Source organism: Ambystoma mexicanum, chromosome 7q (assembly GCF_040938575.1).
Source record: "Ambystoma mexicanum isolate Mex_15411 chromosome 7q, UKY_AmexF1_1, whole genome shotgun sequence".
Lineage (NCBI taxonomy): Eukaryota > Metazoa > Chordata > Amphibia > Caudata > Ambystomatidae > Ambystoma > Ambystoma mexicanum.
In genome coordinates, this window is record NC_090941.1 from 539,977,897 (window position 1) to 540,122,075 (window position 144,179).

Sequence of the window (144,179 nt, forward strand, 5' to 3'; positions counted from 1 at the left end):
AGCACAGTAGAACATCTCATGGACCAAACCACCTACACACCAGAGAGGAAATGCATGCTAATTAAGGAGGCCAGGTTAATAGGACAAGAAGAATTTGTGAAGTCGGATTGCAATTGCACTTCATAAGGGCTTAAACATAAGCCATTGTCACAGTTTATTGGACGGTAACTCTCAACTCAGGGAGTTCCTTCCACCCCCACCCCCAATCAAGGTGTCGCACAACAAAGCGTTTAGCAGATTAAATTGTTCTTAGGCCTCTACCCTATATAACACCATCCAACAAATACCTTCTGGATCACCAATAAGCTAGGAGCCAGGCTGGTGTACAGAAATAAAACTGTGCATTTATTTACATTTCTACAATAAATAATTAACAAATCACAATAACGTCACCCACCAACTCTGTGGAAAAACACAATAATCACAAATGCAAATTACTTGCACCAATTGACTGACATGCATTTCTTAACAGACTTTGAGTTACCACAACAAACACAGGTTGAATTTTAAATCAAAACACACGTAGGATTTCTTTGCACATAAACAGATACGCAACTTTATAAACACACAGTGATTGCTTGGTTTATCACAATGCTCTTTTCTCCCAGCAGCCCCGCCACCCCCAGGCATCAGTTATATATGACCCATAGTTTGAAGGCAAGGTTCAGGGAGTGGGAATATAATGGAAATTTCGTTTGGGCTTTTTATTTAAAAGGCAAGGTTTGGGAAATTAACTCAATGGGAAAATCGTTTGGGGAACACACATTCAAATGAAATGCAGGGCTTTGGAAGTCTGATTTGGGAATCAATCTGAATAAATGGGAAAATTTGTTTTGCAAGAGACAATGGGCCTCATTACGACCCTGCCGGTCCGGAAACAACGGTGGCGGTAAATCCGCCGCCACTGTTGTTTCCGGACCGGCTGATTCCAAGTTCTGCAGGCGGGAGGTGTCACTCCCGCCAGGTCTGACCTGGCGGGAGTAACGCCCACCGCCTGCAGGCGGAAATGGAAACACTGGCTCCGTCATACACAGAACCAGTGTTTCCATTGTCCCCATCCCCATGGAGTCCAATGGGACTCCATGGGAATGGGTATTTATGGAATTCCGCCTCCAGAATTACCGGGTCACCAGGGTTCTACTGCCCTGGTGATTCCGGCAATCACGGAGGTGCAATGGAGTTACCAGTCCGGCGGCAGCCTGCTGGTTTTTCCGGCACGGCTACCGCTGGACTCGTGATGAGGCCCATTGACATGAAATGCATGGCTTGGGGGTTCTTGTTTGGAATGAAAGGGAACATTTGTTTTGCACACACTACATTCACTTGAAAAGCAAAGTTTTAGGGATTCTTATTTTGGGATTAAGGACACAGCCTTCTGTAAGGAAGTCAGGGTTACAGGAAAATATGGTCACCCAATTACTTTATTGACTATAATGGCTGTAACACACTGGGCATGAAATGTATTAGTTTCGAATTGTAACAAAAATCATCCTGTGATCTTTGCTATTATGGTAATTAATTGAATTAACTTTAAAAACACTTTCTGTTGGCTGGCTTATCTGACCCTTCCACTATTTTGATCTAACTCTCTGCATTTTAACCTGAAAACCAGAGCTGTTTTCTTGGTGGGCCCAGCCCAAACATCTTGAGGTCAAAGTTTCAGAGGGACAGACCTTTCAGTTCAGTGGAGAAAACAAGCTGCATCCATAATTCTGAAAGTATAGCATTTTAAATCGACATATGTAACATTTTGTATCACACCTGGGGCTGCTGTCCATGAGTTAAGTCTTTCTTTAATATACTAGTTGAAAAGGCATGAGTGTCCCTTTCTGCATTGTTCACACACAAGCCAACATTTACCATGGGAAACCAGTGATCAATTCTAAACAAGTAGGCCTCTCCTTTTAAATTATGTCATTTTGAATGTTGAAAAGTACCTTTTTTTATTCATGGCAAATGCAAAGTTCTTGGCTTCACTTTAGATTTCTGGATCACAGTCTTGTGCTGCATTGAAGTCAATGTAGCATGCTGCTATCTGTCCCTTTAAGTGAAATTGTAGCTTTTCATATTTTATGAGAACAGCATTTTCAGACACACATGTCTTTTGCCATGCATTGGGCACATCAGTATTTTAAGTTCTCAGGCACATTTTCCTTCACTTCAGTGCCTGTCCATTTTGGTAACGTTGAAAGCGGCCCATTTTTGTTCATTCACTAGACTTATGTTGAAAACACCATGGGCCTCATTACGATTTGGGCGGTAGCCATGCCGCTATTGGGTCCGGGTTCCCAGAATGAGGAATTACCGGGCTATTCTGAGTTCAGAGAGCCCAGCAATTCCTCCCTCCAGGAACCCGGGCCCGGACCTTCCCCATTCCCATTTCAGCCCCCATAGGGCTGAAATGGGAATGGGGGAGGGAGCAAACAACGGGCCGATTACGAGCGGCCCGTTGTTTGCTCCCTCTTCCCCTTGCGGGACCAAGTAAGCACGCCTGGTTTGACCAGGCGTTACTTACAGGGTACCGCTAGGTTTTGGTGCTCTCTAACTGCTGTACCCTGGAACTGTGTTGAACTTGGGGAAGGGCACCCTAACATTTATATAACTGTATTTCATCTAATGCTAAAAGGTAGCGAGATTGAACTTTGTGGTGAATTCATTGACACTTGGGAGCGATGGCTACTACATAGCCAGAGCTGGAAGTAGCTCAGAACTTTATGTTTGAAACACTATTTGAGTTATGTTTGATGTCCCTACACATTATTTGGTGTTAGTTGTGAGGGCAAGTACAGAATTTAGACACAGGCAGATTGTTATGTTGAAGTTACTGACATTCCTTAATTTCTTTGGGTAAGGAAATCCTACCTTAGTATAGGGCAAGTTTGGCCGTACTCCATCCTGACATTTTCTTTAATAAAAAAGTGTTAAACTTTTAATCTGTTGTCTGTGTCTCCTTCCATGATGCCAACCTCACAATGTATGCTCCTTTTTTGGATTGGATTTTTGTACCAGAGGTCCCCTGGTATGAGTTATGGTTCATGTCCTTACACATTATTTGGTGTTAGTTGTGAGGGCAAGTATAGGATTTGGACACAGACACATTTTTATGTTGAACTTACTGACATTGACGTTCCTTAATTTCTTTAGGTAGGGAAATCCCACCTTAGTATAGGGCAAGTTAGGCCTTACTCCATACTGTCATTTTATTTAATAAAAAAGTGTTAAACTTTGAATCTGTTGTCTGTGTCTCCTTCCATGATGCCAACCTCACAGTGTACGCTCATTTTTTGGATTGTTTTTTTGCACCTATGATTACTTTTACCAGAGGTCCCTTGCTACAGTCTTCATAAATACAATGATGTCACTAGTACCTCCAGGAGGTTCATATCTCTGGCGGTCTTTTCCATGAGGTGCTGGAAAATTGCTGATGTAACAGAGGTCCTCAGTGGTATCCCGACAAACATGTAGAATCAGAATGGACAGATGAAAGCCCTCAAGATCCACTGGATGCATCAGGATTTTGTAGCACCCACTCCTCAAGTCCGGGACCGAAAACCACTTACTTCCAGACAGGAAGTCCAGTGCCCTGTCCATCTGTGGTCTGGTGTATTCATCTGGAATAATGCGGCTGTTAAGTAGATGATAATCAATGCACATCCAGATATCCCCATTCTTCTCCCAGGCAATGATGATGGATGAAGCATAGGTGCTCCTTGACTCCTGGATATTCTCTGCCTCTCGAAGATCATCCAGATGGTGGGGTACATCCTCCATGTATCTTGGGGTAGGGCTTTGCAATCTCTTTCTGAAGGGGCATTTCATCATTCACATGGATCCGGTTCTCCATTCAGTGGACCTTGCTGATGTCCCAGGGGCAGGTAGAGAAAGCCTCTGGGTGCAGGGCGAGCTGCTCCATCAGGTGGTCCTTATCTCTTCTCCGAGATCAAGGAGTTTCCAAAATCCAGGGTGTTTTGATCCAGTATCATCTCGGATGGGCTGGTGACAGCATTCACCTGGGCTACATAAGCGGTCAGGTAGAAATGTGCGATGAGGGTGCATCCTCGTAAGCAGATAGTCCTACTGGTCATATTTATGACCAGTACCTTGATGGTCTTCAGGTCCATGCCATCTGTGGTCACCAGGGTCGGCTGTGCCAGTAAATCCCCTGGGAGCCCTTCACGTTCTGATGCCTTCATCAACAGACATCTTTGGCGTTGCTCCCCAGTGAGTCACACTATGTCAGGAACCATCACTGTGGCCAGTGCCGGGAATGTGATCTGCCCGAACCGGGTGGTGCAAACAGGTTCATCAGTTGGAGCTATGGACTGGATCTCTTTCTGCAAGTGCACCTGCTGGCAATTAGGGTGCATGGAAAACATGCTAGCATAGCGTGGTCCAGCCATCTCCCAAAATAGTGCATCCAGTGTGTCGAACATCGAGGAATTGATGCCAATCACCACACTATTGCACATACTTCGCTCCAACTGCTGCAGGCCAGAGCCAAGGTGTAGATGGGGGTGCTGACTCTGCCTACATCACGTGGAAACTGTATTCTGTCCTGGATGTATCTCGGGTATTTGCATGGGTTGTCTCCCATGCAGAGAAGGTACTGTCCAGCCGAAGGTTCTAACAAAAGATGCGCTATGTGTTTTCTGTAGCATGTTGGTCACCTTTGAGCCACTCTCCAGTATCGCTTTTGCTTGCGGTCCAGCCATAGTAACTGTCAGGATGGTCCTACATGCCTGTCACATATGCCCCAAGGTGTTTGGGTGCTGTGCTTGCTGGTAGTAAGACTACACATTGTAGGGATATTTGTATTTTGATGAATTTAAAGTGCAACACAACGATATAACATACCCAGTTTATACAATCCCGCCCCCCAATTTTCTGGCAATAGTATAGATAGTTTTTTTCTCTAAACTCAAAGAAAATAAATTACTCCAATTGATTCTACCTTCCTGCATAAATATTGCTATTGGTCCACACACAAGCATTCACTTCCAAATATATAAATATAATACTCTGAAAGACACTAGGCATTCTAAATATTCCTTCAGTAATTGCTTCTATATCAATAACACCATTTACTTCAATGTTAACCTTTTCACTTCTTGACCAGTGTATGCATTTGCTGATTATAGCAATTTCCAGACACTTGCTTTTCTCCAGTATCAAGACAGGTATGGTACAGAGAAAGATTACTTAAATCAGTGTTATTTATAAAAATGTATGTATTCTTCCTTGCTTCCACTGTATGAGAGTGAGGTAGTAAATATATTGGCTGTGCGTAAGTCGTTTCATTGTAGACAATGGACAGCTTGCATTTGACTTCTGCAGATTTGAATTCAGAGAATAATGCTTTTAATGACTTTTGGATTCTGCTCTGAACACGTGTGCAGTTTTCACAGGATATGGATATACATAGTCTCATAGTTTATTAGGTATACATATAACAAAGCAAATGTTTTATATACCGTCATTGCACATTATTACAATATTAAAATACAATATTAAGGTCAGTTTACTAATTAATTATATTAAAAACACAATAGATTTCATACAATAATCTTAGGATGCCCTACATAATTATTCAATACAATATAAAATCAGTACAATTTTCTTATAAAATGTCACCATAAAATATATTAGATTTATGTCATTACCACTCATAAATAATGACCACAATGTCTCAATTTCATCGAGATTAGTGATGTTGTTATATGATTTCATATGTCTGTATCGCAATGCTTGCAGGCTATCACATATAATTAACAAATGGTGCAATGTCTCTATAACATTATGGCCACACAGTCGACAGAAACACCTGTCACGAGTAATACCCATTTGTGATCCATGTGTTTCCAAGGCCTCAGATACATTAAATTTCAGTAACAAATATTGCCGCACAGTTTGTGGGCTAGGGTATGCATAGATATAGCCTGGAAGTTTGCAACGTGAATAGCGCTCATTGTAATAGGTTCCACTGTATGTTTTTGTAGATAGATGTACCATCTGCTGTTCATAGCTGGCTTTCTTCAGTATATTTTTTAGCTTAAACTTCATGAGGGGCATACTCATCAGACCATATGGGGAATTTGAACAATCCCATTTGCTATGATGTTTTTGCAGTTTTCCCATTATGCCAAACATATAGCTACTCACAAGGCGCAGATAAGCAAGCATATATGCACCAGTAATTGTGTCTATTTTAAGTCGTTTCAGCTTCTCGGAATTAATAACACAGTGGTTAACAAATACCTGAGAGATCCCCACCAGATCAAATTCAAGGTATATGTGTTCCGCGCTTACACATTGGGGTAGACAAAGCAACTTCCTAAGCAAACGTACTTCAAAATTTTCAACAAGATTGATTAAATTATGCCCCCATATAACAATGGTATACAATAGTACAGCTCTTATCTTTGCGATATAGATTGTCAATTCCGCAGATACCGAATAGCCACTGTTTCTTCCAATAAAGATGCTGAGCGCATTGGTAGATACCATGCACTGAGCCTGAAGGATAGACCAGGTTAAACGGTCATCTACAGTGATGCCAAGATATTTATAGGTATTTACTTGTTTTAAAGTTTCACCATTTTAGTGACCACACATATTTTTTTGGACACCGTTTTTTTGTAAAGACCATCACTTTGCTCTTATCTAAATTGATCTGTAGTCCATTATCGATGGATATACAGCTTTCTCTGAACATGAGTGGGCATTTTCAATTAAATATGTGGGTGCTGCTTGTGTGTGACCTTCACTAAATATGAGCGTGCAACGAGAATTCTACTTTAAATCTATATGTATGTGTGACTTTGAATACAGCTGTGTGTGCAGCTTTACATAGGCACGTGTGTGCAGTATTTTCAATCTATTCCTATTGAGGTTTCCTTCAGCACAAGTTTGGGATTGAGAAGTTATCTTCCCATTCAAATATAACATATTAAACCATTACTTCCTTGTCACGTTACGCACGGGGCTGTTTATGCATTCAAAGATAATGGACTGCAATGGTTTAACACTTTTCACTATTGTTAGTGAAAGTAACAAATTCCCTATACTGATTTCTGTTGCACAAAAATCTAGTTTACGGATAGGCCTCTCGTGACAGCAATTAAGAGCGCTTGCACCGCAGACAATAGTTTGTCATGACTACACTGTGGTTCAATTGATACTAAACCGGCTGAAGAAAGAAAAATAGATTGCGCACTGCCAAAAAGAAAAAGTTCCACGGAAAATCCAATTTACAAATCATGTATTAATCACAAATGCATTCATGTTGTGTGCATAGGAAGATTTAATCAGGTAGTGAACAGCTGACAAGTGTTTCTACCCGACATGTTGTTCTCAAGGCCTGATGTCAGGAATGGAGAGTAAATACCATGTAATGGCGTTGTTAGGAATAACAAAGAGCGTCTATTGAGTAGCACAGTGCAGATGTATTGGTCACAATGGACCAGAAATCACCAGTTGACATTTTGGAGATAGATCACCTTTGGTGTGGTGACAGAAGAAAAACTTGTCTGGTAGATGCAGAATTGCGAATATTATTTGATACCAAATTTTCGCACTTCAAAACTCAGGCGTCCAGCACGACCTTTGTAGGGATCTAACCCTTTCACTTTGCTCTCAGCATCTCGAAGACGCCATTTGAGGCACGGAATATGTTTCTCTGTGCATTTTGAAATGTAAAAATTAGGTATCAAAGAATATTCGCAATTCTGCATCTACCAGATGAGTTTCTTCTCAGTCACCAGTTTCCTGTGGAGAATAGCTGAAATAGAACTCTTGCAAGAAAATCGATACAGGTGGGACGGGTCCCTCTTTGATGAAATCCCTCCTGGTTTCCACAGGCACTGAGCAGACTGAAGGCGACGGTGGCCGGTTGGAGGAGGGGGACGATCCCGAAGGTCTTGAGCTGACAAACGAATTGTGAGTAGATTTAGGGGACTGGCAAAATAAGGGAATGGGGATTTTGGTAATGAAGAAAAGTAACAGGGTTTGTTTAGTATATGAGAAGTGTTTGAATGAGGAAGCGTTTTGTAGAGTCTTGTTTTCCTACCTCAAGACAGGTCTAGGAGGAGTCATTTTGAAATCCCACTGCGATAATTAGGCAGCACATAAAGAGGTTTATGATGTGGAATTACTCAAATTCCAATCAGGGGCTTTTAAGGGCTAGGTGAAAAGGAGTACCATGGTATTTTTGTGAAGATTTGACTAGTTTGTCTGTTTGTGTATTTTGTAATTGAGAAGAGGTGTCGAAAAGCGATTAGAGTAAAGTTGTTATCGATCTTTTAGAGATCATTGAGAAGTAGAGGCTTTGAGCGGCGAGGATGGAGCATGCTCATATTTGTTATTTTTCTGAAAACATGTTTGTGTAACTAACGGTAAGTATTGACAGTCAAATGAGACTTGTCACAATGGGGGATGTTACTCCACTGATGCATCTATGCAAGACACTGCCAAAGCATGCGCCTAAACTTAAACAGTATAGGACGGAGTGGGTAAAGGGCACTGCCGAAAAGATGTTCATGCCATGTCCACAAGGGGGATTGCTGTCAAAAGCGGTTTATGCAACACATGACCACATACTTGCACACTGTGAAACAGGAAAGAAATTGGAAAAAAGGCTAGCTAGTTTAGAGCTTTGCAAAATGTACCAGGAGAAGCGGGAGTATCCGCCTCCTGAAGATTTGATGCTTAATCAGTGTAGGGAGGAAGGTGCCAAGCCTTCTGCTCCCCTTCCTTCACCCCAAAGTAAATGGCGATAGTACAAAAGATGAAGCAGTGTATCGGTTGAGGGAATTAAAAGCAGTGACAGGATATAGGGCCTCATTACGACCCCGGCGCTAAACCATGGTGCTATTAGCACCATGGTCCATGCCGGGGTCCGCCATGGTGAATGGCGGAATTACCTCCCCATTCCAAGGTTGGCGGGGCGGTAATTCCCCATTCACCATGGGCCCTTCCCCATTCCCATTTTTGCCCCATAGGGCTCAATGGGAATGGGGAAGGCGGTAAGTACGGTGCCGCAAATTGCAGCACCGCACTTAGCACCAAGTTCCTTTTGCGGCACCCTACTTTAACGCCTGCTAAAAGCAGGCGTTAAGGTCGGGTCCCGCAAAGGGAACTCGTAATGAGGCGTTAAGGGTTTAACGGCACCGACACCTTTTACGGCGCCGTTAAACCCTTAACGCCAGGGTCGTAATGAGGCCCATAGTATGCCGATGTATGAACCGCCTGTTTACAGCAGTGATGATAGTCCCGAAAAAAACTAAAGGGAAGGAGGAGATCTTTAAGGTCTCGCATGACAAGGAGGAGAAAAGTGAACGACCAAATATATCAGCAGATATAGAACGAGAGATTAAGAGATGGGAAGGAGAAAAGGATAAAGCTTACGAGGTAACACTCATACAGAACGAATGGATGGGGGAACAGATATTGCTCAAGCTTGATGGGAGAAGTATTGAGGAAATTAGGCAAAAGGAATATCAAGATGAAAAGGATAGAAAAGACAGGCAACGAGAGAAAAGATTGAACGAAGATGAGTACAAGAGAAAGAATAGTCAGAGACGAGAACCGATGTATCAGGTGGAGAAGCAAAGAAAGGAAGAAAGGGCAGAGGAACAAAGAAAGTATGACAATAGGCAGAGAGCAATCGAAGAACGAGAAGGCTAGACAAGAAGAGAGAAGAGGAAGAAGCTCAGAAATGAAGGGATAGTAGAATGCAAAGACGAAGAGAAGAAGAAGAGCATATAGTTAATGAAAGAAAAGGAAGACGAGCGTAGAGAGAACAAAAGAAGGGAAGAAAAAAGGCAAGAAGAGGAAAGGGTTAGATAGGAAGCGAGAAAGCGAAAGGAATTAGACAAAGAAACGGAGCAAAAAAGAAGACAAAGGGAACGCGACATTGATCCCATTCAGAAAGAACTAATGGGATTGAGTCTGGTAATATCATGGAGCCTTATAGAGAAGTTCCTCCCGTCGCAGAAAGCAATGTCAGGACCATGTAGGATATCCCTAGAGGAGAATTGTGATATAGGGAGTATTGGAGATAGGATCGATGAATCCTATCAAGACATAAGAGAAACCAGCAGATTGGGAAGCCGAGGGAAGGGAGAGCAATCCCTGGCTCTTCAACCACGAAGTTAGGAAAGAGACCCGTTCAGTCTCGAGCATAGAGCCTTGTCCTTAGACAGGCTGACTTTAAATAAGGGTGATGGGGGTGAAAGCCATACTAGTTGGGGACTAGATATGTCAGACGATGAGAGAAAAACCTTCCGTGGGGAGGAGGGAGAAAGTGCATGTGCTCCTGAAGGATGTCTGCAGACAGACAAGGAATTAAGATGGGTTGATTTAGAACAGCCTAAGGATAGGACGTCAGATCCCATGGCGTGTCCAGAGCGACCTAAAAGGCGATTGCATAGTGAGAAGGAAGAGACATCACCATATGTGAACAGACTGAGGTCATTGCCAGGTAAAAGGCAATCAGGAACCATTGTTCCCACTATGGATAGGCAGACAATGGGAGCCAAATGCAGATTTCGGTTCACGCAGTTCCCTTTACTGGAGAAAGAAGGGGCCAGACTGCAGTATATCCCCTGGCCCCAAATGGATAAGTATAATTTAAAATGCGAACTTCCCAGCTCAATGGATTTATGAGCTAGAGCAGATGGCAGTAGGGAATACTCTAGCCATAGAGGACATTAAGGGTCTCCAGCAGCCATTCTTGGTGAAAGGGCTGATAACATTTAGACGAGAGCAGGCTACTCAAGTGTCATAGCACAGAACACAGCTCACGATGGAGCACCATTTAATAATGGCAGAGCAGACGTCTGGAGAGCACTTAGGGTACAGTAGCCTGATACGTCAGATATGGGAGCAATTATGGCACAATGCAGGATGACGAAGATCCGCTTGCTTACATTCAAAGTATTCAGGGACGCTGGACTTTGGAAACAAGGGAGCTATCGGGGAAATCTGTGCCAGTTTGTTACCACATTTTGTGTCAGGGATTACCAGAGCAAGTACAGAGACAGCTCAAGAAATCAGTGCAAATGGAAGCAAAGCCATGGCCAGAAATACAGTTGACTATGGCACCTCACTGCCGGCTGTTACAAGAGAAAAATAATAAAGAAAGATGGTACAAAACTTGAGGAAGCTAAATTAGTTCAGAAGAAATTGTTGAAGTACGCCATAGAAGGGGCAATACTGACAAGTGGAGAAGGATTGGGAATGCAGCAAGCAGTGGGTGCATCACAGGTGAATAATCAACGCCTGCTGGACCAAGGAGGGAATGGGTTTATGCTGTGAGACAGAGGAATGGGTGGTTTTCAAAATAACCAAGACGGGTTTCAAAATATGCAGAATGATAATCAGAATATGCAAGGGGGACAAATCTTTTTCTTTTTTTAGTAGACACAGGGGCTACTCGTTCATGTATACGAGAGGGCAAATATCCAATGTCGGGAAATGCCATGAATGCACAAGTTTTCTCTGGAGCTATAAACAGAGTTCCTTTTACTGATGAATTACCAGTCTCTGTAGGAGAGTGTGATATGTCTGCTCTATTATTGTATTCACGGCAGACACCAGTTAATATTTTAGGCCGAGATTTAATGAAAAAGCTAAATATGACAATTTCTTCCACTGATGAAGGCATAGTGTGTTCTACTCCAGGGATACATTATATGAATGTGGCTGAATTTATATTAGCGTTTACAGGACAAATGGCTCTGCGAGGAATGCCATTAGAGCCAGAAGTCTTTCTTTATGGGGTACGCATTTTGTTGACATGGCTACCCGGCTTAGTGGGAAAGATTGTGAGAATACCTGATGAGTTTCTGTTCAGGCCATAGATACTTATGGACGAAGAGGGTGGACAGAATATTCCCCTACAGTTAATTGCAGACATAGTGCGAGGGGAATTGGCCGTTGTAACACTTACCTACAGATGTCCTTGCAGGGACGCCCATCGTTGGTGGTTGGCTCTGTGTGTGCAACTCCCCTCTCGTGAGCAGGTGGGATGAAAGACCCAAAACACTTCGTCCCCACTGAGTTCACCGACTGTCACCTTGGCGCGGCACACAGTGTAGGAAGGAGTGTTTTGGGATTGGTGTTCACCCTGGCTGTAGTAGTGAGGATGATCGCTGACTGGACTGGTAACTGGGTTGCTGTGTGACCTAAGGGCAATAAGTGAACACACATTAGTATAAACTTGATGCTTGTCCCCTCTCCCAACCTTCCTAACCTTTCCCCCTAAGGTTGCTGGCTGGCAAGGGCACAGGCTCACCTTCATGTATGGTATAAATCCCTGCTGGCAAGGTCAACAGCGGGTCTAGTTGCTTCACTGGGTTGCTGTGGTTCAGGCCGGCTGTGACACATAATTGACAAGTGAGTAGCGATGCTCCAGGCAGTAAAGTCTCAGGGTGACTGGATGGGGTTCGCGCCGCAAGGTGCAAGTCTTCTAGCGAAGATAGCGTTGTTAAATGTCTTAGCGCGAAGTGCTAGCTGCTTTTCAATGTTGGTAATAGCTATAAATGTCTTAGCACAAAGCAGTAGCTGCTTTTCAATGTTGGCAATAGATGTGCAGCGTTACAAAATGTACGTGCTGTGTGATGTTTGTATTAATGGCTTGCCTCCCTTTACCTCTTATGCAGGCTGGAATACATCTGAAATACTGCCGATGGATTCGCCTAGTCGGGAACTGCGCTCAAAGGGTGGCAAGGGTAAGCGGTCTTTGAAGCGGGGGCAGGCCACGATGCAGACCAAGTTCTAACCTGGGTTATATCCTGGGTTATGCAGGTTTCCACAGTGGCAGTGAGCAGATCGGGTCAAATCAGGTACGTATTGCAGAGCGGAGCTGCAGCAGTAATGGAGTTCCTTCTATGAAGGCAACGCCGGACAGCATACAGATGATAAGCGTTGCACTGCTTGCGCTGAAGCAGGAAAAATGCTAAGCACGCGGTGCAGCCCAGCGTGTGGTTATATAGCCCTGGACTGCATCCTTGAACACTAGACCAACAGGGATGGTTTCAGTACTGGCTATTTGGGGGCCATCTTGAGTGCCATTGACTGCCCTGATTTGGCAGCGGACATCTTGGAATGATTCTTCATGTTATGTTATGTTACTTTGCATTTATATAGTGCCTTATGTACCATTGGTATGATCTCAAGGCGCTGGTAGGTTGAACGCCCTCGGGAACCGTAGTTCAGCTCAGTAGAGAGAGAGAGAGAGAGTCATAAGATGCGTGTGTGCACCGGATATGTGTGCAGCAGGTGTGGTACTCGTATGATAGCTGCTTCTTAGTGGTAGGTGTGATGGTTGGGAGATCAGGAGTATGTGTTCGTTCTGGCAGGGTGACACCAGACTGATTCTGGCTGCGTTAGGCCTGATGAGAACACCTTGGCTGGCGGGTATGCTGCCAGCTGTGTTTAGTTAGGATGAGGGGGAGTATGTGGCAGGTGTTGGTATTAGAACAGCTATACCAAATGTGCCGTAGTATCGCTGTGTTCTAGTTGAGTGGTGGTGTATAGAAGAGAGTAGGCGTGGTGATGTGGTAAGGTGGTTTTCAGTAGGTGCTTGAGATCGAGCACCTTCATGCTCCATGCATTCCATGCACTCCAACCGTTCCATGCACTCCAGCCATTCCATGCACCCAGCCATTCTATGCACTCGAGGTGTTCCATGCACTCGAGGTGGTCCATGCACTCCAGGTGTTCCATGCACTCCAGGCGTTTCATGCACTCCAACCGTTCCAGGCACTCTAACCATTCTTGTACAATGTCCATTCCATGCCCTCTATCTGTTCCATGCATTCTATCTGTCGCATGTAATGTACTCCCTCAGTTCTATGCACTCCATCTATTCAATCAGTTCCATGCACTTCGTCCGATCCATTCATTCCATCTGTTACACCATCTTCATCCTTTCCACACACTTCATCCTTTCCACACACTTCATCCTTTCCACACACTTCATCCTTTCCACACACTTCATCCGTTCCACACACACGTCATCCGCTCCACACACACATCATCCGTTTACTGCACTGTTGCCTATGCCAGCCAGCCACTCTACGCTCCCTGACCCTGCCAATGCTATGGATGTGGGAAAGCTGACCCAATACCCTGGTTGAGTTGGCAGGATGGCCATAATGAGGGGACTTGCCTGGCCCTCCGCTGGGAATCATGACAGCCATGCTCAAAGGAACCGATGATGAGGGCAGGCCATGGAGAACAGTAATTGCCATTGGGGAAGGGTATAGATTGAATGACGTCACAGACAAAGACATGTTTAGAGAAGATCCATCAGAGGATGAAGTAGTATTCGAGATGAGTATTACATATTGAATTAGAATAGAGAAGAGAGAAATCCCACAGCGAATGGTATAGCGCGGCACCGCCTAGCATTTTTTGATGAAGATTTGGGGAAACTGGCATACTCTTTATGGAATACAGGCCCCTATGACATGGGCCTAGTACCCAAACCTAATTCAGGACATGAGGCCAATTAACCAGATTGTGGCAGCAGAGTTTCCTTTAGTACCGAATCCGGCAACGATTTTATGTAGCATACCAGCAGAGGCACGATATTTCACGGTGATTGCTTTGAAAAATGCGTTTTTCTCAAACCCGTTGCATAAAGACTCTCAAGACCTTACGTCATTTACATTTCACCAGACTAATATGAAGAGCACTTGTTTGCCCCAAAGGTACTGCGAGTCTCCATCAATCTTTAATAAAGTCCTGCAGATGGACCTAATGAAGAATAAAATAAAATAGACAGGTGTAAAATAGTGAACCCTGCCACGTTTGTACCGAGCCTGTGGCAGAAGGTGAGCAGGTGCATGATTGCTCTAATTAAGAGTTATATCATGATATCCCAAGAGTAAAGGAAAATGTGTTAGGGGAGGTTCTCTTCATTGACAGGTCTGCAAAAATGTATCAAACTGATGGGGAAAGGCATTCAGGTTCAGCTGTGGTAAGGCACAGAGCTAATGGAGAATTTGAGGTGGTAGCAAGTGCAAGACTACTGTCTCGTGTGCCGGCACAAGCAGCAGAATTGGTGGCGCTTATTGTTGCACTTGAGAAACATGCAGGGCAGGAAGTAACGGTGTACATTGACTCCACCTATGTGACGTGAACCCTGCATGCAGGGCTAGTACATTGGAAAAGGAGGGGCTACCTCTGAGCAGACGGCACTCGAGTGCAACACGCAGAATTATTGGACAGGTTTATTAAGGCACTACAACTCCCAGTAGCCAACGCAATAGTTAAATGCACAGCACATACTAAGCAAACTGACTTTATCTCTCGCAGGAACAAAGCCGCAGACAAAGATGCCAAAAGGGTTGCGTATTCACCAGATATTTCAAGTTTTGATACTCAAGATGTGAAGGAAAAATTTGTCACGATTATGATTGTAAATGAAGGGTTTAATCATTTGTTGATAACACAGTTGATAGAAGTTCAAGGCAATGCACCGCAGGAAGAGCAAGAATTGTGGAAACAGAGGGGGTGTTCTTTATCCCCCTCTGAAGCATTGTGGCAACAGGACAGCAATGAAAATCTGGTGATGCTGGTAGCTTTATTAAGGGTAGCACTTGAACAGCTGAAGTACCCTGTACATGTAATTAGGGAAATCCTTACAGCAGCTATTGCGAAGGACTGGTTCATACCGAACCTTTTAGAACTCGTTTCATTTTATGTAGTAAATTGCATCGTATGTCAAAAGTTTACCACTGGGCACACACTGCAAACAATCGGAGAAGTGATTCCTTGACCCAACTGTCCTTTTCAGCATTTACATATTGACTATGTTGATATGCTGCAAGTGTGTAGTGTATATAGGTATATGATAGGTGTGTCCCTTTTCGAGATGGATTGAAGCAGGTCCATGTACACACCCTGATGCCACTTGCGCAGTGAGGTTTTTAGTCCGGGAAAGTATTTTCCAGATGGGGAGTATGTGAGTTGCTGAGATCCGACAATGGGCCCCATTTTGTTAATGAAGTATTTGAACAGATTAGCCTATTGCTTAGTGTAAAACACAAGTTTTCTTCTGCTTATCACCGGCAAGTGAACGGGATATGTGAGAGACCCAATGGTCTTCTCAAAGAGCGGATAGCGAAACTCAAATTGACACTGAAGAAGGGATGGCTGTATTACCTGTCCATTGCATTATATGCATTAGGAAATCAGCCTGGGTCAGACCACCACCTCACACCCCACGAGCTAGTGACAGGGAGGCGAATGAGAATGCCTTGTCACCTCCATCGGCGCAGAAGTGATGCCCAGACGACTGCACAAATGTTAGGAAATGAGCTACGTGCATATTTGACATGTATGACTGTTAGTATCTCTGTTATCTCAGATCAACTCAAGCGCAAGGGGTGTCAGCCTCAGGACACAGATGAAGACCATTCAGCAACCAGAGTTTGCCAGGAACTATTACCAGTGCCTAAAATATTTATTGAAGATTCAATCCTAACGCGCAACTTCACAAGGAAGTGGCACAAGCCCTGTTTTAATGGACCATTTGTTGTGGAAAAAATGTCACCCCTCAACAGTAAAGGCCCAGGAAAGGCGTGCCTCAATACACCTGGGCAACGTAAAGCTGTATGCTGGTGAGACCGATGCACCCCCAACCGAAGCAAGACAAGAAGTTCAGCACAGGCAGTCTTGATCAGTGAACAAAGGATGCTAAGATTGCTGATTAAATAAGTGCAAGTGTGCATTTGGACAGTGGCTCGCCTCAGGCACTCTTTATAGATATTTTAGCAGGAGTGCAAAATCAGCGTTCTTGATCCACAGGAATCTTTTACTTGGACTTTTGGAAAGTGCTGGTGTGCAAAAAATGCCAGATCTTGATTTCATATTTGACAACTGGAAAGGGAGCATTTCCCTCATTAGTTCCTCACTGAGTTTCTCTTTGGTTAGATTCATGGTCCTATCAGATGTCGATGCCGATAGACTACTGCTCGCTGTCTTTATATACATACTCCAAGCGTATCCTGCTCTTGTCTGGCATAGTACAAAAATACGTGTGTTTCTACAAGATCCTAAAAATGCCCCTGCAATTAGGAGGTTACTTGCAGCGATATTTGAACAGATCAAGCTTCCTGAGCATCTAACGAGGTCGCCTGATTAAAATGGTGTTTTCCTTCCTTAAAGTAGTACGCATGCACAATGTGGACTGTTGAGAATGATGCAGTTCTGTAAAATGAGCAAACTCAAAGACATGTGGAGAATCGAAAGTGTTGGGGTCTCATGTATTGGTGCATAATATATTCCGTGCTCATCATTTATTATTGTTTTTCTGATTTTACTAATCCATACTGTCTACTTCATTGGTCCAAGTAAGGTAGAAGTCCCTTTGATTCTTCCCACTCCAGCGACTTCTGCAGAATTGTCTGTTGCAGAAAGACTAACGCCATATGTGATTATCCCTGCACCAGTGACGCATGTAAGTTCACCCATTTCTCTGACAAGTGTTCATATGATTCCCCTATAGAAAGAACTGTTTTTGATATACTTCATGATCATTAAGCACAAGCCCACCTTGCAAGAAGGAGACCTAAGAGAAGCACAAGGAAAGATGATCATGAATTAAATAATTATCTAGAAAGCACAGCAGTGGTATCAGCACATGATAGAGGTGGGAAAAAGAAACTCTAAGGAGAGTTGCTATGTTTGTGCTCTACTACCTTATGCTATGGCAAATTCTAAGATATTCATAGCTATAGAAATAGCAGTCCAGACAGCTAAGTGCCTGACACACCTTGCACCCTGCCATACAAGAGGTCAGTTCCAGGGTCGAACAGCATCCTTGGTATGGGTGACTGAGTGGATAGCTCCAGAATAAGATGATAATGTGCAGGATTTGAAGACAAGAGTGAGACCATAAACCAGAGATCAATGGATAAGATACGAACAGCCTGGAATGAAGGGAGCAGGAATCAGATGGGAAATAAATACAAATCTCAATTGGCAAGGAAAGAATGATGAAGAAATATGAAGATGCAAGGAGAGAGACCAGATGCAAATCTGTGGAACAGTACTTTCTCCAGATGGTTGGGAGGAAGGCATATTTGTATGCAGAGCAGTAGCAGTAACAGGACATTGCCAGCCAGTTATAGATCGTGTGGAAAACAGATACAAACCCCTCTGGCCGAAGCTTGCAAAGTTGCTGACATGGGTCGATGACAAAGGAGGCACATTGCAGATAGTGCCTCTGGCCAGTACAGAGCAATGCTTCATAAACAATGGCACAAGAAAAGTTGGAGAGTCAGCAGTGTGGCCGAATCTTCGACGTACCAGGAATGAAGGATGGAACAGTAGTGAAAATGGACCACTACTGGGCTTGTGGATCCTGAGCTTACATGAAGCTGCCCAAGGACTGGAGAGGGCTCTGTTCCATAGTGATTGTTCATGTTCCAGCGTTGGTGATTCCGAAGAATGACTTGAACATTTGAGAGTTTCCAAAGCAGATACTCACCTGAGAAAGAGGAGATCAGTTGAATTTCTCAGTCAAACCAAGAGACAGAACTACTTCTCAGCTAAATCGATAGAAGCTTTCGATGCTATTCCATGTGAACACAGGTTGTTCAGCCAGATTTCAGTAGTATTTGCGCCAATCTTCATGCCAGGGATCCAGATGATGGCAAATGCCAAATGGTTACAGATTACCAGATGGGAGCTACTGCAGAAAATCAACACTACCATAAAGAGATTCAGTGCTATTAAAGAAGAAGTGAGAGCCATAAGACTGATGACTCTTCAGAACAGATATGTCTTGGAGATGATTACAGCCATGGATGGAGGTATTTGTGCCAAAATAAGAGAATCATGTTGTACATGTCATGAATCGCAGGGTGCGCCCCTTTTGGGGCTCATGGTCCCTGTCACAACGGACTTTAATACCTCCAATATGGCCGTCCAACGCATTCCCTTCTCGCTCCATGCGTTGGACGTAACCTTCTCTATTTCTAGACCACGCCTTCCGCGGCTCTGCGCGTCTCAATGCTATAGTGAAGTAGCGACCAGATGTGTGCTCCTTAGCTCGCGGTTCTTCTCCTTTCCACTCCGCTTTCCCTTCCTCGAACCCCCCCCCCCCTTCTTCCTCCTCCTGGATTCTAGTTCTAGCAAACTTACCTTGTCCCCTGGATTCCTGGATTCGGCCTCCTGGAAAACTGAACGCATTCTGGATTCGGCAGAGAAACAGGCCGCCTTCTTCAAAACCTGATCCATCCGAAAGAAGGCAGCATCCAAGGACACTGGTAAAGAACGGATTCAGGTGAGAAGGGGGGAACTCCTTGACAGTACATTCATACCTTCTAATGATGAAGCGTATGGGACCTTGACAGAGGCCATAACAATGCTGACGGACTCGCACATAAAGATGGAAGATGAAGTAGAAGATATTGTAGATGACAGCTGGTTTGCATTGATATTCTCATGGGTTCCACAGTGGATGGCGAATATCTTCAAGTTCCTCAGAGCATTGTTGGTGATGATCATGTTTGGATTCTGTGTGATCAGAACAATAATCACACAGTGCAAGAAGACAGCAAAGAAAGCAGTAAGAATGAAGATCATGATCGATGTTGAGTCAGGGTTTGGACCCAAAGTGCTGACAAATGAATACATCAAAAGGTACATAGAAGCAAGTGTTCTAGCACCTGAGGGAACAAAGTTCCTGGATCCGAGAAACCACAAGAAGTATGTGGGAAGATAGATCTATTGCAGCCCAAATGAACAATGTAGTCTCATGACTTGGAGTGTTGATGAGCATGTGAAATCAGCAGGATCGCTGAAAGGAGTAATGAAGATATGGACTCCAAAGAAGCACTTTTTCAGACAAGGATGTCTAGATGTGAAGACTGATTGGAGAGTGGTTGATGAATCAACCAGAGGAGGGGGGTGTAGAGGAGGAGTCAAGTACCTCTACCAAAGGTCCTGCCCCCATTTTGCCTATATGTTGGAAACCGGAAATTGCAACATGCACAATGCCAGTAATGGTACCTATACTGCAAAGAGTCCTTGAAACAAGGTATCCATTGAGAAAACCCTATATGATGTACCCGCAGCGAAATGGCAGTCTTCTGAAGGATGTTATGGAAGAAGTATGAAGATGAATGAATGAGAAGATTGGTGACGTCACATAAAGCAGAAATGATGCACCCAGAACAGATGCCAATAAACAGATGCCAGGAGTATATAATCCCTATAGATCCTGATGACGAAGTAAAGAATCAAGTAACATTTCGTGAGCAAAATGAAGATTGCACGTGCCGAGAGCATTGAAGAAAATGCAAGCCGTTTTATAACTGTACAGATGGTGAAAACACAAGTAGACTAAGTAATCATAAGACTGGCTATACGTAGTGAATAGACTGCAGGCATTGACGCCAATGTATAAAGTGTGTATAGAATCTGGATGTTCCACAACGCATTTTAGCAAACTAGGACCCCATGAATAGAAGGGCTGAAAGTGTGGCGAAATTGCAGAAAACAGCTGACGGTGAAGGAAGATTCAAGAAGGCTTGTCTGGGTCAGTGTCAAGAGTTGGGGCCACCAAGAACCTGGTTATCTATTCGAGGAGATACAATGAAGGTGAGAAGCAAGATCAGCTCCTGTTGAGGTGTAATGGAAAAATGCTAGAAGTGCTAGGTTTTAATCATTTAATAGTGTTAAATTCAAAGAAGGAGCTCAAAACACAGAGTCCTGTCACATGGTCAAGTTGAAAATAGACTTAGGGGCAATGTCAGGATTGGCCCTAGAAACCACAGCTTAAAATGTCCAAAAAGGTATTCTTTCGCATCACACAAACCTGAAGCTTCTATTCACAAGAAAATATTTTATTCTTGTCATGATGCTATCCACGCGAACATTCTGCGTCATGTTTTTCCTTGGACTCACTTTTGCTTTTTGAACACTCACGTGGAGAGGTTGCCGTGGCGACTATGGCGTCCTCTCCATGCTCGTCACGTGACTCGCTCTCGGAGAGGCAGAGTTCGTCAAGTTCACGGTCACCCAATATAACGCTTCCTGGTTACCGCACTCGCCGCTTCTGATTTTTGGGAATCTTGGCTAACTCTTGTGTACTACCTTGGTACTTCTTGTTCTGATCCTTCCTGTCATTGACCCTCCCTGAATTCCTTTCTGAAGACCTCCACGTTATCGATTATGGCCCATGTACTCTTTGACTTCTACATATAATACTACGCTGCCCGATGGTTATCGAATCCGGAACGTCTGTGACCACGCTTTGTCTCCTGGATACAACTTTATGCTGCCCAAACGTTATCAAACTCGGAACGTCTGTCACCAAGCTTCTGCCTTCTGAATTTAATACAACGCTGCCAGCAACTTACCGACATGGAACGTTTTGACCATCCTCTGTTTACTTCCTTCAACATCATCACCGGTATTAAATCACCATCACCTCACACTTCGACTCCAGCATTTGCACACTGAATTTTCCTCACATTGCCATCATCGCAGTTGTGGATTAACTCGTTGGAGCAAATTAACCCTAGAGAGAACCTGCTCGACCCAAGAAACACAGCGCATGAACTAGAGACTTGCTACTGGCACTGAGCCGACATCTGTCCTCGTTCTGTCGGGACAGGCACTGGACTAGAGACTACTGCACTCGCCTAGGCGTCCTCGTGCTGTTGTGTTGTCAGGGTAAGGTTGGGTTGTGCAGAGTTTCCCTTTGGCTCTCTATCTCCATTCCTCACAACTTGGTATGTCAATTCTTGATTCTTGTACTGATATACGTTATTACTATAGGCTACTGTTCCTCTCCAAGCTGCTACTCTGTAGACTTTCTATAGTATTACAGATGGTGCCCAGTGGTGATATTATCTTTCTTTCATTCTTCCCATTCTGCAGTCAACTGTGGTCGCATCCTCCGAAGTCTGATGTGGTGTTTTCCATAAAGAGCGTTCCCCGAAGTCTGTTGTGGTGTTTTCCATCTTTCGGCTAATTGATTCCTTTTTATTTAATTTTGAAGTTCAAAGGGATACATTGGTAGGAAGAACTCTTTGGCTACTCTTCGAGTTCAACTACCATGTTCTGGATCAAGTTCTGGTTATTGTGACAGGCAAGCTACATCGAGACCAGAAGATAAGGCCATGCTCACACTCCCTTTTATTTTCAGGCACAGTGATCCATTGGAAGGCCAAGTTCAAAGGACTAATTGAATGGCAGACAGCAGGAGTGATGATGGATGCTGGGCTAATTGGGTGGGGAGGCATGTTCAAGTCCAACTCTCGAGCACCTTGGGTACCAGCTTGTGTTTTGCTAGCAAGTGGAATATTCCAGAAGGGTGAAAGCATGGCAACCAATTATAGAAGGCCATGTAGTGAAGGTGCCATATAGTTTGAAAGCCAATGAAATGTGTATTTTTATGACACAGAAGATGACTTGCACTAGGTGAGGGCATAGCTGTCCACCTGACCTTAGATAGCCAATCACTGTTCAGTCCCCCATAGAAAGTATCCTTAGATGTTCTTCCTTTTAAGCCTATCTTAAACCCTGCAGGGTTACACTTATTTTGCTACGTAGTATGACATCAGTAATGACGAGTTTTTGCTATAAGTATGTGTTTTTTCATATGAAACATTGAGAAATGCTTGTGTGGCGTCCGTTGATGCCCATTGTACTCCCTGTTTTAGATAATTGTTAATAAAACAGCTACAGTTTTGCCAACTTCTTGAGTCGTTCTTATTATTGGTGCGAGAGTAAGATCTGAATCTCCATCCATCCCAGATACTGCTACCCCGTTTAAAAGGGCCTATGGGTTCAGGTCGATCCTACCTGTCCACCAAACTATTACCTGATCTCTATCACTCCTTTCCTGGGCAAACTCCTGGAAAAGCTGGCCATCTCCCAGCTTACTTTCCACGCTGAATCCGTTGGTTGTCTCCATGACCATCAGTCTGTCCTCAAAGCAGCCATAGGCATGGAATCTGCTCTCCTGAACACCCATGAAGATCTGCTCTATAATCTTGACTCTGGCCTTCCTTCTGTCGTCATCCTCCTTGACCTTTCCTCTGCTTTCGGCACAGTCAATCATGCCATCCTGATCAACAGACTCAGTGAGAAACTGGGCATCACGGATCAGACTCTGGAGAGGTTGAATTCCTTCCTCCTGGACGATGCTCCCAAGGCCAACTTGGGTCCTTTCTCTCAACCATCCCTCGCTCCACATAACATACTTGTTATACATTTAACATAGAACACACAGAACCCCCTCCTTATTGATATTAGAAAGGGACGGACTGAGCGCCTGTTTGCGAACAGGGGCGGACGGGATGAACATTACCCAAAGATGCAGAGGGTGTCTGAAAATGTACTATTGTCTTACATCAAAAATCTGCAACGTACAAGAAGGACATAAAGACATTATAAGTAGTAATAAGTAAATATGGAGACTTAAAGGTGTGAAATGAAAACGACACATTTAATAACCATGTAGAATGAAATGGATGGTACCATAAAAAAAAAGGGTGCCTCCATCATAATCACTTCACAGAAACTCTGCAGCCTGGACCGACAGTGGACGGACGCAGTAGGACGAAGGGAAATTACATCAAAAAAGAGAGTGAAGGTCATTTATTTGTTAGTGTGTGTAATTTATTTAGTATGTGGTGCAGAAATAATAATTTCTTTCTGTTGTTTTGACACAGAAATGGCTAGTACTTTGGAGTGGCTGGAGGAGATTTTTCCGCATGGGGAAATGTCGGAAGACAGTGACACTAATGGTACACACTGCTCTGCGTAGGCAAAATACTGATCAGTTTTTTATAGGCATTTAATATATGTAAGATTTTTTGGTACAGACCAGGAAAGAAAAGAAGAAAGGCCAACAAACGAGACAGAAGAAGACAGGATGAAAAGGATTGAGCAGAAAATGGATGTACTGAATGACAATTTTAAAAGTTTAAGGGAGTTTGTGGAGGACTGTGTGAGAGGAAAAGTTTGTTACCATTGTCCCACCTGTACCTGCCCCGCTTCTGCATTCCCTAGTGAACCATCCCCAAACCTTCAAGAAGAAAATAGACGTTTTGACGAAATATCCATCCCTTCTTCCCCTCAGAAAGCCCATGTTGAATCCTAATTTCCAGATATTTGTGTCAGTATCTGCTTCCCCCGGATTGAAGTGTGTGTGTGTGTGTGTTTGGAATGTTTTTGTATAGCAGTTGTAGTTATAGAGTTTTGTGGGGATTTAAAAAAAAAAAAAAAGACTAAAAATGTTTGCGAACAGTGCGCCTGTTCGACCTATCCGCAAGGAATGGAATGTGGGTGTTGTAAAAGCAGTACACCTACCCTTACTAATGTCAAGTAAGATGGAGTTGATGTTTGACTGCAACATCTGTTCAAGTTGTGCACACATAAACAGAAAGGGGCATTCTAAGGACATTATACCTGGCCGTGCCGCTTAAAAAGGAGATGAAACGTGTTCGTAGAACACACCAGGTTTCTGGGATGGTTGTCAATGAGCAAAATGGCAGTGTGTTAAGGACAGTATACCTGTCCGTATTGTCCGCAGCCAAAATGGTGGCATCCATAGAACAGGCGCGGTGGCCGGCAAGTTCGTAGTCAAACAAAATTGAGTTGCCCTAAGGACACTGGACCTGCCTGTACAGTGAGCATATCATGTATGCACATGCGCAGTACAACCATAAGTATAGCAAACAGCGCGCCTGTCCCTAACTGTCCGTCTCACTTGTGTCGCACTTAGAATTACTTTGAGAACCCGAACACTGTCTGTAGGACACTTGCGTGCATGTGCACGTTTGTTACTCTGCATTTGCTGTCCAGCGTACTCCCATTTCTGTCGCGGATGTTTTCAGGACGTCAACATGTGACCGCACCCACGCTGAGCATGTGGACTCATTTGCGCAGTTTGTTTGCTTCCGCAGCAGTACAAAAGAACGTTTAGACACCAGGCAAAATGTTGTAGAGTGTAAAAATATAATTTCACATATCCCAGACAATAGCTTACCTGGGGACTTGTATAAAATTTCGTACCACTTTGGAGGGATGAAGACGGTCACGAGGCACAACCCTACACCTCTATAAATGGCCACACCCCCGAGCACATCTTCATTGTCCTTCTCGCTATAGCAGATTGAGGTGCATTTCCTTTACTGCTGTAGTGACCAAAAGGAAAGTAATAGGTATGGCTTCCATGGCTGCTGTTGCTTCATTAGCCTCTGTACCACCCCCAAACCCGCCACCACCACCACCTCCCCAAGGGCCTGCAGAGAGATATATGGGTGAGGATGTAGAGAGCGAGGAAGAAGAGGAGGAAGAGAATTAAGTGGAGGAACTCCGCACTAGGAGCACTCGCCGGGAGTCGTGGGTGTGGCGGTTGTTTTCCGTTTATGGGAATGTACCAAAAGCACGTGCGAACCTTCGTTCCACACTGCGGACACTCGCAAGGTGGTGCCATGTGAAGAGCATAGTCCATTGAGTTCCTCCACAGCATCCTCCGAGTCTGATCCTCCCACCACAAGAGACACTCCGTGGGGGAGCGCCTCCCTCCAGCTGCCTCACAAGCCATTCGCAATACTGTTGACCCTTACCTTTCAAAGGTGACAATAGTGTGTATGTATTGTGACGTAGTACTCTGCAGGGGGGAGAGTTTTCAAAGTGCTTTTGAGGCTACGAGCACGGAGCACCAGAAGATCTGCTCCTTACCTAAGTGAAGCTCACCCTATATCTTTCTCTGTCCACTTGCCCTTTCTTATCCCCATGGCTGGTGTCCCTTCCTTACCCTCCTTTGGCCTCCTCTCCTAGTGTGTCGTGTGCTGAGAACCAATAAACGTGAAAACAACAAAAATTACAGAAAAGGCTCTGTTCAGAGCCGCCTTTCTCAGTTTAACAATAGAACTATGAGGTGACCGTTGTAGAAGTTGCGGACAGTCGTAGTCGAAGTTTTCCACAACTTCCCCAGCGAAGTTGTGGAAAAGTTTGCGGACAGTCGTAGGGAATAAAAAAGGATGGTGCAAGGGGAGCAAACACAATGAAGTGTTCGCTGGGAGTGAGTGGTGGCTCTGAAAAGAGCCTTTCGGTGGTGTGTTGTGTGGGTCAAAAACTGTGGATTGGAGAAAACGGATTGTCACAAAGGTTATTGTGAATCCAAAAGAGGTTGCAATGCATTTTGTACACTGCAAAGAAAAATCTGATTGCCAGCATATGTGAGATGGACTCCATCTCTGCGGAAAATGAAAGAGCTGCAAAACGGAATGTTTTCATTGTGGAATGAGGACATGCCAACATCTCTTAAAAAGGCACAAACAGCCTTATTCACATTGCGTCTCGCTTTCTCCATTTGCGGACCAAAAGCCAAAGAACGCAGCCATATTTGTCTTTGTGCAATACGGGAAAAAAGTATTTGACAATGTGGAAACATGTCCATGAGCTTTGCCAGTCCTTCCTTCATGGCAAATTGCAAAGAAATTCCAGAGACATGGCCTAAACTGTTTCCTCCGCAATGAGTGATAAGTGTATCTGGAGGATGCTCTGTCAGTAAAGTAACACAGAGAGGTACCAAGTCCAGCCACCTCCTACCACGCACCCCATGCCAGTGCAATTCCACATGAGGAAATCCGAGATCTGCAGATAAACTGCAGCTTTCTGCATGCACCTTCAACCAATGTATCCATGAGTCTGCCATAATCCAGATAATCTTTTTGCGAGCACGCAAAGCCATGGCGGTGTGGTCTCCTGTAAGGGAGAAGACGGTTTTACTAAATCTCACCGTTCAGAACACACCTGCTGAACTTTATTGACCAATCCCTAGGTCCGCTCATTTTCATTTGCATGCGTCTCCATCCCAGAATTCCCGTTGGTGATATGCGCTGGCTGCAAACTACTGCCATGTCCGCGGACATGATAGGATCAGAGCGTGACGACGGTACATTAAAGTATTATTCCACTTTTTCTCCTTTAAAATGGGCTCTGAAAAGAGCCGTTTTTAAAAAAAATGTTGGCAGATACCTTACAGACATCTGTTATTTTGTTTATTTTTTTGTATTATTTGTCCTAACTTTACTCCTACAACCATTACACAACATTCTCTAAAGCAAGCCTTACGTTCCAAAAGAACATAGTGCAACACCATCTGCTTGAAAATAATCTGTATTACTTGGAACAATGTTTTGTGGCTGCAGAAAAACATACCAGCACGTAACATAAACACACGCACGCCGCGATTAATGATACCCCTCCCAATACTTTGATCTGGACAGAAAAAAGAATTGTTGTTCCATTGTACTCTAGGGTGTAGACCAGAAAAAAATACTTTCGCAGTTGAAAAGATGTTCATGAGTGCTTCAACCAAATGTTCCAAATCTGCCAACAAAGTACGTGCAGTCACGTAGCCCAAATGGCAAGCACCGTAATGCAAAATTACCACATGAGGAGAGGTCATCGTACGTATGTATCTGCAAACTTGCAGAATTCCCGTAACATTGGCATCAGTCTCAGCGTTCCACACCACCTCCACGCCTCTCACATCGAAATGGTGTGCCACATGCCTACTCTCTGCATAATGTTGTAAGCCATGTAGAAAAATGTCTCCAAGCACCAAAACCCTGACTCTCTCCACCTCTGCCATCTTCAGTGTGCACACCGTCTTTTGACACAAAAGAGTAATGTGAACATCTGATTGGCTGATGCCTACAGTTCGCTTTCCATGCATGATTTGCTGTAGAAACCCGTATGTGACACGCCCTACCCGCAGACAAGCGTTGCCTACGTGCGGCACGCAACTCTTACGCAGTCCTTTCACCCTTTCCACAGCAGTAGCAAATCCAGTGCCTCATTCGACACAACTAAGCAGTCACACAACCATCCACCAATCACATTGGAAATCGCTAAATGTAACTCCGTCATCAACATTGCGCACTTCAAAATTACTGTCAATAATTCTGAATGGAAGTCGTATATCATTGCAAAGCACCGACTTCAGAAGCTACTGTGCAAGTGTTGCGAATTTCTACGCACAGCTCCATGCATGCACACATGCATGAATATAGAGTACAGGTATGTATATTTCAATCTGAGAACATGTGCAACCTTTATGATTTAATTTAAAACAAATTAATGCTGCTAAATGTGCATAGGCAATACATACCAACGCTCCCCATTTTAAGTGCAAGATGTCCGATTTATCATTGACAAACCGCACAACTTCTTACTTTCTTCCGCATAACCTATACAAAAGTTGCAAGGATGCCTATTTGCAAAACTCGATTTTGTATTAGAAAATGTCGGAGTTGTATACTGTGTATGGCCTATAGTAATGCTACTTGCAATGTAATCGTATGACAAAAGTAAGCGCTCCTGATTGCTGTGGTGACATCTCCCTCTGAGGGTCCCCCGATTTTTCAGCATCATGCTTTTAAATTGCATGGAGACATTTTCTTCCCACTACTACTATGCCCTATCACTTACAAACCTCTCTCCTATTGATAGTACCCCTTATAAAAAACAAGGCATTTTCATAACCTTAAAAATGTTAGCAATTTTGAAGGACTTGCAAGTAACATATTCCAAATACCATGCAAAGCCTGCACAGAGTGAAGTGAAATGCGCACATGCACTGGGTTCAAATATGAAAGAAGAATGCTCTGACGAACGATGCACAATGAATGTGTGCAGTATCAGCACTGCTATCAACACACAAAGTAATCCATTTTGTTTTTTTGAATCGCAGTGAAGACTACTCTCCTAAGAATAAACAGCATCTATACTGCAGACGACATATCCGAAGAAACCTGGTCATTTTGCAAAAAAAAAGTAAGTACAGTACTACCTTTATATTGTAACTACTCCTCAAAGAGGCTGCATGGGTTACTTGTTTAATTTGGGCACAAAAGCAAACATTGATTTCTGAACCATTCTACCTACAAATATCCATTTATTGAACAAAGGATAACAGGCAGAATGGCTCACAAATCCCTGTATGTTTGGAACTCAAATAACGTACGTAATCCTTAGAAGGTTAGATTTAGAAATGTAGATGCTGTTGCAAGTTTATGGCATTTCGTTTATTAATAATGCTTCTTGTCACCACTAGCCCACTTGGTACTCTCATCTGAAGCACATTGTACTAGTATACAAACAGTAAAATAGCCTTCCCAAATCATTGCAAGAGTCCAATGCACATTCAAACACCATAACAAAGAGCTTCCCCATCAGACTCATGCACGCATGCACACTGCACACATACATTATACAACAGACCAAAGTATGCCTTCTTTTTTTCAACAGACACCAAAGAATGCCTACCAAAAAGCAACTCCATAGAAAGGAACGCAGAAGTAGAGCAAATAAAAATAAAAGTGCCCAACCTAAGGATCCATCTGTTGTAGAGTTTGTAGAGAATTTTGGCAGAAACCAGCTAATGCAGTCGGTTAGCAAAACAAAAGAAGCTTCCACTACCAAAACTTTACGTCCTCCATCAAAATGTGTCACAAAACACCGAAATTTTGGCAAAAATTTGGCTACCAATACAGTTAACAATGTTCCTACTAATCCCGATAGTGTAACAAGAACCCATAGTTAAAAAAGTATTTTATCAAAAATGTTTTGTCACAGAGTCCTTCAGAATCTACTAAGAAGAGGCCTGAAATCATCCTCACCCCTTAAAACCTACCGTAGAAAGTTAATCCTACAAGCTCTCGTGGACAGTGTAATCCTTCTGAAAAGGAAGTTGTTTATATTAGTGTTAAATAGGAGGAAAGCACTAACAAAACTAAGTACCAAACTACAAAAGAAAATCAGCAATAAACGGAATGTGAACAAAAATAATTTTTTAAATGTTTGTGGTGGTGAATGGAGTCACACAACAACCACAGAACCATATTTTAATGAAGAGGCATACAAACAAAATCAAACAAACACAATTGCCATCCATAGCATTGGACGAGGGTATGAGAAAATCAATACTACCATTATGGAACAAGAAACACTGCTTACAAAAGTATCCTCTGTAAACTCAGAATTATCTCTCGATTCAGCAGAACTACACCGTCCAGTATACAAATGGCCATGCACATCAATGTGTGCCATTCCAAACAAAGCTTTCAAATCTTTACGTCAGTTCCTCAATCAGTATGTAAAATGTAAAGACAAAAGTAAAATGAAAGTGCTGCAAAATATGGATATTTGTCCAGTGCGCAAATACACAGGACTGCAAGGACATTCATTAGCCTGCATTTCTGGGCCTATTTGCAAAAGCACCTTCCATGATATCAAAAGGATATCAATATATCATTCAAGTGTAAGAAATCTAGTGTATAAAATATACCATGCAAAAACTCCAGCTTCAGAATTAGGCAATTTAAATAACACTCTTCAGCATGGTACACCCAAACACTTGCAAGAAGAAATTGACCGTATTCAGAGAAAGTATTTTGGAAGTGAAAGCCACTTACAAAATGCAATAGTTTTAGAACATAGCAGCAACAATTCTGCACATAGCAACCTTCTATTACACACATACAGAAAAGAAATAGTAACATTTAAAAGGTCATCGGCTGAAGTACCAAACCATGTATGTGTGTGTTGCCGCAGAATGTTTTACAAAAGGAACACAAGAAATGTACACATAGCATACAAAATAGAAGACAATGAAGGCTCTAAATGGTTTGAATTAGCTCTCCACCTTTTAGCAGAAAACAAATATGAACTAACTGAACGCCTAATATGTTGCAGTTACTGCACTACAGAATTAGACAACAACCACACTCCTTCACGTGCTATTACAAATAATTTGAAATTGTTCCCACTACCAAAAGTCCTGCAACAACTCAATTTGTATGAGAGCATAATAATTCAAACAGCTCACCCATTTTAAGCAATTACACGCCTTCATCCAAAAACAGCAAAATTACCTTCCTCTGAATTGGTGAAAGGCATTTGTGGCAAAGTAGTTTATTTGCCATTAGATCTAACGGAAAATGTACACACTCTAAGAGGGCAACGTTCAGTAGAGCATTCTTTAATAGTCTTGGTAAATGGTGTACCAACAAAGGACAACAAAATTTGGCAACAACTGGTGGATTTATACAAAGTTAGACAAGCATTGCAATATCTAAAAGACAATAACGAGTACTACAAGGAAATAAATATTGATGAAAGCTTAAGGGAAACAACTGAAATAATTCAAGAGCCATCAGAAACTGGACAATTCAAACTTCTGGATCCGGCTACAGTATCCACTCTTTTGGACCATTACACAATTCATCCATTGCATTCCAATGAAAGCATAGATGATGCACTAGAAACTTACCAAATGCGACAAACCAAAGGGTCACCAATGAGTATATGGGAAAAAAGTATAGAAGCACATGCTTTTCCACTGCTATTTCCTACTGGCAAAGGTGGAAGATACGATGATAGACCCACTCAGATTGGGGCATCACAATACCACTCTTTACGAATGTATTCGCAAGATCCCAGATTTAGACAAAATGTGTAATACATATTCCACCTACTCTATGAAAGTGAATTAGCAACCCTATGTTACGGAGTTGCACACATTTTGAAATCTGGAACCCACTTTCAAAATATGTCAGCTACGCAGTTAAATTAACAAGGGGGGTACTCTTGTTCAGAGGAGAATTGCCTAGCATTTCGGTGCTGGACTGCCCCAGGGAAGGACAAAGACTGATATGTTTGGGATATTTCTTCTCTGTGAAAGATAGTGAGCTAAAGACTCTGGGTAAGTCTCTCGTAACCAGGACTAATGTCTGGGAGAGAGACTCCCAGGACCCCCCTTGTCAATTTGCATATTCAAGTAACTTTGGGTCTCACCCTAAGTTACTAGGGGAATCCAGACGTGGACCCCTTGCTCACTATTCTTAGAGAGGCACAGCTCCTCCCTACTGATGAGGTCCAACCAGACCGAAACACGTGTCTGGGGATGCTGTTGGTACTCTTGTTCAGAGGAGAATTGCCTAGCATTTCGGTGCTGGACTGCCCCAGGGCAGGACAAAGACTGATATGTTTGGGATATTTCTTCTCTGTGAAAGATAGTGAGCTAAAGACTCTAGGTAAGTCTCTCGTAACCAGGACTAATGTCTGGCAGAGAGACTCCCAGGATCCCCCTTGTCAATTTGCATATTCAAGTAACTTTGGGTCTTACCCTAAGTTACTAGGGGAATCCAGACGTGAACCCCTTGCTCACTATTCTTAGAGAGGCACAGCTCCTCCCTACTGATGAGGTCCAACCAGACCGAAACACGTGTCTGGGGATGCTGTTGGTACTCTTGTTCAGAGGAGAATTGCCTAGCATTTCGGTGCTGGACTGCCCCAGGGCAGGACAAAGACTGATATGTTTGGGATATTTCTTCTCTGTGAAAGATAGTGAGCTAAAGACTCTGGGTAAGTCTCTTGTAACCAGGACTAATGTCTGGCAGAGAGACTCCCAGGACCCCCCTTGTCAATTTGCATATTCAAGTAACTTTGGGTCTCACCCTAAGTTACTAGGGGAATCCAGACGTGGACCCCTTGCTCACTATTCTTAGAGAGGCACAGCTCCTCCCTACTGATGAGGTCCAACCAGACCGAAACACGTGTCTGGGGATGCTGTTGGTACTCTTGTTCAGAGGAGAATTGCCTAGCATTTCGGTGCTGGACTGCCCCAGGGCAGGACAAAGACTGATATGTTTGGGATATTTCTTCTCTGTGAAGGATAGTGAGCTAAAGACTCTGGGTAAGTCTCTCATAACCAGGACTAATGTCTGGCAGAGAGACTCCCAGGACCCCCCCTTGTCAATTTGCATATTCAAGTAACTTTGGGTCTCACCCTAAGTTACTAGGGGAATCCAGACGTGGACCCCTTGCTCACTATTCTTAGAGAGGCACAGCTCCTCCCTACTGATGAGGTCCAACCAGACCGAAACACGTGTCTGGGGATGCTGTTGGTACTCTTGTTCAGAGGAGAATTGCCTAGCATTTCGGTGCTGGACTGCCCCAGGGCAGGACAAAGACTGATATGTTTGGGATATTTCTTCTCTGTGAAAGATAGTGAGCTAAAGACTCTGGGTAAGTCTCTCGTAACCAGGACTAATGTCTGGCAGAGAGACTCCCAGGACCCCCCCTTGTCAATTTGCATATTCAAGTAACTTTGGGTCTTACCCTAAGTTACTAGGGGAATCCAGACGTGAACCCCTTGCTCGCTATTCTTAGAGAGGCACAGCTCCTCCCTACTGATGAGGTCCAACCAGACCGAAACACGTGTCTGGGGATGCTGTTGGTACTCTTGTTCAGAGGAGAATTGCCTAGCATTGTGGTGCTGGACTGCCCCAGGGCAGGACAAAGACTAATATGTTTGGGATATTTCTTCACTGTGAAAGATAGTGAACTAAAGACTCTGGGTAAGTCTCTCGTAACCAGGACTAATGTCTGGCAGAGAGACTCCCAGGACCCCCCTTGTCAATTTGCATATTCAAGTAACTTTGGGTCTCACCCTAACTTACTAGGGGAATCCAGACGTGGACCCCTTGCTCACTATTCTTAGAGAGGCACAGCTCCTCCCTACTGATGAGGTCCAACCAGACCGAAACACGTGTCTGGGGATGCTGTTGGTACTCTTGTTCAGAGGAGAATTGCCTAGCATTTCGGTGCTGGACTGCCCCAGGGCAGGACAAAGACTGATATGTTTGGGATATTTCTTCTCTGTGAAGGATAGTGAGCTAAAGACTCTGGGTAAGTCTCTCATAACCAGGACTAATGTCTGGCAGAGAGACTCCCAGGACCCCCCCTTGTCAATTTGCATATTCAAGTAACTTTGGGTCTCACCCTAAGTTACTAGGAGAATCCAGACGGGGACCCCTTGCACACTATTCTTAGAGAGGCACAGCTCCTCCCTACTGATGAGGTCCATCCAGACCAAAACACGTGTCTGGGGATGCTGTTGGTACTCTTGTTCAGAGGAGAATTGCCTAGCATTTCGGTGCTGGACTGCCCCAGGGCAGGACAAAGACTGATATGTTTGGGATATTTCTTCTCTGTGAAAGATAGTGAGCTAAAGACTCTGGGTAAGTCTCTCGAAACCAGGACTAATGTCTGGCAGAGAGACTCCCAGGACCCCCCTTGTCAATTAGCTACGCAGTTAATACAAAAAGTACAGGAAAAAGATGAGGTTTTACAATCAAGTATAACAAATTTGTTTACAAACATACATGGTGCAAAGGAATGCTGGTTCCGACGCCACGGAGACGTGCATTGTATGATCAGAAACCTTGGACCACCGACTTGGTTTGTTACGCTAAGTTGTGCAGAATATGCATGGGAGGATTTACATGAGTTCCTACGCATAGCAAACAGCAACAAAAACAACATAGATATATTAACACCTGGGGAACTTTTCTCTCTAGATCCAATGTGTCAAGATATTTCCATCATCGTTTCATTGCCATGCTACACTTTATTTGCAATAAAATTGTTCCTCCCCTTGGAGAAGCACAACACTTCTTTTGGAGAAAAGAATATCAAGCGGGAGGAGCACCACATATTCACATGCTGTTATGGATCAAAGGTGCACCGAAATTTGGTCACGACAGTGATAGCACCGTTTTGCAGTTTATCCAAAAATATGTCACTTGTGAAATCCCTTCACAACAGACACATAGTGATCTTTACAATTTCAAAGACACAAATGTGGCAAATATTGTCGCCGCAAATACAAAAACAAAGGTAAATACGACACCAAATGCCGCTTTGGTTTCCCTAGACCAGTTACAGAAAAGGTGAAGTAAACAACTTCATGTCTTCAGTTCGACAGAGTGTTAAAGGTAAATCACCTAAGAACACGTATTACATAAAAAGAAGGGAAGAATCAAAATATATCAATGATTACAATGCAATCATTGCCCTCTTATGGAATGCAAACATAGATGTGCAGTACATTGCAAACAATTCAACTGTTGTTGCACGATATGTTACAGCCTAGCTAACAAAAGCAGAAAAAACAGAGCTTCAAGACCTCTGGGATGACCTAACATCAGACAAAACATTATCACAGAAATTTTACAGCCAAGGCATAAAAATGCTCTCTCATAGAGAATGTGGCGCCTATGAAGCAGCAGATCGTTTAACCGGTACTGCTTTGTATGGTAAATCAGACAACATAGTATGGCTAAGTCTTGGTCCTGCAAAATCTAGAAAAAGAGTGCTGAAATCATATGAGGACATAGAAACAATTGCCAGAAATGATCCCAAAAGCCAAGACATTCTAAAAAAACAATTTACTGGACACATACTATCCGAATAGGAGTAGCACTTTGGAAAGCATGTGTCTATACCACATAGCTCAAAACTTTGCATACAAAAATAATGTAAAACCCGATGAAAGCAAACTTAGATATAGAGTGACCGAATGTGAAGGGAGCTTAGTAAACTTACCAAACAAAGCTTAATTAATCATGTAAAATTATCATTAAAAACTCCTCAACAGAAATAACTATATTACATGTCTCTGTTACAACTTTTCAAACCATGGAGAAAAGAGGAAGACATACTAGAAAACTATGACTGCTATGAAGATGCTTTCAAAGCAAAAGCAAGTGCTATCACAGATGTGAATTTTACGCAGTACAAAACAATGTTACACAATGAGCAGCAACAGGAAGAAGAACTTCAGGCCCAACTAGATAAGGACTCTTCCGACAGTAGTCAGCCTTCTGTAACAGGAAGTCAAGAACCACTAGGACAACCACTAATAGCAAATGAGGCTGAAGTGGCTATGGCAGAAGTAGAAAACACCATGTATCAGTATCAAGAAGATACAGAAGACTTAAATGTACAACAAGCAAAACTTAACAAAGATCAGCGCACCATTTTTGAAGACGTAACATAACAAATTGTACATGGTGTACAACACAAAAATAAAGAATGTCCCTGACAAAATTACAAACCTATACTGCTGTATGTGAATGGTGAAGCTGGATCAGGGAAAACATTCTTAATCAAAATCATCAGCAAGTTCCTTCAACAATTGACAAACAACAAACTGTCAGCTGTTGTAACGGCTTCCACAGGTTTAGCTGCCTACAACGTGTCACTATACACCGATTACTACTGCTTCCAGTAGAGTATCAAAATAAATTAGACTATTACAAACTTTCTGCAGAAGCTGCAATGGAATTACGCACAGTATTAAAACAAATGGAAATGCTACTAATAGATGAAGTGAGCATGGTCTCCAACCTAATGTTGGCTTTGATTCACCTCAGATTGCAAGAAGTACTTAAAAGTAACAACGAAGAACTCTTTGCTGGGAAACACATTATCATTTTCGGAGATCTTCTACAATTAACACCAGTGAAAGGTGAACCTATTTTTAAAACCTTAGGCCACAAACTCTGCCGGGGAACTGTTGGTTGCGTAGGTAATGTCAACCTTTGGCAACATTTCCAATACAGAGAATTAACCGAGAACATGCGGCAATCTGCAGATCTCACTTATGCCAACATCTTAAAAAGTATTAGAGTTTGTGTACTATCGCAAGAAGCACAAGTTTTATTGAAAAACTGGCACATTCATGCACTTTATGGCGATAATGCATGTGCAACTGATGTTATGGAACAAATAGGGCACAAAACTGTCAATGTTACGGCCTTAATGTCAACTCTTTCAAGCTGTTTCAAATTCAATGAAACAATGTTAAATAAAGAAATGCAGCCAATAATGGAAATTAGGCCACAGACAAACTAGACTTACATGGTATGACAGTACTGATGTGTGAACAAGCCACAACAAGACTAAATAGTTTAAAAAAATTCAATCTCCAACACAGCTGGGTTGGAAAACATATTAAAATTATCCTAAAATTGTAGAGTAATGCTTAAACGTAACCTTGATGGCGAGCAAGGGCTAGTTAATGGAGCACTAGGTACAGGTGTTGGCTTTCAATCATACCCATGTGACAGCAACATTCAGTTTGTCAATATTCGCTTTGATAAAGTTCCAGAAGTGAAAAGGATAGGGCGCTCAATTGCTCGATTCCTTCTCTTCAAAGACATGTATGTACGTAGAGAGCAATTTTCTCTATCTCTTGCATATGCAGTTCCCATTCATAAATCCCAAGGTCTTACCCTAGACAAAGCATTGATAGTTATATGAAACACAGTCTTTAAGGAAGGCATGAGCTACATAGCATTATCACGCTTACGTACACTTGACGGTCTATTGCTAATGAACTTTGATGCAAGTAAAGTGAAAGCTGATATTCCTTGCATTATAGAATAAAATAGACTGCGTTCACTGTACACCCCTCATCTGAAACAATATCCTGTTCCAGATAAAGTAAAACTTGGTAAAAGAAAACTAAATGAAACAGAAATGCAACAGAATCCAAGAGCAAATTCCTCAAAGAAAAGAAAAGAAGCTAAATTTTCAGCAATTACCACAAACAAAGAAGAATCTATTAGGGAGTGTAAACCAGGGCCGTCGGCAAAGAACGAACAGAAATTCTGAAAAATGCACTCAGATACAGAACTAGCTGGTCCATTCAAATTTGCAAATGAAAGTGGGGTAAGTTGCTATGCAAATGTAGCAATGAATAGTCTATTTCAATTGCCACCAATTGTTAACAATATTTACTTGCACAGTACAGACCAATTGTGTTTGCAAATGTTAGTGCTTCATAGAAATGCAACAAGCAATCCTGACAACACACACAGTGTTCATGGAATACGGCAAGAATTGGACGACTCTGCTGGAATGGTGAGATTCACTCTGAACTCACAAGAAGATCCACAAGAATTTCTAATGTACTTACTATTAGTATTGGAAAACAAAAGCATACCTGTAAATGAAATCATCCGGATTTCGTACATGTGGAAACATACATGCACTCTCTGTAGCAATGTGAGACAAGAAGAAATCCCAAATGAGCGATTTGTGTATGTTTCCATACCAAATTGTGAAAGCATTCCATTTCAGCAACTTGTACAGAATGCAAACCATGGCAGATTATGTACTATTTGCAATTCAGATAATCGCTCCACCTTACTGATACAATCACATAGTGCCTACATAATACTTATGCTTCTACGTTATAATGCAGATGGTACCAAAAACAACTGCAAACTGACTGGATTCACACACGGTCAATTGTCACTTGGAAAGAAAACATTTACAACAATAGGTATTATCTACCATGCAGGTACTACAACCAATGCAGGTCACTACACTGCATACATTAAAAAGAAATGTGGATGGTTCGAATGTAATGATAGCACCATTACTCTAAAGCAAAGTTTGCCAGCTAATCTTACAAATCCGCATTTAATCCTCTTAAAGCCAAAATTTAACTAATAATCTGTACTTCAAGATTGCCAAAAAATTATGCGAAAGACGACAAACAGTTAGAATACGCCAATAAGTATCTAACTGCCCAAGAGGATATAACAATGACACAAATAAATGGATATCACAGATTTGTAGGAACAAATGCACAGTTAGAATACGCTTACAGGTATCTAACTGTTGTTAAAAATCGGAAGGAAGGCATCAAACATAACATTAATCAGAAAGATGAAGGAAACAGTATATAACAACGACACAAATAAATGAATATCACAGATCTGTAGGAACAAATGCACAGTTACAATACGCCTACAGGTATGTAACTGTTGTTAAAAATCGGCAGGAAGGCAACAAACATAACATTAATCAGAAAGATGAAGGAAACACTCAAAGGAAACAAGGAAGTAGTTAGTACCATAGGAAAAGAAGGGTTTTTTTTAATACAACAATGATTTGTTTTCCCCAGACCCAAGGATTAGAAAAGCAAACACAGAAACTGAGCACAATGCACAGTACACTGGTTTGTAAACTAAATATGAGCGTAAAAAAAGGTAAACTGTCTATTATCCAATGTAGTAAGTTTTCATAAAATGCAAAGACTAACATACCTTTTTTATCACAGAAATGAAAAAAGGAATACTTCCGCCAAGTAAGAAAAGCATTTAAAAAATATAAATGGATTCTGAACAAAGTAAGGAGTAAGTATATTGGCAGTCATTATCTACACATGCCAATGTACACATCTAATCTATGGCAGTAGTATGCTGCAGTGGCTGGAGACTGGCCCTTGCATCTTCAGTGTCTAACCTACGACCTATGCCTTACGACCAAAGTACAAAGAGTATACTTCCTAGCCACAACCATTGCTGCATATCCAAACCAGGTTCCTTGTAAATTAGCTACTTATAAATTTACTGTTGGGACCATCGTCTGCAGCCATGCAACCAAGACATTAGGGCATGCACACAACTAACGCATTACACCATTCCCATATCCACTTATAACTCCACTGCTTATGACTTCAGTCTTGGGTGCATGGCCTTTGGGCATGCAGTCAAGATGCTGGGTCCTGGCCAGAAACACCACAGCATATCGGAACCATTGTGCCTTCTCATTTCACTATATACAAAGTTGGTTTTGGGAGCATGGCATTTGCTACGCCCTCCCCACAACCATCTTAATGATATTGCATAGTTCAAGTGCATCAATAGCTGTGATATGTTCTGGCCAGAGGCTTCACTCCTAGCTGTATGTCCATAGATATTACATGGGATGGGTGTGCAGTGCCTTGTACGTCCAGTACAACTTTGTTGTTGGGTGCACCCAAGACTGCACACACTCCCCACAATTTAGCAATCGATACACAATACTATGGGTGTATCCATGGGTGTGACATGCTGCGGTGGTTGTGGCCAGGGCCTACAGTCTTGGAAGTAAGGCCTTCGGTTTACCTACCACTGTAGCATGTCAAACCCATGGCGGCATACTAATGAAAAACCCATAGGAAAAAATATTGCAATTATGGCATGTTGTCAATTTCAATGTTCGCTACCACTACGCGTCTCCTTACAACAGTAAAAAGTTTCCTGTGCACTGCATGGACTGAAATGCTACCGTTATTACACCCCTCATTTTCTGTGCATACAAGGTGGCCATAGAAAAAACATCGTGAAGACCGACCCCCAGAACAAATGCATTGATCACCCATGTCTTACTGTCTGAACCTGTCCTAACGCTCTGTGACACTGCAAAAGAGTTTTATAAATATAGCATGTGTACGCTGGTTGTTGCTCCGCTATCAGCGGATCCAAGATGTCGGGCCCAGCCAAACAATATGACGCAGAACACGTCTCGCAGCAGCCAATCGGCAGAGACGTTGCGTGTCCGCGGTCATGACGCGAGCCCATCAGCCAATCGTTATCTTGTCCACGGAGCGAACAGGGAAGTGTAACCGCGGAGCGGACATAGATATCACTAATTTTTTTAGACATACTTTTTGGTCGTTTTTAAAAAGAAATACTGCACGGATTGTCATCAGATTTACAAAAGCATGCTTTCTGGACCAAGCCCCTATACCTGCTGCAAATGTCATGAAAATCCGTCCAGCAGTTTGACCTGTAGCCGTGCGCAAAGTTTTTCCCCCATTCAGTCTATGGGAAGAAAAGACGTTTTTGAACCCCCCCTCTAACTTTTCCCCCCCTGGACCAAACATCACCGAACTTTGGGAAGGAATTCAGAATGGCCAATATACTTGTTTTGCAAAGTTTGGTGAGGATTCGTCCAGGGGGAGCTGAGTTATAAGCCGCCCAAAAAGTGCTCTTCCTATGGAAACAGCAACGTAACCATAACTACATGGTCACTACCGTGGTTGTGTAATATATATATATATATATATATATATATATATATATATATATATATATATATATATATATATATTAGATAGTGTGTTGGTTGTTGGGTGTTTTACCAGCGCATTTCATTATTAATTGTGCTATTATTGGGCCTTAAATAAATTATGTATTTTTGTATTCTATTGTCTAATTGTAATTCTTGGTGTTTCACTGCGTGTGCTCATTGGAGACCCCTGATCACACTCACTCAGCCTGAGATTTAGCCTTGACTGCTCACCAAGCTACCGTGAATTGGTCTGGCTATCTTCCCAGAAGTGTCCCCTGTTCATCTAACAAGGGTGGCCTCCTAAACATCTGTCCACCAGGCCACAGTTTAGAAATCCATTCTAACAATGAGTAATTACTAAAACTATACCTCTAAGTATAGAATTACGAAATAATTATTGGATGGATAAATGAGGGCTGTAATTACCCTTAAATGAAGTAAATCAGTGCAAGATAATAAGCATGTGTATGACAAATGGCGCATAAGACTAATAAATGTTATATAACGGAGTACTAAATGACAATTTACATTTTGAAAAGGACCTTATTAGGTCGAAACACGTGTTGGCTAGGGCAAGGATCTGTTATAACTTTTTCAAGCAGATATAATTATTATTTGGCTAGCGTAAGGATCTGGTACACTTTTTCGAGTAGAATAAATCATTAATATGGCAGACATTTTAGGGAGACTAATTTTTCAGTCAACCAGTCCACTACTAGGAATGTAATTGAGTTGTTTAAGTAATTAAAAATTACATTTTATTTGTATGTATACACTATAGAGCACTATTTTATGACATGCTCATGGGGGAAGGGTGCTAAATGTTTTAACTTATGTTAATGTTTGGGTTTTGGGCTTAACCTAATACACTTATGTAAATGCAGCAAGTCGTAAGAAGAAGGACCATACTTTACCCAGGCGCGGCACAACCTGTCTGATGTTGCCCACCTGATCCAGTTTACTGGGTTTTTGATATATGGGTAATATTGTAGCCTGAATGCATTCAGGTTCTGGAAAGAGAAGGTATCCATAGGAAGCCTCTCTACATCATATGCATTTATGTCACTGGTTTAGAATAGGGAGCAATAAAAAGGGGATACAGGGAATTTGAAATACTGAAGCCCAATTAAATCGGGACAGATGAATGTCTGCAGGTTGAGTGCCCCATACCCCTGTCAGGACCACTGTTCTCTATCTCTGATTATCAGTTCCCTCCTTTCTCAGGACTGCAAATGGGTGGAGTCAAAGAGTGAATGGTACAGGGTGTACCCAGAAGGGTGTGCACTTGTTCCTAGTACCATCTCAAACACAAATAACACCCCTCTCCCCAGCAATTTCAAATTGTATGTGACACACAATGAACTCACAAAGAAAAATCAAACAATGAAAATGTAATATACTTGCATTTACTTAACAATAAGTAGATAACATAAATGAGCATTAATTTAGCAAGAATGGGAAGAATGCAAGTTATAAATCGCAAAACACATAAAGCACAAATCTTACGTTCCTAGACAATCGACTGTCTGCCACATCTAGGACCCATTCAGCCTAGCGACTGGCCTTCTTCTCTCTCTGGGCAGCACTGGACTGGCCTTTATCCCTCTGTCTGGTCAGTGCTTAGGTGAGATATGGCAAGTTAGGAACCTCTGCACAGGCTTATGCTGTTAACTCTGGGCATCCATGCATGCATGGTGTAAGATCCGCAGAAGAGTTCCCAATGCCCCCCCATGGGTGCAACAATGGGCCTGTCACTCAAGGTGATGTAACCTTTTCTCGAAACTTCAGTGCAAAATATGCTTTCTGTTGGAAAAATATATCTTTGCAATGATCCAAACTGCTCTACCTCCCTCCCATCTCTGTGGCTGGGAAAGCACCTCTCTGGAATGCATGTTATCAGCACCTGGGTCAACTCTGAGTTTCCCGTGCTACTACGTGTCTCTTTACAATGAACGGTGGAGCCGCTTTTGAAAGCAGCGTCCCTCAGTAAAAGCTAACCAAGCATTTCAATGAACCCCAAGTGAACAAGCTCTGCAGGCCCTGTATTCTGCCATTTAGTGTCATATTACTGCAAGACTGGCCATGTAGGTGCTATAATGCTATTATACTGCAGGTTTGCAAGCACTCAATACATGCCTCTGTTAGCTATTACCCCCATCTGCCTTGGCAAGTTGCACATTTATGCACAGTGTACTTAGCTCAGCAGGTTATGCACCTTCGCACAGCTTAATCATTACAATACACAGCAGTGGCTGGGTAATGGGATAATTGGAAACTAGGAGAGCGATAAAAAGCAGGGACAGAAATGGGCAAAGAACAATTGAAACAGGCGGAGGAAGCCCCACTGGGGTTTCCCGCCCACTACATGTTTACCTATGTTAATAGTGCTGTGTTATTTGTCAACACTTGGCATTATCTGACACAGTAGAATAAACATACTGTTTCCAATTGAAGGTACCTTTAAATTTAGACAAAATGGGAGCACTTGGATGGGCGTTACTGGAACAAAAAGGGGAGATAGCTCCAAAGCAGTTGGGAGCCTCAGCAACATGGCTAAAGGAGGTAACAGCACGACACAATGACTGTACATTCAGAATATTATGGGAAGCTAATGAAAGGTTGGGAGGGCAGATAAAGTACTTAAGATCAAGGGAGCAGTGGACAAAAGCACGCGCCAGTGCCCCCATATAGTGGAAGAGAAGGAGAAGGTTGAGGATGAGCAAGAAGAGCGGTGCAGTGAATTGGCTGAGGATATTTGTGAGTTATTTACTAGTATGTGAGTGGCAGTAAGAGCAGGACATAGACAGCCCCAGAAGGGACTGGTTGCTCAAAGTGAAAAACCTAAGGCGTTTTCCCTTCCCACTCCCAGGGAATCTTCCGAACAGGTGTACAGGGGAGGGCCATTGCTTTTGGATCCCAACCCTGGGGGCAGACTAGCGAGGGAGGATCACCTGGTTGGAGGGTCCTTTGGGATTGGGGAGGGATTACCTGAGGGTGAGACATGATATCCCCCCTTTGAAATAACCCCCTACCCGACATCCTCCCAGCCTACTGTTAGCCAGATCCCTGGTTTTCTCCAATCCCTCAATGCTTCTTTCGTCTTAATAACATTACAACGGAACACCTACACTTCAAAACACTTTTCTCTTTCTATGAATGTACCTCTAATGAGGACAGGCAAAGTCAGGTACTTAGCTATGATCACAAACAACTGAATCCAATTGAGAACCAAACTAAGTATAAAATTTGGAACCCAGATTCATGGAGGGAGAACGGAAATCCAGGAAGGCAAAGGTGGGTTTGAGAAAGAGAGCAGGCGAGATGGCGAGCAGCTGAGCAGAGGCTATTGAGAACCAGCCTTGAGAGAACAGGATGCAGAGAAGCTAACAGGCTGCAGGTTTAAGCAGGAGAAAGCATGATGAGGGAGCCGTGTCCCCAAGAAGCTGAAAAGTTGCGGCAAAGGAAGCCAAGAGGCTGGTTAATCTCTCAGAACATTGTGACAAGAGATTGCTTGTTTCCCTGGGACAGCAAAGCCGCCCAGGAAGATCTGAGGGGCAGGAGGGAGATACCCTGGCCTTGGATAAAAGAACTATGAACGACACATTGTAAAAGTACAGCCGTTGAGTTCAAAGTGATGAGAGAGTCTGGTTTGTAATGAAGCAAATGACTACGAAGTTGCAAGCAAGGTTACGCGTAAGAAGCGAGACGCGCTGAAAGGAAAGCTTTGATTGTTTTGAACTGTGATGAAACAAAGCAACAGAGTGGTCCTGTGGAATACTGCATTGTCAAAAGTCTCTGTGAAATGTGTTAAGCAAAGTTTTGCTGAGGTGAAAAGCGAGTTGAATAAAGTTAATGAAAGTGAAAGGCGACAGGAAAGGCTACAGAAGAGAATATTGCGAGAAGCAAGATCCCTATAGGGATCGGATGAAACAGAACTGAGTGATTAAATGAATTAACAAGAAAGTGGAACTTGGGGTGCTAAGGAGCATGGGTGAGACAGAGACAACGAAGTAGAACTTGTTGTGGTGCTAGAAGGCAAGATTGAGGAAAGACTAACAGAGTATAACAAGTATGATAACCAGAATGCAACAGTATCGGATTGATCAGGCATGGGAATAAGTAAACATGTGCCATTTTTAAAGTCTTCGAAATAAACCGCATGAGGATAGCAGGAAGATTGGGGAAGGGAACCCTTTGTATAAAGATGATGAAATCTTGTAATGTAAAATACTAAAGAGATGAAAGTAAGGCGTAAAGTGGGTCTAAGCTCCAGTGAGAAAGCTGGAAAGATCCACCTTGTTAAAGTAGAACTGTGTTATGCTAGAGAGCATTGAATCAGGGAAGGGAAGACTGAAAAAGAGAACATTGTTAAAACATAACAGTGTTATACTAGAGAGCATTGAATCAGGCGAGAGATGCCTGAGAGAAGTACATGTACTGTGCCAAATAAGAAAACTATTGGACTGCCTTTTTGCAAACTGTTTGAAATGAACTGAACTTTTGGAGATCCCGGGTGACTTAAGCTTGGGGAAGGGAGTTGAGAATAAACTCCATGACCATCCTGATATTATTTTGAGACACTTATATATTTTATCCAGTACCCTACACATTGTTAAGTTAGAAAGTGAGGGCAAGCATAGGTTTGCCACAGACAAATTCTATACTATTGACCAACATACTTTTGGACTATTCTTTCTTCTTTATTTTAATGGTCGAGGCTACTCCCATTTAGAAATAGGGCAAGTAAGGCATTCTTCAAACCTCGTTTTTTTTAAATAAATAGAGGTTTTCAAAACTTGGATCCCTATGTTTGTGCCTACCTATGAGCACCATACCTTTCTCACATCAACCACAGGCACCTTTGCCAGCACAACCGTCTGAGTTGGAGTTATCTGGTCTTAGTTATCAGTAAGCCACAGGGGGACATCTGCTAATTGTTGCACATCCCTACTGTAATCTGTTTGTGATGAGGGAAGACACACTATGGAAGAGACCCTCAGGTTCTTCACGCACCTGTTAGGCAAATGCCGGTAGGTAACGAAGAAGAAAGCAACAACAGTGGAGCGTCCTTATGTAATTGTTCCATGGATACCAGGTGATTTGAAAACTTGGCGAATGAATTCCCAGATATTAGAGAGGGGCCACAACATTTTGTTGAAGAACTGCTCCAATGTTACAACCCCTCTTGGGCAGACATGTACCAGCTCATGAGGATAATCATGTCATTTGATGTTAGACAGAGGGTTTTAGAAAGTGCCATATGTCTTACTTTAGGCCAGGGGACCCGTTGGTTCAGGCTAGGGCAAAAATAATTGCTGCGATCCCCGACTTGTCGGAAGACTGACTGGGCTAAGTCAAACCAGGCGAGACAGCACAGGAAGCTATAGCCGTTACCTAAAGTCTAGGTGCAACTTAACATGTGCATCGGGTGTTGGCAGAACTAGTGGTAGTTGTAAATCACTGCATCACATGACAGGAATAGAAGAAATAAACTATTGAGATTAAATTGATGACTTTACAGATGCATAGCTTACTGGGCCATGTGCAGGGACAGATGCAGAATGTTCAGGCACTTGTACAGAGGTGTGGGAGGTGACAGAACAGGGGCCGAAGAGAACCTTCAATTGGGCAGACTAGACAACCGGGTGAAAATGGGTGGTTACCACAGACAACCAACCCAGCGGCAACAGTCAGGTCCCCCAGAGCAGCCGAGGCAGTGTATTCTGGTAGATCAGCAGAGAACAGGAGTCTAGCAAATACACACGGATCGCGGGGATCCCCACCCTGCCCCTTAGTTTGTAATTAAGGCTCTTGGTTGTATGGATTTTTCAATATGTCCATCTGTATTTACCCACAATAGTTTTTGTCATTTGTTTGCATTTGTGCACATTTACTTTGTAAAAAAGTAAGCTGCTACTAGTATTTTTCCACATTTATTACATTGAAAAATGTACTGCTTCAATGCCTTTAACTTGCTACCCACACAGGTGAGTCCTGCACATCTAGACATGATATTATTCTGGAGACTGGCAATATGATGTTGACCTATTGTTAGGGTTCTTCCCAAAACCAGCTATGTGTCCTCCTAGAATTGTTCCTTATCTGTGTGAAGCTCTCCCAAATTGGATAAGTGATGAGGATTACCTCTAGGCTCTAAATACAGTGTTTCAGACCTCAGCAGTAACATCTTCCCTTCACATTTTTACTAAAACTGAACCTGTAATTGCTAGATCTTCCCACATTTCTTAAGTGTCTGAATTGTATCAGGATTGATACATGTCTCTGATCTCATCCATTATTGTTATTCATTAGTATATAATAGGAGAAGAAACAAAGCAATCTCCCAAGTACCAGGTACCTTGGTGGTGACAGTACTTAGTGTCATCAGTCGATATGACTGTGGAGTTTATGACGAATACTCAAGTTTGAAGTAAGTCTTTCTGGTATGATACTGTTAGCGCTATAGATCGAGCGGGATAACGATACCTAATTCTGAATGCCACTTTAATGACTAAGGGCCTCATTACACGGTTGGCGGTGGACCAAGGTGCTATTAGCACCTTGGTCCATGCCGGTAAAATACTGGCACCGCATTGGAGGAAAGGGGAATTACCGCCCTATTCCAAGGTTGGTGGGGCGGTAATTCCCCCTTCCCCCATTGCCCTTCCCCATTCCCATTTTTGCCCCATAGGGCTCTATGGGAATGGGGAAGGCGCTAATTACGGTGCCGCAAATTGCAGTACCGTAATTAGCACCCTGTTCCCTTTGCGGGTTGGTTTTTAACGCCTGCTAAAAAGCAGGCATTAAGGTACCAACCCGCAAAGGGACCTCGTAGTAAGGCGGTAAGGGTTTACCGGTACCGGTACCCTTACCGGTACCGGTAAACCCTTACCGCACTACGTGTAATGAGGCCCTATGTTATTTACTGTGCCTCTATCTGCCTTTCATGTTACCACACCGTTTAAAAATTGTTCTGACGGGGGTGGTATCCAAATTCAGCAGCAGAGTGAGGAGTTACACTAAGGAAGACAGAAAATGGAAGTGGCAGATTGGTTATGGAATGGGGCGAACAGTACACTTGAAGCCTGGGGTATTTAAAAGAAGCAGACCTTAGAGGGCCAACTTGGTCATTTCGAAGAAGCCACTGGGCTTATTTATGGGGCAGAGCTCTCCAATACCAATGCACACTGCATCTCACTGGGACGCTCAGCAGATTAACCAGGGAAGCCCTGCAGCAACTGATGAAGAACATGATTATGGCAGGATTTGAGCGGCAGCGGAGCATGCCATGTGAAGAAGTGCAAGATTACCTAAACACAGAACTGTTCAGTATTCGAGGAAGATATATTCAACATAATAGCTGGACAAGATATGTGGGAGAAGTCTCAGGAGTGCCAGAGTAGCCATGGCCCTGGAGATACTTCTGGCAGTAGAGGGGATGGTTCGGTGAATTAAAAGACTGCTCATTCACAGCACAGGGGCCAATCTGGGCCCAATGGGCAAGATAATGCATGGTCCATGATCAGGCTACAATTGGGACTGGATACCTCCCTGATTAGTGTGGAAAGTATGACAACCTAGCAGTCCAGCCTGTTATCTTATGTGATGAATCCAATGGAGTTATCACTCCATTCCTGGCAGTAACCTCTCCCCATGTGGCCAGGGGATTGCAGCTGCTACCTGCTCCCTCCGGGTGGCTGTATGAGGAAGGATCACATGGGGGAGACAGCCTCTGTGAGAGTATCAGGGCACCATCGGACTAGACATGGAATCTCCCTTCTTCTTTTGAGGATACCCCATCCATGCCCAATGCCTTAATGGCATACTGGTTTACCTCCCCTCATTCATCTAGTAAGGGTACGGTAGACCTTTACACAAGATCTGTATGTAAGCCGTCAAAATGTGACTTACCTTTTAAGACTCATGAAAACACCTTGTCTCTACCTACAAGTCATCCAGAGCTGTCTTGCCCTTAAAGATCACTGAGAATACTTACCCAGACTTTACATGCAAATCATCAAGAATGGACTTCAATTTCCATAACTACAAGAATACTGTGACAAGGAAGATGAGCCAAGTAACGCAGATCCAAGAAGGCCAAGAGCACAAACTGCACTCTAGTTTTTGTGAGCGAATACCTGCAGCGCTGAAATTTAAACAAGCAGAGGAGCTGACTGAGCATGCTGCTTGCAGGAGAAAGCTGCTTCTCTCAGAACAGACTGGGAGATCGTGGGGCTGCAGAGAGTTCTGTGGAGCCAATCGGCTCTCGAGGAAAGGGAAAAGAGAAACTGACCGCAAGTGCGGGAACACCAGAAGCCAACAGAGGGCTTCTGGGCATTTGCAGCTGTGGGGAGGCAACCTCCACCTTACCGAAGCCAGAAACAAAGCATAGGAGCCCATCAGGCACCGCAAGACGCAGAGAAGCTGAGAAACAGAGGAAGCAAGAAGAAAGGAAATGCCGAATGACCGCAACCGGCTTGCAACAGGAGAAACAGAATAGACCAGCAAGAGCCGGTGAGTCCACCCAAGGGAAGCGGGGACACCGGGGTGTATTGCCAGTCATGCCAAACCCGAATAATTGTTAATGAAGCACGTGAAAGAGAAATAGCAAATGAGCATTTCTTTAAAATGGAGAATGGAACAAAAGCACAAGACTTTCAAGTTTGTGAGTGTATGCAATACACATATAAGAAAGGCCCTGGCAGGATAGTATACCAGGCAGATACAATATCAGAAAAAGCAAACATAAGAGAATATCAAGTTTGGAAGGGTGTGCAGGGCCCACATGTAAAATGCCCTGGCAGGAGAGTACACCAGGTAAATTAATGTTGCAAGAAAAATACATATATAAGAAATCCCTGACAGGAGAGTTTACCAGGTAGTTGCAAGTCTGTGCATATAAAAAAGTCCTGGCAGGAGAGTATATCAGGCAATTGCAAGTGTGTGAATATAAGAAAGTCCTGGCAGGAGAAGAAACCAGGCAAGGACAAGCTGAACAGTATATAGGTAATACATCACCTAGTGAGGTCCTGCGAAATATATATCAGGGCTAGCAAAAGGCTGTGCTGATCAAGAGAAGAAGAGTGAAAATCTGGCAGGAGAATACACTAGTTATCATAACCAGATAAAGACAAAGAGCCACATTGTTTTGTGTACCACTTGTGTTGTTTATCAAGAGAAACTCAAGGAACTGATATGTTTTTATATACAACATAGTGAAGAGAAATCCAGGGGAAGGGAACCACCCTCTGGAACAAGGAACTCTCTCCTTCTGGAACTTGTGTGTTGGAGGTACACATTGTCCTTTTTGAACATTTATAAACCACTCCAGGCCAAATACATTACTTTTTTCACCTCAGAGTTAATCTTTTTAGAATCTGAGGGCCAGAATAGTACTATGGACACAGGACAGTTTTGCTTTGGACATTCTGACATTGACAGACCCTTAGTTTTGGTTTTAGGTTGAGTAACACCCCTTAGAGCAGGGACAGAAAGGCATTTCCCCATCCCTTTTAGTTTTAATAAAAATCTTTGACCATAACCTGACTCCCTTGTGTCCGAGTCTCATTCCTGGCTCATCACAATTACGTCTGCTCTAGGAATAACCCCTGATTCATTGTATGGAATTGGGCCTACCTGGCAATTATGGCCCCTGCAAGTTGCAGTGTCTCAATAAGTTAGATTTAGCTCGGGTGGTGTTAGTGAGAGATCAAATCTTCTGGGAAGGGGAAGCTTTTTGGTTAACCTTAACTATTAAAGGGGCATTGTAACGACAAATGCATAGAGCTGGTTGCAGTATTTGAGGCAGGCGTGCACTTCTCAGTCCACACTGAAACTAGACTTTTTAATGTTTTTGGCCAGCACTGGAAAGGAAGTCAGTGAAAATGCATGTGGAATTTTTTAATGAAAGGCCTAAATTAGTACCCAGATGTTTTGAGAATTTAAAAGGCTTAGCTTAAGAGATTAAGAAAATTACAAATATTCAAAGACTTTGCAACTGTTAGAGGTAGAGTTTAATGGACAGAAAAAGTTATTTGAGATGGTGCATCATACTGCCACTCTGTGTACTCCAGGAGATATTGTATGTGCAGTTAGTAAAGAAGTGTCTGATCAACCTTACATTACCATCACCGTGTGCATAACTGTCTTCTTTTTATTCTTGTTAGGTATTGTTTCCTGTTGCGGCAGATGCTGTAATTGAAAAAGATGTAATTATCAACACAGCACCCCCCAGGACTGCTCCACTGCACTCAATACCAGAAATGTTTGCTTCCTTTTCACTATTCGAGGTGCATAGGGAAGCACATGCTTTGCAGCATGAATTGAAATCATTAATGACCATACCTTATTGAAACACATAGGTAGAAAAAAAGGCTCAAAGTTGATGGTCCTTTGAGAGAAAAACCTGACAAAATGGCGTGTAAGAAAATAAAAAATGGTGACAATCTTGATTTTTAATTTAGTATTGTGTTAGTTATGCAAGAACTGGAAAAGGGGGCGGGGAATTTGTGAACGTACAGTCTCCCACCTTGGAAACTATAATGAAGCAGAATTATGTAATTGAGGTGAGATTACTGTGTACGACGAGGTGAAGATGATGGTGAATATTCATTTGTTTTTCATTTATTGAGGTCTGTTCCAATGTCCTGATGCCCTTGCCATGCCCATATATATCCTGCCCTAGTGTTTATTATTTTTCTTTAAATCACAGGTGACTTTTTTTAGGGTTTTGCCTTCTATTGGCAGGAGACAATGCTTGTGAATGACTTTAAGAACTGAGAATGCCCCCCCTCGCTGGGAAAGTGCTGAGTGTGGATTTTCAAGAGCTCATTAGGTAACTGGGTAAAGGACACCTGCCTGCCATTTAGTGGATTAAACCGGTTCCAATTAGGGGTGTACCAAAATTCGGCTTTCAGTAATTATTCGGCCGAATTCCGGCTGAAATTAGCTATTCAGCATCCGGCCGAATAATTAATTAATTATTACTCGAAGCCGAATAGGTTCCCCTTTGCGTTTTGTCAACTCTCCTCTGTCCCGATTTCCTCAGCCTTTGCTTTTTGTACATTGGCGGAAGAAGAACCCACTGCCAATGATGTTCTGAAAGGCAATTTACTTTCATTTAGCAGCAAGCACTCTGTCGCTGTCGCATATTGCGGGCGGGAAACCCAGGAGGTCCCAGCCCATCCAATTATAGCACAGGGAGTGAGCAAGCGTTCCGTCTGTGGCACTTTGGATCTCGAGATTCAGCCGTTTCTGGGGTTAATGGCCACTTAAATAATGGTGTGTGCACCAGAGGCCCCCCTTTAAATTCCGTACACCAACACAACTCTTGGTACATCGAGGTAAGCGCCAAACAATCATGTGCATCAGAAAAACAAAGAAAAACAGCTGATAGAAATCGCTGTACAGTACAGAGCGTGAGGAGTTCTGTGGATGTTATTTCAACAATGGAATGCGTTGCTGGCTGCTCCCCTGTTTGGAAGCACTGCTTTGCGAGGAAAAGGCTTTCTGTGGCACAAATGAGGACTGTGGGCAGGGGAGGTGTACCAGCGAGGAGGTGAGAAAGTTAAAGGGGGGCTGCCTGTCACATATTCAAATCATTTCCCAAACTGAATGACAATGTGTGCATGCTGGGGGCTCATGGGGTTGGGGAGGGAGTAGCCTCTTAATTCTTGTCCAGACATATCGGGGGCGGGGCCTGCAGCTGTCTCCCAGGCTCTCTGTTTTCACTGCCATTAACACTTCCATCGCAGCCGAGAGCAGCTGTTATATTCCACAGAGGCACCCTCTGGAGCAGGGAGGGCCTCACGCTGTACCCAGGCCTCGGGCACTTTGTTGAGGAGCCATCGAATGCCCCAAAGCAAAGACTGCTAGAGAGGAGCTCTAATGGCTTAAGAAAGCACGGCAGTAATGTGCTCTCTAATCCTATCCCTGGAGGATGGCACACTGCAATTCTTTCTCTTTCCTCTCTCTTTTTTCTTTCTTACTTTCTCTGTTTCTTTCTCTTTTTTCTTTTTCTTTCTCTTTTTTCTTTCTTTCTTTCCCTGTGTCTTTCTTACCTTCTGTTTCTTTCTCTCTTTCTTTCATTCTTTCTTTCTTTCTCTTACTCCTTTCTTTCCTTCTGTGTCTTTTTCCATCTTTCTTTCTTTCTTTCTTTCTTTCTTTCTTTCTTTCTTTCTTTCTTTCTTTCTTTCTTTCTTTCTTTCTTTCTTTCTTTCTTTCTTTCTTTCTTTCCTTCTTTCTTTCTTTCTTTCTTTCTTTCTTTCTCTTTCTTTCTCTTTCTGTTTCTTTCTTTGTTTCTTTCTTTCTTTCTTCAGGGTCCTCCCCTTCTAAAGCTTAGTTACAAGCTTAGCTAGAGCTATGATCCATTTACAAGCATGTCTTGCACTGAAGCCCTGTAAAACAAGCATTGGCAAAGCCAACAGTTTTGGAGTGTTAGGCATACCTTGACACAGTAGTAATCTACTTTTCGGTAACTATTCGGCCCGGCAGAATACTTTGGTCAATTATTCGGCATTCGGCCGAATAGTAAATTTACTATTCGGCACACCCCTTGTTCCGATTGGTAAAGATAATGAGCCCCACATAGGGGACATGAAAGGCATCGGGACACCTGCTCACTATTTAGTGGATGAAACCGGTTCCAATTGGTAAAGACAATGAGTCCCACATAGGGGACATGAACTGCATCAGGAGTTGGAGGACCAACGCCCCTCGCCTGAGAAGGACTAAACCAGGCAATTTAAAACCAGTCACTGTGCCTCAGTAATTGATTTCACAACAGCAGTGACTTGATACTTTAGCGTTCATTAGGTCTAATCAAAGCTCAAGATAATTGGTTGAATTCAGAGGGATTCCAATCTTTAATTTCATGGAATTATGGAGAGAGTACTCCAGGAGATAGCTTCCACTTACTGGCTGTCCAGAACATTTGGCATCATCGATCTTGTTATGCCAGTTTAATCATCACAAGAGCGTTACACAAGCTGCACCTGTCTGATGGTGTGTTGTAAATTCTCAAAGTGTGGCACTGTTCATTCTGGGGCCGCACTGCATATAGTCATCTTGCATCTGTCAAGCGTAAGGCATATGTCACACCTCAAATCCAGACGTACTGATTAATTTTAGCTTTTCAATTGTCCGGTCTCCTGACCCAAATGGCAAAATACCAAGTGCAGCATCTCAGCAGAGTGTGTGGCTCACGTATTACTTAAGAGACGCCGATTGGCTCTCACCCAATAGGGCAAATAGCTAAGCAGAGTCCATTCCGTCAATGTGTAGCCGAGTGTCAACACAAACGTTCCAAAAGTGAAGCGCCGTCTAATTCGGGGTCTGCCTTCCAGGTCCATGAGACGCAAAGAAAGGCAGACCCGTGAATGAACTTTTAAGTAAAATGCAGTTGCAAGATCAGCGATACTAAGTATCGGAGTAGTCCGGTGAAAGGAAGTAGCCGATTCGAAAGTCTCTGTGAAAGGTACATTGTTTGAAGCTAAAAGGCGATCAAATGGCAAGAGTGAAAGTAAAATAGTGAATGTTGAGTATAAGTGGTCCTGCGGTGGTCTGTAAGAAAACCATGCACAATCGAAAGATTATGGCATCCGAAAAGGGGTCAGAGCCTGATTGAGGTAGACCCGAAGTTTGCTAAGCTTGGGGAAAGAAGCCCTCCTTGCAACTTTGTGTGAAATTTTATCGTGAGAGGTCTGGACCCGGCAGAGGGGGACCTATGAGAACTGTGTAGTGAAAGGTCTGAGCCCGGCAGAGGGGGACCTATGAAAATTGTGTCGTGAAAGGTCTGTGCCTGGCAGAGGGGGACCTATGAGAACTGTGTAGTGAAAGGTCTGAGACCGGCAGAGGGGAACCTTTGTAAACGTTTTGGTTGAAACATCCTTTTTGGAAATCAGAGAAAGAGACTTCAAAGTGGAAGGCCAGGCGAGCCTCAATCCATGGTTTTGGAGCTGTGTACTGTGTTGAAAACCTAGCGAGAGTGTGTCATCCTGCCTACAAGATTGCCTAACATGGGGAGGAGAGCTGGTTCAGCCACATTATCATTTGAACACTGATTCTTCCTTTTGCAAAAAATGTTCCTTTTTACATTTTTGTACAAAAGATAGGGCAGGCATTATGTTTGTTAGCTTAGGCTATTGGGCCTCATTACAAGTCCGGCGGTAACCCTGCCGGTGCTACCAGCGGGTTGCTGCCAGACTTGCAACACACACACCAATGTACCTGCAGTCCCGGCTCTGGTTGCTCCGTTCCTTCTCATCAGCACTGGGACGCCGTAATAGAAATAGAACATTGACTTAATCCCTCTTCTATCACCAAGAGCCAATCTGGCTTTCCTTTTTTTACTGGGAGATTGGGCATGAGCAAAAATCATGCAGCCTGAGCCCTTGAATACAGTTTTCACCTCAGAGTGAGCCTTGCATTGCGATCAGCTATCAGACACTTGTTGGGGGCGTCAGGGCTTGTAAATGCCCTGAGCCTTTGTTGAGGCCCTTGCTTGCCTCTGGCCCACTTAGGCTTGGCGTGGCGGGGGCCTGTTACCAGCTTTGTATGCCCCCAAAGGGGTGTGATTGATATAATCATGTATTAGGGCAATTTTGTTATCAGTTCTGTTTACTGGTGGTGATGAAGAAGGGCACACTAGGCATCCAAAGAGAATCTCATGGGGTTTAAGCCATGTTTCCTGAATGGTGATACTGTGTATGCTGAACAATATCAACAGCAGGGCCTCTGGCCATCTCAGACCAGTCCCTGACAGAGCTTAGCAAGGTGGTTCTTTAATAACCCATTCCGCCAAGTCTTAGCAACAGTTATTGTGTCTGCTCCTCTGCAGAGGAAGGCTTCTACCCAGCCTGAAAAGGTGTTGTACTTTGAAAGCTGTACAAAATTAACTCACAGATTTACGAATGGCCCTTTGGGCCGTAGGTGTGCTCCTTGCGTTGTATGAACTGTATTTCCATCATTGTTTTGCTAGAAGATGGTGCACGATCTGCAATATATTTGTGCCATATCAGAAACATCTGGGGCCTCATTACACGGAAGGCGGTGATCTAGGGTGCTATTAGCACCCTGGACCATGCCGGTAAATTACCGGCACCGCCTTGGCGGAAAGGGGATTTACCGCCCCATTCCAAGGTTGATGGGGCGGTAAATCCCCCTTTCGCCATTGCCCTTCCCCATTCCCATTTCTGCCCCATAGGGCTCTATGGGAATGGGGAAGGCGCTAATTACGGCACCGCAATTTTGCGGTGCCGTAATTAGCTCCGAGGTCCCTTAGCGGGTTGGTTTTTAACGCCTGCAAAAAGCAGGCGTTAAAGCACCAACCCGCTAAGGGACCTCGTAGTAAGGCGGTAATGGTTAATGGTCACCGTTACCATTAACGGTGGCCGTTAACCATTACCGCCTTCCATGTAATGAGGCCCCTGGAGTGCACCAGTCCTGGCTGAGGTTTGCAATCATAATCTCATTTCTTACGTCAGGGTGCCCATGATGAATACGGGCTAAGGAAGACACAATTGTGTTCAATGCGATTTTCAACAAAGAGTTTTTGTGCAAGCAGCTGCCTCTTCTTGATCATGAGTCTTTTTCTATTTCCAGCGTTCTGTCTTGAATGCATGCCAAATCCTCTAACGTATTGCAAGGAAGTGCTTGGACTGCACTTCTTATTAATGTGTACTCACACTACACTAAGAGTTGGAGATGTTCATCTGTTTAGCAGCTGTAGCTGCATCTACATCTTCTGAAGCATTTCCACGAGAGATCTCATCATTCAGATGTTGATGCACTACACACTTCATTATGGCTTTCTGTTTTGTCAAGATGAATGCTTCTATGAAGTTTGCTACAAATACGTGGTTTTTAATTGGTGATCCAGATAACATCAGGAAGCCTCTTTGCTTCCACAGCTGCTCAAAATCATGTGCCACACCAAAGGCATATCATGAATCTGTAAATATGTTGGCTTTCTGTTGTTCAGCTAATCTACATGCATGGGTCATTGCTATTAACTCTGCTACCTGAGCTGAGATGACATTGGGGAATGTTTTGCTTTCTATAATGCTTACCGTACTCTACTGAGGAATTCCCTACTTATTCTAAAGGCTAAGGGCCAATCTCTAGCATGGGTGAACTGGCCCTTACTCTAAACAACAAACAATAAACAATAATTAAACAATATTTGAATGACCTTCACCTGTCCTGGGTAAAATCCTTTCACCAGGTTTTAAAGTCAGCTTAAAAATGTTCAAAGGAAAAGAAAAGTTTTGAACCAGTTCTTATCAGTTCCAAGTGTGAGGAAGGCATGGTATTAATAGTAGACACAGACACAATGGATACAAGATACGAAAACCTTTTGTTTGGGATGATAGTATTTCTAACTGGCCCTAACTCTACAATGGGAGTAAAAAAAAAAAAAACCTAACCTTGCCCTCCTTCCCAGAATAACAAATGTGTGACGGGAATACAAAATGAAAACAGTGTCTCAAAAGGAAGTGTCAGAATGGCAAAAGGAAATGTCATAATGGCTTCAGCACAACTTCCCTTCCCAAGGTTTAACCCTATGGGGTCTAGAGAGTCTCTCAAAAACAAAGAATGGGTGGATGGCACAATTATGTCAGTCTTGCGCACTTTGGCTTACTGGTACAATTTGAATAGTTGACTCTTAGGCTTTAAACTTCTGGTAACTTAATCACTTCTTTAGGCTTCGCCCACCTTGCCATCAATACTCAGTTCATATATTTTCAATTTCTCACAGTTCTGCACAGGCTTCCCTCTGCCATGCTCGAGCCTGTTTGCTCCACTTTGTTACACAATTTCTCACAATTCTGCACATGCTGCACTCTGCCGGGCTTGAGCCTGTCTCCCCTTTGTGAGGTATCTCCTATATATTTTCTCTGTCAAAGACTTTTGAGACTGCAAGGAAAATTAACTTGACCTCGGCATGACCACTTCGACCTCTCTCTCAATAATCCTTTGGTTCACAACTTTCTCTTGTAGCACCAATGCCTCTTGGTACCTGTAGTTGTTATTTTTTCTCATTCGCCATCTTGGCTTTTATCACAATGCTTATACTTGACTTTTGCCCTGTTGGCTTACTTTTGCCCTCTTGGGGTGTTTCACAGTTCACAAATATCCCTTCCTTCTTATTCAACCTTCTTTCTTTATCGCGGTTTTCCTTGACCTGCGTTTGAAAAATCTTTCATATTCATGAACATTTCAGAGAGACTTTTGAATGTGCAACTGTATCTCGCAGGACCACTCTGCTAGTCTGTATCCTTGTCTTTTACTAATTGTTCTCTTCATCCGCGTTTTATCCGCACACGCATAACCTTCAACTTTCAAATGATAGTCACTTTCCCTTTTAACATCAACCAGACTTTTGTTTTCCTCTATAACTCACCGGCTACGTTAATTGGATTTGTTTCATCTCTTTTCTGCATCTCAATGCTGTTACCAATGCCTCTTCTGCTCCGCCCCAACTCCACCGTTCACCCGCGGGGGTCGTGGGCCGCCTTCTGGTAACTTCAAGGTTTCTTCCCTTTGCTCGCTCGGATTTGCTTTTCGAACGCTCACGGCCTCCTGAAAGCATGGAAATCTTGTCCGGCCTTCTCTTGATCCTTTCACTGTCGATCAGCCAGTTGGGCTTCCACCTTCCACAGACCCATTCGCAACAGCCCTGGAAGAGCTGTTCCTTCTCGTACCCATCCTCCTGTACCACCTTCTATTTTCACAGGGAGTGCTAATAAGTGGCAGGTGTACGATGTTAGAGTTTATTTATTTATTGATTTCTTTATTGTGAAATTGCTGGTTATTTAGAAACCCCTAAGCACATACCTAGATTAAAATGTATCACAATACAATGTTAATCACAGTACAATATATATATACAATACATATACAATGCTCTGTCATAGTCATTTAATTCTTTCCATATAAAATATGCTGTGGCTGACATTATCATCGGGTCAGAAGTAAAGAGAGAAGACCAAAATTGATAAAGTTCAATGTTGGATATTTCTGCAACAAATTTGCTACATCCTTTAACATAGTTCTTTTTCAACACTAGGCAAGTAGTAAGGATATGCCATACAGTCTCTATTTTTCCGTGACACAGGCGACATAGTAGGTCTTCCAGTAGAATTTTTTTCCATGCCACCAAAAGTCCCTCATTTTGAAGCAGATCCACACGCATTAGTAATATGAAGAGTTTCAGTTCATGTGAACTGTACTTGACCAAATAGGATAGTGGGGAGGCAAATTGGGAAACTGTGGGTCCAAATTCACTATGTCTTCTGATATTTGCAATGTTATCAACATTGCACACTTTATCCCAAACACCCGCCTTTGCCTTCACTATTGTTTCTATGTTAGGAGCCGTCAGAGCTGCTTCTAGCGAAATATCCAACATAGCCAAACGAGTTAGAGCACATTGTTTTAGTTCATTTTGAACCTGTTCTTGCACTCCTTTTCATTTTGAACCTTTCCAATTAATGTCTATAGTGGATTCCTATTTATAGCACTAGTGGTGGTCTTTAAATATAACAAGGTGCATTGTGTTAGCCACACTGACTGGAGTGAAGTTAGACCATACTCCAGTCTCAAATCCTCCACCGGTGGGTAGGCAGGCAAATAAAAAAAGGACCTTAAGATTTTCCCCTCGATCTTATCCAGCCAAGTGGCAAAACTACAAGAGAGCACAGAGAGAGCGTACAAAATGCTTGGTATGTTGCTGACTCGATATAGCTCCAACATTGCCATCACATTTTGCCCACTCTGCTTCACTATGTACTGCTTTACAACACACCATTTTCTCCATATTCTGGGGAACATCAAATGCTCATAAAAATATACGGTGGGTTTTAGTTTGATGACAAAACCCAGGTACAAATAGTCCTCCACTATGGACACGATGATATCCTTGATTTTCCTATTAAAGGACATTTCTTTTGGTATAGCTCCACCAAGACACATAATTTTGGATTTTGAAATGTTAATGACCATTGAGGTTTTTTCAGCATATTCCTGTAAAGTCACAATTGAGCTTGGAAGTCTGATTGGGGTCCGGTCAAATAGGATGGTATTGTCTGCGTAAGTAAGACAAGCAATAGGAGCACCATTCATTTTAGGTGGAAAATGATTGGCTGAATTGATGGGCTTTAGACATATCGGCCGCATATAGGCTGTGTAAAATGGGCGCCAATGAGCAGTCTTGCTTTATGTCATGGTTACAATAGTTAAAGCCTGTCAAATCACAATCCTGGTTTAATCGGACCGCAATCAAAGTATTCATATACAGTAGCTTGATAAACTATAACAATTGCAGTTCTATTCCCCAAGACACCAATTTCTTTCACAGTAGTGAGCATGAGACTAAATTGAATGCTTTATTGAAGTCGATATAGCAACAGAATAAGTTCTTCGAGGTGGCTGTCGCTTCTGCCGTTAAATATTGCAAGGTGGCAATGTTGTTGATCGTACTATAGGATTTCCTAAATCCTGTTTGAAAGGGTGCTAATAGGTCCTTTTCCATTGCCCACCATGTCAACTTTCTTAAAAGAATAGTGGCAAATATTTTCTGACTGCATTCCATCATAGCCAGTAACCGATAATTCAATGGGTCAAGTTGATCCCCTTTTTTGAATACCGGTATAAGAATGGACTTTGTCCAGCTATTAGGTAAGCACCCTGTAGTCTCAATTTCTTTAAATATATTAAATAACGTATTCGACCAAAACTGTCGATTGGCTTTATAAAATATACTAGGCATGCCATCAGGCCCTGGGGCTCTCGAAGACTTTAAATTAGTTATGTTGTCTGGGTCGTAATCCTCAAGTATGGTGTAATCTATTTTAGCCTGGGTCTGTCCAACCTGCTTATCCTCTGTCTGGTCATAATATATTTCTGTGACGTAGGTGCTCCAGGTAATATCAGCAATAGGATTTAATTCCACCGTACGAAGATCTGCTTTGGCATTATTAAAACGGGCCCAAAATGTGTCTAATCATTGCTTTTAAGCAAACCATAAAGTAATAGCCACTTAGTATTAAACAAAGAGTGTTTATGCATCCACAGCCAATTCTTGTATTGTGTCTTAAGGACAGTTAGCTGCACAGTTTTTTCAATTTTTGAGTAGCAGCGGGTGCCCCTAACTTCAGGTCTTGCTTTACGATAGAGGGATTTCCTCTGCTGTATCAATGTATCAAGCAGTGATCGATACTGATTTCAATGGTTTGCCATTGATTTATTTCTATCCATCTGGGTGGAATGAGAAATGTTTCTATCATTGTTTCCATTCTCCAGTAGCTATGGGTCATCGTTTTAATGAACTCATTTTGATTAGAGTGAATGTGCTCGTTGACCTCTTTTATTTTTGACCCTGTCCAGATTATTCGGTCACCCTGGTTATTGATCTTTATACTGCTGCTATAATACATAGTAGGTTGATAGTCCCCCATACTAACTGTCCATGAGAGCAGGCAGTAATCACTTGCCACATTAGAATGTATTTGAATATTACTACAGCTTATAGTTGTATTAGCATCTGTAAACACATGATCTATATGTGAACGTGCATGGCCATTTGTCCAGGTATAAGTATCCTCTTGATTGTTGTCCTGTTTAAAAAGTAAGGATTGCAGCATATGTGATTTACAAAACAGGAGGCAGTTGCGATCAAGCCCGCTATGCACGTACTGATTCAAGTGTATATTTTTTACATTTAAATCCCCGGCAATCAATACTCCGCACTTTGGATGTTTTTGATACCAGCCAAGAAGAACCTCGTTCATGGGCCTCTGCGTGGTTTTAGTATACACACCCATCGTGGGGTCATAGATGTTCAAAATTATGATCTTCCACGCTGTGTTATTTTTCATACTAAACATAGTACTAAGAAACTGCAGGGTATTGGTATGTTCGGCGAATGGTTCAATTTGGAATCTAGTTTGGCATCCAATTGCCAGGCCACCCCTGGCTCTCCCTCTACCAGATGGTATAGCTAAATTGTGCAAGATTGTGTATCCGTCAGTCTTAAAGGGGTGCGTGGACCATGTCTCCTGCAAGAGAAACAGGTCCATAAAGATGTACTCGAAAAGATATATGGCCCACCGTATTCCAAGATACCCAAGTCACATGTGATTTTTTCCCAAGTTGTCACTTCTCAATATAAACGATCTTCTCAGGAATCCAGTGAGTGGTCATCTTAGAGCTTCCATCCAGTGAGCAAGAAGCCTGTACAATGGAGCGTTCAGAATATTCAAGTTCCTGCTCTTTTTTTCTTTGCAGCTATTATTTTGTGTTGAAATTAACAATTGTCTTTGCTTTTCCGGCAAATAGACAATGTTCGCCTTTAGGAGGGCTACCGTTACGGGAAAGCTGAACTCAATGAGTGCCCAGTTGGCATCACTGCCGATCTTAGGGAACTTAATTTTCAGGATGTCTGATGATGTAATGACACTTAATTGTTTGGAAAAACTGAGCAAATATAAAAGACAAGTGCGATTTAGGAAAGGTCTATATAGGTAGGGATCTAACTCCTCCAAAATTACCCACTTTCCCAGAACTCCAAGGTATTCCTCCATCAGACAATGATTTACTGCAGTTTTAGGTGTAACATTGTTGAGCACAGGACTTTCAGTTGTGGCCTGTGGTTTAGAACTTGCTTTATTAGTCAATGTTAATTTGGCCACTTTTTCCACCAGTACTTCTTGTAACTTTATTGTTTGCGCAGCAGTGCTATATGTCTTGGCCAACGACCTTGTTGGTTCAGTGTTCAGAGTGTCTTCTGCGTCCAGCACGGCAGGACGAGGGTGTAACCATTGATCCATAGGTCCTCGTAGGGCGGCCTCACTAATAGTGCCATCTTGTAGTCAATTAGAAATTAGCGTGCCTGACATTTTGTTGGTTTAAGAGCGTTTGCTCAAGGAACATTTATCACTCTCTTTTTTGTGTGTTTTTAACAGCTTTGCATTTTTTTTTACATGTTTTCACCTTGACTGAGAGCTGAACAGGATATGTTTCAAAGTTTGCAGTATTTAGGCATCTCCTATTTGGCCCATATTCTGTGGGCGAGATAAAAATCGCCTCGTTGTCCCATTCCAGTTGACTGATATTACTACAGACTACTATATCCAGGCCACTTGTAGATGGTCTTTGTGAGTTAACCCTTAGACTCAGTATAGCAGGTTCAAATTCTTTACTTAGGTCTTGCAAATTATATGTATTTCCCGAAAGCGTCTCATTATTCACTTTCATATTTACTTATGCTGTCGGGTGTGTAGGTAGAGTTGCTGAATATCACATCCACTATTTTTGCCAGTAGTATTTTCATATCCACTTGTTCCGCAGCAACTCTTGTCATCAAATTCGTCAAGGCGTCTATTTTTGAGGTGATACATTTTGCCGTGAGACATGGCACGCTAGCTGACGAAGATGTTTCAAAGCAGTCTGTAGAGGAAAGGAGGGCCTCCAAGTCTCGGTTGGTAGATCGCTTTGTGCTTATAATGTTCTGTTATTATTCTGTTTTGGCGTTATAATCCCGCCAAGGGAGGCATGCTGTAAACCCATGCACATATTGAGTAGTGAATGGTTATTGTCAATAGTCTGGGAAATCCCTGCATTTGTGATTTCTGTGTTAGTTTTGGAATGGTTCATTTCCAACTGGGGAGGAATTTTCGATGTAGTTGATGTGACTCCAAAAAAGACATTATTGGGGGCTCCATCTCTACCATACTTTTGAATCGTGCCTTTTTTGTGCATGCATCAAAGTGTCATTATTAGAATTTGTCGGTGAGCTCTTTTGTCTTTTTCCCCCTCGTACTGCAGCACTACGCAGACCGCTTCTCCAGGCCTGTGCCACTTCATGTTCAAGGGGTTAAATACGACAGAGCTTTACTATCAAATTCGTAGTCCTTCTATTGATCGAGTCTCAGCCTGTACGCGGCCACTCTAAATGGTCTTTTTAAGTAATGGAGTAGAAAGAAAAAAAGTGATTGAGCGGTAGTTGTTATGTCAATTGCCGCTCCCCACGCTAGTGATCAAGCTCAAACAGGGCTAGGATGGATAAACTCTGCTTCAGCATTGTCTGCGCTTTTCACTCTTTTGCACCTCTTGTTCTCCATATGATGCAGATCAACACTTACTGTTTTCTTTGAGCTAGCAGGAGTACATTCGATAGCCGTCATCTCTTCCTCATTGTTCTTACATCAAGGTCTAAAGTCCTCTGCTCTCATGGCTCCACGGAAACACAGCAACACACTCTGCGAAGCACTTTGCCATGCTCCGCTCGCTGGCAGGGTCTTTACTGCTTTGCTCCTCCTCCTGACTGCCACAGACAGTGTAGACAGACTCTTGCAGAGTCTTGCAGCAATGGGGACTGCAAGTGCTCACCACAACCCACTCTGCCAAGCACTCCACCACGCTCCACTTGCTGGCAGGGTCTTTACTGCTTTGCTCCTCCTCCCAGCAATGTTAGAGTTAAATGCCTGACTCTGCCTGGCCTCATTCAGGAACAGGGCCAATGCACGTCAGGTGAGGTAGTCCTTCTAACCTCATTCCTCATCTTCTTTGGTGCAGCACTTTTGTCAGGGAACTGTAGCGAGGAATTATGGGAGTTGTAGTTTCCCATAAAAATAGTGGGAATAGGGGTTAGATGGGTTGTGGAAAAAGGGGGATACCATGGCTCATCATTGGTGCTTCTCCCCCACTCTCTGAGTACCCACTACCCAGTGGATCCTCCCTTGCTTGTCCACCCCCAGGGACAGGATCCAAAAACGATGGCCTTCCCCTGGCCATCTGAGTATGGGATCCCCAGGCACTAGGCTGTGAAACAACCTCTGATTTTTCACACAAGTCAAAACAAAAGTTAATAACACATAATTCCACTGATAAGATTTGCCTGGGTTGGTTGAAAAGATCCCTGTCCAATCCCCATCAAAGGAAATAGCATCAATAGTAATCCTGCTTATCTTCTCTTCAAGATTATTTGTCACAGTTCAAAATAATATGTATATGACTTCTCGCGCTACAACTTTATAATGGATTAAGACTTCTGCAATACATTTGGTAAATTTTTCAGGATGATTTTTCTTTGGGTTGCTACTTCCTTTTAACAGCCACTCATCTACTGCTTTAACTATGAACACAGTTACTTTTGTTTCACAGAATGCCACTACTTCAAAATTACTCCAATGTGACATCCACTGACAACTTTGTATACCACCACAGTCCAAGTATTTCTACCACTGTTTTGTACTTCCTAATTATCAGGAGAGTTTGTCAAGACACTTCAACCTCTTCAGGTAGGCAAGGCACTCTTCCCTTTAATGACTTTCTAAAAGGTAGTAGCCTCTTTGCCTCTTCCGTCTATCTAACTGCTGCAAGGATAATCTGCCTCTTCCCACAAGACGTACTTCCTTTAAACTTCAGCAGTCTTTTAACATTGCAGGTTAACTTCTGGTAATTCTTTAAAAACATCCAGCTTCCCTTCTCCAGCTTTCTCACACCTGCTTTGTCAAAGTAATTACCCAGAAGCTGTAGGGCCACTCGTTCAGCTTCAGCTAACAATGCCGCACTTATATCTGAGGTCTCTGGGCTAATGACAACTTCACAGATTAGGTGGACGGTTTTAACAGGTCTTGTTTCACAATTAAAAGGTATCGCCCCTTGGCCTACGTATTGCTTGTTCTCCTCTTCAGCATAGTATTTTCTTGAAATAAAGAATGTCAATTATGTATAATATCATCAAAAATAGTCCATAGGCGCCCCTCTGCGAGAACGAACATGGCTAAATGACCTGCTCTTTGGGAAGATAATCACTCGAAGTGCGCAGCCACACTTAAGCTCACTGCACTTTTCACAGATGGGAAAAATCCATTTACATATCAGTCTTTGTCCCGCCCACATAGGCGATCCAGCACCGAAATGCTATGGCAATTCCCCTCTGAACAAGAGTACCAACAGCAACCCCAGACACTTGTTTCAGCCTTGTTGGGCCTCATCATAGAGGTAGAGCTGTGCCTCTCTGAGCACAGTGAGAAAGGGGGCCATGTCTGGATGACCCTAGGATACTTAGGGTGACTATACCTATAATATAAGGTTCAGTCTTCAAAGAGAAAACAGAATTAGGCACACATGACCACTCTTTAAGGTCGATTTTTACTCTTTAAGTATTGGCTGGAATTGTATTGCCATATAATATGAAGGAGGCAACTTCTCACGGCCCTTGGGAACCACAATTGGTCACAGGCAACCTTCCTTCAATGCTGTTTCACTTTTAACTCTTGAAGAAAATGATCAGGTTTTCGGAATAGAGTTGGTAAGTGTTTCTTCTCTACAATGACGGTCATGCGGCCACTCCTTTAATGTGAAAAAGTTCAACAATGGATGCAATGGATTTTGCTTTCACACGAACACTGCAGCCTTCAGAATAACTGTTTGTTACATTTCCATTGTTAATAGTCAATGTAGAATTGACAAACAACTTCTACTCTCTTTCAACACCATGCAAACCACTTTGGAGCTGGTTCCAGTTACCAGCAAGGCTTGTTGAGTGAATGTGAATGCAGGTTCCTTCGTTCTCCCTACTCCCTCGAAATCTGCTAGTACTTCAGGCTTACTTGGGACGCACACCCTTTTCCAGCATGGGTGTCGCCAGTCTGGCAAATTTAGTTGGGAATCTCTTCCACTCCCTAAACCCTCAGCTTGCCTTCAGCCTCTGGCCTTGTGTTGCTGCACGGTAACAACTCTGCAATTACAGTGTCTCTGCACATTTGGGGAAAACTTTACTTCCAACACGTATCTTTCTGCGCACCCTCTGAAATACAGGTTTCAGAACACAGGACTCTCTCAGAACTGGCAGGTGAAATTTACTGTCTCCATCTTCTGGGGTCCCTTCTGTGTTCCACTTCTAGTGAATTGCCAGCCTTGACCTTCTCCTCTTCTACTGCTACTGCCAGCCTTCCATCTCCTGTTCCAGCTCCCTTTTCTTCTACTTTCCTGCTGGGGCATTTTATGCCCCATAGGTTGCACAATTTGTTTCAGGTATGAGCCATCAGCCTCAATTGCCTGACTCCTGCAATGGCTATTAGGCTTAATTGCCTGACTAGTACATCTCCACTGCCCTCTTCCTCGTCTCAGTCCCTCTAGGATTCTCGGACATAAAAGTCTCATAAAAGGTAGTTGTTCCTGCTTTTTGAATACTTATAAAGGTAGATTTAATTTCCTTCATATTTGTAACAGAGGAGCTGTGGGTTTTAGCTTTTATAGAGGAAAAGGGTTTAGGGAAGACAACATTTCAACAATCCTTTGTAGTGCACCTTTGGGATGGAGGAGGACATTTAGTTTTAACTACCAAAAAGTGTCTTTCTTTTGGTATAGTGTGCTTTGATGTTACAACCTTAGGGTTCACCACCTCAGATTTAATATAAGGTTGGGAGACATTAAAATGACAATAAGCCATAACCTCTTTTGGCACAGTGGTAAGAATTTCCCTGCCAGAGGAAACATACTGTGTCTCATCTGTGAGAAACCTGAAGGTGTCTCACCCGCTAGTCCCCAGGGATCGGTCATCAAGGTGGCCAGGACATGCCCATCATTTTTTGATGCAGTTCCTGGGGGTGGACCAGTGCAGGAGGATGACCTGGATGGGGGGCCTTCGGGGAGTGGAAGTGCAACACTGAATGGCGAGACGTGTTATCCCCTTCACTATAACACCTTTACCTCAGCCTACCAGGTAGGATACTTAGGGATTCAACCCCTCACCCCCTTTCCGAAACAAACACGTTCTCATGGACAACTCACTGTGAGGGAAAATGGACTAACACCCGAGATGTATATCTGACATGTCCCAACACAATGGTCAGGCAGGGTCAGGCAATTACTGATCATTACACACACTGGACTACTGTCACACTTCCCCACATGGAAAAATGGTGGAGCACGAGAGCACACTCTGAACGAGGCAAAGCACACAAGGAAGCATCAGTTCCAAGATGGCAGTTTAATACAAGGCAAAAGATGGCGAGACTGAAAATGAATATAAAGGAAGGGGGCCCTAGACCTTTTCACTGAATGACCGTAACATTTGTGAAGACCTGGAATCAAAGCTGAAGACTCCTGCATTGTGTGTCAGAGGTACACAGGGCTCTCACACATCGAAAGTCAACGCGGGGACAAGCGGTTGCCACCGTGGTACTGTCATTGACTGCTACAACAAAGAAAAGCCAGTGAAGGCAGCACAGCCGGTGAATTGGGGAAACTGATACCAACCAGGGCTGTCTCCAACCCAATGGTGCAAGCGGCACAATTGTATGAAGGAATTTGAAGAGGACAATGCATGAAGTGTATGTGGCAGTGATGCAGACATAGTTAAGGCACTAAATGAGTGGCTGAACTTTGAAGCGAAGATAGATACCATAAACAGAGTGGTCCGGCACCACGTGTGTGCTAATTCAAAAGACTCTGTTAGGTATCAAAACCCAAAGGGGACAAATGTAAAAAGATGGAATTGTAAAATCGATGTGGTCCTGCAATGGGTCATGCTAAACCCTGTGCACATAAGAAAGTCTTCGATACTTCATTGAAATTGGTCCGAGCCCAACTGAGGGAGACTAATTGTGTTTAAAAAGGTTATCTGAGCTGTCTGATGGAGATCCGGGGTGAACCGCGAGTCACCCAAAAGAATATTCTGCGAACATTGTACTATAGAGATCTGAGCCTGACTGAGGGGGATCCGGGTGAATAGTGAATCACGTAAAGTGAATACTTGTCAAAATCCAACTAAGAAAATAACTTGTTGTTTTTGTTTGGTTTCATCAGGCACTCTGAATGAAGAAGCTTTGAGGAGTAAAGAGACTTCCATACAGAATGTGCGGATGTTATGATTGAACTGTATCCTCGTGCTAAAGAAGCCAAAGACTGTGCTACGCTCGAGTGAACCACCTTGTCTAGTGCTAAAAACACAGGGAAGGGAGGCCAACGACCTGAACATTCTGACATACAATTTTAATCACTTCAGTCTTTTTGTAAAATTATCCCCCACGCTGTTTGTATTTGGAGGTAAAGATTGGCAATAGGTTTTTTAGCATAGGCCCTTTAATTTTGACAACACACCACTAGGAGTGCATTATTATTATTTGATGGTCGTAGCTTGCTCCCATCTGTAGATTTAGGTTTAGGTAGGCGTTTATCATACCCTTGTTGAGGTTCAATAAACACCCTTGAACTGTGGTCACTTCTATCTGTTTTACTGTTAATTCCATGCCTTCCTTACCCCTCCCCAGGGAGTCTCCTCAGTAACCCTGGGCACTGTCTCCACCCAGGTGATCCCCCCGCAGAACACCACTCCCAGGGTTGGGATAAGGAATGGTCTACCTTCCCCATGCTACCTGTGAAGAGACTTTAGGCAGGGTTTCAGTGAGGCATCTGCAGGATTCTTCACATACCCTTCCCCTAAAGACCTGACCTCCTGGTCCAGGTTCCCATTCCTCTCCAACTTCTGCCTCCCCACAATTTTAGTAGGTCAACCAGTTTTGCAGTCTATGGAATAGGGATGTTTCAATAGATCGGAAGTGAGATTTCATAGATACAGTGGGGTTGAAGAAGACCACCAGAGTTTTCACTTTATCGCAGTAGTCTGGAACCTGTTTCTCTTTAGGTATTTTGGACTATGACTCCCATGGTCCCTCACTGTTGACTAAGCTTTTTAGAGCCAATGCTAGTTGAAGTCAAAAACATCTGGAGAACCAAAGTTTGCAGTACCCTGCTTTATAAGAAACAACAATGGTAGGATCAAATCTAGGAAAGCTAGAGTAAGCTTTAAGGATGTTACATTTCTTTTTAGTTCTAACTGATTAGTATCTGACTCCCCATTCAACCAGAAGATCACCTGAGTATTCAACACACGCTTGTAAAAGCAAATCAAAAAGAGGACTGAAATATTTATTAAACATTATAGGCGAGAGGCAAGAGCCCCCAGGCATTGTTCCCTCTAAGATGTGCGCATGTGCGCTTGCCCAACCTGCTTCTTGGTGCCGCTCAGATTTATTGCAGCGCACACAGATCATTCTCACCTAACTAAAAAGATGTAATAAGGTGCAAGCCACAACAATTACCTGACATGTGCTTTCTCTTAAAATGACTAAATCATCTTAATATTCTGGTATAGCTCATTTGCATGACCCTCCTATTCAAGCATGACCTTTAAAACCTATAAACCCCAACAGAATACACCCACAAGAGGTTAAATACTAAACTGAAAAAGTGGCTCCATGAACAACAGAATCTAACCAAGATTTGCCTGGTCACATTGACCAAATAATGTTCCCTCCCCACCCATGACTCTGATACTTGGCTCTACCATGCTTTTACCTTTTACCTTATGACTCTAACTTGTGCCCCAGAACACATTTAGATATCAACCTGGACTCTTCTTCTTTTGGCTCTATGAAAGGTTGCCAGACTTGTACCGACATCCACTTGTTTTATATTTTATTTAATATGAATAACATTCAAGTACCATAATTTCTGTTGCTCATGGTGCCTTACCAAAAGCATCACCCACACTATGTAAACCAACTATCAGCCAAAAATTGTATACTGACTTCGAGTAAGCAGTCTACTTGGATGTGTAGCCGCATCTGGGATAAGGTAAAAGCCGGCAGGCGGGAGGGCAAAGGCCCACAGAACTCGGAGTATGCCGGTCCGATAACAACATTGCCGGTACCTTACCGGCACCATTTTTACCTGACCAGCATACTCATAATGAGGCCCATTGTCTTAAAATGCACATAATATCATAATGAGACATTAAATATGTTTTTCCTGCAAAGTATTGTTGGTATGCAAATATCCCAGTGAGTGTTTACTGCTACAATCCCTCACTTTTTACAGTGCTCTTTCAACTAGTATTGGAGGCTAGCACAGAAGCCGGGGGATGTCGGGTTACAGGTGGAAGGGCACAGGAGAACACTCCTTGAAGATGAACAAATCAGCAAACTTCAAAAACCAACTCACACCTTACAGCAGGACATGGAAGGGACTATGTTGTTTGTTTGCTGAATGGTAGGAAACTGCACCTTGTGTTTCTATCTATGCTCCACTGCTGAAGCATTTCTATATAATCATGTGTTTGTGATAATGAATTTCAGAAGAGAGGTCCCTGGTTACAGAAGAAGGCACTCAATCTGTTGTACTGATGAGCATTGCTGCTACTAAGTTAAAAGGCATATATATATATATATATATGGGATTTTCTTCAACAGGCTCCATTAGAAACCTCAGTAAGGCACGTGTTTAATTTTGTCTTGGCTGTGGTGGGGAAGAGAGGGTACCACTATAGGCTGTATTATGAGCCCTGTCATTTCACTTCCTGTGTCAGGGTTGTAAGCAGGCTCTGATAAGATTTTTCTCCCTACTTGGAATTAAATGATTTTTCAGAGAGTAAAAAAGTAATTAGCTTTGCCATTTAGGATATTCTATGCTTATTATAATAAGTTCTTTCCTCTTAAAACTCCTCTTGAGATCGGGCACCAATCTTATTAGAGTTGTTTTCTATGCCATTGTTCTGCTGGTAACTAACCTGAAAACATATCAGCGCAGTATTGTGGGTAGAAGCAGGGGTTAGGCTTCCGTGTGTTCATTGTTTCCCATTTCTGTTGGGCACATTTTCCTATTTTTAGGGAGTAAAAATGGATTAGCTATTAGGCTGGTTTTAAGTGCTATCACAACCCACAGGACAATGCAATGTGGATAGTAAGCTGAGGCCCAGGAATGTTGACCATCATATTCTGAGTGCAGTTATTCTGATGCAATTATTATTCCCCATCCTTACACAAACTATGCATGTTAACCTGGCCCTTGGATTATTTAAAGTGGCACACAAACTCCTATTAGAATGTGTTGTGACACATTCCTTTTTTCATTGCCATTATCCCATCTGTAAATATTGTATTCTGTCTGAATAGTTTGACAGCTACATCAATTATGCAATGTGGGTTTTTTTTAATACAAATTAGGGCTTTTTCCAGTGGCATAAAAAAGTTTTCTCTGCACAGGAGTAATTTTGCTAGGCACTGAGGCAGATCTTGAAGTCTTTGACTAGTTGAGGAGTGGTCTTTATAATAACATGTAAAATATTTTTAAGCCTATGTGTTTAGAAACATGTGTTGTAAGATGCAACTTTTACACAGATTTGTAAAGAATTGCAGTGGATGGGAAGTGGAAATTCCTTTCCAAACTCTATTCAGAGACCGTAGCTCACTAACTTTGCATGCTCACAAGGTGGCTTACCTCATTGGTCAATTGCGCCAATGGAAAATAATGTGCTCACGACAGCCAACCAGTTCCGCACATAGAGAAAAATAATTAGAGGGAAGATTTAGCATTTTGAACCCACCCACATCAAAGCAGTACTGTATTGCCCCTAGAAAGTTCTCTATGCAGTCCTGGGGACTCCATTGGCACCCTGACCACTAATGAAAGCATGGCCATGGGTGCCAAAGCCCGCCGGCAGATCCAGCAATGACAAAAGGTCGGCTTCCTATCATCCAAGATCTGCAACAGATTGTCCCTGACATCAAGAAGGGCAGTTTTAGTACCCCCCAAAAGGCCTGAAACAGGATTGGCAATTACCAGGAAGGTTATGATCTTGAATAAATGCCTAAAGTTGCATTGATGTGGCCATTGCCATAATCTTCAGCAAAAAGGCTGTCTTGGGCGATGGTCCATAGGCAGTCCTTGAGAGGTTCTAAGGATTCGTTTTTGATTTTGAGTAGCAGAGTAAGGGAGTAAGCCACGCTCTCTAAAGGCTGCAGGCAAAGGAACCTTTTTTAAATCTGCTTTGGGCTGTAAACTGGAAAAATTATCTTCAGCCAATTGTGCAATTTCAGCAATGAAAAAGGATTTACCCTTTAAACCATAGCTTCCTTTAATCGTTTGGGCATTATTTTAGTTACCCTTAACTGTAAAGAGACCTACTGGACGGCAGGCAGTACAATTCCAGATTAACACAGGTACAATTTCCTACAACATTGTGCATGCACTGTTGTACCTGCCAAATGAGTGCAGAGTGACAGGTATTGCAAATTCAAGCCATGCTTTCTTCTGCTTGTAGATGAAGGGCTTTATTTAAAATGTCCCTTAACATTCTAAATGTAAAACTCCTCCAGAATCCTAGAGACACCTATCAGCTCTTCTGCCTGTTGGTGATGTCAGGAAAGCAGCAGATGCTAGCACAATGTCTCCCTGAACGGTGGGGTTTGGCTCCTTTACATTATCACCTTACTGTTTTTTTATCACTAGCTCCTAAATTCTCTTCTAGCTTCCACCCACAACTCCATTAGAGAGGAAATGGCTGATTTTAGACGATGGACCCTCCATCTCCAACAGACGATCAGAAATAGTTACATTATAAAATGTCCCCAGCGTTGATAGGAATGTATTGGGTGTTTGATTTCCGGAATTCATGTGTGATGTTATTCTTGGTTTTTCAATGTATAAATACATGATTAATCTGGCAATTTACTGTTGTGTGAATTATAAAAAGAGATCTTGGATTTGGAACTAGAGCACGCCTGTATTAATCACAGATTTCCCACATAGTCAAAATGCCATGATCCTGGTAGAATTGCCTTATACATTTTTAATGGTAGGTTTTGGCTGATGTGAAAGGAGTTATTAAAGACGTGTGATGTTTTAGTAAGAAGAGAGAATTGCAGTGGCATTATGGCTCACATTGGCACACCCATTTGCTAACTCAACTAACCAGTGTGCCTGCAACTCTACTGTGGTTGACTGACAGTTAACATTGCCTGTTTGTGCAAAAACATTTACTTTCACGGAAAAATAATGTTCTCCCAATATATAGTTTACAGATAACTGTTTCAAAACCAATTAAAAATGTCAAAACATGCTCACCACAGTGGAGGGAAACCCTACAACGTGAAGTGGTTAAATCGTTTTTTATGTTTCTATTAGTACGATGAATAAAGAGGAATGGAGCCTCAAAGAAGGGACAGGGTCTGGAAAAGGAGAGTGTTAAACTGTTTGGGGGTGGAAGTGTATACACTTAGTTGGGCCTAGCGCAGCAAAAAGCCCAAAAACACCATTGGGCTTCTACTCAGGTAATCTTAATCAAGGGACCTGTAAGTATCTGTCACAGTTTGACCAAACCCGACTATCCTCTCTTGTTCAGTGGGCAGCACAGCTGTGCGCCTGAAGACTACTAGTCAAACTGAGTCACCTTTTAAAAGGGGCCTGAGTACTCCCTGTACCACAGGATGATTGACCCAGACTATTGCCAGTCTGAAACTCATTGCAGCTTCTGCTCCCTCCCAGAATGGCAGTTAATGCTGTGATTGAAGAAGTCCCTATTAAATGCAGGTGTAACCGACTATTCAATGAAACCCAGCTGTCACAGCATTCCATAGATGTTGATCAATGCACGGCCCATAATGTCGACTTTTACAATGCTGACTTCCATTATGGCCTGGCACAGTGATCACATAGATCACTAGTTCCCCCTCCATGCTGCTTACCTTTCTGGTGACACCCTTGTTGCTTGTGCTGCTGACTCCCCTGTCTCCCTGCAACATCAGTTTGCACCCACTTACGTGGGTCGGAGCTGGCGCCACATGGTCACTTTTGTTTTTTTTATCCCTCTAATGGAAGCGGGGGACACCCCATCAACCCATGACTCCCATTACAGTGACTAAGGGGAGCAACGGACACTCCCGCAACCCACGCACCCCTTAGTCATTGTAATGGGAGTCAGGATGTTTGATCTGCGTAAGGCACAGTAATGGTCTTGTCGCAGTAAGTAAGTCTACAATTTGCTATGATACTGTACAACCTGTTTGCATTATGATTGCTGAAGCCTCCTGCCTCTGCTGAGGAGTGGCTTGAGGGTAGTCTGCCTCTAGCTGACTCAATTTCATTGAACACAATCTAGGGATTTCCTCATGCCTTGTAGTGCAGGTGCCCAATAAGGCTTTGAGGGTCTGGAATGGAAGCCTTCCTTCCTCCCTTGCTATTACTGGTCTGGTGCTGCGGATACAGCTCCCCAATTATATTTCTACAGCTGGAACACGAAGAGTGTCAAAGTGTTTCACCAGAACTTCATAGTGTTCCCTGGTATATGGGTCATCTTCCTCCCTATTTGGATGGAACCTAAGGATGTGTTCTAAGATTAACCCTTTCATTGCAAAAGAGACATGTCTAGCCCCAGTAGTTGGATATATCAAACCCTGTTGAAGCCAGTTCTGGAGGTCTGTCTGCTGCAAAGCTAACTCAGGATACATATAGGGTGTGTACTGTATTTGCTCAAGATCCCTTCTGATGTGTAGGGTTTCAAACCTACCCCAGGCTTGATGCCAGATGTCTTCATATATGTAAACATATTTGTTCCCCTGGCAATCCTCCAGGCACAGCCACTGCTACTGTAAAGTTAGTGTTGACATCGCTAACACTCCCTTCCTGTAACCACCTGGTTACTGCTCAGCGATCCACAGGTATGGGGACATCAACATGTGGGTTAGCCATTCTAGTATCTCTTAGCTAGATAGCTGTCAAGAGTACTTGCTTAAAAGGACACGCTGCTCTTCACTACAGTGTGATTTAAGCTATTTATTCTACAGCTTGCTCTTCACTAGAGTGTGTTCTAAGATCTTTAAATTTATGATACACCCTGCTCTTCACTAGAGTGTGCTTTAAGATCTTAACTTTTATTCTTTGTATCACCAAGCCTGTAGCAACCCCCTTAGCCCCTCTTCAGAAGCTAAGTAGGGAGAATATTCTAGGGTGTAGGATTGTTTAAGCAGTGAATCCCATCCATGGATGCCAAAAGTGACATGATTTTAATAAACCCTACCTCGCAGAACCTTCCCTCCACCCCCAGGGGAGTGTCCAAGACACCCCGTCCCCCCACCCAGCAGGGGCTGTGGTAGGAGTAGAGGTAGGGAAAAAAATGTACCTGTCACTGTGCATCAGTAAGGAGAGTAGGCAACAATACCCTGCAGTGGGTGGCTACTCTCTCTTCCGTACAGGAGTGGCTTGCGAATGTCACATATTTTTTTATTGATGGTTCACTGCTCAAATCTTCCAGTAACCCTTTGTGTGTGTATTAAGGACATGCACCATATAAAACATTTCAATACACACTACCTTCAAATAGATCCCCGCACATTAGGCTCATGTCCAAATGCTTCTGACAAAATTCTCAGTAATCAACTCTTAATGATTGCCCTTTCACTCTCATGTATAGTGTACATTTTTTTTAATAATGAGAAATAATTAATAAAGAACCATTGCTACCATTATAATCACTACACATAACACACTTAATATGCAAACGCATGTAATATGGATTATCTGTTGCCCCTATGTCTACTCAAGACCAATAAATCATTTTAGAAGCATAATAGCGATCTCAATAGTAACTGCCTACCTCAATAGATCTTGCTAGGCAACCTCATGAAATGACCTGACTCCTCAATACCCCTCCTCTTTTCCAGTGTGATACTAAAGATGGGCAAAACAGGGTCTCATACTCACCACCATTCTTAGAAGGCAGGGAGATGAGAGTTCAGAGGCGGGATGCCCGGATACCTTGGTCTGCACAATCCAAGTGGCCATCGGAATCCAGGATAGTATGGAACTCGAGCAGCGTGCATAGACTATTTTTATTTTTTAGAATGGCATTTGCACTCCGCCTTTTAATGCAGTCTCGCTCAAAGAAACATGTTTGAAATAGGTCATCAATCCGTTAAAAGGTCACATATTAATGTTAGCAATAAATGATAAAAAGTCATCGGTATTGGCAGTAATTCTGAGTGCAGAGGATTTTACATCTAAATGTAAAGGGGAATTCAGTTTTCTTTGAGACCAGTATGGTTGATATATTATATAGCACTTCATATGCCTGTTTCACAGAACAAGCGTTAATATTAGTATTTTCATTTTCCAAATTCCAGAAAGAAAAAACAGATTTTCCCCATCCAGGACTTGAATATGTTATCTTCTCTGTGAGATCACAGCAGCATGTGCCTAGTTCAGTGAGTTATCTGCCCTGCAAGGGAGCATGAGCCGCGTAGCTGTAGATGAGCAGTGACCAGCCATGTGTTTACACTGACATATGTAATGAGATGTTAGTGTACCTGTTTGTGTACCGCACCATGAATCCTTTGGCCAATTGCTATAGTTATGGGGCCAATAAATAATTATTTTGAACTTTTGTGTTAGACCTTAAGGGAGGGTAAATCTACGTAGGATATTACCTGCTTACAATGTTAAGGTAGGCACCTAGTTAGGCCACACCCCGCAGGAGCATTCTGTTCTTATTTGTGCTTTTTAGACTATACCCATCAATTCGTAGACCTGACCCATCACTTAAGCCATGGCCCCAAATGAGAGTCCCCTCGGTTTTATGTCCCACTTAAAGCATTGACTACTGCACATACAGACACTCTTGTAAGAAACTTTGGCGCAAAGGACAATGGCCTAAAATAAACTGACTACAGAAAAGCATCTCTGAAAAGAGCAAGAGAGGCACTGTTTACAAAAGTATGCTTCCTATTTGTTTGCACATCTTACTCGCTATAATAATAAAAAGCATGCCCCGTGTAAAATCCAAGGTGTAAATAAATGCATGCACCCACAAACATTTTCAACAAAAAAGTGAATTTCAAAAGACTGCAATTGTTTCTAGATGATTCCAGAGACTGTTATGTGATGCTAAATACATGCACAAAAGTGCAGAGAAGTTGTAACTATACCCCATGTAAAAGAAAAGGCCCGGACACTTAGCGTGTTTGCCACAACCCAGAGAATTTAGCAGGCCTAAGGACATATATTCAGAGCTTTAAAACCTCAAGGAACAATTCAAGGATTGTATCACAAGTGTTATGTTCCTGAATCTCCAATATAGAAGGAAAATCCACTTGTGCATTACAAACCTGCCATTTTTTTAAATGATCGCGTTTTGCACATGTTTTATTTTAAGTAAAATAATGTGAAATGCAGGGTAGAACTGAAGTCTCATTTAACCAGTGCATTTTGCACTTCACTTTGAATAACATTATCTAATATTAAAAACTCAAAATGAACATGCTCAAACATATTGCTGACGTAGCTTGGAGTAACTTGAAACTGTCTGAAAATAAACTTTTCTAAATACTAACCCTAATTCAGGAATGCATATCACAAGACAGAGGACACACTGAGCTATTGAGATCTATCGTGTTCCAACTGGTTCTAAAAGCAAAGCCTCATAAAAGCAATGACAGATGCTGGATAATGGAAAATGTCAAAGAGGACTGTCACATCCATCAAATCGACCCCTCACACATTTTAGTTGAAGTCACAGGATTGTTATCTGATAATTTGTGAACAGCAAAAGAAACCTTGCTTTGACATATGTTTACACTGGGAAAGAGAAGATGTAGGATATATATCAACAGTGACATCTGCAGGTGGAAGTCAGAATGTATTCCTCTCGACTTGAATAGAAAGCTAATGGATGGCATTTTTTATCAAAAATGTAATACTTTGAAAAAATATATCTCCATGAGGGAAACACAAGATTAGTTGCAAATCATAGATAGAAAATAGATTTGTATACCCCATATAACATTTGCTTTGGGTGTCATGGAAAGATTAGGAGATACATGGGGAAACATTTTTCTCTGAAAATATCCAACACACAGGGACATTTAACTTCTTGAATTCTTACTTCTGGTGTGTTCATTTCAGGGATGTAGATTTGAATAATCTTGCACATTCACATCAAAAGTTAAATCACAAAAAAATTACCATTTTACATAAGGAGTGAGTTTACCCGTCCCTTTGCAGTCTTGAGACTGATGAAAGCCACGCCCAGTCACAAGGCAAGGGAGGAGCCAAAGAATATATAATAGGATGCACCCAGGGAAGTGAAATTAAGAAAATAAGATTCAGAGATTAATATTGAAGAATATACTTGGAAACAACTAAGGGGAGATGGCTGGCGAGAACTGAAAGAGACTAATCGGAAGGCAGCCTGGAGAGATGAGCAAGCCTAAGATCTAGAGCAAATCCTTGCTGAGTGTGACTGCTGCAGATAGAGGGTCCAAGCTGATTTTCCCCAAATGAGAAGTCACATTTAAAAAGGTAAATAAAACCCAAATGTAACTCCAGATTGTCCCTATAGATTGCCCATGGTAAAATCCCAGGAATTAAAGGGGCTGGGAATCAAATGGAAGTGTTAATTTGACAAAGATCCAGGTGTAGAGAAATATGGTGCCCTATATCTCCCATTTACATTCGGTTTAAAGCCAGATGTCTTTTTTCCTTAAAACCCAAATACATTTCTGTTTATAGAGGCATATATATTGAATATATATATATATATATTGAAACTGACAATCCTAGCTGCTTTTAAATGCAGAATTGTTTTCACAAGATTAAGCACCATTAAAAAGAATCCTTTGTGCATGCCAAAATAGAATCACAAAGGCCACAGTTTGTTTATGACACACTATTGTCTAATATGATATCATGCAAACGTGCACCTGTTGTGAGTCGAGTTATAAATTAGATGTTTGTGCAACCAAAATTAGCCTAGAGGATTCATTCTATTAATTGAAAATTGTGCATTAAATATATGCAGCCCCTTATGCACAGGCAGACTTGTGTAATGTGAAAGGGCAGGGGGTTTGAACAAAATACTTGTTACTGGAGAATAGTACATCTTCATCTCAGAATTTAGACTCAAAACTACACTCACAGGAACCTTAGAGCAGTGCACGCAAAGCTAGATTAACATGTCCACACATATCTGTATTAGAAGCAGCACCCATATGTTTATTGAAAATTGCACACACATAGTCTTTGAAAGCTGTGCATACATATTCTGTGATGGCTACACACATGTGTATTCAGAGCAGAGAGCATTATTTTCTGAATTCACACATGTGTGAGTCATATGCATGCTGAACATTGTCAGCATTTAAAGGACCTTCACATAGCTAACACATTGACAACCCCACACTTATACGGGCATGAATAGAATGGATGTTTGTTTATAAATACTAGTTGTTCAAGTAATTTTTCTCCAATACCATACTTGTTTTGATACTGGGGAAAATCAAGTGTTTTTGGATTTGTTTTATGTAAATAAATGCATACGCTGGCCAAAATGGTACAATATAATCACCAAAGTAAATTGTGTCGTTTAGATAGAAGCAAATATAGTATGAGTCTATTTGAAATGCCAAGTATCTTTTATAGCACAATATATATATGAATATACATATATACACACAACACCAAGAAAGTTATGGTGGGTTTAAAAAGGTTTGAAAAAAAACCTTTCACCTAAAATGTGAAAATAGGAAAGTCCATTTGAGCCAAGTCACACATTGCACAATGCCATTGCTGAAAGCTCACGTCCAGTTTGGAAACCTTTACATAAGGGAAAACCCTTTTGTTGGGTAAATCGGGTTAGGACCAATATTTTTTACACTTGTATGCCCAACAATTTTCCCATTTTATTTTCTTGCAGGTATTCTTTATTTACATTGCAATAAATTAATAATAGTTCTTGGAGTTCAATATCAAAACCAAATATATTATATAGTTGTATATATTTTATTTTTCTGTATTTATCTGTCATTCCTTTGGGTTGTAATTTACTTTTTGGTCGACTGTCCCCAAGCCCTGGCAGGGTCCCCATCCTTCCTCTGAGGGAAAACCTGTAACGCAGCCCAGCCACAACTCCAGAACGGTCAGAGGGGATGACCCCAGCCTTGGGCATCTGTCTCCTATGTGGGTCAACCATCCCCAAGTACAGCAGATTCAGGGAGCCACAGCACGGTCCCCATCCCTCCCTGGACAGAAAAGCTGTAATGTGGCATGGCCAGAGCACTATGAGGGCGAGGGGTGCTGCCCGCAGCCTTGGGAGTCTGCCTTACAAATCGGTAAACTGCCCCCCAGCTCAGCAGCAATCATTGGACAACCCGGCAGTGTCCCCGTCCCAGGAGAGGTTGTGGGGGGATGGTCAACAGGCATGGGTGCAGCCCTGATTCCCCCAGGTCTGCCCAAAATATATATTTCTTTGTGGCCTTCCTCAGGGACAAATGGGTGAAAAACAGCACCCATCTGCCCCCAAAAAAGGGAAAACATTGTGCCCCCTTTCTTTCATTATTTTGGTTGAGACAGGGGCCTGTTTGGCTTAGGGGGAGCCCACCCCCAAAATCAATTCCCTGGTGGTCCAGTGGGGATTGCTAGTTGAGGATCGAATGATCTTCGAACAGCAATCGGCTTGTGTGAGGGCTCTTTGGAAAGGGGTGAGTCTCCCCTTTCCAACGAGCCCTCACTTGTCCAAATGCGTCTCTGTGGAATTTACATGCAGAAGCCTTTCGGCTTCTGCATGTAAATTTCATTTCCTGATGACATCGGTGCACATAGCTGCGTCAACGTCATCACTGCATCCCCTGAACCCCAAGCATGGAAGGGGGAAGTCCTCCCCTTCACTGCATGGGGGGAGGAGAGATTGAGGGAGCCACAGGGGGGCAATCCGCCCACTCAAAGGTAAGCAGTGCGGAGGATGAGGTATCTCTTCCCTCGCACTGGAAATGTAGTGTGGAGCATGAGGTTAAACACTGTATGACCAATGTCAATAGGTGCTTCTTCTAAAGTCAACCCTTGTGATTTATGAATAGCAATTGCATATGCAGAGCACAATGGAAATTGGGCTCTCTTCACAAAGGTGTCCATAAAAAGCATGAAACGTGCAGAGGTCTGTGAAATCAAAAGAGTTTCTTTTACACGATCAAACTTTACTTCAACATGTTCAATATTTGTTCTGTGAGGAAAAGTGTGAAATGCAATCACTGTTCCCATTGCTCCATTGATTAGACCAATTCCTACATTCAAGTTCCTCTTTAACATTATTTGTGCATTGATGCACATTTTCAAAACTGCTTCTAGACCTGCTATTTTAGAAAATTAATTCTCTAGTTCAACTAATCGAGCTTTTGCTCTCTAATTCAACTCTAATGGCATAACATGACCATCTAAAACATCACAAGATTTTATCTCAACAATATTTTGCTTCTCTGACAGTTTGCGTAAACTTGTTACACTCTACAAGTGTGCACATTAAAGCAACACAAGAAATATTTATTTCCTGAAGAGTCAACATGACATCAGACAGACTGCAATCCGTCTGAAGCATATTAGAAATCAGTCTTCCCTTTAAGACTGCTTCCACATTCTCCTCAAGAATACCTATACGAATCTTAACAAGCATTTCTGATTACTCCAAGCCTGTAGATTGAATCATATCAATGGTAAATTCCTGAAATTCAAAACAATTCCAATGGTTAAAATGACCAATGTTTCCTATAGTTCATTGACTATCCTTAGATTGCAGCATTTTGAAAACTGGTTGACCCTTTCACAAGAGTTCATTGCAACAATTTCCCAAAAACAAGAGCATGTTTACCTCCAAACAAAATGTTGTAGTCTCCAGAACCTCTTGCATTCGCAAATGAATAAAAGCTTGCATCAAGTTAGACACCATGCTCACTTCCTCTACAATCAAGGTATTGAACTTTCTAAGGACTTTTCCTACCTCTTGTGCTGCACTTGATACAGGTTTTTGATACTCTAGTTTGTTGCCATGCTCCACTGGTAGCATCAACAGTCGATGTAAAGTAACACCTCCTACAATGAATGCTGCTAAACCTATTGGAGCATGTTACAATATATGCAAAACAAGGGGGGTCTGGGAATCTCTCTACCAGCACGAACACAGCCCTTGCTCACTGTTCTCAGAGAGGCACAGCTCCACCTCACTGATGTTGGCCAACAAGGCTGAAACACGTGTATGGGGTTGCTGTTGGTACTCTTGTTCAGAGGAGAATTGCCTAGCATTTCGATGCTGGACTGCCCCTTGCCAGGACAATGACTGATATGCAGGGATATTTCTCCTCCGTGAAAGGGACAGCGAGCTAAAGACTTGGTTGAGACTCTCCCAGGGGCCATCCACCCAAGAACAGGTCAAAGGACAGTGTTCATGCTGGTAGAGAGACTCCCAGAACCCCCTTTGTTTTGCAGTTACAATACATGACAAAGTGCAATCAGTTACATCAGTTTGAATAATTGGCTCACCAAGCACATTTTGACTTCCTACTGCAGAATCTTGACTTCCCTCATGAGTCTATTTTGCCAATTCAGCTGCCAAAAGTTCTTCTTGACACATTTCTTTCTCCAGTAACTCCAAGTACTGCTCAAATTTGGAAAATGTAATTAGGCTTTTGTTAGCAAAAAATGATTCTTCAAAAGTTTCAAAACTTACAAGCAAATCACTCTCTGCACACCATGGGAAGAACTAATGCAAAAGACAAAAAAATAAATAATTCCCTTTTCTCTTCCGTTTGGCAAGATGGTTTCAAGTGGTTGATGAGAACTTCCTTCTCATGTCTCACTAGACAACCAGTACAACCATATACTTTCAACCGTCCTCTGTCACTGTTTGCTTCAATATTTTGATATCAGTAGCATTCTGCTACTTCATATAAATAAATATCCTCCAACTCTACTGATCGATTTGGATAATATATATCAATCAAGTTAGTTTTCAGAATCTCTGTACTATCAGGTACTGTTTCAACAAACTGCTGAATTTCACTCAAAGGCTTAGGTACCCGATCTCTAGTACTAGCTGGGCCAAGACTTAACCAAATTATATTAAAGCTACGTCCATAAAGAGGCAACCTAGTTAGCCGATCTGCAGCTTCATAGCTACCACACTCTCTATGTGAGCACATCTTCAGACTAAAGCATTGAAGTATCTGACTATGGGCATCATGATGAGTTGGGCAGTATGCAGCTGCTATTACCGTCGAGTGGAAATAGAGTTACCATTGGGAGCTGTGGCGCAAATAGCGCCATATCACAAGTATGCAAACACACGCACATGGCCCCGGCGGTAATGCTAATTGCATCCAATGGAAACACTGCTGCAAAGTGGGCTAGCGCCAGGAAATCCAGCGCTAATGGCGCTATCGATGAACACAGGCACAATTAGCATTCACGGTTAGCATGCCCTTTTATCGCCGGTGGGAAATATGTCATCGCTGTAATGTGAAACACTGCGCCAGCCATCACAATCCATTCAAAATCCGAGCCGCTGGCAGCCATCCAAAATTCCTGACCATCAAACATGTCTCAGGAGAGGGCAAGAGTGATAGTATTTGTGGATGAGGTTGTGGCCCAGAATGCTGAGCTATATGGAGACAGGCAGAAAAAGACATCCTCCCTGCACCACAACCAGATCTGGCAGGCGGTGAGCCAGACAGTGTCAGCAGTCAGCCACTTCCTACAGGACGGGGAAGACAGGTGCAAGCGTTGGAATGACCTGCTGGTCCGGGGAATCCTGTCCCACCATCAACAGGACAACATGGCCACAGGGGGAGGCTCACCACCTGTATTGGACCTCACACCCTGGGAGGAAATATCTAGCATCGTGATCGGCATGGAGGGGATTGAGGGAGTTGGAGAATCTAAGGCGGGTGCTGGCACCCAGGAGGCTGAAGGTGAGTCAGACCCCCATCCCTTTGCACGTAACTACAACAGCTCAGCACAGCATCCCCCAATGGAACTACCCATGGGCCGTGCACTGCAACTGGGGGCAGTGCATGGGAGCCACCACAGGCACCTACGGCAGCACCCATGTGCCAATGCACCAAAGCCTCCCCTGTGAGCAAAGCAGTGGGGTGGGCAGCCAAGGAACACATCCAGGCAACAAGCACCACACAGCCATGGCATGGGCACAGCAGTGCCCCATCGGGACCTGGCAATGACAAGTACCAGAGCCCCCTCAAGCAGCATGCGTAACAGTTAAGTTGTAAATGGGGACGTGAAGCATGTAAGAAAATCAGGGGTTAGTTCACTAATGTAGCACTGCCATGCCACTACGGCCAATTGCATTCCCCCAAACCCCCTTCCAGGATGTGTCCCCATTGCAGCCATTCCACTACCAAATGCAAGCAGGCCAGGCCCGTGCATCAGTTCAACAGCCCCATGCCACAAACCTCACCATGTGATTACTGTCTTGTAGGCAAAAACACGTGAGGGAATGTCTCCTAACACCATCCCATATGTCCCCTACAGGCACACAAGCTACATCAGAGGCATCAGGGGACAAGGATGCAGTGGGGCAATCTACCCTTCCGACCTCCCGCTCCAATACCAGCACCACCCCCACATAAAGGGGATGCAAATCTACCCCTATGCGCAAGGCGCCCCCACCACTTCTCGCTGCAGCAGGGTCTCACTCACACAAGAAGCCCAGCCCGCCAGCTGCCACCCTCTTCACAGTGAGGATGACAGCGTGGCAGTCCAGGCTGCCAAGGAGGACACAGCCCTGGCAGCCACCACCCAGGAGGGACAAGGGGCAAGCAGCAGCAGTGACTGCCAGCATGAGGCTGAGGCCCGACACCTGACCACAGTCGTCACCCCCATCACTCAGCATGTACCCCACAACCAGACACTGGGCCTGATCACGACTTTGGTGGTAACCCTTAAATCTGGCAGTAGCGCTAATACCGCCGGATTTAAGGGTCTGCCAAATCAGGACTTTGGCGGATTTCACCCCAGCTCTTAGCTGGGGGGAAATCCGCTGAAAATTCATGCTATTACCGCCGGTGGGAAATCCGCCGGCGGTAAGAGCGCGAATTTTCCCCATTGAGCCCAATGGGGAATGGGGCATTCCCGAATGGGCACAATGGGGAATGGGGAATTACTTTACCGCCGAAGTCGTGATCCAGCGCTATTTGCGCCGGGAAGTTCGGCGTTAGGGCTATTACCCAAATGCCCAAGTTGTGATCAGGCCTACTGACACTTGCTCCTATGGTTCTCCAGTTGCCAGCCCCACCAGGCGACATCCCACCCCACCACTGCAGCCAACGGCTGACACGGTTGTAGTCACGGAGCACCCAAGTGAGATGGAGGAACACCAGTGGAAGATGGAGAATATTGCCACTGTGCACAGCTAGCATATGCAGGTGATCAGTGAGGCCATCCAAGTGGCCACAACAAGGATTGTCCATGACAATGCGTGGACCAGGAGAGCCGTGGAAGTGTGCACAGCCTCACTGACTGGGTTTGGTCAGAGGGTGCCAAGCTGTGCAAGGGCATCTCTGCACTAGCCGAGCAGTTGCGAGAGGGCAATGCCCTCCAATGCCAGCAGCTGCAGGTGGCAGCTTCTATACCATCCACCTCCAGCACCCCCACGGAGGAATCACAACAGATCACCCCTAGGCGGAGGTCCCTGCACCAACTGCACTCATGCTCCCCAGTGGGGAGAAGAGGTTACAGCCATCATAAATGGCATGACTATTGGTGGCCTGAGGGGCCTTGATATAGACACAGTGGTGGGCATCGGAAAGGGATAGTGTGCTGCGGTGTTGGTGGTGGACGGGGGCTGGGGTTAGGAGGATAGTGTGCTGGGGTGTTGGGGGTGGGTGAGGACTTGGGGGAAAAAGTTACATAAAAAACGTTGAACAAATTACATGCAAGGGCATTCATGATTGTGTACTTGTGCTCTTTATTCATACTGTGCAGGTTGCGTACTGGGTCAGGTCAAGAATCTAAACGCAATTGTCTATTAGCGTCTGTCGGGCCAATCTCCCTTCTCTCACTTCATCCGTGTGAGTGTCTGGCCTGGCTCCTGCAACGAGGTCATCATCTCCATTTTCCTCTGGGTGTGGCCTGTCAGCATCAGGTGGCAGAGGCACATTCCTCTTTAGGCAAATATTATGGAGAATAGCACACACCAAGGCTATGTTTCCTACTTTGTCAGGGCATACATCATGGCATACATCATGGCATACATCAGGACCCTCCAGTGCAGTCCAGGCACCTGAATCGTGCCCTCTGGAGTCCCAATGTGCACTCCATGCAAATGTGGGTCTGGCTGGGGGAATGGTTGTAGGCGGTCTCATGTGGTGTATGTGGGGCACACACAGGGGTCATCAGCCACACCAGCTAGAGATATCCGGAGTCATCTGAATGGGGTGTAATACGGACATCAGCAATTTGTCTCCTGCATGGGTCTGCAGTCTCAACGTATCCGGCAATTGTTAGCTGTGGGCATACTTATGTGCATCTGGGCCATGCAATGTGTATGGGTGATGGGTGTGCATCGTTTGTATATTATGCCATTGATTACTTGTCCTATACATGCACACAGTGACTTTGTGGCAGGTGTTCTGTTGCGTGTCCGGGTTTACTGCACATGGGAAGACAGCAGTGGCACAGATGGACATGCTGTTGGGTGCTGCTTGTGGATCTGCGCAGTGGTACATTCAAGATGCATTGTGGTACATGTCATCTGATGTGTCATTATGATGGGAGCAGTGTGTGTCCATCACCAGGTGTGTGTCAAACGTGTGCATGCACCCTTGGATGCCCACCATCAATTTTGCAGGGGCTGCACGGTGCTCATTACATGCAATGCTTCCTTTGGCTACCCAACAATTTTTTTAATTGTGCTTCAACATGCATATGTGGCAGGGTTTGTACTCGAACACTATCCAGGTCCGTTGTCCTCTGTGCTTCTCCATGTATCCCGGCAGGGTGTTGTTGCATAGGACCATGGAGTCATGGGTGGATCCTGGATAGCGGGCACAGCAGTGGGTTATGAGGTCAGGGCCTCAGGTCACCTGCACGTTCATGGAGTGGAAGTGGTGCTTGCAGTTCCTGTAGATGACCTCATGGGCCTGGGGCACCGCCAACACAACATGGGTGCAGGCGATGGCTGCTATCACAATGGGCAGTTGTGCAGTGGCATGAAAGCGGGCCTTCATGTCATGCACCTGGCACTTGGTGGTGGGCAGTGAGCTGTGTTGGTTGACATGGTGTACAAGGGCGTTCAGCACCTGGCCAAGGACTGCACTGGATGTTGACTCTGCCATTCCATGCATCATCACCATGGAGTGCTGGAAAGTGCCCATCCCAAGGACCTGCAGGACTGCCACCAGCTTCACCCGTGGAGGCACGGCTGTGAATGTTAATCCTGCTCCCAAATTCGTCATGTATTGAGGCCAGCAGCTCAGTGATGGTCTCCCTGTCCAGGAGGTACTCAGTTACCAACTGGGTGCCACAGAGGGCCCAGGGTGGTGGGCTGACCTTGGGAATGGTTGCTCGCATTGATGGGGCTGCCCCCCATACTCCCTGTGCCCTGGCTTGGTTGTCCTGCATCAGAAGGGCCAGGCACACCTGAGCAGCTGCCTGCCCCAGCTTGAATCAAATAATGGCAGCATGGTGTTGCAAACAGTGTTTGGGGCCTGGGTGGATCTTATGTAGCTATGTTGTGTGCATTGTGTTCACTTCTGGCTTGATTCCTGGCACCTGGGTTCATTTACCTCCAGCTGGAGGTAATTCTCAGCTTTAATAGTGTTGGTTTCTGGCGCTAATATCACAGAGAATGCACTTGTGATATGGCTGTATTTGTGCTTTGTTTAGTCGGCGCTATTAGCGACGGCTGTAATAGCATCAGTGCCTGACCAACTGGTGTCACAGGCCTTGGAATGTCAAATCTGCACCGAGTGTAGTACTTGTCTTTACTTTTGTGTTTTCTCTGGCAGTACTTTGCACATGAGTGCCTTTGAAATCTTTCTACCTTGTTCCGTAGATCAGCATTCACATGCTGAGCAGGAATGGAACAAGTAACATATTTTTCTATGAACACTGCTGTGCCCGCTATCCAGGATCCACCCACGACTCCATGGTCCTTTGCATCAAAGCCATCACTTTCTTTCCCAAACTGAGGAGCATCTTTAATCCACAACAGCATATGTATGTGTGGAGCCCCACGTGTCTGGTAAACATTCCTCCAAAAGAAATGTTCCACAGTGCCTAGTGCACCATTTTCTTTATTATATATAAAGTGTAACATGGCTAAAAATATGTGATGAAAGAACCGGGATACACTTACAGCATCCACGGAACACAATTCTCCTGGTGCTATGTATTCTTTCTGTGGATTACTTTCACAAATCCACTCTGCAAGATCATCCCAACCATTCTTAGCGCAACTTAAACTCACAAACCAAGTTGGATGGCCCAAGTTTCTGATCATGCATCTAACCTCTGAGTGTCTCCTATACCAATATTCCTTGGTTCCTATCACTGTAGCAAGAATATTGCTAAGTTGTCCCACTAAAACTTATTGTTTTTCTTTCACCTCTTGCAGCATCTCACATGCAGAAAGATTTTGAAATCTAGTTCTGGTCTGAAGTGTATGAGCAGCAGCATAACATAATGTTGAAAATTCACTTTTATACAATAAGTTGAAAATATATTCAACATTAGTGCAGAATCAGGAGGAATCTTCAGAATACATTCTTGTACAACGAGATTATGAAAAATAGATTGGAACCTTCTGATCATCCAATCTGCCTCCTGTACCGCTAAGAAGAAATATACGGAAACAACCTAATATACGGAATCTAACCTCTTTTCCCAGACACTGATTGATGTACATTTTGTTGCTTTCACAATTCTAAACTGTCACCGATGGCTTAACAGGAATGTAGAAGATGAATAGTGTAATAATCATACAAACTATTCCCTTCTGCAACAGATAGACGTTGGAACTGTCCTTCACTGCTTTTGATTGTTGACTTAACATCAAGCATAAACAAGTCTGGTACAGTTAGACTGCCTTTCTATAAATCATTTTTACTCCAATAAAAACACCAATGCATGTTTCATCCTTGCATTATCTATAAGCTGTTGACAAGTGTTCTTATCTTTAGTGGCAACACCATTTACTAAAACAAACAGATAATATGCAATGTCAAGCTTCACTCCTACAGTTTTGAAATCTTCTTCCAAATTGAGATGTAAATAAACAACTTTGCCTCTCACAAATTGTACTAATGATTTTTTAGGCAGGTTTACAATCTAACAGTAACTTGGAAAGGATGAACAGTTTGCAATGCAATCACTTCAAACATGTTTAATTTTTGAAGCATAACGTGGATATCAGGCACTACAATGCCGTTCAAGACACTTCTTGGAGGAATACTTGTTTGATCATAAAACCCAACAAAGTGTCTACAAACATAAAGTGCCTAATTTGTGTCAAATCGTTCTTCTAAAAATATACAGATAACGTTCTTTCCAAACATCTACTAGATTGTGATTAATTTTCTCCTAAATGTACACTAGTTGCACTTGAGACTTATGCAAAAGTGTGTCAACAAGATATGCAAACAACGTCAGGTCTTTCAGTAGAAGACAACTCAAACATTGCAATATTTTTTTATACTGTTGAAAAATCAAATCCTTTGAAAGCAACATCATTTCCACTTCCTGTAAGTGTGTCATCTACATACACAAACTCTTTTAAATGCATTATATTCATCATTTGAACTGTAGAAATTAAAGTTTTTACAGTTCCAGTCAGAGGTGTTTTATTTAAAATTGCAAGAGACATACTTGCAGGGTAATTCATAGAAAATCGCACAAAAGTGGCGCACGCGACTGGCGCACAGCATGCCCGTGCGAATGTCTGCGCCAGCCGCGTGCGCTAAAATCAATTTCCGCGCACACCGTATTCATGGATTTTCGCATCCAAAACCAGCCGTGGGACAGCGTGGCGCAGCGACCCTGCAGCAGCGCCAGTTACGCCCCCAAGAACGCCCTCGCGCAAGGAAAAGCCTTCAAAATCCCCAAATAATCGCAAAGGGCTGCGCTAACCCTGGACCAGTTCACAGGGCTGGCAAACAGCAAACGCCAAGCGGGGAACGTGTATAACAGAGGTTCGTGGGAAGTATCACACGAGATTCCATCAGGGTACGTGTATTTCAGGGGTGCGCGGGAAGTTCCACACGCGATTTCAGCAGGGTATGTGTATTTCAGGGGTGCGCGGGAAGTTCCACACGCGATTGGCCCCGTGCGAGCAGGGTACGTGTATTCCAGGGGTGCGCGGGAAGTTCCACACGCGATTTCAGCAGGGCATGTGTATTTCATGGGTGCGCGGGAAGTTCCACACGCGATTGGCCCCGTGCGAGCAGGGTACGTGTATTCCAGGGGTGCGCGGGAAGTTCCACACGCGATTACAGCAGGGTACGTGTATTTCAGGGGAGCGAGGGAAGTTCCACACGCGATTGGCCCCGTGCGAGCAGGGTACGTGTATTTCAGGGGTGCGCGGGAAGTTCCACACGCGATTGTCCCCGTGCGAGCAGGGTATGTGTATTTCAGGGGTGCGCAAGAAGTTCCACACGCGATTTCAGCAGGGTACGTGTATTTCAGGGGTTCTGGGGAGTACTACACGTGAATTGGCCATGTGGGTCCTCCCAGGTGTTCGCTCTACAACCTCCACGGCCCCTGCAGGCAGCCCACACCACGGGGGACTACCCTGCACCCCTGCTCATGTCCCGCACGCAGCCCATCCACCATGGGCATGCCCCCCAGCCAACCCACATGTCACCTTGCACTACTGATCAACAATGCATGTCTCCCACCACCCCCACCCCCCAGCAGTGCAGGGGCAGCCACCACCAGGCCCCCATTCATGTCCCCTATTACCCCCACCCCCCAGCAGTGCAGGGGCAGCCTCCAACAGGCCCCCACTCATGTCTCCCACCACCCCCACCCCCCAGCAGTGCAGGGGCAGCCTCCACCAGGCCCCCACTCATGTCTCCCACCACCCCCACCCCCCAGCAGTGCAGGGGCAGCCTCCAACAGGCCCCCACTCATGTCTCCCACCACCCCCACCCCCCAGCCACCAGGGGCAGCCTCCACCAGGCCCCCACTCATGTCTACCACCACCCCCACCCCCCAGCCACCAGGGACAGCCTCCACCAGGCCCCCACTCATGTCTCCCACCGCCCCTACCCCCCAGCAGTGCAGGGGCAGCCTCCAACAGGCCCCCACTCATGCCCCTATTACCCCCACCCACCAGCAGTGCAGGGGCAGCCTCCAACAGGCCCCCACTCATGTCCCCTATTACCCCCACCCCCCAGCAGTGCAGGGGCAGCCTCCAACAGGCCCCCACTCATGTCCCCTATTACCCCCACCCCCAGCAGTGCAGGGGAAGCCTCCACCAGGCCCCCACCCATGTCTACTACCACCCCCACCCCCCGGCCACCAGGGGCAGCCTCCACCAGGCCCCCACTCATGTCTCCCACCACCCCCAGCCACCAGGGGCAGATACCATCAGGCCCCCACTCATGTCTCCCACCACCCCCACCCCCCAGCAGTGCAGGGGCAGCCTCCACCAGGCCCCCACTCATGTCTCCCACCACCCCCACCCCCCAGCAGTGCAGGGGCAGCCTCCACCAGGCCCCCACTCATGTCTCCCACCACCCCCACCCCCCAGCAGTGCAGGAGCAGCCTCCACCAGGCCCCCACTCATGTCCCCTATTACCCCCACCCCCCAGCAGTGCAGGGGCAGCCTCCAACGGGCCCCCACTCATGTCTCCCACCACCCCCACCCCGCAGCAGTGCAGGGGCAGCCTCCACCAGGCCCCCACTCATGTCTACCACCACCCCCACCCCCAGCCACCAGGGGCAGATTCCACCAGGGCCCCACTCATGTCTACCACCACCCCCACCCCCCAGCCACCAGGGGTAGCCTCCACCAGGCCCCCACTCATGTCTCCCACCACCCCCACCCCCCAGCCACCAGGGGAAGATACCATCAGGCCCCCACTCATGTCTCCCACCACCCCCACCCCCCAGCAGTGCAGGGGCAGCCTCCACCAGGCCCCCACTCATGTCTCCCACCACCCCCACCCCCCAGCCACCAGGGGCAGATACCATCAGGCCCCCACTCATGTCTCCCACCACCCCCACCCCCCAGCAGTGCAGGGGCAGCCTCAACCAGGCTCCCAATCATGTCTCCCACCACCCCCACCCCCCAGCCACTAGGGGCAGATTCCACCAGGCCCCCACTCATGTCTACCACCACCCCCACCCCCCAGCCACCAGGGGCAGATACCATCAGGCCCCCACTCATGTCTACCACCACCCACACCCCCCAACCACCAGGGGCAGCCTCCACCAGGCCCCCACTCATGTCTCCCACCACCCCCACCCCCCAGCCACCAGGGGCAGATACCATCAGGCCCCCACTCATGTCTCCCACCTCCCCCACCCCCCAGCAGTGCAGGGGCGATTCCCCAGGCCCCCACTCATGTCTCCCACCACCCCCACCCCCCAGCCACCAGGGGCAGATACCATCAGGCCCCCACTCATGTCTCCCACCACCCCCACCCCCCAGCAGTGCAGGGGCAGCCTCCACCAGGCCCCCACTCATGTTTCCCACCACCCCCACCCCCCAGCAGTGCAGGGGAAGCCTCCACCAGGCCCCCACTCATGTCTCCCACCACCCCCACCCCCCAGCAGTGCCGGGGCAGCCTCCACCAGGCCCCCACTCATGTCTCCCACCACCCCCACCCCCCGGCAGTGCAGGGGCAGCCTCCACCAGGCCCCCACTCCTGCCTCCCACCACCCCCACCCCCCAGCAGGGCAGGGGCAGCCTCCACTAGGCCCCCACTCATGTCTCCCACCACCCCCACCCCCCAGCAGTGCAGGGGCAGCCTCCAACAGGCCCCCACTCATGTCTCCCACCACCCCCACCCCCCAGCCACCAGGGGCAGCCTCCACCAGGCCCCCACTCATGTCTACCACCACCCCCACCCCCCAGCCACCAGGGGCAGCCTCCACCAGGCCCCCACTCATGTCTCCCACCACCCCCACCCCCCAGCAGTGCAGGGGCAGCCTCCAACAGGCCCCCACTCATGTCCCCTATTACCCCCACCCACCGGCAGTGCAGGGGCAGTCTCCAACAGGCCCCCACTCATGTCCCCTATTACCCCCACCCCCCAGCAGTGCAGGGGCAGCCTCCACCAGGCCCCCACTCAGGTCCCCTATTACCCCCACCCCCCAGCAGTGCAGGGGCAGCCTCCACCAGGCCCCCACCCATGTCTACCACCACCCCCACCCCCCAGCCACCAGGGGCAGCCTCCACCAGGCCACCACTCATGTCTCCCACCACCCCCAACCCCCAGCCACCAGGGGCAGATACCATCAGGCCCCCACTCATGTCTCCCACCACCCCCATCCCCCAGCCACCAGGGGCAGATACCATCAGGCCCCCACTCATGTCTCCCACCACCCCCACCCCCAGCAGTGCAGGGGCAGCCTCAACCAGGCCCCCAATCATGTCTCCCACCACCCCCACCCCCCAGCCACTAGGGGCAGATTCCACCAGGCCCCCACTCATGTCTACCACCACCCCCACCCCCCAGCCACCAGGGGCAGATACCATCAGGCCCCCACTCATGTCTACCACCACCCACACCCCCCAACCACCAGGGGCAGCCTCCACCAGGCCCCCACTCATGTCTCCCACCACCCCCCAGCCACCAGGGGCAGATACCATCAGGCCCCCACTCATATCTCCCACCACCCCCACCCCCCAGCAGTGCAGGGGCAGCCTCCACCAGGCCCCCACTCATGTTTCCCACCACCCCCACCCCCCAGCAGTGCAGGGGAAGCCTCCACCAGGCCCCCACTCATGTCTCCCACCACCCCCACCCCCCAGCAGTGCAGGGGCAGCCTCCACCAGGCCCCCACTCATGTCTCCCACCACCCCCACCCCCCGGCAGTGCAGGGGCAGCCTCCACCAGGCCCCCACTCATGCCTCCCACCACCCCCACCCCCCAGCAGTGCAGGGGCAGCCTCCACTAGGCCCCCACTCATGTCTCCCACCACCCCCACCCCCCAGCAGTGCAGGGGCAGCCTCCAACAGGCCCCCACTCATGTCTCCCACCACCCCCAGCCACCAGGGGCAGCCTCCACCAGGCCCCCACTCATGTCTACCACCACCCCCACCCCCCAGCCACCAGGGGCAGCCTCCACCAGGCCCCCACTCATGTCTCCCACCACCCCCACCCCCCAGCAGTGCAGGGGCAGCCTCCAACAGGCCCCCACTCATGTCCCCTATTACCCCCACCCACCGGCAGTGCAGGGGCAGCCTCCAACAGGCCCCCACTCATGTCCCCTATTACCCCCACCCCCCAGCAGTGCAGGGGCAGCCTCCACCAGGCCCCCACTCAGGTCCCCTATTACCCCCACCCCCAGCAGTGCAGGGGCAGCCTCCACCAGGCCCCCACCCATGTCTACCACCACCCCCACCCCCCAGCCACCAGGGGCAGATTCCACCAGGCCCCCACTCATGTCTACCACCACCCCCACCCCCCAGCCACCAGGGGCAGCCTCCACCAGGCCACCACTCATGTCTCCCACCACCCCAACCCCCAGCCACCAGGGGCAGATACCATCAGGCCCCCACTCATGTCTTGTCTCCCACCACCCCCACCCCCCAGCAGTGCAGGGGCAGCCTCCACCAGGCCCCCACTCATGTCTCCCACCACCCCCACCCCCCAGCAGTGCAGGGGCAGCCTCCACCAGGCCCCCACTCATGTCTCCCACCACCCCCACCCCCCAGCAGTGCAGGGGCAGCCTCCACCAGGCCCCCACTCATGTCCCCTATTACCCCCACCCCCCAGCAGTGCAGGGGCAGCCTCCAACGGGCCCCCACTCATGTCTCCCACCACCCCCACCCCCCAGCAGTGCAGAGGCAGCCTCCACCAGGCCCCCACTCATGTCTCCCACCACCCCCACCCCCCAGCAGTGCAGGGGCAGATTCCACCAGGCCCCCACTCATGTCTCCCACCACCCCCACCCCCAGCCACCAGGGGCAGCCTCCACCAGGCCCCCACTCATGTCTACCACCACCCCCACCCCAGCCACCAGGGGCAGCCTCCACCAGGCCCCCACTCATGTCTCCCACCACCCCCACCCCCCAGCAGTGCAGGGGCAGCCTCCAACAGGCCCCCACTCATGTCCCCTATTACCCCCACCCACCAGCAGTGCAGGGGCAGCCTCCAACAGGCCCCCACTCATGTCCCCTATTACCCCCACCCCCAGTAGTGCAGAGGCAGCCTCCACCAGGCCCCCACTCATGTCTACCACCACCCCCACCCCCCAGCACCGTGGGGCACCTGCCAGCAGGCCCCCACTCATGTCCAACTCATGTTCCCCTGCACCCCCACCCCCCAGCACCGTGGGGCACCTGCCAGCAGGCCCCCACTCAAGTCCAACTCATGTTCCCCTGCACCCCCATCCCCCAGCACCGTGGGGCACCTGCCAGCAGGCCCCCACTCATGTCCAACTCATGTACCCCAGCCCACATGTCATCACAATCTAGATCCCCGGTCCCCATGGTCAGCCTCCAAATGCAAAACACCCACCCGAGTATTGCATCCACCCACTCAGAAATGGAAATAACATGATAGAACTGCAATTGCAAGTTTGGAAACGCACACATGTCCCCCACATACACCCAATGGGTGTCAGTGAATCTCCAAACCCGTATCATGATATGCATGAAACCAATGAGATGATACTACACATTGAAGTTTGATCTAAAAATATGTATTAAAGAAAACAAGAATTGAATCAAAAATAAACTAACAGAAATGTGAATTTAAAAAAAGTAAAAAGAAGCATGTCCATGAAGAAATGCTAAACCAAAAATCAGAATCCAAAGGAATGGTGTCCAAAGTCACAGTCCAGAAAAGAAAATCCAATGTGAAATTATAATAGAAAGCCATTGCTCCATGGGTAAATGGTAAAAAGAAACGAAAATCCAACAGATAACTATGTACAGGTGAACAAGCCAGGGTCCATGATCCCAACAAAAGAAATGAAACCTATCTAACAACACTACCTAATAAAAAATAACTATATACAAAAATGTGGCCCATTGTCCAAAAGGTCCAAAGAAAAAGCAAAAACAAAGGAAACCTAACACTAACTACATAACTATTTACATGGGCAGCGGGCTAGTCCAACGGCTCACTGGATGTTGTCATGGGCCAGGGCATCATCGAACTCCTGTTCAATGGCTTGGAGGCGGGCATGTTCCCTGGCCCCGAGGTCTCGCAGGGATAAAGCAGTGTCCAGCTCCAACTCCCTGCGAAGACCCTCGAGGCACTCAGCCCACCTCAGTGCCCTCCGCATGGAGTTCTCCGCCCTGACCATTGTGAGCCGTTCCTCCTCTGCCCGCTGCCGCTCCGCACCTATCCGCTGGCCCAACCGCTCCCACACGGAAGCCACTCCCATTCCAGGGTTCTTCTGCCCTCCGGCCGATGCCTGCACCCCTGATGTTGATGGCCCCGAGCCATGATGCCTCCCACGTCGAGCATGCCGCTGCCTCCGACGCAACTGCCTGTGCCAGCACGACGGCATCCAGGCTGATGGTATCCACCGACGCCGTCATGCACGTGCTCTGCCCGATGATGCCGTCACATCCTCCATCTGCTGGGGTCCAGTTGCTGGTGTGTCCACCCCTGCTGGACCTCTGACTCCCGACTGTGGCAGGGATGGGATCCCCACCGAGCCGGCTGCATTGGTCGGGGCAGGTCCACAGGGGGCCGGTGGCATCTGGGCCGGAAGACGGCATGGAGAACGACTGGTGCATAGTCTCCACAGAGGAGGAGAGGGTCGCCAGATTGGCCGACACATGTAGGAAACCCCCGACCATGGCCGTTCCCAACTGGGCCACGTCGGCACGGTGCTCTCCGTGATGACGTGCATGCTCCTCCCGGGAAGCACACACCTCATCACGAATTGCACCTGTGCGCAACGCGACACCAATCAGGACCTTCTCCATACGGCCAGGGGTCCCCTCGTACACAGGTGTAGGGGAGTCAGATGACATGGACATCCCCACTACCTGCGGACGGGCCTGGGATGGGGCATCCCTGCTGGTGCATGGTGGTGCAGTCACAGTGTCAGGGACAGTGACATGCACAGGCCCCTCCACGGCGACCTGTGCTGCCTCCTGCCCCTGCCCCTGGACTGCAACACTTGCACCAGCAGGGATGCCCCCACCAGGCCCCATGTGCGCCTCAGTAGCGGCCTCCTCCTCCTCTGTGGAAACTACCAACCTGGATGGCTCCACCCCGTCTTCCGCCATTGCAAGCCCCTGTGGGGGCTCACCCACCCCTTCCGCTGCAGCCGTGGGGGCATCCAGCCGCTTTGCTCCACCGAGCCGTCTCCGCCCTCTTCTTCACGTGGCGCTGTGTAGAGGAAGACATAGAACACAAGCATCAGGGTACTGTACAATGGTCCCCTAGACAGGAAGCAATAGCAGATGAGTGGCACTGTCAAAGATCACTTCCATCATGTCCCTCCACAACACATGCCTCAGTGCAGGTAAAACACATGTGGTAACAGGCATGGCGCATGCTATGGACATTAGCATACATGTCCAAGTCATTCTTTAAACATACACTGTTGTTTTGGAACTCACATGCATCATGTGCCATGCCTATCACATGCACACACTTCACCCTAGTTTCATCCATCTGGCCTCGTACACCACAGACACAGTGGATACAAGGATGACTAGGCTGCATCAGTGAACCGGAACATTGCCACAGACATGTGTCATGCATCCCAGGCATTCACAAGTCACAGACACGCTGGTCAGACACACAGACATGGACAGAATATATGTACATGGCATCAGCACCCATCCCTCACCCATGTCCAGGAACAGAGACTGGCATGCTTTCATGTGGCCATTCTGCATAGGGCAACCCATGTTGCATTTGAACACATGCACCAACCGTGTGGTTCACACATTACTGGTCTCACATGCATAACGTCCCTGCACACACACATGCATACATGGGCTATGTCACACATACAGGCAGGTATCAGACAACCAGCACACTGCGACATGCCCTGTCTCACACAGCAATGCTTGGCCACTTACCGCTCAACTCCAGACGGGTCTGCCTCTCAAGGATCTGGCCGTGGAGCGCTGGGCCTACGCGTTCCAGGACCCTCATCTGGATGGTACTCATGCGGCCCCAGCCCCCCTCCACGAGGCGCCGGGCCTTCAAGAGGGTCCTGGACCTGCAGTCATCCCAGCCTTCTTGACATGTTGGTAGTCGCGGACTGCCACCCCCTCCGCGTTGATGGCAGTCACGATGTCCGTCCAGATCCGAGTCCGTCCTTCCTTGTTGGCGCGCTTACTTCCGAAGAGGGCATCATACTGCCCCAGGACTTGCTCTACCAGGACACCAACTTCGGTGGCACTGAAGCTGGTGCCCCTCTGCCTCTGTGGCCGGGGGTTGCCAGTGGTGCCAGATGTAGCAGTGCCCGACATGGCAACCCCAGAGGCAGGAGTGGGCGGGCAACTGGGTCCTGGGGCTGGGCTGTGGAGCGATGGTATCCCAGTCGGGAGTACTCTGTTCCAGCAGGGGTGGACACAGCAAATGGACCCCTGCAGATGGCTGATGTGCAGGCACCAAATGGCAGGGCACGGTGGCAGCAGGCAGGCAGGTAGGCAGGCAGCAGCAGATGGCTCGTGGGAGGCTGCTCGGGGCTCTGGGGGGCAGTAATTCGGCCTTTTGGGCAGGATCGTGGTCTTCCGTGTGCTTATGCGTGGCCAGCTTGATACGGAGAGATTTGGCACGTGAAAATCCTGCACGTCTGCGTGTAAATCGAGGAAAGGCCCTTAGCGCGTATGCACGTCAGCATGCATATGCGATTTCATTGGACCAAAGGCCCTTAGCGCGTGAGCGTGTCTGTGACGTGAGGCGCGCGGGTGTTTCCCTCATTACACGTGATGACAGAGCACACGTGGATTTCCACCAATCGCGTGTGGAACTTCCTGTGCACCCCAGAAATACACGTACCCAGGCCAATCACGTGTACGCTCACTTCCCTCCGATTACACGCGATGACACTCGGACGTGCAGTTTCATTTCATTGGCCCAAAGGCCACCATGAGCAGCTGTGACGTCACGCGCATGGCCGTAGAGAATGGCGCGTGTAAAAATGAAGAGATACACGTCCGAGTGTCAAAGCGCGTAATTGGTGGAAATGGCCTCATCGCGTATGCGCGTCTGTGACGTGTGTATAAAAGGTACGTGTAGGACGCCATTTCCTTGTACGTGCTTTTCGTGGAGAGCGAGTGGGTGAAATCTGTACTTCTTGTCGGTTCACACGTGATTTACTTCACGGCATTTCCAGTTCGTACTCCCTGTTACCTCTGACAGTTTTTTCTCTTTTCCTCTTTTCCCTGGGCCTGTTTCCTCAAACAGCTCCCCTACTACTGTTGTCCTGTCTCCTCAGACAGCGTACAATTCTTCTTTTGGCAGGGGTTTTGCCAACACGCACACGCGCATATTTTTCACGCTTTTGTTCCTGGCAGACGGTGAGTCGCGCACGTATCTAACATCTGTGCTTGCCCCGTGTGTCGCGTACCCCTTCAGAGGTCATTCTAGGCTGCGTGTGACACGCATACGTTCATTCTTGTGTTCCTGGGTGCCACAGCGTAGTGCAGGTTTTTTTTTCCACGCACGTGGTCTAGGAGGGGTTGCGTGCACCTTACTTCCCTTTTTTGGGCTGCCTGTGCGTTGCGTGACCCGTCATCTTTCCCCAGGGGTGACATACAGCCTTGCTAGAGCACTAGGGTACGATTACCATCTGGTACCCAAGCCCTTTGACCCCCAATTGCCCAGGACAATAGTTCACATCAACTCCCATACGCACAATAACATCAGTGCCATGGCTGGGAGGCGAACAAGCCGTAAGGGTGGCAAAGGTGGCCGAGCCCCAAGTGGTGGCTGTGGTGGATCGGTAGGGGAAGTGGCCGTGCTTGCAGGGTGCTCCTAGCCCCCCATGTGTGGAGGAGCAGTCAGGGACACCCATGCCCCTCCCTCCCCCCTGGTTGAGGTTACCGTGGCTGACACCATCCATGCTCAGCCCTTGTTGGACCAGCCCACTGTGGAACCAGACCTGGCACAGGGTGACTCCATGGCTGACTTCCAGGCAGCAGGTCTAGGCCATGTGCGCCGGTGAACGTTGGTGTCATCAGGCCACGTGGATCAGGGGCAGCTAGGTCATCTGCTGCCCCGCGTAGGCAGGCTGGGGAGGCTGCAGGGGCAGCTGCGGCTCCATCCACCCCACCTCTCACACACCCAGCCAGGACAGTGTCGGTCCAAGTCCACCATGCTGACATTCCCCCTGACACCATCACACTTGAGATAATGCCTGCACCAACTCCCATGCTGAGTGTGCAATCCCACGCTCCTGCCCCTAGTGTCCAGAGCGGCGCAGGACACTCCGGATCCCCACCACCTTCCAAGCGGAAGAGGAAGAGTGCTCTTCCAGTAGAGGCTGATGCCCCAGACACGGCTACACAGTCTGGCCCGTCAAGGAAGCCCAGCTTCGATGAGTCCGAACTGAATGCACTTGTAGAGTATGTGTCCGCACATGACCGCGAAATGGTGATTGTTGCAGGATCCAAGACCACACATGCACAACGTCAGGCACACTGGCAGACCATTGCGGACATCATAAGTGCCCTTGGAATCGTGAGGCGCACAGCTAATGATTGCTACAAGCGCTGGAATGACCTGAAGCGCAGGGCAAAGAATAAGCTGGCCTCAAGTCATGCCGCAACTCTAGTGACTGGAGGTGGGTCTCCAGCAGACGACATAGAACTCACTCCACAGGTTGCTGGGACCTACGTCACAGAGGAACAGATCCAAGGCGTGGGAGTAGTGGCAGATTACGAGGCATTGTCCGGTGAGTGCACATGCATGTCTGTGTCATCCATGTGCATGTTGTGTGTGGGAGGGCTTCTGTTTGGGTGCCAGGGGAGGGTGTGTGTGCCTGAGTGGTTCGGCTCACCCATGTGCCTCTTCCAAAACATTCTTTGCACCAGCATTTGGGTATAGCAGCATCCCTTCGGCCAACATTAGACATCCAGCCCAACACCACGCCGGTTGCCCTTGGAGTGTCATCTTGCCACTACACTGTTGCTTATTTACCTCTGCTTATTCAGGCACCACTTTTACTCGGGATTTCTCAGTCCTATTGTCACATGGCTATGGTACAGTGGACTGGCTCAGTTTCGTGGACATGATTAGTTTGGACATATCCCTGTGCTATAGGACCATTTTTGACTGGCAGCTGCATGTTAAACATTAGAACCATTACAATGAAAATGATCAATCATATGAACAAACTGGACTGAATGAACAATTGGTGACCTCCTCTCCCTCTTCACTTCTTGGCTAGGGTACATGCCATCTGTGTGATGGCATGTGTATTTGACCTGCCAATCACTGGCCAATGTGTGATGGCACTGCTAGGCAGCATGCAGCAAATGTGTTCATCTTCCATCTTGGTGTCATCAATGTGTGGCATCTGCCTCCCCATCACACGCAGTGACGGTGCATGCATGGGAGTGTTTTAGTCATGTGGGAAATGTGTCAATCAAGTACTGTTTCTGTAGCCTCTCAGCCCTCATTGTGTGCCATGATGCTAATGCCTGTTTCTATTTGTTTTCTTTTATGTCTTTGCAGGGGAAGACGCACCTGATACTGCTGGAGTTGTGGAGATGGTGCAGACCCAGGGGGGGTCTGAGGGCCGACCGACCACCAGTGAGGGACGTGGTGTGGTGGTGGGTGAGAACCCACAACTGCTGCAGGTCGTGCTCTCAAGGGGTGTCTCTGGCTGCACCTCCCCCAAGCTGTACTCAGGTGTTGATTCGGATGATGAGACCTACGTGCCGTCGCAGGTGAGTGTTCCTGGGAGGGATTCTGTTCTGTCCGACCCACCTGCACCAGGGTTAGAACCCTCAATGGGGATGTCAGTGTTGGCAGGTACGCCTTTGGTGGTTACGGATGCAGGGTCACACTCCGCAATATCTGATCCTGTTCCTGGGCCAGCAGATCAGAGGGGGAATGCAGTCCTGCAGCCTCAGGCAGTGCCGGCACAGCAAGGCGCAGTTCGCCTTGCCCCAGACAGGTGTGGTGCCCGCCGACGTGGTGGCCGTATGCCACCTGGCAATACCGCATGGGAGCAATCCATTTACGGTATGGCAACCCAACAGGCAGCATCATCAGAGATGATGGCTCAGGCCATGGATAGGGTGACCACTTCCATTGTCCCCCCCGAGAGGCTGATGGAGCGACTACAGCAGGCAACCGACTCCATATGCCAGTAACACAGGGAGGACATGTTGGCGTCCAACAGGGACAGGCGGGCGGCACTGGCGACTCTGCAGGAAGCCATCTCCATAGAGTCCCAGGGCCACAGGGAAGCCCTGAGGCTGGAACTCCTTCACCTCAGGATGACTCTTGTTGAGCTTGAGGCTTCAACAGACCGAAGGACAGAACAGCAGCTGGAGCGTCTCACCCATACGCTCTCAGCTGAGATGCAGGCAACTAGGGCGGAGGTCCAGGCATCCCGTGAGTTGTTGCATGGGGACCTCCGCACACTCATCCTCCAGAAGGAGACCTACCACACCTGCATGCTTGCAGCCATGGAGGAACAGACTAGGGCCTTGCGTGGGCTGCCTCCCATAGTGCCACCACCTCCGGATGCAGCTGCACAGGGTGAGAATAGCGACAGCAGTGATACTCCCACAATAGGGTAGCCGTGTGGGCCATGAGCCCATGGAGGTGTTTTTTTTTCGCAAGATCCACACAGGTGGGTTTTGGTGTGCACCCTGTCCTCGGACCTCCTGGGTGGCCTCCCCAACCCCCCCGGGCCGATTAATGGACATTTTTTTTTTCTTTTTTTTTCTTTTTTTTTCTTTTTTTTCTTTTTGGGACAGTGTGTTGCCTTGTGTGGCTCCTGTGGGCATACGCTGCATTGTGGCTGGGCACATGCAGGCTTGTCATGGATTTGGTTCAGATGCTTGGGTTTTTGTCACACACACCCCTCCTGCTTCCCGTTTCCATGGGCTTGCAAAGGGTGTGCCCAAGTGACATTGACGTACATGGTGACATTGGACTCCCATGAGCTGGGCGGGCAGTCTGTAGTCAATACTGTGTATACATTCATAGTGCATATTGTTGTTGTTGTGGGCTGTAGGTCCTGCATTACTTTCATGTGTGGACAGGTTTCCATTAGGGACACTGTAGCTGCTGACACTTGGGGCATGTTGTGGGGATTCATTTCTTTCCTCTCACATTGCATGACATGCCATGGTGTGTTGTGTGGCCGTGCCGTGGAGGGGGTGGGTGACATGGCACTGTTTTCATGTAGTATTTTGCAAGTGGGTATTCATTTATGCAGCATGGAAGTGTATTTTCATGACACTGCATTGGTGGTGTTTGTGTAGGTAGGGATGCACACATTGTGACACTTCCACATGAACAATCTCAGGCTGCTATGGTTCTGACAGTTGACAGTCCCTTTGTTCGTCTTAATTGTCAGGCCGAGTCATCATTGCTAATCAGATGATATGTGCCAGGCCTGTATGCACTCCACTGGGGTGTGATTTCTATGTGAAGTAATTAGCCACCAGCTGCGTACGGACTGCCTCACCCCGTGCCCTCTCCCCTCCCATGCGCAGCGGGCGTGCATGTGGTTGGGGATGTGGGGGCACCACCATGTCCACGGCCAGGCCCCGGCGTGTTGCAACATTGTGCAGGACACATGCTGCCACTATGATCCTGCACACTACTGGGGGCGCATATAACAGCTGCCCGCCAAACCGGTCAAGGGAGCGAAAGCGTGACTTGAGCACTCCGAATGTGCGCTCCACTATGCCCCGGGTTGCTATATGGGCTGTGTTGTATCTTACCTCTGGAGGCGTGATGGGGTTCCGAATTGGCGTCATCATGTGGGTGCTCAGAGGGTAGGCACTGTCCCCTGATGAGGAGGTGATGGGTATCATAAGTGGGGTAGTGACATTACTCTGCATCTGACATGCATGCATGTGCAGTGGCATTCATACTCACCAAGCAGCCATGTATCACCATGCCGCCCAGCTTCGAGGTCCCGGTTTAGGGTAGACATTCGGTAAATGAAGCTGTCGTGGGTGGACCCTGGATAGTTTGCATATACTGAGGTGATGATTCCCTTAGCATTACATACTACCTGCACGTTGATGGAATGCCAGTGCTTGCGGTTCCTATAGATGTGCTAAAATGCCCTGGGGGGACGTAGTGCCACATGGGTGCAGTCAATGGCACCTAGCACTTTTGGAAATTGTGCAACACTGTAGAAATCGAGGGTGGCAGCCTGCCTTTCTGCAGGTGTCCTGGGCAGGTATATGTGCCTACGGAGTGATGGGCGTGCAGTGATGATGTTCAAGACCTGGTGTAGGCAGCGTGACTGCGTGGCCTGTGACACCACACCCACTATGGCACTTGTCCGCTGAAATGATCCTGTGGGCAAGAAGTGCAGTACATTGAGGACCTTCTCCAGGGGGCTGAGTGCTTGGGAGCACAGGATGGGTAATGTGAGGTCATCCTCCCACTCACTGACCAGGTCAAGTACCATGTGTGGGGGAAACCTGTACCTCCCATACACCTGGTCATCAGGCATCCCAAAAAGGCTGGTTCTGGGAGTGAAAATTCGGGCCCTCACTATCCTCTTCCTCCTCCTTTGGTAACCCACGGCCACTGCTGCTAGGAATGGTATATTCATCCTGTCGTATGAGCTTGTTTGTGGTTTTCGCGCACTTTTATGCTGCGCGGGTCGACGTACGCCTGCTTCATGCTGGAGTACGTGTGTCAGGATTGGACACTTTTTCGGCACGTCGTAGGCGAACGTGTGAATCTTCCCGCCCACACCAGGAATACACGTAGCATGCTCTCACAGGCACAGTCGCGGGTAAATATTCCCGCCCACCCCTGGAATACATGTGACCCACTCTCACAGGCCCAATCGCGTGTGGAAGTTCACGCGCACCCACAGTAATACACGTACCCAGGCAAATCGCGTGTGGAAGTTCACGCGCACCCAGAGTAATATACGTACCCAGGCAAATCGCGTGTGGAGGCTGCCCCTGGTGGCTGGGGGGTGGGGGTGGTGGTAGACATGGGTGGGGCCTGGTGGAGGCTGCCCCTGCACTGCTGGGGGGTGGGGGTGGTGGGAGACATGAGTGGGGGCCTGGTGGAGGCTGCCCCTGGTGGCTGGGGGGTGAGGGTGGTGGTAGACATGGGAGGGGGCCTGGTGGAGGCTGCCCCTGCACTGCTGGGGGGTGGGGGTGGTGGTAGACATGGGTGGGGGCCTGGTGGAGGCTGCCCCTGGTGGCTGGGGGTGGGGGTGCAGGGGTACATGAGTGGGGGCCTGGTGGAGGCTGCCCCTGGTGGCTGGGGGGTGGGGGTACAGGGGGACATGAGTGGGGGCCTGTTGGAGGCTGCCCCTGCACTGCTGGGGGGTGGGGGTGGAGGGAGACATGAGTGGGGGCCTGGTGGAGGCTGCCCCTGCACTGCTGGGGGGTGGGGGTGGTGGGAGACATGAGTGGGGGCCTGTTGGAGGCTGCCCCTGCACTGCTGGGGGGTGGGGGTAATACGGGACATGGTGGGGGCCATTTGGAGGCTGCCCCTGCACTGCTGGGGGGTGGGGGTAATAGGGGACATGAGTGGGGGCCTGGTGGAGGCTGCCCCTGGTGGCTGGGGGTGGGGGTGGTGGTAGACATGGGTGGGGGCCTGGTGGAGGCTGCTCCTGCACTGCTGGGGGGTGAGGGGCAGGGGGGCCTGAGTGGGGGCCTGGTGGAGGCTGCACCTGCACTGCTGGGGGGTGGGGGTGGTGGGAGACATGAGTGGGGGCATGGTGGAGGCTGCCCCTGGTGGCTGGGGGGGGTGGGGGTGGTGGGAGACATGGGTGGGGGCCTGGCTGAGGCTGCCCCTGGTGGCTGGGGGGTGGGGGTGGTGGTAGACATGGGTGAGGGCCTGGTGGAGGCTGCCCCTGCACTGCTGGGGTGTGGGAGTGGTGGTAGACATAGGTGGGGGCCTGGTGGAGGCTGCCCCTGGTGGGGTTGGTGGTAGACATGGGTGGGGGCCTGGTGGAGGCTGCCCCTGCACTTCTGGGGGGTGGGGGTGGTGGGAGACATGAGTGGGGGCCTGGTGGAGGCTGCCCCTGGTGGCTGGGGGGTGGGGGTGGTGGGAGACATGGGTGTGGGCCTGGTGGAGGCTGCCCCTGGTGGCTGGGGGGTGGGGGTGGTGGTAGACATGGGTGGGGGCCTGGTGGAGGCTGCCCCTGCACTGCTGGGGGGTGGGGGTGGTGGGAGACATGAGTGGGGGCCTGGTGGAGGCTGCCCCTGGTGGCTGGGGGGTGGGGCGGTGGTAGACATGGGTGGGGGCCTGGTAGAGGCTGCCCCTGCACTGCTGGGGGGTGGGGGGGTGGTAAACATGGGTGGGGGCCTGGTGGAGGCTGCCCCTGGTGGCTGGGGGGGGTGGGGGTGCAGAGGGACATGAGTGGGGGCCTGGTGGAGGCTGCCCCTGGTGGCTGGGGAATGGGGGTGCAGGGGGACATGAGTGGGGGCCTGGTGGAGGCTGCCCCTGCACTGCTGGGGGGTGGGGGTGGTGGGAGACATGAGTGAGGGCCTGGTGGAGGCTGCCCCTGCACTGCTGGGGGGTGGGGGTGGTGGGAGACATGAGTGGGGGCCTGTTGGAGGCTGCCCCTGCACTGCTGGGGGGTGGGGGTAATAGGGGACATGAGTGGGGGCCTGTTGGAGGCTGCCCCTGCACTGCTGGGGGGTGGGGGTAATAGGGGACATGAGTGGGGGCCTGGTGGAGGCTGCCCGTGCACTGCTGGGGGGTGGGGGTGCAGGGGGACATGAGTGGGGGCCTGGTGGAGGCTGCACCTGCACTGCTGGGGGGTGGGGGTAATAGGGGACATGAGTGGGGGCCTGGTGGAGGCTGCCCCTGGTGGCTGGGGGGTGGGGGTGGTGGTAGACATGGGTGGGGGCCTGGTGGAGGCTGCCCCTGCACTGCTGGGGGGTGGGGGTGCAGGGGGACATGAGTGGGGGCCTGGTGGAGGCTGCCCGTGCACTGCTGGGGGGTGGGGGTGGTGGGAGACATGAGTGGGGGCCTGGTGGAGGCTGCCCCTGGTGGCTGGGGGGTGGGGGTGGTGGGAGACATGGGTGGGGGCCTGGTGGAGGCTGCCCCTGCACTGCTGGGGGGTGGGGGTGGTGGGAGACATGAGTGGGGGCCTGGTGGAGGCTGCCCCTGGTGGCTGGGGGGTGGGGGTGGTGGGAGACATGGGTGGGGGCCTGGTGGAGGCTGCCCCTGGTGGCTGGGGGGTGGGGGTGCAAGGGGACATGAGTGGGGGCCTGGTGGAGGCTGCCCCTGGTGGCTGGGGGGTAGGGGTGGTGGTAGACATGGGTCGGGGCCTGGTGGAGGCTGCCCCTGGTGGCTGGGGGGTGAGGGTGCAGGGGGACATGAGTGGGGGCCTGGTGGAGGCTGCCCCTGGTGGCTGGGGGGTGGGGGTGGTGGGAGACATGTGTTGGTGATCAGTGGTGCAAGGTAACATGTGGGTTGGCTGGTGGGCATGGCCATGGTGGATGGGTTGCCTGTGGGACATGAGCAGGGGTGCAGGGTAGTACCCTGTGGTGTGGGCTGCCTGCAGGGGCCGTGGATGGTGTAGAGGGAACACCTGGGGGGACCCACATGGCCATATCACGTGTAGCATTCCCCTGCAACACCGAAATACACGTACCCAACCAAATCGCGTGTGAAACTTCCCGCTCACCCCTGGAATCCACGTACCCAGACAAATCGCGTGTTGAACTTCCCGCGCACCCCTGAAATCCACCTACCCGGCCAAATCGCTTGTGAACTTCGCGCGCACCCCTGAAATCCACGTACCCAGCCAAATCGCGTGTTTAACTTCCCGCGCACCCCTGAAATACACGTACCCGGCCGAATCGCGTGTGGAACTTCCCGCGCACCCCTGAAATCCACGTACCCAGCCAAATCGCGTGTTTAACTTCCCGCGCACCCCTGAAATACACGTACCCGGCCAAATCGCGTGTGGAACTTCCCGCGCACCCCTGAAATCCAGGTACACAGCCAAATCGCGTGTTGGACTTCACGCGCACCCCTGAAATCCACGTACCCGGCCAAATCGCGTGTGGAACTTCCCGCGCACCCCTGTAATCCACGTACCCAGCCAAATCGCGTGTGGAGCTTCCCACGCACCCCTGGAATCCACGTACCCAGCCAATTCACGTGTGAAACTTCCCACGCACCCCGAAATACACGCACACGTTATGTTTCAGTCAGCGGGTGTCCGTGTTTGTGGGTACCCCTTTGCACGTCATTTGTCCTGGAGGGCCACAGTATTGGACATTCATCATAGCTGTATATAGGTGCTATTTGTTGGCGCACCTTTTGGCGCACATTTTTTAGAGGCGCAGGGACGCTACCGCCTGCTTTCTTGTGGCGGTCGTGTTTGTGCCTGTGTGCTGGTTTGACCGTGCGCTGTTTTGCCCTATTCGATTCCATGAATACGTGTTGTAGGCGAGCGTGTGGGCGTTCCGTGCACTTGCACCCTGTACTTCCCCCGTGACGCCCACATTTTGGCAAGTGGTTCCCCATTCTGAGTGTTACGCCGCGTGTTTCGCCTACTTTTGTAGCGTGCGCCGCGCTATGTGCGATTTTCGCTGTGGCCTGTGCAATTTTCGCTGTGACCTGGCGCACGCCGTTAGATGGCCTGTGCGCCAACGTGCGCCGCACACTTTTTTAGCGCACATCAGATGGTTTTTTCGCGCACGCCCTTCCATGAATCGATGTGCGCTGCTTTTCTTGCGATTTTCACAATTGCACTGCGATTTTCACAATTCCACTGCGATTCGCATGTTTTTGCCCACTTGCGCCGCGCTATTTATTCCATGAATCGGCCTGTTGGTGTTTTGCACTCATATAGTTTAACTACAAGGTATCTCATTTTAGTATGATGTGCAGCCAGCATCTGTATATGATGAAACTGACTCTTACATTTACTTTTATCAAGACAAACTAGAGAGTGACCCAGAAGTCCTGTTTTTTCACAAACTTCACAGTCATCTATTCTTTGAAGCATCTTCTTCTGTCTTTGAACATTATTATTATTGTGCAAAACATAAAAAAATCTCTTCAAGACTTTACAAGAAAATGTATCAATATTGCACAAAAGATTGCATGTCCATACCTCACGTTGCCTTTTAGGTTTCATTCTAGACCGACCTAAACTTTCCATTTCTGTATTATCAGACCTTAGGATTTCTTCTTCTTTAGAAATCACACCATTTTGCACTTCATAGCTACTTCCACTCTCATCAATAGCAAGGGGCACATTATTTCCTTGAATGTAAATTTCCTCATTAAAAAAAAGTTCTGTATGAGAAGTGTGTTTCCACTCACGACCAAACATGTCACAAAACTTGTCAATTGTAAGTACCTGAACTGTTTCTATATTTGTATGGAATGGTGTAGACCCCGTAAGTAATTGCTTAAATTTATTCAATGCAAAAACGAAAACATTCCTTTTCATATGAAAAGCTTTTTTAATTATTACTTCTACTTTTTTCTTTTGCAAAAAACACTTTAAAACATATCTAGTTTTTGGTTTCACACTTCTCTAAAGATTTGTAATAACTCGAGAGTGGAACATTTTCCGATATATATCTCTATTCTCCTGTTTCAAATTGATAGCATATTTGCTATATTTTCTTCTAAAAATCTTTGTTTTTTTTACTAGCTACTAACAGATTTGATACATTTTTTCTTTTATTACTTTCACTAAAAACATTCAGAGTTCCATTAATTTGTTCAGTAGGCACATCTACTATTTGAAATTGCTGAATTTAAAAATATTATTGATAACAGGTATTGTATTATCTACAGTATTTGTATCTACGGATTTGAGAACAGTACTTTTTAAAATATTGTAAAACTTTACTTACCTGCACAAGATTCTTCCTTCTGGCACATTGTCGTTGCTTGCTTGAAGGCATCTTAGAAAAAAGATGTAAAGAAAGAATTGGGGATAGTGAAGGTCAGTGATTGTGTTTTTTATATTTTCAATATATAATATAAATTGTTGTTTATATTAAGGGGCCGATTCATGGAACAAATGTGCACAGAAAATCTTGGCGCAAGCCGGCGCAAGCGTGAAAAAGCAAGCACACGCACACACGTGCGATTCATGGAAGGGCTTGCGCGTGTTTACTGCAGGATGTGCGCCAAATCCGAGCGTGGCACGCACGGGTGCACACGTCACATCAACATCCCAAACGATGTGCGGGATGCGCACAGCAAAAGCGCACAACGTCGACACACACCAAAAAGGTGGCGGGACACAGGGCGTAGCACACAGAATGGGGAACAAAGCGTGAAAAAGAAGGCGTAACTGGGGAAGTACTGCAGTGAAATACGTGGAACGCCCACACGCACGCGAACCACACGTATTCATGGAATCGAATACGGGAAACCCGCACACGCTAAAAGACGCGCACAGGTGTCAATACATCCGCCACAGGAAGGCAGGCGGAAGCGTCCCCACGCAGTATAAAAGTGCGCACAACAACAAACACGTATATACAGCTACGATGAATGCCCCATTTGTCGCAGCACTGATCATGGGACACCGCAGGAGGAGGAGAATAGCCAGGGCCCGCATTTTTTTGCCCCAGACCAGCCTTTTTGGGATGCCTGATGACCAGGTCTATGGCAGGTATAGGTTTCCACCTCGTATCATCCTAGACCCGGGGCCTTATCACGACCTCGGTGGTAATGCCGGCGGTATTAGCGAGGGGGCTATTAGCGCGACCGCCATAGCCCCCGGCGCTAATAGCGCGGGATCACGTGTTGGGCGGACTTGGAAGTCCCCATTCCCCATTGAGCCCATTAGGGAATGCCCCATTCCCCATTGGGCTCAATGGGGAAATTTCGCGCTTATACCGCCGGCAGATTTCCCGCCGGCGGTATGAGCGCGAATTCTCGGCGGATTTCACACCAGCTCAGAGCTGGGTTGAAATCCGCCGAGGCCCTGATTCGCTACTGCCGGATTTAGGGGTTACCGCCGAGGTCGTAATGAAGCCTCTGGTCAGGGAGTGGGAAGATGACCTTACATCACACACCCTGTGCTCCCAAGCATTGAGCTCCTTGGATAAGGTGCTCAATGTCCTGCATATTTTGGCCACTGGGTCATTTCAGCGGACAACTGCCATAGTGGGGGGAGTCTCACAGGCCACGCAGTCACGCTGCATACACCAGGTGTTGGCAATCATGACTGCGCGCCCCTCAGTCCGCAGGCACATATACATGCCCAGAACACCCGCAGAAAGGCAGGCCGTGGTCCAGGACTTCTACAGGGTGGCACACTTCCCCAAAGTGCTTGGTGCCATAGATTGCACCCATGTGGCCCTACGTCCACCTAGAGCCACTGAGCACATCTATCGAAACTGCAAGCACTGGCATTCCATCAACGTGCAGGTTGTATGCGATGCAAAGGGAATCATCACCTCTGTCTATGCAAACTACCCTCAACCCATGAGAGTTTCATATACAGAGTGTCTGCCCTGAGCCGGGCCCTGGAAGCTGGGAAGCATGGCGACACATGGCTCCTAGGTGAGTACAATTGCCTGTGCACATGCATGCATGTCACACACAGACAAATACACAAACCCAACTAATCACAACCATCATCACCTCCCCAGGGGACAGTGCCTAACCTCTGAGCAACCATATGATGACGCCAATCCGGAACCCCACCACACCCCCCCCAGGTAAGATACAACACTGCCCATATTGCAACCAGGGGCATAGTGGAGCGCACATTCGGAGTGCTCAAGTCACGCTTTTGCTCCCTTGACCCCTCTGGCGGTCAGCTACGATATGCACCCCCAGTAGTGTGCAGGATCATTGTGGCAGCATGTGTCCTGCACAATGTTGCAACACGGCGGGACGTACCGGTGGACATGGTGGTGCCCCCACATCCCCAACCACAGGCACAGGCGCTGCCCATGGGAGGGGAAAGGGCACGTGGCGAGGCAGCCCGGACCCAGCTTGTGGCCAAATCTTTCACCTAAACTCACACCCCTGCGAGTGCACACAGGCCTGGCACATACCAGGTGACAATCGATGATGACAAAGAGACAGCCAACTGTCACAACCTTTCCACCCTGAGAATGTTGCCATGGAAGTGCTACATTGTGTGCATCTCTAGCTACTTAAACATAACTAATCCTGTGTGACCAAAAGGAACACATGCAAGGTGTGTATCACACCACCCCCTGCAAAACAGGCCATGACAATCATTGGTATGTCACCCAAACCCTCCCAACCCACATCACCCTTGTCTGCCACACCAACACATGGCATGCAACAGCCCAACACATGACCAATTACATAAGTGGCATGTGTTAAATGGGAAGTGGCCCGACACAATGACGCCTGACATGGAATCCGATGAAATGACTGACCAACAACCTCCCACACATACCAAGTCATAGACAAATGCTTTCCGCCAGTGTTAGCATGAACAAAAGACTGAATGCCTGTTCACATGCACATTGCTCAAGGCAAAATGGCTACTCCCTAACCCGTGTGCTGTGCGTGTCTCCTGCAACACACTGCTCAGCACACAGCACAGTGAGCAGCCATTGTGTTGGGGATACACTTTGAGCATCACATCAAAAGGACAAACAAAAGAAACAACCCATTGACGCATGTACACGATTCCCAAATGGCAAGTGATCATGCACTGCAGGGACACAGCGTGCCCAAGAAGGCATTCTGTGTGCACCTGTGGGCATGGAAGTGTGGTTGTATGTGTGTTGGAGCATTGTGTAACTGTGTGTGTCAGTAGGGGCATGCACTCAATATATGCATTTGAAATCAAGTGACCCTCAGTGTCCTGTACACATCACATGCAAATATTGCCCGTGTGTACACCCCAGCATGTCAAACCACAACAATCCCCTGACACCTGAAAAGTAAACACAACACAGGAACAGCCATTGACCAGCAGAACACATCATGTACATAGTACCCCACAATGACATTGTCAGAGAGTGCCCAAACACTGTAGCCCAGGCTTACTAACCAACAACAAAAGGCCCTCCCTCATTTACACATCACCATGACCTTCTGAACAACTGTGTCTGGGGAATGTAGCCTTCTCCCTTTTAGTCTACCTGGCTACAGGATCCCCCTACCCCTTGGTCTTCATGTTCCACCTTGCGTGTAAATAGGGTCCAGCTCCCTCAGAGGCCTCCTTGACTGGTAAAAATACCAAATCGCAGAGAAACCCTCAAACCAGGGAAAAAGCATCTAGGCACAAAAAAACCCTTGAAGAGTCTCCAGTAGATTACTTGAAGTGGAAAAAAGGTCCAGAGACATGTACAAGCAGAATGATAGAACTACCAAGGTAGCACAGTTCAACAATGGTTCAACAGGATGGGTACCTTTTTCAGGACACAACATACAATGAGAATGCAACAACTGATGGGTAGTGTCACTGCTCCGGTCTCCAGGCGCACGAGTGGCACGAACCACCACCCCCTCCGTGGTCTGGGTGCCTGGAAGGTGTAACTTACACAGGCCTCCGAGACCCCGGCGGGGAAAGAGGGTAAGGGATCCGTTGGTTGGACAGGCATTGGTATTCAGGATAACCGGAAAGAGGGGCAGGAGAGGGGAGTTGGATTGGCAAGGGAAAGTAGACAAAATACAAAATACAACTATTGACAATAACACATACTCAATCAGAGAAACCATGTTCTACATGCACATTGTACTAAATGAGTCAAATGCAAGACAAAGAGAGACTTATCTCTGGGGTGAGTGCTGGCCTCCTGCCTGCGCACTCTCAGGGCCGGTAACAGGATCAGTTCAATGCTGCAAAGAGAGCATGAGTTACTAATCTGTGTTGTTTACAACACACACACAACACCATTCATGCCCCAAAGTAAGTCACTTCTCCACAAACAAACACTCTTGTCTGCTGCTATGTACGTATACGTTAGCTTGCCCCTGTGATGGTTCATACACTGTCAATGCAGTAAGCAGGCGCACGTGGGCGCGCGGTACATGGAAGACCAATGCGTCAAGAATCACACATGATAGAATGGTCCTGGGTGAGCTGCCAGACGCGTATAGCGAGGTGCGACTTCAGTACATGTCATGTTCTGGCAGCCGTGGATTACAATAGGTAGTGCAAGTGGCAATTTGCACATGCAAATGATATGCACTGCACACGAGTCTGTGCCTCGCTGGGTGTCCCTTTGAGCTGTATAAGTTTCTGCCTATGAACGCTACTGCGTTAATAACTCAGCTTCTATGGGGCAGGGGGGACTGGAGGATATGTGGGACGGCCCATGCGTGTGCCCTTGACAACTTGTAAAGCTACTTGCCATTTGTCCCTCAACGCATTTTAGCTGTACGGTGTGCTTCTACAACAATATCTGGCCAAGCTCCCCAGCATTGGCGCTACTTAGCATGCATGTGCAAGTGGCCTGGTGGAAGATTGGCTGCGGTGTGGCCCCTTGTGCTGCTCACCTTGCTTGGAGCTCCTGGAAACACGTCTGCTTCTGTCGGACATCTGAGCACAAGCCATGTGTTTCTGCTTGCACACACATGCGCACGTCTGCACCACTGAACGTGGCCAAGTTTCAGTAGTACCTGGCCCTGTGTCTGCTAGCAAAGGTAGTGTAAAGGCTCATTTTCCTGCAGAAATGGCATAAAAGATATTAATAATGCTGGAAAGTTCTGTGTGTGTGTGTCATCATGCTGGTTGTCACTGGGCCATGTTAGAGACCTACATCAGAACTCCTCCCACCATTAGTGTGACTTTGACAGGCAAAGGGTGGAGGCTACTGTCTACAGCATGAAGTGCATCAAGCACATATACAGGCAAGAAAATAACATACATCACAATCCACATCAATTAATGGAATCATCAATCATGTACTCACCCAAATTGATTACAGACATGCTGTGGATAAAACCCACTCAATCCCCACTAGGGGTGTTAACACAAGTAGTACAGCAGCAGACAGGCCACAGATATGACGAAAGTCCAAAGCCCTTGTGTAAATGTTTGTTACACCGAACCATCCTTGCGAGCCCATGGATAGGGGAAGCAGGAGTGGCCTATGTGAGTCGGGACCCCAAACTGCGAACACATACACGAGACAAGCTTGTAGGGCCCAGCTGGAACAGACAGTGGATGCTTTCAAAAGCCACACAGCACCACACCGTCACATGAATGCACAATAGACAAGCAATTTTAAACTATATTAACTAATTAAACTAACTATAAAAAACCTGTATTACCTAATTAAACTAACTATCAAAAACCATATTAACTAACTAAACTAACAAGAAAAATCCAAAAAGGCCACATACGACCCGGGGGGAGGCACCCAGGAGGGGAGAGGTACAGGGTGCAGCTCAACACCCACATGCCTAGCAGGGGGTAGCACAGATTGGGCCACATGTTCCATGCTCTCAGCGATGTTATCAATTGCTGGCCCCTGGTGTTCTGAATTGGCAACCATGGCTTGCTCCCACTCAGTAAACCCCAGTGGCTCACGGCCACCACATTGCTGGGCCTGACACCTGCGGGGCTCAAGGAGCCAACGTCCTTGTTGGGTTGGCACCGCCCACAGCTGCAGGACTACATTCCTCCGTTGATGTGATGCCCCAGGCACATCAGCAACTGAAGTGGAGGGTGACCCTGCGTCCCGATCCACCCAAGGCGGAGGTCCCACCACCGTCTGGCCCCTCAGTGCAGGTGTCCCAGACAGAGGAGCGTCCACATCAGAATCGCTCACCCCTGATGAATAGACCCGATGCACATCCAACTCGACATTGTCGTCAGAGTGATCATCCGAGCTAGACTCATTGCCAGCCCTAGCCAAGATGGTCCGGAACACAAGTGGGTTCTCGTGGCCTGCCACCCCACGACCCCCACTTGTGCTGGTTTGCTGGTGCAATAGCAACCCTCTGTCTGGCATGACAACACCATCCTCTGGCTCCATTGCGTCATCATCTGAAAAATGGAGAAAAGATTAACATTAGTACACATGTCAGAAGGCCAAAAAGACAGATGGCATCTAAGAGATGCAACACACCATAAGCATTTCTGAACTGCAAATTGACCACTGCTGCTAGTAATTCCAAACACACAATGACACAGGTACCATGCATGTAGACATGCATCACTAAAGCATCATCATCGATATAGCTACATCCATCTGCAGCTCGGCCCATCGCAGGTGTCATGGGCCATGTAGATATAGTGAATGTCGCAAGCAAAGCAAGGGCCTGCAACCAGGCATGAGGGACCATAACGCCCAGTACCATCCGAACTGCAGGACATGAGGCCTCCACAACACCCCTCAGAGCCTGATTGAGCACATTGGGCTATGAATGTGCCTGATTACATCACTCCTTGTGGAAATCTCCATGCCCAGGACCCACCATAGTAGCTAAGTGGGCCTGGGCATACACATACTGCACAACAGTGAACCTTTGGGATCATGCCAGTTCCACATAACGTGCGCAATGCAGAAATCTCACCAGCATAAACGTCTATCAACTACATATTAGTCAGTCAACAATAAAGCTGCAGAAGACACATGTGTAAATTGACACTTTCACAAACACATAAGTGAGTACTCGCAATGTTGCCCCACACAACGTTGAAGCTGCTTGCATATGTACATGTGAAAGCATTCAAAAACACCCATTTCCCCATACACCTGTATTGTGAACATGACCAGCATCCAATACACCAAAGCAAGCAGCTCTAATGCTGCTTGCTTTGATGTATGTGGAAGTGCACACATACACATGTGAAGGATGCTCCACAGTCATTACTACCCGATTGGCAGGCTACATCCAATCAGTGCCCTATGCCAGTTGGTATAGGCAGCACATTGACCAAGCAACTCATCTAAACAACCACTAGGAAGTTCCAATACTGAGTACATGTGTCACAGGATGCACCTGTGCCTGTCGCATACATGACAGAGAAGGGATGAAAAACTGGCCATACATGCCAGGTGACTTGACATTGCATCAGTGAGTAGGCATGTAGAAGGGTGTAACATGGCTCAGAAGTGGGTTGATGCAGTGCAGAACATTTGTACGTTACCCACTATCTATGAAGAAGTACATTATGATGTCTATCAATAAACGTGAAGGCAGTGAAAGGGCAAGTTCAGGCGTCACGTGCAATGTGTATGCAATGGGTTGCATGGCTACAAGCAAACCGCCTACCCCCCTAAGTGAAAACGCAGGGAGGGATAGCATGGCAGCGAAAGGGTGACCAGAGACCTGTGTATTGGCAGACATTGTTGACTAGCGTCAATTGCATCATCTGAGTCAACTGACAACACAGCAGATGATGATGTGACAGTGAGCAGGACACATGAGGAACCCTCAGTAGTACACCCATGTGTGCAGAAGCCACTACACCTGTTGAACAGAGTCAGTGGGCCTGAAATAGGGGGAGGCATGTGCCCCACAGAGACTGTGACACCCTAAACCTGTGTGTGATGCTGGACTGAGCCAGAGCGGGCATGGAATAGATGATCAAATGCCATGAAATGTAGGTCATCCTGGACATGTGCTACAATGATCATCCTGTCAAGGACACATTCGGGCATGCATGGAATGCACATGGAGCATGAATAGGCACTCATGTCCCTACGGAGCATCTGCCATCTGCACAGTCCAAGTGAGACACCATGCATGAAGGACAGAGGATGTACCCCACTGTATGTGTCTGGCAGGTTGGCTGGTGTAAGTTTGCATGTACACAGGAGCCTTGAACAGGCCATTGCAGTATGCCAACATTATACACACTAGTGCCATGGTGAAAATTGGGGTGCAGGGGGGGTAGAGGGGCAAGTGAGAATGCCTACGTGGAGTACCCGCATGCAGGAAGAAGACACATGCACGTCAGTCATGCAATGACATAGGGCCTCATTACACGGATGGCGGTAAGGATTTACCGGTACCGGTAAAATACCGGTATCGGTAAATCCTTACCGCCTTACTACGAGGTCCCTTTGCGGGTTGGGAGATTTAACGCCTGCTTTTTGCAGGCGTTAAAAACCAACCCGCAAAGGGACCCAGGGAGCTAATTACGGTACCGCAATTTGCGGTACCGTAATTAGCACCTTCCCCATTCCCATTATGCCCTATGGGGCAAAAATGGGAATGGGGAAGGGCAATGGTGGAAGGGGGAATTACCGCCCCGCCAACCTTGGAATGGGGCGGTAATTCCCCTTTCCGCCAAGGCAGTGCCGGTATTTTACCGGCATGAACCATGGCGCTAAAAGCGCCATGGTTCTCCGCCATCCGTGTAATGAGGCCCATAGTCCCAGTGCTGAGAGGAAAGACACCCCAGGCTACATGCAGAAGGGCCAGTGAGCTGGAACATGGACCGAAGGGGCAGCCGGATAAGTAGCATGTGAGTAGGGTGCAAGTGTGGCGATGAGGACAGTCCCCGTTTTTACTCTACATGTCCAGCATCCTGCACAGCAGGCACGCATCAGTGAAGCATTGCATGACTTGCACATGAGAACCATGTACACATGACATGTAGTGGCAGTCAAGCACAACACATCACACAAGCAAAGGACACATGTCCTCGACAAACACACAACAACACTCACTGGGCGGGGCATCAAAGTCCAGCATCTCTCCCACACCTTTGAGCATTCCTGCTGGTATGAACTTTGCAGCGACTGACTCGTGCGAAGTGAGGTCTTCCTCCTCAGGTGGTGGCCCACTGCCAGTCACCAGAGTCATGTTGTAATTAGAGGCATGCTTTGCCTTAGTACTGCGTTTGATGTCATCCCAACTCTTTTTGCACTCTTGAGCGCACCTCATGGCCGAATGCACTCACATGATCCGCAACTTGCTTCCAGTGGCACATACGATGGCAGCCGTAGTTTGACAATTCGGCCCCACTAGGATATCACGGTTGTGGTCCCGCACGTAGTCCACAAAGAAGTCCAGTTCCTGCATGCAGAAAGGCTTCTTCCTCTACTTGCCGGAGGCCGGAACTGTGTCTGGGGTCCCAGCCTCTACTGCAGGTGCAACCTTCCTCCTCTTGGACAGTGGTCTGGACCCTGGCTGGCAAATGCCGCCCTGATCAGTATGGGCTGTGGTGCTGGTGGGTTGAACCGAGGGAGTGACAGGTGGAACGAGGACGGAAGCATAAACTTGCGTCAGTGGCTGGTGGGTGCCCTCGAATGAACCCAGCGCAGCAACATCCACTGTGCCAGGGTCATTGACCGGGCCTGTCCTGGATGGTAGACTCACAACCGGGGTGGCGTTGGCAGCATCTGTCCATGCACTTGCCAATACCCGGCTGGTTGGGGCACCAGATGACATTGCTGCCCCAGGGACACATGCCTCCGTCAGGGTAGCCCTTTGTGCACCTACGGTGTGCCTCCTGACCTCCTGGAAATCTTCCAGGGACTCTTCAGGTGCCAACGCAGGCTGCACTGGCAGACCCTGAGCCTGGGTGGTGGTGTCCACAGCTGCACCTGCAGCTACCACTCCCCTTGGGCCTGTGGCAGTCGATGAAACGGACTGCCGGGTCACATGGGTGCCAGTGCCAGATGCAGGAACTGCATCTCCTGGAGCCGCAGGGGGTGGTGGCATGACTGCACCAACACATGGCACAACATCGTGCCGAAGTGGTGCACCCCTGCCTCTTCCCCCTTTGCAGCCACCCTGGACACCCTGGAGTCCCCCTACTCCCTGGTCACCGTGGCCACGTCCCTGACCACACCCACCACATGGAGTACACCCAGCTGAGGCACCCCTCACCTTTGGTGGCCTCCCAGCCATGGCACAGATGTAGTAGTGCCGGCACAGATGTAGTAGTGCCAATGGGAGGTGTACATGACAATTGTCCTGGGCAATTGAGGTGAAGGGGGTGGGATACAAGATGTTAACAGCACCCCTGCACCTGCAAGGCTGTATGTGACCCCGGTGATAAAGTGACGGGTCACGCAACGCTCAGGCACCCCAAAACTGCAGTAAAACCGTGCGCACAACCCCGGTAGCCCACGTGTGTGAAATTAACCTCCCGCAGTACGCGGTGGCACCCAGGGACATGAAAAACACATATGAGTGGGACACGCAGGCTACTATGACCTCGAAAACGGGTACGCGATACACAGGGGCACCCGCAGTGGGGAAAATAGCGTGCGCGACTCACCGTCAGACTAGTGTGATAATGAAAAACATGCATAGCCAATACCCCCCTTAATCCGCTGTGAAGTTGTGATGGCAAGCGAAACAACATGAAGTAGCAACACACACGTCGGTTTCCACGAAAGGCACGTACAGCGAACTGCTGGCCCCGCTCACCTTTAAACTGTGCTGAGGGAAACACCAGTGCGCGTCACTTCTCTTAGGCGCTTAGGCCCTTTCCTCGGATTACACACATTAACACACGTACGTGATTTTTTTGCACGTGCGGATGCACCCGTGCTGAGGGAAACGCCCGCACGTATCACGTCACATACGCGTTTACGCGTTAATAGCCTTTCCTCGAATGACACGCTGACGTGCACTTTTTTCACGTGCCAAATCACTCCGTATCAAGCTGGCCACGCAACAACACACAGAAGACCACGCCCAGAAGGCCATTTTCCTTCCCCCCAGAGCCCCGAGCACGCTCCCACCTGCCATCTGCTGCTGCCTGCCTGCCTGCTGGCCATGTGCCCTGCTGTTTGGTGCCTGCACGACAGCCATCTGCAGGGTTCCAGTTGCTGTGACCACCCCTGCTGGAACAGAAGACTCCCGACTGCCATTCCATCGCTCCACAGCCCAGCCCCAGCACCCAGTTGCCCACCCACATCGGCCTCAGGGGTTGCCATGTCCGACAAAACACCATCTGGCACCAGTGGCAACCCCCCAGCAGAGAGGCAGAGGGCTGCCAGCTTCAGTGCCAATGAAGTTGGCATCCTGGTGGAGCAAGTCCTGGGGCATTATGATGCCCTGTTTAGAAGTTCACGCGCTGACAATGAAGGACGGAAGAGGATCTGGAAGGACATCGTGGCTGCCATCTACGTGGAGGGGGTGGCAGCCCGCGACATGCAACACGTCCGGAAGCGCTGGGAGGACTTCAGGTCCAGGACTCTCAGCAAGGCCCGGCGCCTCTTAAGGCAAAGCATGCAGAGGGGTGCCGGGTCCGCCTTACCAACATCCAGATGAGGGTCCTGGAACGCATACACCCAGCGCTCCACCTCCAGATCCTTCAGAGGCAGACACGTCTGGAGTCGAGCGTAAGTGTCCATGCGTAATGATTGGAAGCTGTGCATGTTGAGGTGTGGCAGGAGTGTGCAGGTTGCACATATGTCTTGGAAGGGCCGTGTATGGATGTGTATGTACAGGGACATGAGCCTGCCGCATGCGAGTCCATTCATGTGTGAGGCACATCAATGGTGTATGTGTTCAAATGCATGGTGCCCAAATGCATGTGTCGGTGCACACATGTGTATAATTATGTGTATGTACTGTGGCATGGTTGTGGTGTGACACATGGATGCCGGTTCCACCTTCATGTATGTGCACAATGTATATGTGCGTGTGTGTGTATTTGACATGTGTGCCACTGTGATACACCATGGATGCATGTGACACCGACATGTAGGAGGCTGATTGGCAGATGTGACATAGATGCCGATGATTTAACTGCGACAGGTGGTGGAGATGTACAGATGCATGTATGTCTGGTAGCGTGTGTGTATGTCTTTGGCACTCCCCGTGTTGCATGTGACGTCAGGCTAACCTTCGGATGCTCATGCTGTTGTATGTGTATGGATAGTGCTGCCTGCTGCTGCAACATTCCTGATAATTTGTGCATGTGTGTGGGATCAAATGATAGGTGTGTTGGGGATTGTGATGACATGTGTGAAGTTTGACACTGCCACTCATGTGCAACTGTCATGTGTGTATCAGACCATTGTACAGTGCCCTGATGGCTGTGTTCTGTCTCTCCCTGTCTGCAGCGTCAACTGATGAAGAGGGCGGAGACGGTGACGTGGAGCACAGCGGCAGGGATCCCACCGCCAGCCGTAGACGCAAGGCCCAGCTCCCCTCCCAGGTTGTCATCTCGTTGGGGAGTGAGGGGTCTGGTGCTGCGTCTGCAGCTGCCGAGGGTAGCTCCAAGAGGCGGAGGTCAGAGGTGGACTCCTCGGCAGGAGAAGGGGCAGCTGAGACCCCACAGGTGCCCATGGAGGAAGATGGCACCGAGTCATCGAGGTTGTTGGAGGGTTTGGTTGAGGTGGAGGCCGTGGAAGTGCCACACACGGGGTCTGGAGGGATGATTCCACTGATGCTAGTGGTGCAGTCCAGGGGCAGGGACAGGAGGCAGCACAGGTGGCCGCAGAGGTGCCTGTGTGTAATACTGTCCCCGATCCTGTGACTGCATCATCCCGCACCAGCAGGGATGCCTTCGTCCAGACCAGTTTTCAGGGAAGGGGTCCGCTAACAACAACTGGCCTTCCTCTCCCTGCGGATGTGGCAATCCCGGAACGTGTTGAGCCTGTCCTGGCTGGGGTGGCGTTGTGTCAACTTGGCATCCGGGATAACGTGCAGGGTTCTCGTGAGGATACTGCACGTTACTTCAGATGCCTCGTTGACTGCGTCGACTGGCTAGGAGGGATCACCGGTGATGGGTTCCTCCGTGTGCTGAGACTTGTGCCCACCCCTCCTCAACTGAACCCCCTATGCGCCAGTCATCCTCCGTGCCATCTTCCGGCCCAAGTATCACCTGGGCACCCTGTGGAGCTGCCTTTGACCCAGAGGCCAGGCTGGTGGAGGACACATCCCTGCCTCAGTCGGGAGTTGGAGGTCCAGCAGGAGTGGCCGCCCCAAACACTGGACCCCAGCAGGAGGAGGACATGCAGGCATCAACAGGCAGGGCACATGCACGGCAGCAGCAGGCTCAAGGTGGGAGCGATGATGGCTCAGGGCCATCGACATCAGAGGGGCAGGCATCGGCCGGAGGGCAGGAGGACCCTGGATTCGGAGTGTCTACTGTGTGGCAGCGGTTGGGCCAGCAAATAGATGCGGAGCAGAGGCGGGTGGAAGAGGCACGGCTCACTATGGTCAGGGCGGAGAACTCCATGCGCAGGGCGCTTAGGCGTGCTGAGTGCCTCGAGGAAATTCGCAGGGAGTTGGAGGTGTACAAGGCATTATCCCTGCGAGACCTCAGGGCCAGGGAACAGGCCGTTGAACAGGAGTTCGATGATGCCCTGGCCCGGGAAATCAACAAGTAAGCCATAGGACTTGCCCGCCGCCATTGTATATAGTTCATTAGTGTTAGGTTTCCTTTCTATTTTACTTTCATTTGGGGCGCATGGACTATGCCCCACCTTTTTGTATATAGTTATTTATTAGGTAGGGTTTTTTGTAGGTTTCCTTTGGATTGTTGGGCTCATGGACCCTGGATTTTTACATTGTATATAGTTCAAGACTGGATTTGTCTTCATTGATTTTTTTTTTCCATGGAGCAATGGTTTTATTATTTTTTTTTACCTTTGGATTTGGTTTAATGGACGAACCCTTTGGAGCCATTTTCATTTGGATTCATCTGAATTCAGCATTCATATATTTTTCGTTCATTTTGGACATCCAGCCTTTTGTTTATTATTTTTTGTCTTTCATTCCGTTGATTTTGTATTTAATACATTTTGATATCATACTTCATTTGTGTGGTATTCTCTCATTGGTTTTGTGCATGTCACGATGTGGGTTTTCTCATTCACTTGCCGCCATTGTGTGTGTCTGACGGACATGTATTGATGTGCATCCTTGTCATTTGGGATCTATCATGACATGGAGATTTCAATGTGAAGTGGATGGAATACTTGGTTGGGTGTTTGGACTGGGGTGACGTGGGGTGGGATTTGGGTGGCCATAAGGGCCATGAGTGTGGATTGTGATGATGTGTTGGGGGGGACATGAGTCGGAGCCTGCTGGCAGGTGCCCGTCACTGTTGGGTGGGTGGGGGTGCAGGGGGACATGAGTCTGGGCCTGCTGGCAGGTGTCTGTCACTGTTGGGTGGGTGGGGGTGCATGGGGACATGAGTTGGGGCCTACAGGCAGGTGCCTGTCACAGCTGGGTGGGTGGGAGTGCAGGGGGACATGAGTCCGGGCCTGCTGACAGGTGCCCTTCACTGCTGAATGGGTGGGGGTGCCGGGGGACATGAGTCGGGGCCTGCTGGCAGGTGCCCGTCACTGCTGGGTGGGTGGGGGTGCGGCGGGACCTGAGTCTGGACCTGCTGGCAGGTGCCCATCACTGGGGGTGGGTGGATGGGTGGGGGACATGAGTCGGGGCTCACAAGTGTGCTCACAAGTGCATGGTGCCATGTGGGCTGCCTGCAGGGCATGGGGAGGGTTGTAGGGTGGTCCCCTGCGGTGTGGGCTGCCTGCAGGGCATGGGGAGGGGGGAAACGGCACACCCGGGAGGGCCCACGATGCCAAATCGCATGTGAAACTCCCCGCGTACCCCACAAATACACGTACCCCGCTCTCGCTGGAGTATCGCATGTGAAACTTCCCACGCACCCCCGAAATACACGTACCACGCTCGCACAGGGCCTATCGCATGTGAAACTCCCTGCGTACCCCCCAAATACACGTACCCCGCTCGCACAGGCCCTATCGTGAGTGAAACTCCCCACGTACCCCCAAATACACGTACCCTGCTCACACAGGTCCTATCACGTGTGAAACTCCCCGCGTACCCCCCAAATATACATACCCTGGTCGCACAGGCCCTATCGCATGTGAACTCCCTGCGTACCCCCAAATACACGTACCCTGCTCGCACAGGCCCTATCGCGTGTGAAACTCCCCACGTACTCCCCAAATACACATACCCCGCTCTCGCATGGAGTATCGCGTGTGAAACTTCCCGCGCACCCCCGAAATACATGTATCAAACTCGCACAGTGCCTATCACATGCGAAACTCCCCGCGTACCCCCCAAATACACGTACCCTGCTCGCACAGGCCCTATTGCGTGTGAAACTCTCCGTGTACCCCACAAATACATGTACGCTGCTCGCATAGGCCCTATCGCATTTTAAACTCCCCGCGTATCCCCCAAAGACACGTATCCCACTTGCACAGGGCCTATCGCGTGTGAAACTCCCTGCGTGCCCCCCAAATACACATACCACGCTCGCACAGGGCCTATCGCATGTGAAACTCCCCGCATACACCCCAAATACACGTACCCCGCTCTCACATGGAGCATCACGTGTGAAACGTCCCGCGCACCCCCGAAATACACATACCACGCTCACACAGGGCCTATTGCATGTGAAACTCCCTGCGTACACCCCAAATACATGTACCCCGCTTGTACAGGCCCTATCGCGTGTAGGGTTTTCCATATTTTATTTCAGTGTTTTCTGAAGAGTGTTCAGGCAGTATTACATGTTATGTTATGGTTATGTGTGAGAAAAATACATTTCCCATATCAAATTCCCTTGCTTCCTTTTCTATAGGTATGACCTCGCAAATCCCATAGTCGGTGCATATCTTTCACTTCATATGTGCATCCCTTATCATAAATTCTAAGGCTGTAAAACAAATGGTCACTATGATCTATACAATTAGCTCAGGATTCCTTCAGCTTTAGCAACTTGAAAACGTACTATATCAACCACAAATGCATCACAAACTGAGAAACTCAGTTACCATCCAGTCAAACTCTACTTTGCTCATCTTCTTTACACTACATACAATCCTCCGCTCACTTTCTCCAATCATATACGGCTAATCTATACGAGTTCTATCAGCCTATCGGGCAAAATACATTCCTTCACCAAAAATTTAAAGGAAGGGCACATGGTCTTCTCCCTCTGCATTCATTGATCATTATAACCTGAACATGTAAAGTGGGCTTCTTAGTGCTGAGCACAATAAACATGGCATAAATGTGCATAATGTGTTAATTCACATACATAAAGGTGATGCAAGATAATGGGACTCATTCTGAGTGCAGCGGTAAGGGGTTAACGGCGCCGGTAAGGATACCGGTGCCGTTAACCCCTTACCACTGCATTCCGAGGTCCTTTAGCGGGAGCCGCTAAAGGACCAGGGAGCTAATAACAGGCCTGTTGTTAACGGGCCCGTTATTAGCTCCCTCCCCATTCCCATTGAGCCCTATGGGGGCTTGAATGGGAATGGGGATGTGTATTTTGAATGAGGAATTACCGGGTCCTCCAAGGTTGGAATGGCCCGGTAATTCTTCATTCAAGGAACCCGGACACGGACCGATTTTGGAGGCAGCCATGGCGCTAATAGCACCATGGCTACCTCCAAACTCATAATGAGGCCCAATGTGATGCATATCTTTGGTTTGATGTAGCGACTTGCCATTCATTAATCTCTGGTGTGTCCTCAATTCAAGAGGAATATGATGAGGGAGGACAGCTGGAAGGTAATCCACTGCACCTCAGTTGCTCCACCCAGCTCACGATTTCACCCCTTACAAGCCCATACTTATCCATTGTAAGTTATCTCCAGGCACACAACATTGAGTAGACTGCTGGTCACATGACTGAGCCCTGCCACACACTTGCTCCTCCCATCACCCATTTAATCAGTCCTCCTGAGATGTCCTTATCAAAGCACATGTAAAGACAAGTAACTCATCTGGCTGTACCTGTTCAGGCATCATAGGGCCAATGGCCTGACCTCTATCCTGCATTTCACCTACAAATTAATCACTACTACTGCTACTCAACAAAACATATCACCATGTTTGTCCTCCCTCCATTGCCCATCCACACTCTTACTAGGGTTTGAATGGCTAAGGGCTCTGGGCAGCCCCAGAAAGCTACCCTAGTGAACCTCATCAATAATGCCCTTGACCCCATTTCAGTGAGCATGTCTTCAGTAATACATGGCATGCTGTAACCATTCCTTCAGAGTACAATTCCCAAACCACTTCTAAAGAGAAGAAATGTTCACTGGAAACTTACCAATTTAGATGAACTTTCCCTGTAAAATGGCAGAATCCATGAATTACCACAAATAAGAAAAAGAATATTTGCCAACATCAAAACGAAGTTAGCATTTATCAGCTGCACTCCATTATAAGACGTGTCATATTTAAGGCAACATTCAAAATCATCCAGAAAACTAACAAAAAAGGAGTTACAAATATGAGGTCATAGTGAAGCACTTGATATCCAACTTCAAAGCAGAAATAAAGCTGCAATATTTTTCGAGGGTAGAGGTATGCTGCATGTTTAATTACACAAATTACAATGCAGCCCTATTCATTTTACATCTCCCTATGCCTGTGCATTGTGTAACAACATATGTGATTACATGGCATGAAACCCAAATAGGTTCCTGCCCTTCCAAAGCACGCCATTTCCAAGACAATTGTGAAAATACCAAATATGGCGGCTCATTATTATTTATAAATTACTACCAACATTTTGTTTTGTCTACCACACAGGTTAGACTGGTGCGTACATTGGTCAGAACATTATAGTACCCATACTGTTCAACATACAATACAATGATGGAATCTACTTTCAAATCTGTGACCAGAATGTTACACTCAATTTCACATATATTGTACATAGCTGATCTACATAATGCAATTACATGAGAGTAGAAATACTGCAGTATAAAATAATGCCCTATGTAAACCTCTGCTCTAAGTGCTTGAGTAATGTGGGATGGTATTGAACAGCTCATATAGCGTAAATAATTTGAGCAAAGTAAGTAGAGTTTCACTAGGTGGACACAGTTTGTCGGGTTGTGATATATCTGTGGTTGGCACAGTACATATTTTGATTAATAAGCCTAAATGAAAAGTGAGCTAATCTTATACACCACAATAACCATTCCCTTCATAACCTAACAATTCATGATAAAGCATGCACATATTAAGAGAAAGATATGCATAAACCATCTTATTTGCAAGGTCATACCTATATAAAATGAGGCAAACACATTTGATGAATTACTGCAGAAAAGCTGACATACAAACTATGAGGCCTTACCCACTTAGCCACTATGAATTCACCTTCTTCACGTTGCTTCATAATTTCTCAGAAACCATTTACCTGGTGTATTTCGCCTGAAATGCCACAATACTTTAATAATGCCTGGCATACTCTAGCCATAACTTCAGAGTACAATTGCCAAACCACTTCTCAAGAGTTGAAATGTCCACTGAACTAGTACTAGTTGAAATTAACTTTCCCTGGAAGTTGGCAGAATACAGAAATCTCCACAAATAAGCAAAAGAACATTGGCAAACATCATAACCAAGTTAGCATTCATCATAAGACTTTGCAAATTTAAAGCTACATTCAAACACTTCCACAACTCTAACACAGTAGAAAATCACAAATATAGGGTCACAGGAAACACCTTCATATCCAACTACAAAGCACATACACAGCTGCAATATTTGTCAAGGATAGAGTTATGCTGCTTGGTTGATAGTAGGTTTTCTTATGCACCCCCATTCGTTTCACATCTTCCAATGTCAGTGAGAATGAGGCCGATACACCACTATCCCCTCTTCCAGTCACTGACTAACCGATATGTATTGCAGTTGTATTACAGAATCAGTGTGTTGCTCTTTGCATGCTTTAATAATGTTCCAATGTCATGGTTGAAGCATGTACCGATATGTGCACTAAACATGGTCTTACTGACCTGACCTGTTACGGTGTGTTCACTGTTGCGTTGCCAAGCTAATAAAAAATAAAGTTAAAAGAAAAAAGGATTGGTGAGAGGATGGAGCCTTGGGGGACTCCGCATGAGACCTGGAGTCAATTAGAATGCAGCGAGTTCATCTGGACAGTCTTGTGTCTGCCTGAGAGGTAGGAGGCAAACCAATTCAGGGCAGTGCCAGAAAATCCCATCTTGTCAGCAAGGAGGGAGAGAAGGATGTGGTTTGTCGACGGTTTCAAAAACAGCCGGGAGGTCAAGGAGGATGAGGATGCATGAGTTGCCCATACACATAATTTGGAGAGTATCATCTACCACCAAGATGGTGGCTGTCCCGGTACTACAATTGGGCAGAACCCTGACTGATAGTCATTTAGGAGATGGAGTTGTTCGATTCTGGTGAATAGTTGTGTAGCAACTAGTTTTTCCAAGGTTTTGCCAATAAAAGGGAGGTTAATAATGGGCCTGTAGCTGGCCAGGATGTCTGGATATAGGGTTGTTTTTTTCAAAAGAGGTATGAGACCAGTCTGAGGGTGCCCAGGAATGTTCCTTTTGCGAAGGAGGCATTGATGATGCTGAGGAGTGCATTAAGTGCCAGGTCCGTCAATCGTTTAACAATGGAGGCCAGAATTATATCGGAGTAAGAAGTAGGTTTGAGGGAGGCAATCATTTTTTGGAGATCTGGGGGGAGGCAAGAGAGGAGCAAATTCGGTCCAGAGGGGCAGTGTGCATGCCGGGGTGCAGGGGATGCTAATGCTGTGAGAGGTTGAATCAATGGACTCTCAGATTTTGGCTATTTTTTCAATAATAAATGTGTTCATTCTGTCGCACCTTTCCAGAGTTGCTGGTACCTCAGAGTCCAGTGAGGGTTTTTTACAATGCTTTACTGCTTCAAAGAAGGCTTTTCTCCCATTACAGGCTGCCGCAATGATGGTGGAGTAGTAAGCAGCTTTGGCCTTGGTAATCAGAATCCTACGGTTTGTGCTGAAAGATGTGAGGTTGGTGAGGTCTCCAAAGTTATAGTTTTTTTGCCACCATTTCTCTAGGGCTCTGATTGAGCGTTTGTTGGAGGCTAGCTCAGGGGTGTACCCTGGGGCAGATGGTTTAGTTTTAGCCCGGCTGGATTTTATGGGGACATGAGTGCCAGTTTCATAGCAAAGTTGCTGAATGATTCCAGGAGGCTTAAGTTATTCTCTGTGGTGGGGAAGTCTGCAAAGTTTGCTTCCAGCACATTGACTCGGTTTTGAATCAGCTGCCTTGAGTAAGGAAGTGTTTAGCCTGAACTTTGTGAGCTGTAGTCGAGTGGGTGACTGATATTTTTATTTGTTTGTGAATTTATTGAGCGCTCTAAACCCGGAGGCATCAAGGCACTGGTTACAACATAGTGTTATCAGGTAAGGCAACATACAACTTCAGTTCATAGACCAGGTACATTGCTCAGACGGGGTATGGATAGGAGAAACAAGCAGTGTCTTAAGATGTTTTTGGAAGGTCCAGTATGATTGTTCAGATCTTAGTGTCAGGGGCAGAGAGTTCCAATTCTTAGAGGCGATGACTGGAAAGCTCAACACCCCACACCTCCTCCCCCCACCCTGCGCTCTTTATCCTGAATTCAGGGCGATGAGTCAGTGAGAATAGGAGGAGGCGGGCCTGGATGATTGTACTTTTTTTAGTTTTTGAGAGAGGTACCTGGGGGCAGTTAATGCGTGATGGCCACGGTTTTGAAATAATTAGGTTGCGGATTGGAAGCAAAGGCATGCTTCATCTGGCGGCAGAAATGTGATCGCACCTCGGGATGTTTAGAGCATCCCTGAGTGCATTGTTTTGGATAACTTGGAGTTTATTAATGTTGCTGGAGGAGGATACTGTGAATAATGCATTACAATAATCCAGTCTGCAGCCTACAAGTGTGCAGGCAATGGTAAGACAGCTGTCAGTAGACAGAAAGGATCTGCAGGCATTAATTAACTTGGTGGTGTGTGCCGCCGAGGATGCAATGTTGTTGACGTGCCTTGTTAGTGACAGGGTGGCATCTAGGTACACACCCAAAGTCTTGACATTGCTGGATACTTGGATGGTATTGACATCAATGTTGAATGATTTGTAGGCATTGTCTAGTTTGCTGAGTGAGCTTTGTGAGCTGACTATGAGAATGTAAGTCTTGTCATCATTAAAGCAAAGAAGGTGGGACACCATGCAGGCCTGGATGGTTTGGTCGACTGAGTGCAGAGTGATTTAGTCGGCGGAGTAACTTCCAGTGAGGGGAAGGAGGATCTGTGTGTCATCATCGTAGTTAGTGTAGGATATACCTGTCATCTAGCAAATCAAATAGGGGTTTGGTGAATATATTGTAGAGCATAGGGGAGACACATGAACTTTGGGGGACACTGAAGGTGACAGGGGCAGGTAGCATGGCAGCGTCGGTATCAAAGACCTGTAATGGGATGGCGGCGCGGCCAGACTGGTCAAGTGGGATAGGGTCTGCACAGATGATGAAGGGGGATGATGTGAAGACTAAGTCTAGGGTGTTGCCTTTGTTGTGTGTGGGGGAGAGCACGCTTTGCTCAAGATCCATGGAAGTGGTCAGTGCGAAAAGCATGCTCCAAGTTTGGTTGTCAGCCTGTGACTCTGGGGCGTTAAAATCACTGAGACATTATTATTATTATTATCTTTATTGTTTTGGTTTATATAAACCCTTATAATATTACAGAAATTCACAAAATGTACAACATTAAAACACTAAAGAACATTAGAACACATTAGAAGACAGGATATAATGAATAAATATTAATCACAATTTCTAAGTTTTAAAATAACATATACATTGTTCTTGCAGTCTTTGAAAAGGCCCTTTTCCAACGCTACTTCTTCAATGAGCAACAACATTTCTAAAATGCAATACCAACTTAAATTTTCCTTCACATTATCTTGCTCACGTGTCATTTGCCCAAACAATTTATTCTTACTTTTAGCTTCGACTGCAGCATTAATAACTCCTATATGTAATTCTTCTGTTATCTCATAGTACAAAGATTGCCATTCAGCGGCCAGTAAAGTATTAACTTCTGATTCTTGCGTCTTATTATTCATCTAGCAATAAAGACCTCTGCTTTTGTGTCTAACACCCTGAAGCAACATGCAAGGAAACATGTTATGTAAAAATGTATGCACTTTCCTTTTCAAGGCTGTTGAATTACCATGCAACATTTCATGCCAAAGTTTATCTCTATCGACATTTGAGGTATCAGTTACAAATTTTGAGAAGCACTCTATTCTTTGTTGTGCTAGATTCGGACAAACCAAGAGTAAATGCAGCAAAATGTCTTTTTCCTCTGGAAGATTACAAAATCTACAAAAATCATTCCTCTGAACACTTACACCTCGAATTGCCAAGATTTCATTTGAATTCAAGACATTCATCACGACTTTGGTGGTAAATCCGGTGGTCGCGCTATTACCGCCGGATTTAAGGGTCCGCCAAATCAGGACTTCGGCGGATTTCACCCCAGCTCTGAGCTGGGGGGAAATCCACCGAAAATTCGTGGGAAATCCGCCGACGGTAAGAGTGTGAAAATTCCCCATTGAGTCCAAAGGGGAATGAGGCATTCCCGAATGGGCTCAATGGGGAATGGGGATTAACATTACCGCCGAACTGGTGATCCGGCGCTATTAGCAGTAGGGCTAATAACGCCAGCGGTAATACCGCCGACGTTACTGCCAAAGTCGTGATCAGGCCCTAAATCTGAAACACAACGTCATGTTCCTAAATGACCTTGAAGGATATTTTAATAGATAATTCTCTGGTTTCGGTAACCATTTCCAATAAGAAACAACTTGAGAATATAACTGAGTATTCAGCACTAATACATTGTTTTCTAGCCAGTCATAGGGCCTCATTACACGGACGGCGGTAAGGGTTAACGGTCACCGTTAATGGCAACGGTGACCGTTAACCCTTACCGCCGTACTACGAGGTCCCTTAGCGGGTTGGTGCTTTAACGCCTGCTTTTTGCAGGCGTTAAAAACCAACCCGCTAAGGGACCTCGGAGCTAATTACGGCACCGCAAAATTGCGGTGCCGTAATTAGCGCCTTCCCCATTCCCATAGAGCCCTATGGGGCAGAAATGGGAATGGGGAAGGGCAATGGCGGAAGGGGGATTTACCGCCCCACCAACCTTGGAATGGGGCGGTAAATCCCCTTTCCGCCAAGGCGGTGCCGGTATTTTACCGGCATGAGCCATGGCGCTAATAGCGCCATGGCTCACCGTCTTCCGTGTAATGAGGCCCATAGGCTTTTATGGTCTCCTTAACCTTACCAGGATTTCTTAACAGGGTCAAAAATGACAATCCCACATTTGCCAGTATTTTCTCACAAGTCATTTTCAGTTCATACATAAAATTTCCCTTCTTATCTTCTTTGAAATAGTAATATACTAAGTCACTTTATGCCACCAAACATTTTTTTAACAAAGCTAGTTTTTTGATATGCATAATGGAGGTGATGGATGTCAGACCCAATTTGTACCGAATCATTTCAAGCGAGATACATTTAGGTATGAAAAATAATATTTTGCGCCATATCGTAGCTTCTAGTTGTTTCAAAAATGGTGCCAGTGATTCAGGCAACAATTCTATACCGTAAGTTAAGTTGAGTATAATTTTTAATTTATAGAATTGAATACACAGAGCCAGTGTAAACTTTCCAAATCTTCTTTCAATTTACTTTATTTGGTTCATGGCTGTTTTTGATTTCAATACTAAGGTGTTTTTCAAACTCACATTAGAACTAGTGCTATATGCTGTGTACCCCAGAAATCTTAATACCGGTTGGCTTTTTATTTTTACACCACTACAGCACCAGGACGAAAAGGAGGAGGGTCACCTTTTTGCAGCCACTATGAAAAATAATAGTTTTACTTGGATTCATTTTTAGGTTGCTTTCCTCTACGAATTCACCAAAATCCGTAATCAATCTTTGTAATCCTATTTTAGAACCATCAAACAATAAAAAATCATCGGCATAAGTGACACATCTGATGGTAATCCCTCCTATCTTTGGGCCCACCAGACCACTCATATTTAGCTTCTTACCTGCTTCCAACACATACAGGTTGAAAAGAGTGGCTGTCAGCCTGCAACCTTGTTTTAGTCCATTAGCAGTTGTTATTATATTAGATAATAGCCCTTTGTTATTTAGCCTTACCCTCATAACTGTTTCTGAATATAAGTAGATAATTACATCCAGTAACCCGCTGTCCATTCCTAAAGATACTGAGGTTTTCCATAGGGTTGGTCTATCCACTAGATCGAACGCCGAGGTCGGATCCATCAACGCCACATACAGATGTTCCAGAGATTTAAGTTTAACTAGGCTCAAAAGTTGATACACCAAAAGACCACCCGCATCAGTACCAATTAGTCTCCTAAAACCAATCTGTCTGTAATCCAAAACAGATTTGTCAACCATCCAAGCTATAAGTTTTTCCAAAACAATGGCCGCAAATATTTTGGATTCTGCGTTTAGCAGGGTGATAGGTCTATAGTTTTTGGACACAATCTGTCACCCTCCTTAAATAGTAGTAACACATAGGACATTTTCCACGAAGCTGGAGTCTTTTATTTGTTACAAATGTCTCGAAAAAGAAAATGCAAAAGTTTCGACCAAGTGTTAGCCTAGCTTTTTAGGGTTACAAATGATAAATGGTTTGGACCAGATGTAGATTTTGATTGCTTAATATATCTCAAGATATTCCATTCCGTAATATTCAGAGACCAACTTTCCTCTTTATCAATAACAGTTACCCATTCCACTTTTAATTTTTTTAAAGGGAACTAAAATGTTCAGACCATACCAAGGAATCAATTTGATTGATTGAAGTTGATGTTAGGATGTTGATAGATTGTTTATGATAGCCCAGTATATATGTGGGTTAGAAGCACTCATGGCTTTGATCATCGATTCTCCATCATTTTGGGCAATTTGTGCCTTAATACTTTTATGGCAGTTTTTGTATTTCTGTCTACATGCCTTAATCTTAGCCTTTTTCTTCAAGTTCCCTCGGTTATCTTTCTGTATATTACGAATAGTCTTCCTAAGGTTTGCTTTCTCTTTTTTTATAGCTTGAACAAATGTATGCTGTTGAGCTTTACTTTTGCCTTGTTTATCTGTAACAAATACTTTACTACAAACTAATGTGTTCTCTAGATAATCATTAAATAGCTCCACTGAGTATGTGGCACATTTAATTTCATAGGTAGAGTAGTCAAAATCTTGAGACAGTATACAGTTAAAGTGCCCAACTTGGTCTCTGGACCACTTCACACGTCGGCCATTGTTAGTGGCTTAAATCTGGATTGGGAAATATATGACTTCATCCTGTTGCCTAACCCTTGGTAACACTAGGCAGAGCATTGCATGGTCACTATTCACGGTAGAGATTACTTCTAAATGATTACACATCACTATGTCTTGCGCACTCACAAATATGTAGTCAAGGATCGAACTCTTACCAGGTGCTTGCCAGGTGGGTTTAGTATTGAATACAGGCACCAAATTCCTGCTCTTACCAAAGTCCATAATCTCCCTTTATTCCTTTTGTTGGAGCTGTTTGTGATTTCAGCTCTGGACAGCTGCATTTCAGCTTTAGATAAATTACAATCAGCATTTATGTCCCCTGCTATAAGGATGGACCCTAGCGGGTGTGTATCTAGCCAATTATCAAACAATACATTAAGACAATCAAAAAGCTCTACCAGCTGTTCATCATTCATTGTACATACATTCCAATATATGTTGCACATCAGAATATAGATTCTGACATCGTTGATAAGTAGTTGAAAGCCCGCTAGTATGGAACAATCCACAACTAGGGAGCTATGCTCAAATACAATGCTCTCGTCTATTCTGCATGCAAGCACAAGACCTCCACTTGGTCTACCACGGGGCCCTTGTTTAGCTGGTAAACCTATAATGTTATAGCCATCCATATACAGATTACATGTTGCCCATGTTTCTTGGAGCATTATAAATACAAACTTGTTCATCTTATCGCATTCAGAACCATCCCTGAGCAGCTGTTTATGACCCCTAGTATTCCAAGTTACTAATTGGAAGTGGGACTCTTTGCTAAAGGGGTTTCTGAGCCGATTTTAACTGCTCTCTTGACTCTCTGAGTGAAGGAGCCAACAGCCTCCATTCCTGCATATGTTTTAAGCAGGACTTGGCTTCATTTACCACATGGGACCCTTCACTTTGCACAGTCCGTACATTGTTGTATTTACCTTCACGTTCCTCTCTGACCTTTTGTCTCATGCTTTCTGCTTTTTTGAAATCATTGTTTATGAATGGAACTATATCAAACCCCTTTTTTTGAAGGGACCCCACTTCTTTCAAATGGAGGGCTCTTACCAGCGGTGAGTTAATGATTAGCCGCACATAGTCGAAACGAAGATTATGTATAAAGTCCACTTATTGCATATCAGAGGAAGATAGCAGGCTTAATTCTGGTATATCTCAGAACATACTTAAGATGTACGGTCTGTTCAGTGCTCTTGGTCCCTCTTCCTCAAATACATAATAAATAATAAGGCTTGGCTCATTGGGATAAACGGGAGCCCTAAGATGACCTGTGTCTTCTTCAGGATAGCTATATTTACTAGGTTTTAATACTGTGTCAATCATTCCATTTCCCCTCTCTTCAAGGCCAGCATTACCCCTTCCCATCATGGCATTAACCACCTGCAGGCTGTGTTCAGTACCACCCTGTGTCCCTGAGGGAGTGTCCACAGCCTCTTCTCCCACAAGATCGTAGTTTCTGTAACCTTAGTCATTTTCTTTGTTAGCATATTGTCTATAATGGCACTCAGTTCTTGTTCTGATAGCCCCGTGTGTATCTCATCCTTGCCCATCTGTGCTTGATTCTTTTCTACTGAATTTTCTTCTCCAGTGGGATTCTTTGCTTGTTTGCTTTGTCGCCCCCAGTATTGTCCCGCTGGCTAGCTTTCTGATATAATCCACTGTATTGCTGGCCCCATAGAAGACTGCAACTCATCCAGACATATAATAGATTAATCATTTTCGTTGTTATGCAAGTCTGATATTGTTGGGCCCACCGAGACTGGGGTAATAGCTTGTGACAAGAGCTCAAGGTTTTTGAATATGTCGAATATGTCCGCCACACCCCTTTCCAGGATTCTTAAATTCATGTGTATCCTGTCTGAAACCTCTTTTTGTTTTAGAACTTCTGACAGTTCATGAGGCTCTTCTAAATATTCATTTTGAGTAGTGCAGTTCCTGGAAACATTGGGAGGCGACATATTAATAATTTTTTGTTTTGTAGTATTAGGCACCATTCGTGATACTTCTTGGCTATTTTCTTTTTCTGTCCGATAGTCCGCTATTTCCTCTAGCAAGTCCATACCTCGCATGAACTTGCTCGAGGAAATCTTTGCACCCCTGCTCAATGTCATATTATTTTTACATTTTATTTTTTTCCCTTCTTTTTAGATGATTTTGCTGCCCCCTCAATATCAATACCGCTACTCGACGCAGCATCTACAGCCGCGCAAGCCTCCAAAATTAGTACTGGATTGGTTGTGGACATTAATTCTGTTTCCTGGGTCAAAACTGATGTATCGGGCACAGTAAAAGGTTCATCAACCATAATGGGCGACTGTGCTACTATTTTTTCGGAAGAGTTCGAGTCATTTTGATACATTGACTCTGAATTAGTGCTCTTACTTGGTCCACCATGCCACTCGACCATTAACATGCGACACAGGTCGGGCAGTGCTGTTAGAGCTATAACTATTTCATTTAGCAACCTACAGTGTTTTTTTAATTCCATAAATACCATGCCGTTTATGTTGGCATGCAGGAATTCCTCATCCTTGTATTGTTTATGACTATCACAAATCCCGGCGGGCCCATCCCCTTCTTCATTAATAGTATCCAAATGCTGGGCGAGACCTAGAAGAGTGATCTCTCCCGTACTGAAGATTGGGGGTGTATTAGCATACACAAAGCTCGAGTTCATTTCGCTGTTGTTATTCGCAAATTCTGTTTGCTTTACACCTTCTCTGTATAAACATTAGGATGTATCTGAAATATCCTCCTTATTCGCATTTTGAACTGCTCCCACTTCTGAGGATAGTGTTTGTGCACATTCTATAGAGTCTTCGTCCGTATCGGACGAGACAGGAATTGGAATTGCAGCGGCCAACGCCATGCTTGCTCGCCTTGTCACAACTGAGCTTACAGATTTCGGATTACGATTCTGTTTGTTGATGTTTGTGGCCATCCATACTTTACATATTTTATCCATGAACCATTACATACATTAACACCAATTGACTTCTCCCCCCGCTCTTCATTCAAGTATGCACAACGCTGGAGAAGCGGGTACGGTTCACCGCCTCCTTCAGCTATTCAGAGCAACGCAAACCACACAAGCCAAACATGCGAAACAGGCTACTTACGAGGCTACTTGCTGAGGTGCACGTGCTGATGGCGCGTGGCCTCGCGATTAAGTAGACTCCTCCTCTAGAGTGGGCGTGGCCTGCATGTAAACATGAAAATACAACGTTTTAACGTTACTTGCTGACTATTTTTGGGAGTACTGAAAGCTGCATTATATGTTTGCTTATATTGTCACCAATAAAATATGTTCAAGGTCTTTTCTCCAAAAGATTCTGTTCATGTTCCTTGGCACCGGCTCCCACGTTCCAGCTGCACAGTGTTTCCAGGCGAAACAGACTACTTACGAGGCTACTTGCTGAGGCGCGTGCGCTGATGGCAGGCGGCCTCGCGATTAAGTAGACTCCTCCTCTAGAGTGGGCATGGCCAATAAAATATGTTCAAGGTCCTTTCTCCAAAAGATTCTGTTTGTGTTCCTTGGCACCGGCTCCCACGTTCCAGCTGCACAGCGTTTCCATTATTAGAATGTGCTCATTTGTCAGAGGAGAGTAAGTTGGAGATGTCTGCAATGAAAAAGTCCCTCCTGAGAGGTGGTCAGATGAGGTAAAAGGTGATGGATTCCTTGTGTACTAGAGGGAACGGGCAGATGAGTACTTGAAATTAGATTGTTCTGGGAGAGGGGATGATGGAGCATGGCCAATCGCACCTCTGGGTGATTGTCACTCCATCTTATGCCCTTCCTGGCAGGTCGGCATGTTGGATGCAGTACACTTGGGGTAGGAGGACATCGAAAACATGTGGGGAGGATGGGGAAACCATGTTCCAGGGATGAACAGGACATCAGGGTTGTTGTACGAGATGAGGTCAGCGATCTCTGTAGCATGAGCGACTGCTGAGCGAGCATTGATCAACATGAGAGGGCATGTGCCTGTGGGCCATGGGTGTTGGATGGGGGCAAGGGCAATATTGAGTGCAGTCTTCTATAGGTTTTCTAGGGTAGCTTGCCATGGCTGCCCAGGGCATTTGGCCATTCAAGCCCTAGTGAGAGTGGGGATGGACTGTGGAGGGAGGAGCCACATAGTGATGTCTGTTAGTGCATAGCAGTAGTAGCGATTTGTTTACAGGTGAAATGCAGGATAGCGGGTCAGGCCCTTGGACGTATCAGGCCTGAACAGACACAAATAGGTAAGGTCCTTGTCTTCGCCCGTCATGTGACCAGCAGCCACCTCAATGCTGTCTGCCTGGAGCTGGCCTAGAGTCCTTAAGTAGAGGCTTAGAAGGTATGAAAACTGGAGGTGGGCAGAACTCTTTAGAAAAGGTTGGCCTGACCAGGGATACCCTTTTGCATAATCCATTACAAGTGAAACGTTTATTGCAATATGCAGATTGGTCTGATACTATGAACACTGTGTCTAACTCCAAAATGTATCACCTATCAGTATCAAACTATAAACATTTGACACTCCAGAGTCTTACTTGACTTGCTTCCCTGATACGGTGTAGTGCAATGCCTACATGAGATTTAAATTTAATGTTCTACTAACGGGGAGAATCATTGAGATCCTCGACCAAGTGTCGGAAGGACCAGTTCTCTGTAGATTCTGTAAATGTGAAAATGTAATAGAAACTCTTAGGCATCTTCTTTTAGAATGTCTTCCAATTGGTTTGAAGCACATCTCCAGTTTTGGAAAATTCATAATTGATACTGAAAGTCAACCTGGACTCATTATGGTGGGACATGTTACATGGAACCTCTTTGTCCCTTAAGATTGCTGTTGTCAGGTTTCTCTCAGACGTGTGTGGGTTATGAAAATCTCCAATTTCCATGAAGTAACTGCTTGTTTAGAAATTGATTTTAGTTATTTTAATATAGTGGCACTTGGGTATTAAGAGTGGGCTTACCTCTGGAGTTGCACTGTTTCCATGAGGATTATTGATTTTAACTAATCAGAATTGTATATGTTAGGTTTATTTCTTTCTGTTTCCTACAAGGATATACTTGTAATTTATTTGAAATTTTCTTTTTCTTTTCCTTTTCTTTTTCTTTTTCTCCCTTTCTTTTTTTCATTCTGAATTGTATTGTGAATTGTATCGGAAATTGTAATTAAAAGTTGTAATGTTTTTAACAATTTTGTATAGGTTTCCTTGAAAAAACCAAAACAAATAATTAAAATGAACAAAAAATGAGTGGCAGGGTTTCATCACATGACCAGCAGCCTACTCAGTGCTGTCTGTCTGTATTTGGCTTAGAGTTCTTAAATAGAGGCTTGGAAGGTGTGACAACTGAGGTGGGCAGAGCAACTGAGTGGCAGGGCCTGGTCACGTGGCCAGCAGCCTACTCGGTGCTGTTTTCCTGAAATTGGCCTAGACTCCATAAGTAGAGGCTTGGAAGGCATGAAAACTGAAGGCGGGCAGACCAATTTAGTGGCATGGCCTGGTCACATGACCAGCAGCCTGCTCTGTGCCATCTGCCGGGAGCTGGCCTAGAGTCCTTAAGTAGAGGCTTGGAAGATGCAATAACTGGAGGAGGGTGTAGCAATTGAGTGGCAGGGCCTGGTCACGTGACAGCTACCTACTCAGTGCTCTCAGAAATTATAGGGGGCCTCCTTTTTCCAATGTTACATTTTTGACAGGTGGGAATGCCCCATGGTTGACCTTATCTGTGCCCCTTTTTGGTATGGGTTTGATTTCTTTTTGATAAGGACTTTGATATCAATTAATTTTTTTTATATCAAAATATTTTTAAACATAAACGGATATATAAAGTGTGTTGTGTACTGTGATAAGTTTTGACAACGTTTATATCAAAATGCTTTTAATATGGGAGAGTGCATGTGCACTGTTGCTTGGTCGAGGGCAAAATGAGTTGTGAGGAGTTAGATGGCGAGTGTTAGGGTTTGGTGATGCGGCGATGACGCTGGGGTGGGTTGGACCTTAATGACATCATCATTTTATATAGATTTTATATATTTGTACAACAGATTTTATATAAACTTTATTATTTTTATGTATCAAAAATATAAAAAAGTCTAATATTACAATTATATTGCACATTTTTTACACCGCAATATTTATTTTGATATCAACATTTTATTTTTATATTTTTTTTATATCAACATTTTTTTATATCAAACTTATATCAGATATCTTGATATCACAATTAATTTTTTTGATATCAAACTTTTTTCATATCACCATTTGACATCAACTTTTTTTTATATTAAAATTACAATTTGTATATAAAAATGTTACAATTTTATCACTTTTTTCATATCAAAATAATCATTTCTATATCAAAATCTAAAAAAACATGTTATCAAAAAAGAAAATATCTGCATTTTTATATAAAAATGTTTACAATTTTTTATATCAAAATGACATTGTTGATCAAAAAATGTTGATATCGAAATTCAACTATTTGATATAAAAAATTACAACAGAGGGTTTGCCCAGGCATGTCCTGACACGCGAGCGTTGTGCACATATTATCCCAAAAGCTGCACTATGTTTTTTTTTAATTTGTGAATGTATAGTTTTATAATGTATAACAAAATGAAATGTAAAGATCTGATTCCAGGGCTACAAAAAAACACAGGCAAACCCATGCAACATGCTGGGACTCTGGATTCTACCATTCTCGCTTTTGTGCAGAAAGCAGTGTTCCAGCAACACAGTCACAGTGTGGCTTTATAAAGCTGCGTAAGTCACCAGGGCAAAGAATTTGCAGATGACGACACAGACACGAGGTCGGAGCACTGACTCAGCTATTTTGGTCTCTCTATTTATTACAAATGATATGAAGCCCCATTAGAATGATCCAACCTTGCAATGAAACCCCAAGGCTATTGAATCACATGCCGCCATGTACCCAGTGTGATTAAATTGTATTTGCATGGCCCCGTTCATCGTAAAGTCATTTTAATCAAGAGCGAGCTATCATGCGGGTGGTGTGACTAATCGGCAGCCAATCAGGCCATTCATGGTAAATTATCCACAACTATTGGGCCTTTGAAAGGGCGTAGCAGCCTGCACATGGAATATTGTAATAGGCGGGATGGGGGCTGTTCTGTTGAGGGGGTGGGAGGGTTGGATGTCTTTAAAACCCATGCTCTGGAAGCCTGCCGTAACATCGCTGCCTGCGGATTTCGGGGCAATTGCAAGCCACGTCTGGAACCGAAGACCCAGGACATCTAAAGTCTGGTGATGAAAGAGACATTCTAAATTTAAAAAATGAGTTGATTCTATTTAAAAATGGGCCAAACATACATTTTTAAACAAAATGTGCTTAGTCTTTATCTAAAGGCTTGTAACTAAATAACTGTTTTTCTGACAAGGCAAGCTATGTTTTAAAAGCATAAAATATTTAAAGTTAGAGAAGAGTATTTCTAGCGCTATGAAGATGCTCATGGCACAGATGTGTGTTTGTAATGCTGCAGTTCCAAATGTTTTTAGATCAGCTATTTAGTATGCAGGATAAGCCAAGTGTTTTTTACCAGCTATTTAATATGCAGGATAAGCAAAATACAGGCATTTTCTATGTGCAAGGCAATATGTAAGTCAGTTTATTTACAGTTTGTTCTAGAATCTAGCCCTGTGTATTTTCATTTAATGGTGTAAACAGATATTTTAAAACAAAACATGCTTATTCTTTAGCTGTAGGAAGGATTAACTGCCAACCTGTTTTTTTGAAATATGCATTTCATTTTTGTTGTCGTACAATTTTTGAAAGTTTGCATGTGAAGGGTCCCCCAGTGGATGTATTCTGTGTATTCTGTGTGTGTGTAAATGAAAGCCTTGGGGCTAGCTACACAAGGCATGGTGAAATGGCATACATTGCGTGTTTGTTAATTACCAACCACTAACCAAATACCTTGTATTTAGTTTCAAACAATGGGTGTGAGAATCTTAAAGGATACGCATGGTAGTTTACAGCGCTCAATTTCAGTTAAGCGAAACCATTTTTTAAAGCACAGCATTCGGGAGCTTTAGTAATTTCTGTTATGGGGTGTTTGCATTGTTCACCAAACTTAAATACACACGGCTGGATATTTTACTGCTCACCGCTGCAGCTCTGACCCTATCACAGGGCTGTTGTTGTCAATTATGCGCAGATCAAACTACCCCGACACACATTTCTGCGGGCCGTATTGAACATTTACAATAGGCAAAAGTGAAATACATTTTAGGTGCGGTGACAGTTCAAAAGATAGCTCAGCGTGTTAAGCACATACTGCCTTCATCATTTACAAGCACCAATTCCAGCAAAGTGTGTGTGTGTGTGTCAGTTTTTAAAACACAAATGTGCGTTAGATATGTAATATTGTGTTAAATATTTATTTTAAACACAGGAGCTCTTTCAAATTTGCTGCAAAGCACAGTCGACCATCAGGGACAGTGCAGCCATTTGGACCATCAGGCACAGTGCAGCCATGTGAACCAGTAGGGACAGTGCAGCCATTT